Source organism: Leucopleurus acutus, assembly GCF_964270905.1.
Source record: "Leucopleurus acutus genome assembly, chromosome: 20".
In the NCBI taxonomy this organism is placed as follows: Eukaryota; Metazoa; Chordata; class Mammalia; order Artiodactyla; family Delphinidae; genus Leucopleurus; species Leucopleurus acutus.
The window spans coordinates 46,350,248-46,490,751 of NC_139162.1; the positions used below are offsets into that span (position 1 = coordinate 46,350,248).

At 52.2% G+C, this 140,504-nt stretch overlaps 7 protein-coding genes across 7 annotated transcripts; 4 read left to right on the plus strand and 3 right to left on the minus strand.

Annotated features, from left to right (window-relative positions):
* Nucleotides 1–28,535: 28,535 nt before the first annotated feature.
* Nucleotides 28,536–39,989, plus strand: ACP7 (acid phosphatase 7, tartrate resistant (putative); the record flags this gene model as incomplete). The annotated part of the gene is given in 16 exon segments (XM_082862702.1): nt 28,536–28,656; nt 32,114–32,277; nt 32,279–32,321; nt 32,629–32,759; nt 32,763–32,811; nt 33,905–33,997; nt 34,000–34,027; nt 34,247–34,309; nt 34,408–34,472; nt 34,475–34,521; nt 34,605–34,712; nt 34,804–34,861; nt 34,953–35,020; nt 35,138–35,209; nt 38,493–38,630; nt 39,769–39,989. Coding segments are annotated over 16 exon segments (1,419 nt in total). The 3' UTR covers nt 39,940–39,989.
* Nucleotides 39,990–44,965: 4,976 nt separating this feature from the next.
* On the plus strand, nt 44,966–90,958 carry PAK4 (p21 (RAC1) activated kinase 4). Its single transcript, XM_082862000.1, has 10 exons — nt 44,966–45,078; nt 79,809–79,882; nt 81,208–81,465; nt 84,305–84,766; nt 84,959–85,399; nt 86,763–86,896; nt 87,174–87,300; nt 88,418–88,543; nt 89,797–89,931; nt 90,457–90,958. Exons 3-10 carry the CDS (start codon nt 81,262–81,264, stop codon nt 90,610–90,612), a joined length of 1,785 nt encoding a protein of 594 aa, XP_082718126.1. The 5' UTR covers nt 44,966–45,078; nt 79,809–79,882; nt 81,208–81,261; the 3' UTR covers nt 90,613–90,958.
* A 12,638-nt stretch (nt 90,959–103,596) lies between these two features.
* Nucleotides 103,597–106,359, plus strand: NCCRP1 (NCCRP1, F-box associated domain containing; the record flags this gene model as incomplete). The annotated part of the gene is made up of 6 exons (XM_082862411.1): nt 103,597–103,888; nt 104,480–104,542; nt 104,628–104,679; nt 105,300–105,395; nt 105,955–106,093; nt 106,219–106,359. The coding sequence occupies 6 exons, from the start codon at nt 103,597–103,599 to the stop codon at nt 106,357–106,359; spliced, it is 783 nt and encodes a 260-aa protein (XP_082718537.1).
* Nucleotides 106,360–108,674: 2,315 nt separating this feature from the next.
* Nucleotides 108,675–109,097, minus strand: SYCN (syncollin; the record flags this gene model as incomplete). Its single annotated transcript, XM_082861894.1, has 1 exon — nt 108,675–109,097. The coding sequence occupies one exon, from the start codon at nt 109,095–109,097 to the stop codon at nt 108,675–108,677; it is 423 nt and encodes a 140-aa protein (XP_082718020.1).
* Nucleotides 109,098–124,507: 15,410 nt separating this feature from the next.
* Nucleotides 124,508–125,951, minus strand: LOC309976316 (interferon lambda-3-like; the record flags this gene model as incomplete). Its single annotated transcript, XM_082861895.1, has 6 exons — nt 124,508–124,606; nt 124,695–124,778; nt 124,887–125,030; nt 125,300–125,377; nt 125,656–125,837; nt 125,942–125,951. 6 exons carry the CDS (start codon nt 125,949–125,951, stop codon nt 124,508–124,510), a joined length of 597 nt encoding a protein of 198 aa, XP_082718021.1.
* Nucleotides 125,952–129,671: 3,720 nt separating this feature from the next.
* LOC309976431 (interferon lambda-4-like) lies at nt 129,672–131,112 on the minus strand (the record flags this gene model as incomplete). Its single annotated transcript, XM_082862001.1, has 5 exons — nt 129,672–129,770; nt 129,901–129,975; nt 130,210–130,353; nt 130,446–130,517; nt 130,945–131,112. 5 exons carry the CDS (start codon nt 131,110–131,112, stop codon nt 129,672–129,674), a joined length of 558 nt encoding a protein of 185 aa, XP_082718127.1.
* A 7,129-nt stretch (nt 131,113–138,241) lies between these two features.
* Nucleotides 138,242–139,671, plus strand: LOC309976680 (interferon lambda-4-like; the record flags this gene model as incomplete). The annotated part of the gene is made up of 5 exons (XM_082862412.1): nt 138,242–138,409; nt 138,837–138,908; nt 138,990–139,133; nt 139,368–139,442; nt 139,573–139,671. 5 exons carry the CDS (start codon nt 138,242–138,244, stop codon nt 139,669–139,671), a joined length of 558 nt encoding a protein of 185 aa, XP_082718538.1.
* Nucleotides 139,672–140,504: the final 833 nt, after the last annotated feature.

Genomic DNA, 140,504 nt, shown 5'->3' on the forward strand with positions numbered 1-140,504 from the left:
TTCATGGAGCCTCTTACTACCAGTCAGGGTAGCAACCCCCTGAGATAGGTATGGCTATGTCCCCACTTCCCAGGTGAGAAAACTGAGGCCAAGTGACCTGCCCAAATCGAACAGCTAGTAGGTGACAGAGCTGGGATTTGAGCCTAGCCTGGGTAGCTCTAGAATTCTTGCTTTTAACCTCTATACCAACTCTGTCCAAGAAAAATAAAAGGGGAGCTACACATACAATTCCCAATATCAGCAAGTAAAACCATCATCGATTTTTGCCCACGTGGAACTTACTTTCTAAGGGAGAGAGACATGGTGAACAGGAGACAGATTAAGCAAATTAGATACTGTTAGGAAATCATTAAAAATAAAGTCTCCTGCCAACCCCCAATATCCTCTTCAAAAATGCAGAAAAGATGCAAACAGTTTTTCTATGGAGTAAGCATCAAATCAGACTGTAATTCACATGGGCCACGATGAGCAGTGGGCGTGGCATGGAAACGGCGCAGTGTGTTACAAGGTGACCAGTGCTCCGGGAAACAGAGCAGGCAAGGGGTACAGGGCCATAAGCAGTCTGGGTGGGGAGATCCTGAATTCTGAGAGATGGATTGACTATTACATGGGCCAAATTTCTTTTCGATACATACACTGTCAGTACAATTTTTACTGTTGAGGTTTTCCAACATATCCCAAAGTGGAATAGCGTAAGGAGCTCCAGCAGTTAACTGCGGACCAATCTGGTTTCATCTCTACTCCCACCCACTTGCTCCTCCAGGCAATTTGAAGCATATCTTAGAAACCACACCCTGCTGCCCATAGCAATACATTATTTTAATGTAATTTGTAAACTGGGGGAATCCATTTGATAATGAGATTATGAAAATTGATTATGACCCAATCAGGATTTCAAAAAGTGGTTAAAATAAAAAAGTTTGAAAACTTCAAGTAAGATAAAAGAGCAGAGACTGATAAGTCAGTTTCCATTCTTCAATTTCCTCCTCAGACACAATCTCCGTTAATTCCTGGAATTACACCCCATGGTGTACTCCAGTTAAAAAGAAAAATAGGGACTTCCAGGGTGGCGCAATGATTAAGAATCCGCCTGCCAGTGCACGGGACATGGGTTCGAGCCCTGATCCAGGAAGATCCCACATGCCGCAGAGCAACTAAGTCCATGTGCGACAACTACTGACCCTGCGCTCTAGAGCCCCCGAGCCATAACTACTGAGCCCGCGTGCCACAACTACTGAAGCCCGCGCTCCTAGAGCCCATGCTCCGCAACAAGAGAAGCCACTGCAATGAGAAGCCCTCACACCACAACGAAGAGTAGCCCCTGCTCGCCGGAACTAGAGAAAGCCCACACACAGCAACGAAGACCCAACACAGCCCAAAAAAATTAAATAAATAAAATTTTAAAAAATAAAAGAAAAATATAATTCTGTTCCAAGGGCTTACTGCCTAGAAGAAAAAGATTAGAGAATAATGGCTCCCAGGAGACGAGGGTGTACAAGGCACCCCAGGGGCCTTTGGGGGAAGTTGTGGGTGCATTTTGGTGTCACAGTAATGAGAGTGTTATTGGGAAGCCGTGCACAGGACAGTGCCACCCAGGGGAGAACTATCGTGGATTCCTCCTCCTAGCCAATGTCCTGTGTGTTTTATGTAGGAGGAAATCCTGTTAATCTGAGCCTAGAAGCCAAATTAGTTGGCCTGTAAATGTCAAGAGTGTTAATAGACACTGAATGGTCCAAGAACGCAACTTCTGAGTCAATTGGAAGAGTTTCCTCGGCTTTCTTGGCACTTTACTAGTTGTTACGATCCAGTTCAGGAAACTGCAAAATCTCTTCATCTAGGCAGGGCCAGCTGTGGTTTTGTGGAGCTTTAGGGATCCACAGAGAGTGCTGGGGATTTTTCAGATACACTGGGGAAGTTTTAAAATCCAACTCTGAATCAGGTCTGCATTTGTAACAAATTCCCAAGGGATGTTGATGGCTGCCCTCCATGGACCACACACTAGCTGGATCTTATTGGGAGCAAGCCCGAGTATCACTTGTATATTGAAATATGTTTTTTTTGTTGTTTTTTTTTTTTGCGGTACGCGGGCCTCTCACTGCTGTGGCCTCTCCCGTTGCGGAGCACAGGCTCCGGACGCGCAGGCTCAGCGGCCATGGCGCACGGGCGTAGCCACTCCGCAGCATGTGGGATCTTCCTGGACCGGGGCACGAACCCGTGTCCCCTGCATCGGCAGGCGGACTCCCAACCACTGCGCCACCAGGGAAGCCCGAAATATGTATTCTTTTACTTATAAATTTCTCTCCTTTTATTTCACCTTTACACTATACATATATATTTGGGACCTTTTATTAACATTTAAAGATTTCTCTGTGGAGATAGGCTTCATCAAGTATTTCATTTCAAGGTGGTAAAGGCTGAATGAGAAATTCTTCGCCATAAATGGAGGAAGGTTGTGGTTGGCTCTGACCGAGTGAAGCAACAAAGATGGGCAGGGAAGTGCTGAGTGGGGATGCAGGTGCCTCTCTCTGCTGGAGGAGGAGTGGTTGGGAAGTTGGGGGGAAATCTGCGGGCCTGGTTTGCAGAAGTAGAAAATTCCTGAACCTCAGAGCACTGGAGGCAGGTTGCACGAATATCCCAAGGATATCAGAAGTTCCACCAACTTTGCTTCCCTGCCCCTGGTTCTCCTATCCTGTTAACAGGAGTGGAGTAGCAAGCCTAGGGGTATTTTGATTCCAGGAAAAGAACTGGACTGGGGATGGGCCTTTTGTGTGGATGGAGGGTCTGAGGGATCTTAGGAGGAAGGAGGTAAGTAGTTAACAAAATCTCTCTCAGAAGGGTGGGAGGGATTTGAAGAGAGCCCAGCTCCCTAGCTTAGGGTTGAGTGCATCCAGCCCTGGGTGTCGGGTTCAAGTTCCTTCCTCAAGGTGATTCAGCCCCTGAAGGCTCTTCTCTCCTGGATTAGGGAGGATGTGGGTGGGGAGATGGGATTTCAGGTAAAACCTTCTCAGCTCCCCACCCAACCCAGCCTCTAGGGGGTCAAGAGCAGAAAAGAGCCACAAAACCCACAAAATTTCTTTGCCCTAAAGAAGAAAATCCAGGGCTTCCCTGGTGGCGCAGTGGTTAAGAATCCGCCTGCCAATGCAGGGGACACAGCTTCGAGCCCTGGTCCTGGAAGATCCCACATGCCGCGGAGCAACTAAACCCATGCGCCACAACTACTGAAGCCCGTGCACCTAGAGCCCATGCTCCGCAACAAGAGAAGCCACTGCAATGAGAAGCCTGTGCACCGCAACAAAGAGTACCCCCCCCCACCACAAGTGGAGGAAGCCCACGCACAGCAACAAAGACCTAATGCAGCCAAAAAAATAATAATAATTAAAAAAACAAGTTCTGCCTAGGGCCAGTTTTCTAGGCTCTACAACAAACTAAGAGTCTTTAAATATCAAAGCACCAACCTATCTAGAGAGGACACACACCTAGGGAGTTGTGAAAAGAAAGTCCTGGGCAGGGCAAGGAGTGGGACAGGCCAGGGAGGGCGGGAAGGGAGACCCCTGGTGTGGAAGGTCTGCAGAAGGCAGGGGGTGAGGAGGACGGCTCCAGCCTGAGGGGAGATGGGCCAGGAGGGTGTGGAGGGGCCGGCCTCCTTCCAGAGCAATCTACCCTACCCGCCTCTCAGGGGACTGTCTATCCAGAAGGTCCAAAATCTCAGACCATGTGAACATTCCTAGTAAGGGTTCAGCCAGAGCCGCCTGCACCTCTGGTGTACCACAGCCAGTAGCATTACTGCATGCTGGCAACTGTCTATTTAGAAAATGTAATTCATAGGTGATCCCATATATTTAAAAAGACATTAATAATTCCTTATGTATGACACTGGTATTGTGGTTCCATTTACCTGTTGTATTTACTGCTGTGTCTCCATGCCTGGCCCGGGGTCTGGCAAACAGTAGGAGCTCAATAAATGCTTGTGGAATTTATGAGTGAATTGCGGCAGTTTCTCACAGGGTTACAGTTCCACTTTAACTAGATTCTCCTGCATGGGGCTCCTGACTGAGGACAGGCATGGGCCATGTCAGGAAACCGTTGTCCACCTCCAGGAACAAAGGTGATGGCCCACATTCAATTCAGGAAGAAACTGAGCTTCTGACAGAAGACAAGTGACTTGCCCAGCTCAGGAGGGGTGGTGCTGGCCACCTTGTGGAGGGGATGGTGTTAGCAGGGATGCGGTGGTTGCCATGGCCTTGTAGAAGTTGTCTCTGCATGGGATGGGGAGGTCAAGGGCTATGGGGATTCCCCTTGGATGACGGTCACCCTTTCTTGACCCTTTCACCCAGGAAGCATAATGATAATAATAACGTCAGTAATAACTGTGCCCTCTCCCCGTCCCAGGCAATTAGCTGCATGTCTTAGGAGCACTATTTCATCAACTCCTCTCAACTCCCCCTTGATTTAGGCCTCGCCACAAAATGAGAAAAAAAGCTTGGGGAGGGCAGCAGCCTGCCCGAAGTCACACAGGTGAACCCCGGTCCACAGGGAGGAGGCTCCTGAGCCCGCCTCTAACCTGCTGTGCGGGGCATCTGAGCAGGGCAGTGACGGGAGGGAACCAGTCTCAGCCAGGAGCTGGCTCTCGGGGGGCAGGTGGAGGCAGGTGCCCTGAGCCCCAGGTCCTTCTCCACCAGCAGTCCCTGAACTTGGCATGGAGCCTAGGGGAGCCGTTGGCATCAGTTCTGAAGCCGAGACTGCCAGGTCTCAAACCTTAGCTGGGACAAACCAAAGACTCCATATCTGCCCCCTCCCTCCAATGCCACTCTCCACCCCCAGCCACCGTCCTGGGAAGGCACACGCTTTGGGTTACATTCTCCTTTTTCTACATGTGTTTGGCCCACAATTATTATATAGCATTTTTTTATGTGTTCTTAAGTTTTATGGAAATCATATATTGCAGTCGCCAACCCACAGCTTCATGTTTGCCCTGAGGATGTGCTTTTGGATTAGTCCATATTGTTACTTCCTTGGTGGTGCAGTTGTTAAGAATCCCCCTGTCAACGCAGGGGACATGGGTTCGAGCCCTGGTCTGGGAAGATCCCACATGCCGCGGAGCAACTAAGCCCATGTACCACAACTACCGAGGCTGCGCTCTAGAGCCGCAAGCCACAACTACTGAGCCCGTGTGCCACAGCTACTGAGCCTGCATGTTGCAACTACTGAAGCTCATGCCCCTAGAGCCCATGCTCCACAATAAGAGAAGCCACCGCAATGAGAGTACGCGCACCACAACAAAGAGGAGCCCCCGCTCGCCACAAATAGAGAAAGCCCGTGCACAGCAACGAAGACCCAATGTAGCCAAAAATAAATAAATAAATAAAGTAATTTAAAAAAAAAATAGGCAGAAGATCTAAATAGACATTTCTCCTAAGAAAACATACAGATGACCAAAAAGCACAGGAAAAGATACTCAACATCACAAATTACTAGAGAAATGCAAATCAAAACTATAATGAGGTATCACCTCACACCAGTCAGAATGGCCAGCATCAAAAAGTCTGCAAACAATAAATGCTGGAGAGCACGTGGAGAAAAGGGAACCCTCTTACACTGTTGGTAGGAAGGTAAATTGGTACAATCATTATGGAAAACAGTATGGAGGTTCCTTAAAAAAGCACTCCTGGGCATATATCCAGAGAAAACCACAATTCAAAAAGATACATGCACCCCAATGTTCATTGCAGCACTATTTACAACAGCCAAGATATGGAAGCAAGCAAATGTCCATTGGCAGATGAATGGATACAGAAGTTGTGGTACATATATACAATGGAATACTACTCAGCCATAAAAAAGAATGAAATAATGCCATTTGCAACAACGTGGATGGACCGAGAGATCATCATCCTAAGTGAAGTAAGTCAGACAGAGAAAGACAAACATCATATGATATCACTTATATATGGAATCTAAGAAAATGATACAACTGAACTTATTTACAAAATAGAAACAGACTCACAGACTTTGGAAACAAACTTATGGCTACCAAGGGGGAAAGGTGGGGGGAAGGATAAATTAGGAGTTTGGGATTAACATATACACTCTACTATATATAAAATAGATAATCAACAGGGACCTACTGTATAGTACAGGGAACTCTATCAATAATCTGTAATAACCTATGTGGGAAAAGAATCTGAAAAAGAATGAAGGGACTTCCCTGGTGGCACAGTAGTTAAGAATCTGCCTGCCAATGCAGAGGACACAGGTTCGAGCCCTGGTCTGGGAAGATCCCACATGTCACGGAGCAACTAAGCCTGTGAGCCACAACTACTGAGCCTGTGCTCTGGAGCCTGTGAGCCACAACTACTGAGCCCGCGCACCACAACAAAGAGTAGCCTCCGCTCACCGCAACTAGAGAAAGCCTGAGCACAGCAACGAAGACCCAATGCAGCCAAAAATAAATAAATAAAAATAAATAAATTTATTTTAAAAAAGAATGGATTTATGTATATGTACAACCGAATCACTTTGCTGTACACCTGAAACTAACACAACATTGTAAATCAACTATACTCTAAAATAAAATAAAAATTAAATTAAAAAATAAAACTGCATCTTTTCTACATTTGTGAAGAGAATTTTGGGGGGTTGGCAGGAGACTTTATTTTTAATGATTTCCCCAACAGTATCTAATTTGCTTACTATGCCTCCTGTTCACCGTGTCTCTCTCCCTTAGAAGGTTAAGTCCCACGTGGGCAAGAATCCATTTCTGGTTTTATTTGCTGATACTGAAAATTATATGTGTAGCTTCCCTTTTATTTTTCTTGGATAGAGTTGGTATAGAGTTATAAATTTATTTATTTTAATTTATTTTATTTTTGGCTGCGTTGGGTCTTCGTTGCTGCACGCGGGCTTTCTCTAGTTGCGGTGAGCGGGGGCTACCCTTCGTTGCAGTGCGTGGGCTTCTCATTGCAGTGGCTTCTCTTGTTGTGGAGCATGGGCTACAGGCGCGCAGGCTTCAGTATTTGTGGCACGCGGGCTTCAGTAGTTGTGGCACGTGGGCTTCAGTAGTTGTGGCTTGTGGGCTGTAGAGCGCAGGTTCAGTGGCCATGGCTCACAGGCCCAGCCGCTCCGCGGCCTGTGGGATCTTCCCGGACTGGGGCACGAACCCGCGTCCCCTGCATCGGCAGGTGGACTCTCAACCACTGCGCCACCAGGGAAGCCCCGCTTTGTGTCTTTTGAACAGTACATCTGTGACCTGGAGTTCAGGAATGAGCAATATGGATTCTCTCTGTCCCACTCCAGTGTAATTGTTCGGGTTTGTCTGTCCTAGTCAAGGACTGTCCTTGCAAACAACCTGACAGTGCCTTCCAGGAGCTGGGACCATTGGCAGGACCATCTCAGTAATCAAGGGCTTGTAGCTCCCTGGCACCCTGGGATCTCCTGGGTCCAGTCGAAGTCCTACTGGGCCCTGTCTTTAGGTTCTGGAAGCTACTACAAGAAAGTTCCTGCATCAGATTTACCAGCTTCTGCTTCTCCAAGGCAGCCCCTGTTCTACTGAGTGGAGACGCAGGGGTGAACACAGGGAAATCCTGGATGGGGAGAGGGCTCCTCACCCTTCCCCGATGTCAGGCCCGTCTTGTTCAGCCCCAGTGCCCTCTGCCCTTGTCTCCTACTGGATCGGCTGCAGAGGCTTTATTGGTCCCTTCCAGGAAGCCCTCTCTTCACCTATGAACTGGAACCTTATCCCTATGGCTGAGAGAATTCCAGCCCTCTTGGGGTTTTAAGATTGGGACCAAGACTCATAGCAGAAAGTCAACCAGCTCAAAAAAATGTTTGGAGACAGAAGGTTCTGCCCACCCTGTGAACGATGAAGTGGTCCCCTGAGCCCAACGCTGCTTTGAATTGTATGGCGTATAAAATTATTTTGTTATTGTTAAATTCTTTTCAAACACGGAGAGAATGTTGAGCGATACATCTGCCGATCATAGGTAATAAACGTATTATTTTGCCAAAAGTGGCTCTGCTCTTTTTAATGGAAATACAATGTTACAGCCTTGGTGAGTACTTGGTTCAGAGTAAGGAGTTGTCCCGGTTGAGGAGCGAAAACTGTACAGAAGAAAACACCAATAGAAGGTGTTCTCCGGTCGAGAGAATGGAAGTGTTAGCACCCTATTTCCCAAGCCCTAAGGAAATCATGGGCCAAAGATTATCAATTAGGGTTAAAAGCATTAGGTGGTGGATGTGGGTACAGTGTCACAGTGACACCACAACTGTGACATTCTAGTCGTGATGAGGGTGAGAGAGAACCATGCAATGGCAGAATTTGACTGTCCTCACCCCAGTCCAGGGGTTGTGGCTAGACTCACTGCTGCAGGATCCCTAAGGAGTTCCAGGTCTCCTGATGTAATGCAGATGAAGCCTGCTGCTGCCTTTGATGTATCCACCTTGAACTGCCCCACCCACCTAGCAGCGAGACACAGCTAGAGGGGTTAGTGTTTTTCCAGTATCATCAAAAGGCGAGTGTGACAGGTTGAAACAGCCCTAAGAGTCATGACCACATGCAGTGTGTGGTCCTGGAGCAGATACTGGTTTGAACAATTCAACTCTGGAAGATAATTTTGGGTCAACTGGAGGAATTTGGATAGGAGGAATATGAGACAGTCATGTTCAGGAAGGGAAAGGTGGAGACCATTGGCTCAAAAAAAAAACAAAAAACCACATAATTTAATTGGACAACCTAGAAGAAATGGACAAGTTTCTAGAAACATACAGCCCACCAAAACTGAATCAGGATGAAATAGATAATTTGAACAAACCTATCACTCTAGAAATGAAATAGATTGTGTAATTTTTTTTTTTGCGGTACGCGGGCCTATCACTGCTGTGGCCTCTCCCGTTGCGGAGCACAGGCTCCGGACGCGCAGGCTCAGCGGCCATGGCTCACGGGCCCAGCCGCTTCGCGGCATGTGGGATCCTCCCGGACCGGGGCACGAACCCGTGTCCCGGGCATCGGCAGGCGGACTCTCAACCACTGCGCCACCAGGGAAGCCCTAGACTGTGTAATTTTAAAACTTCCTACAAACAAAAGTCCAGGACAGGATGCCTTCACCGGGGAATTCTACCAAACATACAAAGAAGAACTTATATCCATCCTTCTCAAACTCTTCCAAAAGATTGAAGAGGAGGAAACACTCCCAAAGTTGTTCTCACAGTCGTCCTTTGTTTGGTCTACACGATAGTAATAATAACAAATATACTCTTACAAGTGATCAGGTGGAAAACTCATTTAACTTCTTACTGCACCTTAAGCTGTAGGTACTATTGTTCCTTCCATTTACAAAAGAGTAAACTGGGGCTCAAAGAGATGAAGAGTCTGACCTCAGGTCACACAGTCTGGGATCTGAAACCAGGCAGGCTGGCCGAAAAACCCTTGATATATTTTTTTAGAACTTTAAATTTTGTACTAATTTTAGACTTAGCAGAAAATTTGCAGATATATTACAAAGTTCCTCTGTCCCCCTCACCCTGCTTCTCCTAACGTTAACATCTTGACATTTGAGAGTCCTGAGCCGTTGTTTTTTTGTAGGATATACGCCTTTGAGGTTTATCTGATGTTTTCTCATGATTGGAATTAAGTGAATTGGATTCTGGATTTTTCTGGCACGACTGTCCTAGTGGGATGCAGTGTCCTTCTCAGTGCATGGTATCAGAGGGTTTATGACACTGACATGGCTTATTGCTGTCACTGCTGACGTTAACCTTCATTGCTTGGTTAAAGCGGTGTCTGCTGGGTTTCTCCACTGTAAAGCTTTTATTCTTTCCTTTGTAGTTAATAAATATCTCGGGGGGGGGGGTGTGGATCCCTTAAGGCTATGCAAATCAGGTTTCTTCTGAAATTTTCACCCACTAATTTTATCATTCATTGGTGGATCTCGTCTGCAAGAATTATGAGCATGGGGTTTGCCTAATGGTGATTTTGTTATTTTCTAATTCTCTTTCTTGTCTAATTGAAATTTTACTGTAAGGAAGGGCTGTTCCTCCCCACTCCAGTTATTTATTTATTCAATTATTTCTTTATGTCAGTATGGAGTTACTGATATATACTTTGTCCCCCGGGTTAAATCCAATACTGTTGCTATTTATTTTGTGACTCAGATGGTCCCTGATATGGTCTTTTGATTTTCTTCAGATGGGTTTCTGGGTTCTTTCAACTCCCTCCCCAACCCCACTCCAACATCATGGTGTTTTTTTTTTTTTAAAGGGATGACATGTATTCCTTTTCCAAATGTTGCAGTAAAACCAGGTGGAAAAGAATGGTTTTAGCAGTTAGAAAAAAAAATGTACAAATCTGGGGTTTGGCCATTAAAAGTTGTCTACAACAATGGGAGGGGGGAAAAAAAGACAAGAAGTTGTTTCACATTACATACCTCCCCCTAACACCCCAGAGCTTAATACTTGCTTACCAAGTCAAAAAAGAGACACAGCTGATTCACAAGCTGGAGGTTTGAACCTGAGTTAAGACATTTACAAAAACCTAGACAGGGGCAGTGTCCTCCCCAGCCCAGGTGCCACTCGACACAGCACAAGAGACTACAAACTCAACAGGGGAAGGCTGGACGCTCAGGGTGTGGGAGTAGGCGCCACCACATCTGGCTCAGGGATTTGGGGAGTAAACAAAGCCTACTTGGAAAAGAATTGGGGAAGAAAACCAGCAACTGCCTTCTGCACAGGTGGGGACAGGGAAGGAGGCAGGGACAGGGGCAGGAGCATTTCACATCACTAACCTAACTTGGGAAACTGCAAGGGACCATCTTCAACTGGGCTTAAGAGGAAGACCAGATGGATGATGGGAGAATCCACAGGAGGGAGAGGAGGAGAGGGAACGTGGCTAGCGGACAACAGACGCTTCCTTTCTGGGCACAGGAAGGCAGCCAGGGCACCAGGTCCAGGCAGTGACCACAAGGACAGCACAGTTTTTGCAGCTTAGGGATCACGCATCTGCCCCCACCCAGATACTCACTCTGCTCACTCGCTGGTGTAGGGCCACTCTCTGGCCAGAGGGAGTGGATGGCTGTGCGCCTGGGGCCCTGCCTCTTCCGTGTCTCCTCCCTTGGAGGCAGCACCAGCCTCGGCCCCTTTGGCCTGGGGCTCCTGGCCCTCAGGGGTGGCGGCAGCCTTCCCTCCCTGGGCAGTGCCTTCCTCACGGCAGGCACCGACCTCTCCCTGCTCCGGCTCTTCCTCTGTGGGTGACGAGGCAGACGGATCACCCCACCCTCCTTCCGATTTCTCTTGAAGGACAGGCCACTCAATTTGAAAGCCTTTTTAAAAAAAATTTTATTTTATTTATTTATATTTGGCTGCGCTGGATCCTCGCTGCTGCCCGCCGGCTTTCTCTAGTTGCAGTGAGAGGGGATTCCTCTTCATAGGGGTGCGCGGTCTTCCCATTGCGGTGGCATCTCTTGTTGCAGAGCACAGGCTCTAGACACGCGGGCTTCAATAGTTGTGGCTCGCGGGCTCTAGAGCGCAGGCTCAGTAGTTGTGTTGCACGGGCTTAGTTGTTCCACAGCATGTGGGATCTTCCCGGACCAGGGCTCGAACCTGTGTCCCCTGCATTGGCAGGTGGATTCTTAACCACTGCGCCATCAGGGAAGCCCCACAATCCCCTTTTGATGATACTGGCAAAACACTGTCCCCAGTGGGTGTGTCCCATGCTGATACTGCAGGTGGGTGGGGCAGTTCAGGGTGGATACATCAAAGGCAGCGGCAGGTTTCATCTGCATTACATCAGGAGACTGGAACTCCTTAGGGATCCTGCAGCAGTGAGGCTAGCCACGACCCCTGGACTGGGGTGGGGACAGCCGGATCCTGCCATTGCATGGTCCTCTCTCACCCTCATCATGACTAGAATGTCACAAATGTGGTGTCACTGTGACACTGTACCCACATCCACCACCTGCCTAATGCTTTTAACTCTGACTGATAATCTTTGACTCCATGATTTTCTTAGGGCTTGGGAAATGGGGTGCTAACACTTCCACGCTCTCAAATGGAGAACACCTTCTATAGGTGTTTTCTTCTGTACAATTTTCCCTCCTCACCTGGGACAACTCCTTACTCTGAACCAAGTATTCACCAAGGCTGTAACATTGTATTTCTATTAAAAAGACATGAGACACTTTTAACAAAATAATACATTTATTACCTATGATCGGCAGATATATTGCTCATTTATTCTCTCCATGTTTAAAAAGCATTTCAAAATAACAAAATTATTATATACCCCATACAATTCAGGGTAGGGCTGGGCTCAGGGAACCGCTTCATTGTTCACAGGGTGGGCAGAACCCTCTGTCTCCAAACATTTTTTGCACTAGTTTGACTTCCTGCTGTGAGTCCTGGTCCCAGTCTTGCTTGAAACCCCATGAGGTTAAGTTCACCACCCAAGGGGGGCTGGAATTTTCCCAGCCATAGGGATGAGCTTCTAGTTCAGAGGTGAAAGAGGGCCTCCTGGAAGGGACGAATATAGCCTCTGCAGCAGAAACAGGAGGAGACAAGGGCAGAGGGCACTGGGGCTGAACCAGAGGGCCTCTGGGGGATCGTGGAGCTCTCAGGATCCAGCATTTCCCTGTGCTCAACCGTGGGTTTCCATTCAGTAGAACAGGGTCTGCCTTAGAGAGCAGCAGAAACTTTCTTCTAGTAGTTTCCAAAACCTGAAGACAGGGCCCAGCAGGAACTTCGAATGGACCCAGGAGATCCCAGGATGCCAGGGAGCTACAAGCCCTTGATTACTGAGATGGCCCAGCCAATGGGCCCAGCTCCTGGAAGGCACAGTCAGGTAGTTTTGCAAGGACAGCCCACGACTAGGACAGACAGACCCGCACAATCACACTGGAGTTGGTAAAAAGGACTCCATATTGCTCGTTCCCGAACTCCAGGTTCGACACCCATTGTTCAAAAGACACAAAGCGAACGCCCTTCTTGAGGTTGGAGAACACATGGCTGCCCTACAGACAGAAAAAGGTAAGCCTCGTTGTGACATAGCCTTCCCCTCAAAAGCTGAGTTGGGGGCCTTCTGACAGGTGTATTTTCCATAGATGGCTGCAACAACATCTCCAGTTCCACATGTACTTCTAGAATCAATGCCACTCCTCACCCAGGAGTGGATTCTAATTTCCGTCCCCTTGAATCTATCTGGGTGGGTTTCCTTGTAACCCAGAGTGTGGTGGAAGTGGTACTGAGTGACTTTTGCCAAGTGATTTCCGAGGCTGGGTCAGAAAGGCAAGGCAGCTTCTGCTGGTTTCTCCTGAAGGCTCATGGTGGAACCCTGAGCCACCAAGAAGCAGTCTGACTGCCCTGAAACCGCCATGCTATGAGGAAGCCCAAATTAGACCACGCAGAGAGATCCCAAGGCCAAGCTCTGAGATTAAACTAAGAGCTGCCTGGCCAGCCACCAGCTGTATACACACTCACACCCTACCCTGCCCTTCAGCTCCAGCCAGTGTCTGCAATGCAGCCACATGAGAGACCAGGGCCAGAAACTCCCAGCAGAGCCCTACTCGTAGAACCCACGAGAGGTAAGAAAATGACTGCTGTTCATATCAAGCCACTAAATTCAGGGGCAGTTTGTTACGCAGCAGTAGATCAGCGTAGGCCCTACCATCCTTTCCCCACAGAGACTGACCTCAAAAGGGACTCTCCTCCGCCGCCGGATGGGAAAAGGATTCGAAGAGAAGTGATGCAGGACAGCCTGGTTGACGTCTAGAATTTGCACAATTAGCTGATATATACGTATACGGTTAGTGCCTCTTTGTTCCATCCAGCTGTGGGAGAAGGGAAACCTTAAAGGCTGGACCTGCCGCCCATTCTCTTTGGGGGTCTGCCTCTCCCACCTGAATGGCCTTCCCATGTATACAAACCCAAAATGGTGCTGTGGTCCCCAGAACTAGCACCATTAGTGTCACTTGGGAGCTTGGCCCGTCTGCATACCCAATGAATCCATCTGTCCTAAATGTGCTCCCCAGCTGGTCTGCAGGCACATTCAGGAGTAATGACCTAGAGCTGTGCTCTTCAGGGTACCTCCTCCTATATTATTTCTCATTCTATATTTCACAGGTAGCAAAAGATGTCATTTCCAATGTGTACAATGGTGATGTTTTAAGATACAGTTTTCTTATCAGTCGTTTAAAAGGATCCAGGGGAATCTATCTATGGTAACAGAATTCTGGATGGTGGTACCCTTGTGTTGGAAGTGATGGGGAATGGGGCATGAGGCACGCTGAGGGTGGGGATTGCTGGCAACATCCCGTTCTTGGTGTAAGTGAAAGTGTTCAATTGGTCATAATTCTTTGAATTTCACACCCAAGATATGTGCATTTTTGAGATTAGAAATTAAAAATTTAAAAACAAGAGTAATTGGTTATATAAATACACAGAGAAGTAACTTTCTTTACAGAGACTTCACATCACTCCACTTCTTAGACTTAGATGTCCATTCTACTTCTCCCAGATTTTGTCCTTATATAATAATATTATGTTCTTTGGACTTATCTTTCATGCTGTTCTGTGCCAACCACACACACACAAAGAACATAATTAGACGTTTAAAATTTTCTTGTGACCATAAAGCTCTAGATGTCAACATCTTTTCTTTTAGATTATTACCTACTAGTGGTTCCAGTTATAGGTACAGATTGGAATCATCTTCATTCTTGAAAAGATATCTTGTAGAAAAATTTTTTGGCCTGTCCAAAGCTGTGGTCTTTGCCCTCTGCTACTGGGATGTAATCTCTGGACCCTTGGAATGTTATGTCTGACAGGAATAACCTTGTTTGCCTACAGACTTGGGTCATAGTGGACAGCCAGCCAATGTGATTTGGTGGGAGCTGGCCACATCCGTATAGATAGTCTCTAATGGGGGCTAGCCGCTCCAGGAAAACCAACGATATGACTTAGGATGAATCACGCAGTACCGGTTGACCTGGAGGCCGAGATGATACACATGATAAAGCCCCTATAAACTCGGGTGAGCTTCCCTGGTTGGCAATATTCCATGCGTACTGTCACCCATGGAGGCCAGCAGAGTCAGGTGTCCTGACTCCACAGGGAGAGAGAGGGCAATGGAAGTCTGGTGTTGGATACTTCCCCGGATGCTGCCCTGTGATCTTCCCACGGCTAATTTTAGTCTGTATCTTTTCCCTGTGATAAGAGTTTTCATTCAGTTCTATGTCTTTCTAGTCAATTACTGAGTCTGAGGGTGGTTTTGGAATTGTGCCCTCTAACCTTGCAGTTGGCTCTAAATTTCTCAAAGATATTGATGCCTGACTCCCTCTCCCCAGACACTCCAATTTAATGAATATGATGTGTGACCCAGGCATCAAGAGTTTTCAGTGTTCCTGGGTGACGTATGGCAAAATTGGGAATCACGGATTATTACAATGAAAAGCTACACCGTTGCTCTAAGCAACACAAATGTGCTTCAGTAATTTATAAATGATTAAGTGAAAAACAGAAGTCTACTGTAAATATATCTCCTAATGAGGTGGGTTTTCGGGGTGGGGTGGGCGGGGGGAGTTTAAGATGTCTTGATTGAAACTGAATGTGGTAAGGCTGAAATTTCAAAATGGTCACTTTGCCTGTCTCCTCAGAGGTCTTTACATCTGTGGACCATACATCTTAGTGAGGGGCTTTTTTTTTTTTTTCTGTAAAAGTGGAGGGATGAGAGATAGGAATTGGGAAGGCATAACCAATGATGCTCCCACCATAGATGTGATCTGTAGCTGATGAATTTGAAAACAGGGAACATAAAAGTGTAGAGAATTTGTAATTTGCCTCCCTTAAAATTATCTGGGTCACGCATCCCTTGGAAAGTCTTCATGGACCTCAGTTTCAAGACCATCATACAGTGCACAAGAGTCAGACAAGTACGAGCCTCCTGCCAGGTCCTGCCAAGCCCTAGCTGTGCCCCCAGGGGAAGTCACCTCCCTTTCTGAACTTCTCAATTCGAGGTCTTAAAATACACTTTCCCACAGGATCAAGGATCACGAAGGGTGCTGAAACAGCTCAAACTTCAGAGCACTGGCTTCGTGCTTGCCGTCAGTCAGCGCTCAGCGGAAGGGCAGTTTTGATCATCACACTCACCAGGCAGAGACACAGATCTCAATCTTTCCACTGTCCAGGAGTTCTGGCCAGAAACCCTCCTCCTCCAGGTCCAACACTTCCTTCTTTTGAAACCACCTAAGAAAGAGGAAGGTCAAGAGAACAGGCCAAGTACTCACCCCCACAGCCCTGGCCCTTGGGGAATGGGGAGGGACATTTACCTGTAACCAGGTAGGTAGTAGGCAGGTAGGAAGTGGACATCACAAGGAGTGGCAGGCATGCCCTTACATTTTCCCTCCTTTGTCCAGCCGTCCCCACCGCTCAGCATAGGCTGTTTCTGGGAAACATCTATTAAGTAAAAAAATTTTGTGCCCAAGTTCTTCCTCCACCTGTCAGCTCAGGTATAAGTCCCAGGGGTTCCCCCTGTGGTCCATCACCGCCCCACCCTCCAAACCCTAGAGGTCGGTCGCAGGCCTCCGCACCCTCGCACCGGATCACAGGAGGACCCCTTTCCTGGGCTCCCCACCTAGGCCCCTGGGGTTCCGGAGGAGGTTGCGTCCTACGGGTCTGCGCTCGCAGAAGCGGCCCAGGACGCAGGGCCTGGGGTCGTCGGCGGCCGGCAGGCAGGTGCTGACGATGGGCCACAGGGCGGCGTGTTTCCGGGCCAGGATGCTCAGCCACAGGGCCTGGCAGTCGACCAGGTCGCGCCAGCGCCGGCACACCCGGCGGCAGCGCCCGAGCAGCACGTGAGGGGGCACGTGGCTCAGCACCATCTCGAGCAGCTCCGTGGGCAGCTGGCCCAGCCCCAGCGGCTCCTCGGGTTCCTGCTCTAGCAAGGGGATCCCGACAGGCTGGCCCCTGGAGGAGGTCTTCTTGCCAGGCTCCGCTGCGACTGCGGGACAACCAGGGCCAAGATGTCAGAGACCTGCAGCCTCCGTCAGCCCCGCCCCTGCCAGCCACACCCCAAGACTGTCAGCCCCCAAACCCCGTCAGCCGCCTCCCCATCTTCACCACCCCCAGTCTTGTCCTCAAGTCCCCAGATTCCCAACCTATCCTTGCCGGGCTCCCATCCCCTCCCCTCTCCACCATGCGCCCCAAACACAGCCCTGGACAGCCAACCGGCTCTGGGGCCGCGCGGAGCCCTGAGTCCTACCCTGCATCTCAGCCAGCGCTCCTCCTGGGTGGGCCATCACCTTGCTTCAAGTGCCTTTATCTCTTCCTCCCCCCTTTTAATTCACTCGCCCCTCCCTTCTTAATAGCCGGCACCACCCTGCGGCCCCATCCTCCCTCTAACTGCCAGTCTCTGAGAGCCGCTCCCTTCTCACTGACCTGCACCCTCCTCCCTCTGCTTCGCGCCAATTTACAGGCCAGCACCTCCCGTCCCCGCCTCCAGTAATCTCCAGACACCCTCTCGTTTGGGCTGTATTCAAATCCCGAGGAAACTACCAAACAGAATCCGCAGAAGAGGGAGGGAGTAGGAACGCCAGGATGCAGAGTCTCTCGCTCTTCGTCCGCCCCAGTGGCCCCTTGGAGTGTCCCTAACCAGGCTGTAAAGCCCTTGGTGCTGAACAACTGCTGCTATCCAGTCAGGCCTCCGGACGGGAGGCCTCATGCTGTTGCCGAAATATCGGCTTGCCTGTGCACCGAGGCCGAACAGAAATACGGAGACAGGGATTTTGGAGGAAGAGAGGGATAGCTTTATTTTTCGGCCAGGCACAAGGGAAGACACAGCAGGCTAGCGCCTCAAGAACTGTGGGAATCCTTGGGAATCGGAGAAAATTTTATATGTGGGGCTCGAAGTCCGGGGTATATGATAAGGATCAAAGTAGTGAAGGTCTTGCGTTCTTCCTTTCCTTTGCATTATTTCAAAACAGAGCTGGCATCAGGCCGCGCGATAATTGGGGTCCGGCAGCCTGGTAATCGCGTCCGTTTGCCTCCGGTTTATCGGCTGCTGACCTTGTCTCTGAAATGCAAAAACTCTAAGAGGTGATTTGTTACAAGGGGCGTATAGAATATAAGTGCCGCGACATAATAAGGTTAGGGAGTGAGAGGCGTGGGATGTAACTCACACAGCGTTAGGGGTGATAGGTGCCGAATGTAAATTACATAGTGTCAGGGTGTGAGGTTCGCTTTGTAAGGTACAAATCTAGTTACTACAAATTAGTGACAGTTGAAGTAAAACAAGGAGTGATGAACTCTTCCCGGCCAGGTTTTGTTTCTTCTCTAGCCTGTTCGCTGTTCCCTTTGTTTTCCCTGGTCTCGGGAGAAGAAGAAAGAAAACACTCACTTCTATTTACACCGCAACATGACTAACTCTTTCAGGCCAGGTTATGTTTCTTCTCTAGCCTGTTCACTGTTCCTTTTATCTTCCTTGTTCTCAGGGGAGGGAAAACTTCATTTCTATTTTTACTGCAACAATATTCCTTAGTTCCTGTAAAAATTCCTATCACATTTAAGGATCCAGCATCACTAACTCAGAGATCATTGCACAGGAGAAAGCAGGCTCCAGCAGGAGCTAAATGCATTTCTATCTGACTCCCTAAATGAGTGCTGTAGCCAGTAATAACCCCAGCCAAACTTCATGAAGCCTCTTACTACCAGTCAGGGTAGCAACCCCCTGAGGGAGATATTGCTGTGTCCCTACTTCCCAGGTGAGAAAACTGAGGCCAAGTGACCTGCCCAAGCTCACACAGCTAGTAGGTGACAGAGCTGGGATCTGAACCTAACCAGGCTGCATCTAGAATCCTTGCTTTTAATCTGTATACCAACTCTACCCAATAAAAATAAAATGTGTGCTACACATATAATTTTTCAGTATCAGCAAGTAAAACCAGACATGGTTTCTTGCCCCCATGGAACTTACTTTCAAGGGGGAGAGACGTGGTAAACAGGAGACAGAATAAGCAAGTTATATACTGTTGGGGAAATCATTAAAAATAAAATCTGCCAACCCCCAACATCCTATTCACAATTGTAGAAAAGATTCAGAGTTTTATTATGGAATAAACATTAAATCAGACTGTAATTCACATGGGCCATGATGAGCAGTGGACGTGACATGGAAATTGTGTAGTGTGTAGTGTAGGTGATCAGTGCTCTGGGAAACAGAACAGGCAAGGGGGAAAGGGCCATAAGCAATCTGGGTGGGGAGATCCTGAATTCTGAGAGATGGAATGACTATTACATGGGCCAAATTTCTTTTCGTTACATACACTGTCAATAAAATTAGTACTATTGAGGTTTTCCAACATATTCCAAAGTGGAATAGCGTAAGGAGCTCCAGCAGTTAACTGCGGACCAATCTGGTTTCATCTCTACTCCCACCCACTTGCTCCTCCAGGCAATTTGAAGCATATCTTAGAAACCACACCCTGCTGCCCATAGCAGTACTTTTTTTTTTTTGGCCATGCTGCAGAATGTAAATTGGTGCAGCCAATATGGAAAACATTATGAAGTTTCCTCAAAAACTAAAAATAGAGTGGCCATATGATCCTGCAATCCCACTCCTGGGCATATATCCAGAGAAGACTATAGTTCCAAAAGATACATACACCCCAATGTTCATTGCAGCACTATTTACAATAGCCAAGACATGGAACCAACCTAAATGTCCGTCCACAGATGGACAGATAAAGGATAAAGATGTGGTACGTATATACAATGGAATACTACTCAGCCATAAAAAAGAAGGAAATAATGCCATTTACAGCAACATGGATGGACCTAGAGATTATCATACTAAGTGAAGTAAGTCAGAAAGCGAAAGATAAATACCATATGATATCAGTTATATATGGAATCTAAAATATGACACAAATGAACTTATCTATGAAGTAGAAACAGACTCACAGATATAGAGAACAGACTTGTGGTTGCCAAGGGAGAGGGGGTTGGGGGAGGGAAGGATTGGGAGTTTGGGATTAGCAAATGCAAACTATTTTATCTAGAATGGGTAAACAACGAAGTCCTACTGTATAGCCCAGAGAACTGTACTTAGTGTCCTGTGATAAGCCATATGGCTAAACGAACAAACAATAAAACCCCAAGAAGAAACGAGTAACAATCACAATAAATTCGTGTTAGTGAGATCGTGATGTGATGAAATAAACTGTATATTTTGAGGCAGGACAAGAGAAATTAAAAATAAAATTCTCTCCATGTGCTTTTTTGGGCCTCCTCTGTCCCTCCCTAATGCAACGTGTGCCTGCATTATGCAATCACCCAGAGCTCCTCAAAGACGGCAGCGCCTGCTCAATTGTAAAGATCATTTTTCCCCCTTTCTTCTGAAGGTTCACAATGTACCTTCCTGAAGAATAGAATTCTTTCCCAGCTCTGAGGGGGTCATGGTGACTTGCTACTCATTTTGTATATTCTTACCTGGACTAGGTATCCTTGGTGAACTTGATGTAAAATATTATATGTCATTTTGTTGTACAATCCTTTGTCGAGAAAATGTATATGACTGTACCTTCGACTTCTAACAGGCAGAATAGTTCTCAGAGCTTTCTGAGAATCTGCTTCCAGCATTATAACCCTGTTTGACTTGAAGAAAATTCCCTTTTTTTTTTCTTTTTTAACTTGAGAGTTTATTGAATTTTCATCGACATTTTCTTGGCGTAGTCTGCAGGATATCGGAGACACCCACCAAAGGACACCAGGAGCCCCCCACCCTGAAACTTTGAGCCCCACCAGCTTCTTGGTATTCCTCAGGTGCTTCTCCAAGTTCTCCTGATATCCGGACATCATTGCTTAAACGCTGTCCTGAATTTTACTCCTGAAATTTATCTCTTTTTCTTGGGACTTGGAGTCCTGAAGGGGTTCAGGTACATTTCCTAGGCAAGGACCTAGGGGGAAATCTGGAGCGAATTGGGTTGTCTTGTCCTTTTTTAAAATTTGGCTTAAATTGGGAAGATTATGTGTATATGGTCTGAACAAACTGTCTGCTAGTGAAATGAGAGACTGAGCCTGCACAGCTCTGAAGGAAAAGGGACAACTGCTCCTTCTGGCCACGAGGTGGTCTGAGGTGACTGAGAACCTAGGGGAAGTGTCTGAGGATCAATCCTCGTGACCTGTAGCAGTCCCACAGAGGATCCCACTACAATCAGTAAGTAAATTCTGCTTGTCATCGGGGCATAATAAAGGCTGATCATGTAGTGCCCCGAGAACCCCTGGCAGTTTTAGACCACTGGGGGGAGAAACTGAGACACGTAAGAGAATCGAACTAACCCAAGGATAGAACTCCCTTGGTGAACTAGATTCAGAAGCAGCACGCATTCGCTCCATCACAACTGCCTTCAGAAAGTTGTTCAGATCATATCTGAATTAGGCTTCCAAATTAATAATGGGAAACCATGCCTCAAAGGCCAAACAGCTCCTGGATGGGCAGCCACTCGCGGGAACTCTGCCTGGTTTCATGTACAATTGGAACAAAGCCAATGCACTTATCTTAACTCTTAAATGGCCAGGAGGGAGCTCTTTTCACATTTTAGAGAAAGTCAGCTTGAAAAAACACCTTTTCAAAGTTCTGACCCCAAGAGAATGAAAGTATTCCTAGGAGGGACTTCCCTGTTGGTCCAGTGGTTAAGACTCCACGCTCCCACTGCTTGGGGGCATAGGTTCAAAGATCCCGCATGCTGTGAGGTGGAGCCAGTTAAAAAAAAAGTATTCCTAGGAGAAAGCTTGAAGTTATAACGTTTATTACATCCTTGAAATGTAAACACAGCCCACATCATCTGAGAATACAGCCTTAGCTCAGTTAGTAGAACGTAAAACTGAAAGGAAGGAAAAGAAGGGAAAGAGGCTTTTTAAGTTCAAGCAGGAAAATTATGAGGTCTCTGTGTCTGTCTGGATGTATCCGTGTCTGTGTGTATGTTGTAAATATGCTATGTCCCTACCTCCAGACGGTGTTATCAAAATTAATTTGTAAAAGAGCTCTGTTTAACGCACTTAAAAGCAAGTGCTGGGCTTCCCTGGTGGCGCAGTGGTTGGGAGTCTGCCTGCCGATGCAGGGGACGCGGGTTCGTGCCCCGGTCCGGGAAGATCCCACATGCTGCGGAGCGGCTGGGCCCGTGAGCCATGGCCGCTGAGCCTGCGCATCCGGAGCCTGTGCTCCGCAACGGCAGAGGCCACAACAGTGAGAGGCCCGAGTACCGCAAAAAAAAAAAAAAAAAAAAAAACTAACCCAAATTTTTAAAGGATCACGTGATCTAGAATTAATCTTTAATGACCAAAAACAAGTTTAAACTGATGGTTTAACTAATATAGACATGTCTTTAGAGTCATCAACATTAATTAAGTATAATACTTTTATTGTACCTAGGGTTACCGAAAGTCAATAAGCTCGTGTTATTTATGTTATAAAATTTGTCAACAAGATAATTAATGGTATGATGTTATTTTCACAAGTAATAAAATAGAGATAAATGGGATAAAAGCTTTTGGTGATGCTTTAAGAATAATATGTTTTATTGTATGTCTACCTGCAAACAGTTTCTCCAGATTTTTGGCAACTTGAAACTTTAGAGTTCTGCTAACTCAAATCAAATGTTGGAAATTCATTGAATGTCTAGATCATTTTTAATAAGATAAAATACTAAAACATTAATTGCTAAAGAGGCCTCTGTTTACCTACTCTTGACCTCTTATTACAGAGAGACTAAATATGTTTGAAACTATTAATAGATATATTTTGTGCTTTATTGAAAGATTGTACTATGAAATGGCATATATTTCTAGAAATTAATTTTTAAAAGGGAATACTGAGAAGAGAGTTTTATGCATGATCAAGACTAAGTTTAGATTGAATTTAATTAAATAAATGAATTTTAATAGTAAAGGTAAAATGATGTAAAACTAGAATTTGGTTTTTTCTCTGTTGAGAGGACAAAGTTTTCTTGAAATCTGGATCTGCTTTTGATAAGAGATTGTAGAGTTTCTTTACCAGTGACTTCCTGCACTTGCCTTCGAGATCTTTTATCGTCATTTTGGTTATATGTATCAGTATTGCCTCACAGTGACTTCTGATTCTATTTGACCAAATTTAAAACATTTTGATGTCTTTGACAAACTTTCTCAAATCAAATTCTAAATGAAGTTCTTTTGACCTCCAGCTAACTCTGGGATGCTTCAGTGAGGGCCCCTGAACATCCCAAAGAGAGATATTAAACTAGTTAGGTATATTTGGTATATTAAATGACCTGGGAAACAATGCCAAATGAGTAATAATAAATCTTAAGTTACATTGTAAAGGTAAATATTATTAATATAAATGTTCTAGAAATTACATGAAGTTCTTAAAATTTGAAGTGTCCTGGTATGATGTCAGTCATCGTTTTAGCTGTTATCTTAAAAAGTTGTATGTCACAACAAATTTCTTTTTCAGTCTTTTGCATATATAGACAATTATTGTCTTACGCTGATGCTTTTACAAAAATGCTGGTAGATGACTCACTTTTTTTTTTTTTAAGGTTTTTGCTTTATTTATTTATTTATTTGGCCATGCAGTGTGGCTTTCAGGATCTTCCCTGACCAGGGATCAAACCCGGGCCCCCGCAGTGAAAGCGCCAAGTCCTAACCACTGGACTGCCAGGAAATTCCCAAATGACTTGCTTTTATGCTTCAAAACTAAATTAGACTCAGTAGCAAAGGGACTTCCACCTTGTGTGATGGTTATTTCAGAAAAGGCTCTCTTCTGGAGGGCTCCTGTAGAGTAAGCTACAGCCATGTGCAACAACATGGATGGACTTTAGAAGGCTATGGATAAGGGAAATACACCAGACGAAAAGGAGCAAATGCCTTTTCTCAGTCTGTGGCTGGTTATAGACGGAGTCGGGTTACACTCTCTGTGTGTACATTATACTTCAATAAAAAGGTAAAACAAATATATAAACAAAAAATGAGATTGGCCCCAAGCTGGTAACTGTTGAATCTGGGCAATGAGGACATGAGGTTTGATCATGCCATTTTCTCTCCTTGTGTGTGTGTGTGTTAAAGTTCAAAGTTAAAAAAAATTAAATTCCATATGTGATGCAACAATTCCACTTCTGAGTATACACCCAAGAGAACTGAAAGCAAGATCTTGAAGAGATAGTTGTACACTCATGTTCATAGAATTATTCACAACGGCCAAAAGGCAGAAGTAACCCACGTGTCCCTCGACAGATGACTGGATAAACAGAATGTGGTGTTTACACACAGTGGAATATTATTCAGCCTTAAAAAGGAAAGAAATTCCGCTACATGCTGCAACATGGACCTTGGGGACATTACTCTAAGAGAAATAAGCCAGGCACAAGGAGACAAAAACCGTACGATTCCACTTATATAAGGTTCTTAGAGTGGGGAAACGCATAGAGGCCAAGTAGAATGGTGGTTGCTGGGGGTTGCAGTGGGGAGACTGATTAATGGGTCCAGAGTTTCAATTGTACAAGTTGAAAAGAGTTCTGGAGCTGGGTTACACAACAAAGTGAATGTACTTAACATTATTAAACTCAAAGATGGTTAAGATGGTGAAATTTGACTATTCAAGAATATTTTCTATTAAAAAAATTTTTTAATTCGATTTACAAAACCTTAAGGCGGCTCAGAATAAATCCAGCAAAAGATATGCAATATTTTATGAAAAATTTATAAAACTTTATTGAAGGGCATTAAAGAAGAGTTAAGTATTGACACACAAGAGGACAAGATCTCCAGGTAACAATATGGACTAATCCAAAAGCACATCCTCAGGGCAAACATGAAGCTGTGGGTTGGTGACTACAATATATCATTTCCATAAAACTTAAAAACACATTTAAAAAATGCTATATAATAATTGTGGGCCAGGTACTTCCTTGGTGGCACAGTGGTTAGGAATCCACCTCCCAATGCAGGGGACGTGGGTTCGAGCCCTGGTCCAGGAAGATCCCACATGCGGCGGAGCAACTAAGCCCATGTGCCACAACTACTGAGCCTGCGCTCTAGAGCCTGTGCTCTGCAACAAGAGAAGCCACCGCAATGAGAAGCCCGTGCACCGCAACAAAGAGTAACCCCCCTCACCTCAACTAGAGAAAGCCCGCGTGCAGCAACGAAGACCCAACACAGCCAAAAATAAATAATTAATTTTTTAAAAAGATTAAAAAATAATAATAATTGTGGGCCAAACATATGGAGAAAAAGGAGAACGTAACCCAAAGCGTGTGCCTTCCCAGGACGGTGGCTGGGGGTGGAGAGTGGCATTGGAGGGAGGGGGCAGATATGCAGTGTTTGGTTTGTCCCAGCTAAGGTTTGAGACCTGGCAGTCTCGGCTTCAGAACTGATGCCAACGGTTCCCCTAGGCTCCATGCCAAGTTCAGGGACTGCTGGTGGAGAAGGACCTGGGGCTCAGGGCACCTGCCTCCACCTGCCCCCCAAGAGCCAGCTCCTGGCTGAGACTGGTTCCCTCCCGTCACTGCCCTGCTCAGATGCCCTGCACAGCAGGTTAGAGGCGGGCTCAGGAGCCTCCTCCCTGTGGACCGGGGTTCAGCTGTGTGACTTCGGGCAGGCTGCTGCCCTCCCCAAGCTTTTTTTCTCATTTTGTAAACTGGGATGGTAACAAGGCCTACCTTCCTAATTTTGGGAATTCCCTGGTGGTCCAGTGATTAGGACTCAGTGCTTTCACTGCCGAGGGCCCAGGTTCAATCCCTGGTCGGGGAACTACGATTCCACAAGCCGCGCAGCACAGCCAAAAAAAAAGAAAAAAGAAAAAAACACTTCCCAGTTTTATTTTCTTACATGGTAAGTATTAAAAGATATAACCCACACATACCAAAGCTCTTTGGGGTCCTCAAAAATTTTTAAGAGGGTAATGTTCATAAACTGTTGCTGTAATTGAAATTTACCAGGTCCTTCTGCCATGGGGGGCAGGGGCGAGGAAGGGCCAACCACAGGACAGTTAGCAGATTTCTGGCTTTGTCATGAGAAGAAATTAACAGTTGTTTTCCAACCCCACTGTAGTCGTCGCAAGACTCTCAAACATCGTCTATACACTCAACAAAGTTTCTAAATTACTATAATTTTGGACCTGTCCCTAGATCTTGAAGTTTAATGCACTGATAAAGAAGTACATATATTACTGTATTACATATCCCAAAAAAATCGTGTATCTGTAATTCAATAGCATCCGTTTCTTTTGTATCCTGTGTTTTTTTTTTTTTCTTTTTAATACATGTTAAAACATGATTTGGAGAAGGGCTTCACCAGCCCGCCACAGGTGACTTTAACAAAAACAACGTTCGTAACCACAGCTCCTGGAAGACCACCAGAAAAACTAGAACTAAGGGGAAGTTAAAATTGCTGAGGGTGAGCAGGGTCTTGAGGGTATTTGAATATGGCCAAGACAGTTGCTTTTTATTACATTTTAAGCTGTAATGGAGACTCCAGAAGGTGGGGGGAAAAAGTCCAAACAGTGCAAAAGCCCATCTGGAACCACCCCTACACCCTCAGTGTCAGTCTATGGAATCAGTGTTCCCAATCAGCAGACACTGCTATGCCTGACTTGACAAAGCCAAATTGTGGAGTCATTTGATCTGCAGACAGGAAGACGAAACAACTAAAACCTGGACCCTCTGACTTTTCCTGCTGCTCTGGGAAAACACCCAAGGGTATTTTGCAAGCCACTCACAACCTTCAAACAACTCACAAAGGTTTACAGAGAAAATATTCACTTGCTCCCACCTAGACCGCAGGGCAATTTCTGGAACTCATGCATTAATAATAATAAAAATAACAGCTGATTCTTATCCAGCCCTTACTCTGGGCCAGTCCCTGTTCTCAGCGTGAAATTTCATGTGTCAACTGGTTTAATCCTCACAGTAGCCCATAGTGTCCATACTGTTATCACCCTCATTTCACAGGTGAAGAAACCAAGGCCCAGCGGGGTCGAGTAACCGGCCTCGGCGCACGACTCAGAAGCAGCACAGTCGTTCGGTGGACTTTGATTTTCTGTTTTCAGCATGCCCGGGGGCCTGAGGAGGAACCGGCGTGGACTAAGCTTGCAGAGTGAGGAAGGCGGAAGGAACTGCCAAGAATACAAAGCCGGCGCCGCGGGAAGGGATGGGAGAATCTCCCCACACCCACCTCGGTCGCAGGCGCAGGTGCCAGCACACCTGGGTACCTCAGGATCCGGCAGGGCCAGAGCTGGGGACCGGTGTCAGTGCCCTGGGGGCTCCGTAGCTGCGGGATGGGGCTCCTGGGGGACGAGCATAGACCTCCTGTCCGGGTGCTCATCTGGAGGCCGGCTTGGAGGTGGCGACAGCAGCTTATCAAATTTACCTAGGTCCCCCTTCCCCCGCCCAGCCCGGGGAGGCGGGGGCGGGCGGAGGTGGGCGCGTGGGCATGGGCCGCCCAAGACCAGCCGGACCTGTGGAACCCGGGGCGCCAGCTGTCTGGGGAGGCCGTCACCTGGAGAATGCAGGCTCTTCCGGGGCTGGGATAGCTGTGGGCGGCGGGATGTCTCAGCGCCTACAAACTCATAAAATACCGCTGTCCCACTGGTGCCCCGAGACGCGCATGCTGGGAGTTGGAGCCCCAGCGGGTGAGCCAGGGACCTGTGGGGAACCTCCAGCCCCAGCTCCCGGCCCCCAGATTGACGGTCCCGGCCTGGCTCTGCCCCGGCAGGCAGGCAGGCAGGTCCTCGATGGGCTGGAGACCGAACTGGAGCGGGAAGGGAAGGGCTGGGGAGGAGGAGGGTGGGTATACAGGGGTCAGGGGAGACAGGTGGAGATGGGGAGGAATTGGGGTCACTAAAGGCAGAATGGGATGCTGGGTAAGGGGCAAGGAGGACGGGGCTGCTCCAGGTGGGACGGAATTCTTCGGCGGTCTGGGGATGGAGTGGGGGGATTGAGGTTACTATGATGGAAATGGAAGGTTGGAGGATGGAGTAGAGGGTGATGAGGTCTCTGAGGGCAGGGTGGAATGCTGGGGATGGGGTTGCCAAAGGCAACTTCCTACACTGAGACCCCCCAGCCCCACTCCCAAGCCTCTTGCATTGAGAGTGAGCGGTGAATAAGAGCAAGGGCTCTGGAGCCAGGACCCCTGGGTTCCAATCCCCGCCCCATCACACCTGAGCCATGCAACTGAGTCCCTCCGTTGATCAGCTCCATCACCTGTGACATGGGGCTGATGGGCAGTGGCCACCACACAGAGGAATGTCGTCAGGCTCCCATGAGTTAATCTATGTAAAATGCTTAGCAGCCAGCGAGGCTCAGAGGGCATTGGCCTCTCAGTAGTGATGACTGTTTTTGTTTTTTCTCCAGCATCTGGATAACCGTCCCTGTGAAGACCTCCCTGCCGTCCTCCCTCCCTCCGTGGGATTTTGCCTGATCCCCCTTCTTTCCCCATCCTCCCCAGCCGCCCCTGCTGTTCTGAAGGGATCTCATACACGTTAGACCCTTCCCCTTCCCCTTTCTGCTTCCCCCCTTCCCTCTACCATGCGCTCCCCTCGTCCCTGCTGGTCCTGCTGCTGTCTGCTCCTCTGTTTCTCCCTGGGAGTCCAGGGGTCCCCAAAGGCTCCCAGCGCTGCCCCTGAGCAGGTCCACCTGTCCTACCCAGGTGAGTGTCTGCGGCCTCTCCCTGGGCATTTCCCAGTGAGGCTCAGGGATCCCACACTGATTTCTAGGCTGGCGGTTCTTTCTGAGCTTCATGTGTCCACCTCTGTTAAATGGAGATTATAGGCAGCGGCGCATCTGGCTGTGTGGGAAATGACTCTGGAGCCCAGCCTATAGCAAGCGCTCTCCTAAGGGGGCTGCTGTCGTCCTCGCTCATTGCGGTGTTCCCACAAAGCTCCCTCCTGGTCCTTGATCTTCGGGTGGAGGTGCAAGGAGGTAGTAGGACCTTGGACTCTGGACCCTCTGCACCCAGACTTCCTGGGTTTTAACCCCAGCTTTGCTGCTTACCTGCCGTGTGAACTTGGGCAAGTGACTTAACCTCTCTGGCCTCAGTCTCCTCATCTGGACAATGGGGTAATATTAGCGTGACCTCAGAGTGACGAGTAGGTGAAATATCAGCTGTGAAGCAGCAAAAGGGAACTTGGCGTGTGGCGGTGCTTCTCCCACGTTTTTGTCTCAGGACGCTTTGGCACAGCTAAAAAAATTATAAGAACCTTAGAGAGCTTCAGTTTATGTGAGTTACGTCCATAATAGTTGCCATAACAGAAACTGAAACGGAGGCATTTAAAAATATTGATTCAATCATTAAAAATGAGCAATAATAAACCCATTCATTAGTAAGGTAGATGACATTTTTCATGAAAAATAACTACTAAAAGAAAGGGAATATAGTGAGGAGAGGCATTGGTTTATATCTTTTTAAGTCTCCTTAATTACTCCTCCTATCTGTGACAATTCCTCAGTCTTTCCTTATTGTTTTGTGTGTCCTTGACACTTTTAAGGTAGTTTCTTAAGGGTTAGTTGCAATGAGAATCTGAAACCACATGAATGAACTGGCTTCGGCATTTGCTGGCTAAGTGACCTTGGACAAGGCACTTTGCCTGGAGGTCTCTGTAAAATGGAACAAAAATAAAACCCATTTCACTGTGAAAACCCAGTGAGATCACAGCTGGCCTTTGTTGGGCCTACACAATAATGATAATAATAACAAATATACTCTTACAAGCGATTCAGATGGAAGACTCATTTAACCTCTTATTGGACCTTAAGCTGTAAGTACTATTGGTCCTTCCGTTTTACAAAAGAGTAAACTGGGGCTCAAAGACATGAAGAGTCGGACCGCAGGTCACACAGCCTGGAATTTGAACCCAGGCAGGCTGGCTCAAAAGCCTGTCATATTTGTTTTTAAAACTGTAAATTCTGTACTAATTTTAGATTTAACAGAAATTTTGCAAAAAATATTACAGAGTTCTTATATCCCCCTCACCCAGTTTCTCCGAACGTGAACATCTTGACATTTTGGAGTACTGAGCTGTTGTCTTTCGGATTTTGTTTGGTTTTTATAGGACAGTCCTCACTTGGGGGTTATCTGCTATTTTCTCACGATTGGCATACGTATTGAATTACGTATTTTTCTGGCAAGACTGTCCTAGTGGGATGCAGTGCCCTTCTCAGTGCATGGTATCAGAGTGTTCATGACACTGACATGTCTTATTGCTGTCACTGGTAATGTGAACCTTCATTGCTTGGTTAAAATGGTGCCTGCTGGGTTTCTCCACTGTAAAGCTTTTATTCTTTCCTTTGTATAAATATCCTTGTAATAAATACCTAGGGGAAGATTCCTTAAGGCTGGAAATCAGCTTTCTCCTGAAACTATTGTGCACTAATTTTAGCATTCATTGGTAAATCTTGTCTGTCACAATTATTAGCATGGGGTGTGCCTGATTGTGATTTTGTAACTTTCTAATTCCCTCTCTCTGTCGAATTGAAATTTTACTGTAAGGAAGGGCTGTCCCTCCCGCCCCCTCTATTTGTTTCTTTGTTTGTTTGGGTTATTTATTTATTTGGTATGGACTCTCGGATATTTATTTTATCCCATGAGTTAAACTCAGTACTATTGCTATGTATTTTGTGGCTCAAATTGTCTCCGACTTGGTCTTTTAGAACTCCTCCAGCTTGGCTTCTGTGTTCTTTCCACAACCCCACTCCCATCGTGTCCTGAGCACTGCCTCGCCTCCTGGCACCACCAATTATCCCAGACTCATCTTGTATATTTCCTACCCCATCTCTGGAATCAACTACTTCTCCAAGGAGCCCTGGTTCCTTTGATTGGAGAATGGGTACTTAGAAACTAAGATCTGAGCCCTAGGTGTGCTCACTGCTACTGAGGCGTCGCTGCTCCTAGGCCCTCTCACAAACAGAGCTTGACGATACATGTGGATATGTTGATATGCATATGTACACACCTGTATTTCTATATATATATGAATGTATAAATATGAAGCCCGCTCATGCTCTTAACGTCATCCTATACCACATGGTATTTTTAAAACCTTGATTTGCTGACGTTTAAGAATTAGGAGCTATCACTTAAGAATTAGGAGCTATCACTTAAAAGTTTGTATATCTACTCTTACATGCTTTTGGGCTATAAAAACCACCGTATAGGGCTTCCCTGGTGGCGCAGTGGTTGAGAGTCCGCCTGCAGATGCAGGGGACATGGGTTCGTGCCCCAGTCCGGGAAGATCCCACGTGCCGCAGAACGGCTGGGCGCGTGAGCCATGGCCGCTGAGCCTGCGCATCCGGAGCCTGTGCTCCGCAACGGGAGAGGCCACAACAGTGAGAGGCCCGCGTACCGCAAAAAAAACAAAACAAAACAAAAAAAACAACCGTATAAAGATTTGCTCTAGAAGTTGACAGATTGAGTGGTACCAGGCCTGCTTCATTCACAGCAGCCATCCCCAGAGCTGAACGATGGCTCCTCTCTGAGGCAGGGCAGGCTCTACGCTTTGCAACATACTCCACGTCTCCCTGCTGCCTTACTCCTTACAGCTGGCCCTTGTCCCCATGTGTATTACCTAGTTGGCCTCTAGACGTCTGAGTTTACAACCCCTAAACTATGTCATGTGTAAAATACGCGGAACAGGCCTGCACCCGGTAACGATATTAATAATAATATTCATTCACTCATGTAACCCTGACTGTACTAGGCACTGTTTCAAGCACTTTACTTTGATTTTTTTACATCTTTATTGGAGTATAATTGCTTTACAATGGCGTGTTAGTTTCTGCTTTATAACAAAGTGAATCAGCTATACATATTACTTTACTTTTATTGATTCATCTAAGCCTCACAGAACCCCATAGGGAAGATACTATTATTGTTCCATTTTATTGAGAAGGAAACTGAGGCTCAGAGAGGTGAAGTGACTTGCCTAAGGAAAGCACAGCTTGGAAATGGTGGAGCGGGGATTGAACTTGGAAAGCTCCAGAACCTGTGATCTCAACTACTAAATGTTCAAGGTCCCCTCTGTCTCTCGTTATTGCCCCTCACTCTCCGCACATCCCTCCCCACCCCTGCCCAGGCCTCACTGCCCGACCCCCATTTCCTTTCTCTCCAGGTGAGACAGGCTGCATGACTGTAACTTGGACCACATGGGTCCCAAGCCCCTCGGAAGTGCAGTTGTTTGGGCTGCAGCTAGGGGCGCCCCTGCCCCTCCGGGCTCAGGGCACCTTCAGCCCCTTTATGGATGGGGGCATTCTCTGGCGGAAGCTCTACATACACCGACCGAATCACACTGCAGGGGCTGCTGCCCAGGGTCCAGTATGGTGAGAGGGGCCCTGGGCCCAGGTGTTGAGGGGGGAATGGGAAGAGGAGTGGGATGTGGGCTAGAAGCTGCTATCGGCAGGTGGCTCAGGTGGGCTGGTACCCCTTCTGCTTACCTGCAAGCCTATTGTATAAGACCCTGGGATGAAAATGGAAGGCTGGGGACCTGGGGTGAGGTGGACAGAAGGGGCATAGGGCAGACCCATTCAATCCCCGCACCAGTTGAAGACGGATGGGGGTGAAGGAGACATCCTGGGGCGCCCCCCACCCCACTCCCCAGCCGACTGTGACCTTTTCCTTTCCCCTCAGTCTACCGCTGCGGCAGTACTCAGGGCTGGAGCCGTCGGTTCCTCTTCAGGGCCCTGAAGAATGGGCCCCACTGGAGCCCCTGTCTGGCTGTGTTTGGGGACATAGGGACTGACAATCCTAGGGCCCTACCCTGACTGTGCAGTGACACCCAGCAGGGCAGGTACGACGCTGTTCTTCATGTGGGTGAGGCATCGGCCAGGGTGCGCCTGGAGGTTTGGGGTCGGGGAGGGGAAGCTTGGGTGGGAGGCAACGCCAGGACCACGGAGGGGACCTGGGCCGGGACTAGCGTGGCTCTGCAGGCTGGGGGACGAGACTGGCCACAGAGACGGTGCTGTGGTCAACCAGGCTGCCCAGGTTAAAATCAGTCTTGACGCTTCGAGCTATGTGCGTTGGTTTTCTCCTCTGTATTATTGTTATAAGGGCTAAGACTAGGTTAGAATTCACAGGGCTCTTGTGATGACTAAATAAGTCGATATTGCCGGTCCTGTTGTAAGTGCTACACAAGTGTTTGTTGTCATGATCATTTCTGTTGTGATTTGAGAGGACGGGAACCAGATGGGAGATGGAGATTGGGGCCGATATAGTTCAAAGCCATAGTAGACTCTGGAATCAGGCTCCCAGGGTTCGATTCCTGGATCCTCACTAACCAGCTCTGTGACCTTAAACGAGCACTTAACCCCTCCGGGCCTCAGTTTCCCCATCTGAAATGGGGATGATAATAACATCCACCTCAGAGGGTGTTTTGAAGATTCAGGTGATCGAGCATGTAAAGCCTCTGAAAATGTGCCTGGTACAAAACCAGTACCTGACTAGACTACGTCAGTCTTTTTTTTTTTTAATTCACCCTTATATATTTTTTTATTTGTTTATTTTGGCCCCTCCGAGGGGCATGCGGGATCTTAGTTCCCTGACCAGGTATTGAACTTGTGCCCCCTGCAGTGGAAGCACCGAGTCTTAAACCACTGGATCACCAGGGACGTTCCCAGACCATGTCAGTCTTAATGTTGTTATTACTCTGAGAAGGGGTGAGATGGCGGCTGGTGTGCTCAGAGCACAGGAGACTGGCAAGGTCCTGCAGGGGCCCTTGGGGACCAGAGGCTCAGGAAATGGTTCCAAGCGCACATGTGGGTGGGTGTGAGGTAGGGATTGGAGAACCAGGACGCCTCACAGTGGGGGCGACCAGGACTTGCACAGCCTGCACGTGACCAACCAGGTCTCTCAAATCTGGAGAGAGCAGAGCCAGGTCTGGGTCCTCATTCTCTCCTCCACCCCCCAGGAGACTTTTTCTACAACATGAATCAGGACAATGCTCACGTCAGGGACAAGTTCATGAATCTCATTGAACCTGTGGCCGCCAGCCTGCCATACATGCGTGTCCTGGGAATCACGAAGACGGCTAGTGAGGCCTGAGGGCTTCAGGGTGGGCAAGGGCCTGGCCGAAGAAAAGTCCTTCCTAGTGTCTCACCTTAGTCTCTCGTACTGCAGCAGCTCATTTGTGGAAGTGAGAGGAAAGGAGATGAGGGCTGGGCTGGGAGCCAGGCCTGGCCTGACAGTGGGAGGTGGGGGTGGGCGGGGGCACCCAGACCCTCCCCCCACCGTTTTACTTCCTTTTATCCAGCAACTTCTCCAACTACAAAGCTCGCTTCATCATGCCAGGGGACAGTGAAGGCCTGTGGTACAGGTAACCTGGGGGGAGCTGGGGGACTGGCCTCCCTCCCCTGAAGGATGGGAGATGCAGGAGAGACCCCATATTTGACCCCTGTCCTTTGACCCTTCTAGCTGGGATCTGGGCCCGATACACATCATTTCCTTCTCCACCGAGGTATATTTCTTTCTCCATTATGGCGCCACCTGGTAGAGAGACAGTTTCGCTGGCTGGAGAGCGACCTCCAGGTAACCTGTGGATGTCCCCCTTGGACCTGCCTCACCTCCCCCTCCTGCAACCCCTGCCCCTCACACTGCGCCCTTCTCTGCAGAAAGCCAATAAGAACCCAGCAGCCCTGCCGTGGGTCATTACCATGGGTCACCGGCCCATAAACTGTTCCAGTGCTGATTGGGATGACTGCACCTGGCATGAAAGCAAGGTGAGGACCCCCTCCCTGGGGAAAAGGTGCTGAAATCCAGGTTGGGGGGTTGGCCCGAGTCACCCCTCACCTCCTTGCTCATCCGGCCCAGGTTCGCAGAGGCTTCCTAGGCAAGTTCTATGAGTTGGAGGATCTTTTCTATAAATACGGTGAGTGACCCCAGGGGACTCCCCAGCCCCAGACCCCACCCCCCATCTCTCCTGGATTGAGGGACCTGACCCCCCTCTTGCTTTGTATCAGGGGTGGACCTGCAGCTGTGGGCTCATGAACACTCCTATGAATGCCTGTGGCCAATTTACAACTACCATGTGAACCTGGGGTGGGCTGAGAGCCATGTGGCTGGTGTCAGTGGACCGCCCCCTCAAGGTCAGAACCGCGGGGCCCGGCTGCGTATGACAGACCCCTCCCCGTTGTCCCTTCTCCAGGTATTTAATTGCAGCCGAGAGATGCCCAACACCCGCCCTTGTGTCCCAGTCCACATCATCACCGGCTCTGCTGCGAGCAGGGTGGGGGGAGGGGGGGTGCTGCTTTGGCCTCTGATCTATTGAGGGCTGCACTTGTACCAGCCTGGGTGCCTCATCCTTTATACAGCTGCTATCTCTTAGGTGGTTAGATGCATCTAGTATCAATAGCATGCCCATTGCACAGATGTGGAAACAGAGGCTCAGACAGTAAAATACTCCTTCAGAATCACAGGATCAGTAAGTGGCGGGGGTGCTTGTCCAGGTCTACTGGATGGATCCAGGGCAGAGGGCTTATTATTAGCATTGTAACTGGACTCCAGACTTTATTCACATTGCACCAGCTTTCCCACCCATGACCTTTTTCTGTTTCAGGATCCCAAACTGTATTTAGTTATTGTGTCTCCTTAGTCTCCTCCAAACTGTGATGGTTCCTCCCTCTTCCCTTGTCTTTCATTCAGGTCAGTTGTTTTTTTCAGAATGCCCCTGGATCTGGGTTTGTCTGACATTTTCTCCTGCCAAGATTCGGGTTATGCATTTGGGGCCACACAGTCACAAATGATGGTCTGTCCTTCTCAGCGGGCCATACCGGGGGGGTCCCTGTCCTCACTGTGTCTCATTCCTGGAGGGATTTCTCTGAATCACCTGTTTAAGGAAGTGTCTGCTGGGTTCTTGCTCTGTAAAGTTGTTGTATTTCCCTTTTTAGTTGATAAACATCTTGGGGGAGATGCTTTTAGACCCTGCAAATGTCCTGTTTCTCCTCCAACTTTCACCTGCTAATTTTTGAACCCATCAGTGGGTCTTGTCTGTTACAGTGATCACTGGGATGTTCTACTGGGGATCTTCTATTTCCCTCATTCCTCCTCGATTTATTAGTTAGCATCCTCCTATAGTGAAGAGTTGTCCCTTCTGCCCCATTTATTTGGTTAGTTAGTTATGGATTTATACTAGTATGGGCTCATGGGTAATTACCTTCTCCCGTGGGCTCTAATCCAATACTCCTGCCATTTATGCTGCTGCCTAGATCGCTCTAACTTTGGCCACTGGGAACTCTTCAGATCAGGCCGTGTCCTTTCGATGTGTCCCTGTCGTTTTGCGGGCTCTCTCTTACTTTTTGGCACTACAGGGTGCTCCAGGATCATCTTCTGTCCCCCTACCCCCACCCGCCGAGCCTTGGAATCAGTCACTTCCACAAGAAGCAAGGGTTTATTTTTTAAGCTGTTTCTTACAAATTAGTGAGATCAAAGTAAGAACCTCTCATGATAAAAATTCAAACAGAACAGAGGGCAGGAGGTAAAACTCTCCACACCCTTCTTAGTTCCACTCTCAATGGTTACATCTCAGGTGGCATTTGAGAATATTTTCCATGTATGCAAATGAGTCATTGTCTCAATAGAGATGTGTTACGGCATCACCCACTTTTTAAAAACAGCTTGGATCATGCTTCATACCCTAGCAGTTCTCAGCCCTGGTGCACGTTAGAATTACCTGGGGAGGTTTTAAAACTCCAATGCCTGGGCCCAACCCCAGAACAAACACCAGAATCTCCGAGGGCTCGGCCCTGGCATTGCCACCCCTGTGCGGCCACCACCTGCAGCAGGAAATAGAATGTTATCAGTGCAGGTGGCTCCTCATAGGTGTAGGTGATCACTATTCTGACCTTAATCAGTGCAGATTAGCTTTTTTCTTTTATTTAAAATTTTGAAATTATTTTAGACTTACAGAAAAGTAGCAAAAATAATACAAAGATGTTCCATATCCCCTTTACCAAGATTTCCCAAATGTGAACATTTAACCACGCTTGTTTCAATCTCTGTTTTTGTCTGTCTGTCTAAGTGTGTGTGTGTGTGTGTGTGTGTGTATACATTTTACTATTATTTTCAGATCCGATGAAGAGTACGTTGCAGAAATGATGCCCCTTTATCTTTCCATCTGTATGTCCTAAGAAAACGAGGACATTCTCTTACATCAGTATAGTATAATAATCAGATTCAAGTAGTTAACATTGATAATATACCATTATCTAATCTCATTCAAATTTAGCCAATTGTCCTATTCATGTCCTTTAAATTAAAGAATTTTTTTTTTCTGGTCCAGAATCTAGTCTAAGATCATACATTCTACTTCCGTGTCTTATCTCTCTCCCTTCCTTTTTTTTTTTGCGATACGCTGGCCTCTCACCTCTGAGGCCTCTCCCGCTACGGAGCACAGCCTCAGGACGTGCAGGCCCAGCGGCCATGGCTCAGTGGCCCAGCCACTCCGCGGCACGCGGGACCCTCCCGGACCGGGGCACGAACCCGCGCCCCCTGCATCGGCAGGCGGACTCTCAACCACTGCGCCACCAGGGAAGCCCCCTCTCCCTTCCTTTAATCAGAAACATTTCCCCACTCTTTCTTCATTCTTCATGACTTTGAAAAATTGGAAGAGCATAGCAAAGTTGTTTCATAGACTATCCCTCAGTTCGGATTTGTCTGATGTTTGCTGGTGATTAGATTGAAGTTACACATTTTTGGTAAGAATACAAAAGCGATATTGTGTTCTTTTCAGTGCACCCTATGAGGAGGTGCGTGGTACCTCTTTAGCCCCTTTAAGTCTCAGTTTACACATCTTCTCCACCATAGTCACGGTTTTCCCCTTTAAAATTAACAAGGGTCTCCTGGAGGTACTTTGAGACTCCACAAATATCCTGATATTCCTCCAATTTTCGCCGCTACTTTGACCATCCATTGATGGTTCTGGCTTCAATCAGTTACTATGATGATGGCTGCAAAATGGTGATTTTTTTTGTTTGTTTTTGAGGCTGATGCTCCCTCATCCCTTCTGCTCACATTACCTGGGTTTCTACTGCAAGGATAAGCACTTCCTCTCCCCCAGGCAATGACGATTTCAGTAGCTTTCTTGGAAGGTCTACTGTGCGGCGACGGTTGAGAGCCACCAATTTCTTCTATTCTGTGAATTGCATTTTCCCCTTAACCCTACGTCTTGGCCATTTTTCTCTACCGCCCCACTTTGTGATGGCTACCCTATAATTTATTTAACTGACCCCCACTGATGGCCGTTTGGCTGGCTTCCAGCTCAGGGCTTTTCGAGAAAATGCTGCAGTGGACAGTCTTGTACAGCCAGGCACTGTTCTAGAAGTCAGAGAACCAGGAAGCCTGGTTGGGTCAAAGCACTCAGCTGTGAGCAGTTATCAAGGTCAAGTCTTCACTGGCTTTGTCTTCCTTGGGGGTGGCAGGGTCCCGGCCTGGCAGGTCTTTTCTGCTCCCCAGTGGGTACTCCACCTGCGCCAGCCCTGGGGCTAAATGATTCTCTCCGGCAGGGTTGTGAGGAGCGGCTGACCCCCTTAACCCTCTTCCCGCGGCCCTGGAGCACCGTGCGCTTCAAAGAGAACGGGTACACACGGCTACAAAACCTCAATGAGACCCGTGTCCACATCCAGCAGGTGTCTGATGACCAGGTCAGTGAGCAGTGGCCCAACCACCTGCCTGAGTAACCAGGCCTAGCATGCTCTGGAGCCAAGTGGTTTCAGAAGTGGACGTGAGAGCTGGAAATCCTGGGTTCAAATCCCACCTCTGCTATTTACCAGCTGGATGACCTCAAGCAACTTTGAGCCATAATTTTCCCATCTGAAAAATGGGGATATTAATAGTTTCTACCTCACAGGGTTGAATGGGGGTTGAATGACTTATTGTATATAAAGTGCTTAGAACAGTTTCTAACTCACGGTCGATTCTATAGGTATTTATCACATGAAGCAGGGGAAGAAAAAGGTAGGTTGTGGGAGACAGGTAGAGGGAAAGCAATATGATGTGTGTGTGTGGTAGGGATGGCTTAAGGTTAGACGGACCCAAATAATCATGGCTCACCTTTCTTTATTTCTGCCATTGTAGTTTTATAAAGGTGCTAATAACTGATTGATTGAACACCTGTTGTGTTCCAGACTCTGAACTGGATGCCTTATAGTTAGTCCCTTTAATCACCACAACAATACCATGCGACAAATTTTCTTTTCATTTTACAGCTCAGAAAGGGGAGGTAATTTTCCCAGGGTCACACAGCCAGAGGGTGCAGAACTAAGATCTGACCCCAAAGACCATATTCTTTTCATGATAAATAACTACTATTTACTGTGTAGCCCATACACCACAGGCAGGCTCTTGTGTATGTTATCTATTCAGTTCTCCCCATTTTATGGAATATGGAAGTGAGGCTCAGAGTAGGGGCATGTGCTGAAGGCCACATAGGGAGTGGCTTTGCTGGGATATAAAGTGAGTTTTGTCTGACTCCAGGGTTTGTGCGCTAATAATAATAGCCCACACTTACCCAGTCCTTGCCTTGTGCCAGGTTCCCTTTCCAGCCTTTTCCAAATATCTCACTTAATTCTCATGATAGCTATGATGTAGGTACTATTACTATCATCCTCACTTTCCAGTTGAGGAAAACTGACACCGAGAGAGGTCTGATAGCTCACCCAAGGTCACACAGCCTATCAGAGGCAGAGCTGGGATTTGAACTCAGGCCACTTGGCCCCAGAATCTGGGCTTTCAGCCTTCATTACCTCCTTTCTTTTTTTTTTTTTTTTTTGTCCCTTGCATGATGGGAAGATTGTGGACGATGTCTGGGTGGTGAGACCTCTGCTTGGCCGGATGATGTACCTCTGGGGATGGAGACAGCTCTCATCAGGAACCCTGGGCCTTGCTACCTTGGCTGGGGTACCCAGGCCCGGGAGGGTGTCAGGGAGGTCCTCGACTCCTCTACCTTCCTAGGTCCCATGTGGGGTGGATACAGCCCTGAGGGAGCTGGAGCAGCTCTCCCCTCCCCGAGAGGTGGGGGTCCCAACCTGCTGTGTTGGGAGAGCAGCTGCACGGACAAAGTGAAGCAAGGCAGGTCTTGGGTGGCACAACCCTGCCCTCCTGCATAGCACTGACTGGGCAGAGTGTCCACGGGGCCTCAGGAGTAAAGAGGCTTATGGCTGTGTCTCCGTGGACTCTGAACTTTTGCTGGGGATGCCCCACTGGCCCGACTCCTCTCCTGACCACGGAGCAAGGGCCATCACCAGCCCCAAGTCAGCAGGGTGGGCATGGCTGTCATGACACCATTGTCCAGCAGGTGGCGTTGGTGACTTTCTCCTCCAGGTCGGCCCTTAGTGCCAATCAGAGGCCTGTCTCCAACCGCCCAAGGAGCGGTAACCAGTGTCCTTCGTGCCTCAGTTTCCCAGCCTGGCACTGACTTATCCTGGAAGGCGGGAAGTGTTAACACTCCTAACTTCCAACTGGGGCAGCTGACAAGCTTAGGAGCTCACGGAGCTGCCATTTTCCTCCCTTTTTAAATTTTTCCCCCTCCCCCTGTTTCCCTTCTTCCTTTCCTGTATTCAATCGGTATTTATTGAGCACCTGTCATGTGCCAGGACCTGTTCTCTGTGCTGTGAACAACACAGAGATGTCTGCCCTCATGGAGCCGACATTCTATCCAGGGTGTCGGACAGCAAACACAATAAATAAGTAAAACATATAATGGTAAATAGTGATAACTGCACAGAAAAAGCAGGAAGGGGGATAGAGAGTAGTGGGGGGCAGTGGCAGTTTTCACGAGGGTGGTCAGAGAGACCTCACTGAGAGGGTGATGTTTAGATCTGAAGGAATCTGAAGGGGGAGCCATGTGAGGAGAGCTGTTCAGGCAGAGGAACAGCTAATGCACAGGCCCTGAGACAGAAGCACGCCCATCCTGTCAGAGGGCAGAGGGAGTGAGAGGCAGAGTGGGGATGAGGGCAGGGAGGTGACTGGGGCAGATCGCGTGGGGCCTTGTGGGTCACAGGGAGGACTCTGTCCTTTATCCTGAGTGACATGGAACCAGGGGAGGGCTCTGAGCTGGGGATGGACAGGATCTGACTCCAGAAGTCCTAGGCAAAGGCTGGGCTCTGGCCCCAGGGCTGAGGGCTCCCCTGAGAGAAGCCTGTGAGCCCCTAGCTCTGGCTGATGGCACATGTATTCCTCCATTGCGCCATGCAGTTTCAACCTCCTCACATCTTATTCCCCCCCAGGCTCCACTAGGCCTAAGGCTCCTTGCAGTTTCTTTCTTTCTTTTTTCTTTTTAATTAACTTGGTTGTGCCAGGTCTTAGTTGCGGCAGTTGGGTTCCTTAGTTGCAGCAGGCAGTTTCCTTAGTTGTGGCTCACCAGCTTCTTAGTTGTGGCACATGGGCTCCTTAGTTGTGGCTCGAGAGCTCCTTAGTTGCAGTTCACTGGCTCCTTAGTTGTGGCATGTGAACGCTTATCTGCGGCATGTGGGATCTAGTTCCCTGACCAGGGATTGAACCTGGGCCCCCTGCATTGGGAGTTTGGAGTCTTAACCACTGGACCACAAATTTGTGAATGCTCTTTACATATAAAGGACAGGAAGCTTTGCTTGCCATCTATATATTGCCACTGATCTTTTTCCATGATGTATTGAAATTTATCATTTTTTTAAAAATTTATTTATTTTATTTATTTATTTTTGGCTGTGTTGGGTCTTCGTTGCTGCGCGCGGGCTTTTCTCTAGTTGCGGCGAGCAGGGGCTCCTCTTCGTTGCGTTGCGCGGGCTTCGCGCTGCAATGGCTTTTCTTGTTGCAGAGCACAGGCTCTAGGCGCCCGGGCTTTAGGAGTTGTGGCTCATGGGCTCTGGAGCGCAGGCTCAGCAGTTGTGGCACACAGGCTTAGCTGCTCCCCGGACCAGGGCTCGAACCCGTGTCCCCTGCGTTGGCATGCGGACTCCCAACCACTGCGCCACCAGGGAAGCCCGAAATTTATCATTTTTATGAGGCCAAATCGTCCTCACTCTCCTCACCTTTTCCATCTATTGGGGGTCACCTCCTCACCAACCCCTCCAGGAAGCCTGCTATAGGAGGCTCTTTGGGCCTGATTTCCTCTCCCAGGGCCCTGAAGTAGAAGGGCCTGATTGCCCATCCTGAGGAAACCCTTGGAGCAGATCTACCACTGGGCTTGTTCCAGGGCTCTGATCTCTGACTGAGATCCCCAACTAAGTGACAGGAGGGCTTCCCCAAACATGGGTTCTAGAGCCTGATGCCCTGCACTGTGTGCAGGGTATTAAAGAGGCAAAGACTAGATATATGTATATGTGTAAGTGAATCGCTTTGCTGTACACCTGAAACTAACACAACACTGTAAATCAACTATAGTCCAATATAAAATTAAAAAGAGAGAGACAGAGGCTGTACCCGGCCATCCTCCCATCACTGGGACTTGGATAAAGTGCCATCGTCTCAGCTACTAGACTTGCTTGTTTTTTTTTTGGGGGGGGGGGAGGTGGGGTTGCAGAGTCTTAGTTCCCCGCCCAGGGACCAGGGATTGAACCTGTGTCCCCTGAAGTGGAAGGGCAGAGTCCTAACCTCTGGACCACCAGGGAAGTCCCAAGACTTGTTTTTTTTTTAAAAAACGGAGACTCAGTAAGGCAGAAAGACTTCAAAAGAGCACAAGAACAAGAATGTTTAATGCTGGCAAGGGTAGTTTAAAGGGCATATTCTCTCCGAACACTGGCGGGTGTGTGAATTGGATCCCTGCAGCACAACTTGGCAATGTGTGTTCCAGGCCGTGGGGAGGCAGCAGAGGGAAGTTAGCGAGAGCCTTGCTTGGGCATCAAAGCTAGGGATGAGCCCAGTGTGGGGTTTCGAGCAAATGAAGTTACTTCTCTAAGCCTCAGTTTCCTCCTCTGTGAAGCAGGGATAATCACAGCCCCTGCTGATTAAATTATGCAACTTAGCACCATGTATAGTGCACAGAAATGTTTGAAGCATGGGAACTGTTACTATTATTAAATCTTAAAGATGTACGTTTCCTTTGACCCAGCAGTTCCATCTGTGGTAATCTTTTCAAAGGAAATAATTAAAGATGTGCACAAATATTTAACTGCTTGGATTTTGGGGGTGGGATAAATTATTTATAAGAGCAAAATATTTATCACAGTTTAGATGTTCAACAAGAAAGAGTGGTTCAGACAAATTAGCATTCATTGATAGAATGGCATCTTATGCAGCCATTAAAACAAATGTTCTTGAAGAATATTTAATGACCTGGAAAGTTACTGGTGATATTTATACTCTTGTTTTAAAAAGATACAAAATTCTTTATAAATGTGTTTCCAATTCTGTTTTAAAAGGTAGGTAGGGGGCTTCCCTGGTGGCGCAGTGCTTAAGAATCCACCTGCCAATGCAGGGGACACAGGTTCGAGCACTGGCCCAGGAAGATACCACATGCCGCGGAGCAGCTAGGCCCAGGCGCCACAACTGCTGAGCCTGTGCTCTAGAGCCTGCAAGCCACAACTACTGAAGCCCACTCGCCTAGAGTCCGTGCTCTGCAACAACAGAAGCCACGGCAATGAGAAGCCCGCGCACCGCAACGAAGAGTAGCCCCTGCTCGCCGCAACTAGAGAAAGCCTGAGTGCAGCAATGAAGACACAACACAGCCAAAATTAAAAATAAATAAAATAAATTTATTTTAAAAATAAATAAAAGGTAGGTAAATGCACAGAAAAAAGACATTATGCAATCACTCATTCATTGCTTTTGCAGATATTAATTAAATGCCTACTATGTGCTAGACACTGTGCTGGGGCAAGGGAGACGCACTAAATATTTAAAAGTACCTCTGCAGAGGTGGATTTACAACTCATCCAACCATCCATTCAACAAATGTTTATTCAACAAATGGGCAAGTATAGTGAACAAAACAGACAAAAATCAGTGCTCTCATGGTGCTGACAGGACAGCAGCGGAGAGAGCCAAAAACAGTAACTATGATTATCTAATCATCTAGTATGTTAGAAGATGATTTGAGCAACAGAAAATAAGAAAAAGCAGACAAGGTAAGGGGTTTAGTAGCATGTGAGAGGGATGTTTGCTGCATTAGTCAGCGTGAGCAGGAACAGTCCCACTGATAAGATGACATTTGAGTAAAACCCTGAAGGACAGAAGGGAGGTAGCAATGATGATACCTGGGGGAAGAGTCTATTCCAGACAGAAGGAAAAGGCAATGCAATGACCTTGAAGTGGGAGAGCACCTGATTTTTTTTTTTGGAAGAGCAAACTGGCTGGAGCTCAATGAGTGCAATCACAGAAAAAGATGTCCGAGTTTAGATTACGGGGTCTTTTTTTCAAAAAAATTTTTTACAAATAAATACTATAAACAACAAAACAAAAACACACAAAAAAACCTTGTAAAAAGATTAAATCAAACTGTGCCTTGATTCCGGGCCAAGTTCCCGGACTCAGACAGACTGACAGACGTCGTCCAAAACTCACTATTTACTTCCTGTGATCCCGAACCAGCTCGTTCGCCCCTCTAAACCTCAGTTTTATCTGTAAAATGGGTATTAACATACAATACGGCTGTTGTGAGTATTCAGCGAGAAATTTCACTTGGCGGGGTGTCTGACACATAGTAAATGCTTACGAACTGTTTCTGGCCATTATTACCATTACGGCCTTCCACCCGCTAACTCCTTTTGAGGGAAGGTGGGAAGTTCTGTTACCAGAGGATAGCCATTTTCCCCTTTAAGAATGCAAGTGGGCTGGAAGCCAGCCTCTCCGCACCCTTTCCAAATTTTCCAATCCCTGCTTGGCATTTTCCGCCCGAAGGTCTCCGATTGGACTATCAGCACCAATCAGAGGCTGGAGCGGCGCTGCCCGGAGCCCAGCTCCGCCCCTGAGCGGGCCCTGCCCCCGGCCCAGTCAGCCCCGTTGCTATGGGGACTGGTGGACGGCGAGGGGGGAAAGCCCCGGATGTTCGTTGGGGATTCAACATGGCGGCGGCAGTGGCCGTGGTGGCGGCGGCGCAAGAGAGCTGAGGGCGGCGTGAGGGAGCCGATTTCCGGGCCGAGCAGCTAGGCCGCGAGCGACTGCGGTGCCGAGCCGGTAGGATAAGTGGTCTGGCCACGGGATTGGGGTGCGCCGGGCGGTTGTAGAGCGTTTAGGCGAGTAGGGGGCGGGGCCGCTGGGGTCAAAGTTCACTTGTGGAGGGAAGGGTCGCGTCCGGGGGGGTCGTGGGTCTACGCTGAGCGGGAGGGAGGGAGGTGTATAGGAGGTCAGAGGTCAAACTAACGAAGGGGGCGTGGCGAAGGGGGGCGCAAAATTCGAAATTTGAAGTGGGAGTTCGTTGGAGGGGCACGGGGTGAATGTCAAAAAAGGGGGGTCAAATTAATAATTTGATGGGAGGATGTGCCTACGAGGGTCAGAGGTCACAACCGTGGGGGCGGCGGTTGGAGTTAAGGCAGCAGCCAGTGGAGCAAATGTAGGAGACTTAGGTTGGGGGGCATCTTTATGAGATCAAAGGTGGGGCGTGACCAAAGCGAGCAAAAATCAGAATCTGATGGCCCGACAGATGATGTTCCCAAGGGTCGAAAGTTAAAACCCAAGTGGGACATATTGCTGGAGAGGAGGGGTAGGACATTCAAGAAAGAAATCAAAGGTGCTTTCTGGTGGGGGAGAAGGAAGCCCCCCTCCCGCAGATAATGAAAAGAATTCCAAGCACTCACAAAGCACTATGTGTCAGACCCTGTTCTAAACTCTTTACACGTATTTAATCCTGGCCACAACCTTATGGGCTTGGTGCCATTATTAAGAGGCCAAGTGATTTGCCCAGGGCCACCTCATGAGTACGTTTTGCAGCTGAGATTGGAACTCTGGAGTTTTGGGCCCAGAGTTCTATGCTCTGCTGCCTCTCAAATACTCATAATGTTGGTTAATACTTAATGAGGGCTGACACTGTGCTCAGCGCCTGGTCTTATTGTACTACAATCTAGATACACCCACTTTACAGCCGCAAAAAGTGAGGCTCAAAGAGCTTCTGCTAAGTGATGGAGGCAGATTCCAGGCTGGATCTGAATGATTCCAGAGCTCCTGCCCCTGGTCGCCACACTGTAGATTGCCAGAGGTCTGTTCGTGGAAGCAGGGGGCTGGGCAAGGCCGGGCCGCTCCCTGGGCAGGAACAGATTGTCTGTTTGGCCTCCGTGGAAGGGTGTGATCTGGGAGGAGAGGGTCCCCTGGGCCGATGGGATGGGGTGTTTGTGGGTGGCCCGTAGTCCAAGTGAGTCTGGCAGGCTCCTGTCTGGGGAGGGTGTTGTTGGGTGGTACCCTGTACAAAGTTGGGTGTTCTCTGTCCTTAAAACCCCAACCTCTCCTCACGATCTTCAGTCACTGCCACCTCTTTTCCTCCTGCTCTCTCGCGTCCCTCCCCGAGGTCCAACCACACTGGCCTGTTTGCTGTTCTTCAACTCTGTAGGCTTATGCCTGCCTCCAGGTCTTTGACCTTCGTGTTCCCTCTGCTTGGAATCCCTTCCCCACTTTGCACCCTCTCACTCACGAGCCACTCACTCACAGCCTGACCAGGACCACCCTGCCCCCAGGCACTGTTTTGTGGTATTTTGGCCGTGCTGTGTGGCATGTGGGATGGTTCCCGGACCAGGGATCGAACCCAGACCTCTGCAGTGAAAGCACTGAATCCTAACCACTAGGCCACCAGGGAACTCCCAACCGCCCTCCACACACACTCTTTATCTCACTATTGTTCTCTCCCAGCCCTTCACTCGGTCTTTAACTTATTTATCAACACGCAGTTTCTTGTCTGCCTCCCACTAGAATGTGGGCCCCTCACGGGCAGGAATTTCTCCATGTTGTTCTTTCCCTGAATCCCCACTTGAATCACTGCCTGGTCCATGGAGGGTGCTGGGTTGGTGGTGGTTGAATGTCGGGCGTGGTGCTGGGTGCTGGGTGCTGGGTCTGCAGCAGCGGACAAGACACACGAGCCCCTGGTCCCTGAGGGCCCTCAGTGTCCCTTGGTGGGAGCGGACTGGAACCAGACCCCTAGCCAGTGATACATGGCTACATCTCTACCAGCAGTGACGTGGCCTGCAAGGACATGGTCAGAGGACCAGGAGAGTGCCCAGACCCTGGGCCTGGTACTCTGTCCCTTGGAAAGTGCCCTGGGTAATCTCTGAAGGATGAGTAGGAGGAATGGGAAAGGGTGCGCCAGGCAGAAGAAAAGGCGTGAGTGGAGGTCAGGGATGCAGAGTTGGGGGCTTGTCGGCAGCATGTAGCCTGTGTGAGACCCCTAGGGTTCCTGGCCTTGGAGGAGGGTGGGCAGTGGAGCAGGAGCAGATGAGTAGCTGCCCTGTGTGTGTGGAGCTCTGAGGCAGTACTGGGGAGTGGTTCAGAGAAAGGACGCTGGTGCAAGGATGCCTGGCTCACATTCATCACTCACAGGCTGTGTGACCGTGGGCAAGTCGCTTAACTTTTCTGGGCCTCAGTTTCCTCCTCTGCAAAATGGGCATAACGATAATGACTACTTCATAGAACTGCTGTGAGGATGCAGAGCATAAAGCGCTTGGCCCAAGGCCTAGCACACAGTAGGTGCTATGTAAGCACTGGTCTTGAGGCCGCTGCTGCTACCGCTGCCTGAGGAGGGCCTCAGAGGTGGTGGCTGGGCCTCTCTCCACCTGCCTCCTGGCTTACTCTGGGAGCTGCCCCTCCCCCACCTGGCTCTGGCAGGGTCACTGGGTGGGTACAGGGCCAGGCAGCCCTATGAGGCCAGCCAGCCTCGGGCCCTCACGGCGGCAACTTGCTCAGCATCTCAGGGCTTGGCACAGATAATGGGGGAATTACAGGGCTTTGGCACTAGACATTCGGGCTCCTGCCCCATCACTTACCAGCCATGGGACCTTGAGCAAGTGATTTCTTATTTGCCAGTTTTGTTCCTGTGATACATTTTTAGACTAGGGAAAAAAGTAGAGCTCTCAATGTAGCAAAACACCCACGCTTCCAGTGTCCAGCCTGGGACAGAGCACACAGTAGATACAGTTAAAGGCCCCTCTTCTCTGCCCCGCCCTCCCTGCCTGTCCTCCCTCCCAGTGGTAGCCGCTGGGCTGGATTTGGTGTCCAGCCTTCCTCTGCAGGTTTTCCTACTGTTCCTGCCCTCGGATGGATTAACAAACAATAGAGTAGTAGCTCTCAACCCTGGCTACATACTGCAGTCACCTGGAGAGCTTTCAAAAATACTGCTGCCCAGGCCCACCCTAGAAATTCTGGCTTGGAGTCCCTTGGTCTGGCGTGGGACCAGCATCGGCACGTGGTTCTGATGGCCAGCCAGGGTTGCCCAGTGTTTTACAGTTTTACAGATCATATAAAGCGTACCACAGTAAACAGCCTGCTTCTTCTGCTCTGCGTTAGTTTGGCTTTTTCTCCATGTGGACGTGTGTCGGTCTAGAGCAGGTCATTCGTTTTCCCTTTCTGCGTTTCTTTTTGTATTAGTGACAGGAGTTACCCATTCACCTTTCGGTGGCCATTTAGGTGGTTCCCACTGGGACTGTAACAAACAACACTGCAATGAACACTCTAGACATGTTTCCTTGTGTACCACGGCCAGAGTCTCTCTTAGGTATATGTCTCACAGTGGAAATGCTGGACCTTCCAAATTGCTTCCCTAAGTATTTGTACCAATGTGCTTCCCAGCAGTGCTTGAGGGTTCCCTTGCCTCCGTGTCCTGCTTCGGGCAAGTCTGCGGCCCTTGCTGAAACAATTTACTCAGCCATGAGGTGGTAGGTTTCATGCCACCTGCCTGCCCTCCTCACCCCAGGCTGGAAACCGGGGGATGGTTCATGTGACGGGCTTAGCTGGGGCCTGACACCTGCTGAGCCCTCACACCCAGAGGAGAAGGCAGGCTGGGCTTTGACCTTCGCCCTCTAGGGTATCCAGGACAGTGGCTGAAACTTTGACCCAACTCTCCTTGGGGATCATCTCCCAGGGCTGACATTTGGGAAGGGAAACGGTACTGACTTAAACCTCCTCAGGAGGGAGGCAAAGAGGAAGGAGGTGCAGCTCGGAAAGGGATGGGCAAAGCCTTGATACACTCGTGTGTGTCAGATCATTGGTCCCAGTGGTGACCAACACAGTCCAAGCCCTGCCCTCATGGGTTACAGGACAGTGAAGGAGATAGACCTGTCCCCAGACAGTGACAGCCCACAGTGGTTGGGCTGGGATAGGGACGCACAAGCAGAATGGTTAGGGCTGGGATGGGGGACGCACAGAGACTGTAGGAATCCGGAGGAGGCATCTGACCCAGCCTGGGGAGCCAGCACAGGGCTTTCTGGAGAAGGAGACATCTGATTGATGAGAGGGAGCCAGGCCTGGGAAGAGTTGGAAAGAACAGAACAGGTAGTTGGTATGGAAAGTGCAAAGGCCCTGAGGTCCAGAGGAGCTTGGGATGTTCAGTTTCCACCAAGGAAGCCAGTGTGGCAGAGCTGGCAGTGAGGTCAAGGAGGTGGGGAGGTGTGGCAGATACAGCAGGGGGGGACAGGCTGGGGTGAGGAGTGTGGACTTCATTCTGTGTGTAATGGGAGTCATCGGAGGGCTTTAAGCAACATCTGCTTTGCCTTTTATAAAGATTGCTCAGGCTGCCATGTGGGGAACAGATCAGGGAGGGTGGGGGCCGGGAGACCTGAGGGGAGGCTGCCGGGATAGTCCAAGCAGAAGAGAGTGGGTAGCATGAGGGTGGTGGTGTTGGAGGGTCCCGTGTGCTGGCCAAGATTGTGAGTCCTTTAGCCGTATGGACTCATTTGATCTTCACAACAACCTATGAGGTAGGTACTGGTATCAACTCCTTTTTAGAGATGAGAGAATTGAGACCCAGAGAGATACGTGACCTGCCTAGGGTCACACAGCAGGCACGTGGCAGAGGCAGGACTTGAACTCCAGGCCTTCAGGCTCCAGTGCCCTGCAGTGTTTTGGAAGTGGTCTTGGTAAGACAAGGCTACTTCCTGTTCTTCCAGGCTCCTGTTTAGATAGAAACTCTTCGGGGGCCTGTTCAGCCTGGGTGGTTTCTGGGCGCTGGGTCCCTACTTCCCTCACGACCTCCCACAGCCCCCTTCCCTTTCGTGTCTACTGCCTCACCCCTCCTTGTCCTGCTGGCTCACAGTGAGCCAGACTTCCTGGCCAGACGCCGGTCGGGGTGTCCCCAGCAGCTGTTTCTCCCATCACCCAAGCCGGGCGGCCACAGATGCTGCCAGCAGGAAGCACTCTCCTTCCAAGTCACAGCCAGGGAAATGGGACCCTTCCCGGCCCAGCCACCCATCCGGGGCTGGGGCTTATTGTCTGCCAGCTGCCTTGGCCCACAGGAACGGTGGTGGAGGTGGGCAGGGAGGGTCAGAAGGGGAGCTTTCCCAGGTCCCAGGGGAGCCAGCTACAGCAGATGTGTCAGAAGCCACCACTCACTGCAGCCCGTCTCACGGGGCCCTCTGGTCCTGCCCAATGGCACCTTCCCTGCCAGGGCCACGCATTCCGCTCACACGTCCCTCAGCCCGACCCTCTACTGGAAGAGCCAGAGCACCCCCAGGCCTCACCTTCCTCACCTGTTAAATGGGCTGTCGGGGGGATTGGAGGAGACCGTGCTGTCGAGTGCTTGGCACATTACCTGGTACATAGTAAGCTCATGGTACGTGTGCCCCTCTGGGCTGCAGCCTCCTCTTCGCCTGCTCCCAGCCCCTCGTGACACCGTGCTAGCTGCCAGGTCCCCGAGTGCCAGGCGCCAGATGTATGCTTTTTGAGCATCCCGCCGTGGCGCGGCCCGGAGCCCTGAGGAGGAGGTGTTATTAACCTCATTTCTCTTTTCCTGCATTTTAATTTTAAGAGGCCCATTTTTGCCCTGTCTGCATGTATTGCCTATTTGCAGTTGAGAAACCACGCACAGCGCAGAAGGGTATATACAGCGATAAGGTCTCTTTCCCACCCCTTCTCTGTCTTCGGGCCCCTTCCCAGAGACAGCATTGTTCCTGGTTTCTTTTCTTGCTTGGGTGTTTGTTCCTGCACGTGTTCTCCCCCGCTTTTGTTTTTGCTCACGTGGAGCCGACTTCCCATGTTTGTATTCTGTCCTGCCCCTTGCATTTTTCACTCTTAAGTTCTGTGTCAGGATGTAGAGGGCTTCCTCGTGCTTTCTGTGGCTGTGTGAGGTTCCATGGCATGGTGTCCCCCCACACGCGTGTGAGCTGTGGGCACACCTCTGGAGGTGCTCGGGGGTCTGAGGTGCGTGCCCCGGGAGCTCTGCTGGCAGTGTCCCAGTCTGCCTGAGAGCGTGCTCCTGTTTGCACCCCACTCCCAGTGTCCGGTGGCGCCGTGGTCTCCTCACGTTCTCGCCGTGTGGATGGGTGTTATCTGATACTTTGACCTCTGCCAGTCAGGCAGGTGCTACAGTAAGTGGTCCTTATTGTGGTTCTGATTTTTAAAAATTATTCTTGTTATTTATTTTATTTTAATTTTGGCCGTACCATGTGGGATCTCAGTTCCCCGACCATGCCCCCTGCCGGGGAAGCACAGAGTCTTAATCACTGGACCACCAGGGAAGTCCCCTGATTTTAATATGAGTAAAAGGGAGCATCTTTGTGTTTGTTGAAAGCCCTCTGGACTTCCTTTCCTGTCTATTTGTGATATTTTTGCTTTCCCTAAAAAGAGGAAACTGAGGCATAGGCTGGAAACCCCACAGTGAGTGAGTGGCAGGTTTGGGACTCAAATCCAGGCCTGCCTCGCTCCAGCCTGGAGCTCTTAACCTGTCGGATGCAGTGGAGATTGAGGGCATAGACTCTGGAGCCAACTTTGCCACTCTTAGCTGTGTGATCCCGGACAAGTCAGTTCACCCCTCTGTGCCTCTGCGTCCTCATCTATAAAATGGGGGTGATAATGATACCTCCTTTACAGGGTTGTTTTGAGGATATAAATGCATACTCATCAGACAGAATGCATAGTAAGTGTTCAAAGACGGATAGCTGCCAGTATTAGTACTCACAGTATTACTCTATATTATTAGTATTAGCAGGCACTGTTTTGTGTGCTTTGAGTGAACGAACTTGTCACATCCTCCTAGCAACCCCAAGATGTAGACGTTCTTGTTTTTTTGGTGGTGGTTGTTTTTTGTTAGCGTCATGTGGGATCTTAGTTCCCGGGCCCCCTGCAGTAGAAGCCCAGAGTCTTACCCACTGGACCACCAGCGAAGTCCTAGATGTAGATGTTCTTATTATCCCACTTTTAAGGGGAGGAAATGGAGAACCTGGGAGACCAGCCTGGTGTCAGAGCCAGCAGGGCTGGGGTTTGGCCCCGGGCTCCCCCTGCCACCCGCTAACCGAGCGGAGGGATTAGAAGACTCCTCCCTTCCCAGCCGGCTGCAGGGGAGCTCTGGAGGGCACACCTTGGCAGGTGGGGACGCCGGGCAGGGGCCCCACATAGAGAGCCTCCCTCCTGGGCCCTCTGCTCCCACCCCAGCGCCCCAGCCCGGCCCTGGAAACTCTGATAAAGCGGCATTGTGTGGCAGTTTCGGGCTTGCTTCCCCTGGCGGCTTTCAACCACTCCCACACATGGGGAAGCCGCCTGGGCCTCCTCCCCCTCCCCCGCCCCTCCTGCCAGCCCTCCACGCGAGTGCTGGGAATGGGGAGGAAGTAGGGCATTGCGGGGGGGCTGGGCTCCTACTGTCCCCCAGGTGAGGACAACCCCCCAAGTCCTGTGCGCAGGCACAGCTCTCTTTCTCTCACTTTCTTTCTCCCTAGGGACCCCTCCTCTGCTGCCTGCAGCCACTTCCCCAGCTCCCTTCCTCCAAATCTGGCCCCAGATTATTTGTGTATTTATGTACCTTGATGATTCCACCTCTTCCACAGTGGTGAAGGGTAACATGCCTATAGAAAAGTACATCAGTGCCCATGTCAGTTTAACAGGTAATGATAAGGTGAGCAGCATTTTCACCACACCTAGGCGAAGACTGCGAACACAGCACCCCAGGAGCCTCCCATGCCCTCTTGACCACAACCCCAGTAGAGGCCACCTCCCTGACCTTGGGGGTCACCAGGGCCCCGCTTTTCCAGAGGTTTTACTAGGTGTGCATCCTGAGTTATAGCCTGCCACCTCGCCTGCCTGGGGACTTCACATAAAGGGACTCCTGCAGCACATCCTCGTCTGGGTCTGCCCTCCCTCATCCTTGGTCTGTGAGGCACAGCCATGTGGTTGTGGGTGTGAGTGGTTCATTCGCCCTCGTTGCTGGGCAGCCTGCTAATCATAACTTACTTCTCCGCCCCTGCTGCGCGGGGGTGACTGTGCTCTTTGAACACATCTGCTGGGACCTGTGTGCATGCACTTCTCCAGGGATCACGTCTGGGCTGCGGTGCTCAGCTCAGAGGGTCGAGTCTCACCCCGTTAGCAGAGCCCGCCACGCAGCTGTCCAGAGTGGCCGTAACTGTGCGCCCGCCCAGCAGTGCTGCTCGTCCTCCCTGCACTGGGTCTCTCAGACTTTGTAACTGACCTTGGAACACTTTATATTCTCTTCTCCTACAGAAGTAACATGTGTGCTTCTTATTGCTGAGATGAGTCCTCTTGTCCTTTTCTCCTCCCCGGGCTCCTATCCATGCCAGCTCTTACCCATCCCACCTATGGGAGTCCCATGCTTACTCCTTGATAAGCCCTGTGCTGGGGCCCCGGGTGCCAGGACCCGGAGGTGAACACAGCAGGCTCCCTCGCTGGGCTCAGTCTGGCAGGCGACCCAGACCTTGACCAAAGAGTGATGCGGAGACAGGTAAAATAGACTAGACTCCCAAGCCCCATCTCCTCCCAGCAACCCTGCCTCGTTCACGGGCACCCCATCTGTCCTCTCCATGGGACCGGGAATCTGGCGTCATCCTGGCTCCTCTTGTCCTCATCCTCCACATCCACGATGTCAAGAAAGCCGGCTGGGGCTTCCCTGGTGGTGCAGTGGTTGAGAGTCCGCCTGCTGATGCAGGGGACACGGGTTTGTGCCCCGGTCCGGGAAGATCCCACATGCCGCGGAGCGGCTGGCCCCGTGAGCCATGGCCGCTGAGCCTGCGCGTCCGGAACCTGTGCTCCGCAACAGGAGAGGCCACAGCAGTGAGAGGCCCGCGTACTGGAGGAAAAAAAAAAAAAAAAAAAAAAAGCCGGCTGTTCTGCCTCAGATTAGACCCCAGCGCCTCCCACTCCTTGTTGTCTCCACCTGGTTCCAGCTGCCCTCCACTCCTGCCTGGGCCATGTGGCCGCCTCCTCACTACCCCGCTGCCCCCACAGTTTGTCCCCGTGCCCAGCCAGGGGTTCCCTGCCCTGCTGGGCACCCTCCCGTGGCTTCATCTCTTTTGGGAACGCCTCCAAGGCCCCACAAGATCCTGGACCAGGTTCCCTGCTCGCCTTCACTCCTCTCCTGCTGCCCTATTCCTGGAACATTCCAGGCTGGTCCTGCCTCAGGCCCTCTGTTCATGCTGCTCCCTTGTGTTTGTAGCACCTCGCATCCCTGCATCCAGGCAGATCTCCCTGACTCCTGTCTACAGTAGTGCCGTCACTCTCTCTCCCCACCTTCCCCTGCTTGGTTCTCCTGGTCCATTCACCTTCACTACTGATCCTTAGTTATGACTGTGGGCGTGTTGGTTAGTGTCCTCTCGGCCCCGCCCCGAATGACTTAGCTTCAAGGTGGGGGGGGATTCTTGCGTCCCTTGTTGTATCTCAGGGCTTGACTTGTAGTAGTCGCTCAGTAAACACTGGTGGGCCGAATGAACGAACAAGCCATAATAAGCGGAGAGTGTCATTGCCAGCGTGTATGATGTGGGGGGGTGTCCTTCCCCCACCCGCCCGCCCCGCCCCCAACGTGAGAATTACAGGGCAGGCTTTCCTAAGGAGGAATTGCTGCTTGAAGGATGAACTCAGGGAGGAGGAGGGTGACTGTCGAGGCTGAGGGAGCTGCCTGTGCAGAGGTTCCAGGTGGGAGAGCGCAAGGAGTCTTCCAGGAGCTGAAGGAAGACGGGCGTTCTCCCATGGCTCTGGATTCGAGTCTCGGCAGCCACTCAGGCCTCTTCATGTCTCAGCTTCTTCCTCTAGAACTGAGGTTCCTCTGCGTGTCCTGGGGCTTGTGTAAAGTTCTGCTCCTAACATACTATCCTAGTGCCTGGCTAGCAATGTGAATGTGATTGGTTTATTACCCTTTTTTCCAGCAAATACTCTGGAGCGCCTGGCCCTTTGTGGCCTCCGGGGACACTGCGGTAGATAAACAGACCCAGTTGCTACCCAGATGGAGCCTGTCTCTTGGACTCTAAGCCTTCTAGCCACACCCCCGACCTCCCAGGTCAGAGGCAGGAGAAGGCCTGAAAAGACCTTGGGCCTGGGGTGTCCTCATTCCTGAGGCTGATTAACAGGGAGAACTAATCTCGGGATTGCACGTGCCGGGCCCAGTGCCCGCACACAACTCCCACGCTGTTTCTACTCAGTCCTTCCTGGAAGGATTCAACCCATTTCAGAGATGAGGGCGGTGAGGGTGGCACCAGTAGTGAGTAACCTGATGTGGTGGTATCTCCTCGGGGTGTTGGAGCAGCTTTTCACGTGCTCCTCAGACATCTGGAGCGCCCCTCCTATGAATGGCCCATTTGGGTCACTTGCCTCTTTTTCCTCTGGCTGTCTGTACTTTTTTTTAACCACTAGACCGCCAGGGAATTCCCTGTCTGCATTTTTATTTTGAATTTCTGTGAGTTAAATTCTAGATTCTGGTCAAGAACATGTGTTTCCTAGATGGTACTCCTGCCTTCTCTCAGTCCATGGCCTGTCTTTTCACTTTTTTTAAAAAAAAATATTTATTTATTTATTCATCTGGCTGCATCAGATCTTACTTGCAACACACGGGCTCTTCATTGCAGCACTCAGGCTTCTCTCTAGTTGTGGCGCATGGGCTCTCTAGTTGAGGCCACGGGCTCAGTAGTTGTGGCTTAGTTGTCCTGCGGTGTGTGGGATCTTAGTTCCCTGACCAGGGATCGAACCCACGTCCCCTGCATTGGAAGGCAGATTCTTAACCACTGGACCACCAGGGAAGTCCATTCACTTTTTTTATTGTGTCTTTTGATGAACAGAAGCCTTTAATTTTAATGCAGTCAGTTATCACCCATTTCCTTTATAGTTTTATAGTTCTGCTTTTCACGTTTAGTTTTCCTTTGTGCTAGAATTGGAGTGTGTATGTGTGGTGTGAGATAGGCACCCAGTTTCACATTGTCCATCTGGATCCTCAGTCATCCGTGTGCCATTTATTACAAACCAGCGTTTCTCCCCTGCCACCTGTGTCATAAATTATCTCTCTGTATAAGTGGGCCTGTTTCGGGGTACTTCCTTCCTTTCTTATGCTTGGTTTGCCTACTCCTGTGTCAGTACCCCACTGTCCTAATTTCTGTAGTTGATAGCAAGTCTCGCTGGTGTGGAGAGCAAGCCCTTCCACATGTCCTTCTTCCCGAGTGTCTCGGCTATTTGACTTTTCATGATTCCATTTAGAGATGAGACAAGCATCTTGCCGCACACACAGACGTGACATGGAGTCTCCCAGTCCATGAACGTGGTCTGTCTCTCCATTTACGTATGTCTTCTCTGATGTCTTTCAGCAAAGTATCGCACTTCTCCAGCCTGGGCCTTGCCCGCCGCTTGCTGGATTTATTCCAAGGCGCTTTGTGCTGTGGCAGGGGGAGCCTGTGGCCTCCTCTCCCACGAGGCGCCTTGTTCACTGGGCTTGGCTTTGCTGGGTGAGGCTCTCACAGCAGAGGCAGGAGCCCACCTCCCCCATTCCCTGCTTTCTCCCTGGCACCGCCCCTGGGCCCTGGCAGAGGGCAGGCAGGGTGCCAGAGAGGAGGTTGTAATTTTCCTGAATGATTTCAAGGGCTAATTAAAGGTTTTCCTTGACTAATCAGCTTACAGTTTAATTATCGGGAAACAGGCTCAGGGATGCAGGAAGCAGCAGTGCTGGGGTCTCCTTACAGTGTGGCGGGAAGGAGCCAGGGTCCAGCCCTTACCCCGTAGCCATGGCAGGATCTGGGGTACCCCGGCACCCCCAGGAGGCCAGCTGCGGTTCTCCGTCCCTGGGAGAGAACGGGGTGGAGTGCAGCAGATGCCGGTGAGGTCAGAGTGGGTCCCTGCCCTGCTTAAAATCCTTCTATGGTTCCCACTGCTGGGGCGGTGGGGGACCTAGTCCCGCCTCTGGTCAGCAAGGCCCTGCCCCCCTTCCTTGCCAGCTGCACTGCAGCCTCGCTGGCCTTTTTTTAGTGCTCTCACCTCATTTATTCTTTGGGTCCTGGCCTAAAGGTCACCACCTCTGGGAAGCCTTCTCAGGCCACTCCTGCCTCCAGAGCAGGTGATAAACTCTGCCAGCCACAGGCTGGCTGTCAGTGTCACTCCCTCCACCACTGATAAGCGCTTCACCCCTGGGCTGTGCCCTGTGGTCCAGCATTGGGGTTGCGGAGGACCCAAGAGGAGAAGGGGTTCAGGATGGGCGCTCTGAGGAGAGGGCTGGGCGCGGGCTTCAGGCCCGGAGGACTGAGTGATTGCTGAGGCCTTCCCGGGGGCGGTGGTTGGCAATCTGGCCAGTGACCTGACCAGGGAAGGGCTCTTGGGAGTTTGTGAAAGGGGCGGGGACCTGGAGATGGCCGTGCCAGGCCTGGCTTCATTCCTTGCATTCTTCAGCAGGCCCCAGACTCCCGGTGGCTACGGTGGGGGAGGGTGGGCAGGCAGAGAGGGGGGCCTCCTGGGCACTCACCCTGCCCCGCCCTTTCCCTTTCAGCCCCTAAGGCCTACACCCCCATCAGTCTGTCTCACTTTACACCACCCCTCAAGGATGCAGGCCTGGGACTGTGTGTCCAGGCCCCCCACCCCTAATCCCGTGCTCACCTCTGGCCACACATTAGGGTTACCTGGTGCAGGCATCCATGCGGGGGTCCAAGGTCAGACCATTTGAATCCGAATCTCTGGCTGTGAGGCCTGAACATTGGGTTTTGTGCGGTTTTTTCAAGCTCCCTTGGTGACTCTAGTGCAATTCTGAACCGAGATGAGAGCCACTGGCTTACAGAATGATAGGAAACATATATTAGCTTTTGCGATTTCCTGGGTTTGGGCACTTTCCTGGGTTTCTGGCATGGCGTGATTAAGTCATGTCACCTCCATAAGCACACTGTAGGAAGATATGATTATTATTCCCATGTTACTGTCAAGGGAGCTGAGGCCCAAAGAAGGCGTCCGTGCCTGGTGGTGCAGCCTCTGTTGCTGTCCTGTCTTCCCATCCCTGGGCCCTCCAGACCTCTGTCTGAGCAGCTATCTCTCTGTCCCCGCCCCGCTCCTGTCTTTCTCTACCTGTGTCTCTGCCTCCTATCTCTCTCCCTCTTTCCCTCAATTTCTGCTTCCCTCCTCCCCTGAAGAGGCTTCCTTAGCTTCCCTGTTTAGAGCCAGGATCCTGCTGAAGCCACAGAGGGGAGATGGTTTCTACAGGCCCAGGACAAGAACAGGAAGGAGGGCTTCCCTCCTTCCACAGGCTCCCCCTGCCACACACACTCCAGCCTCCTTGCTCCTCCTGGCACCTGGCGTGGGAGAGGGTGGGAGGCAGGGCACCCATCCCACTGATGGTCAGGGGCCGGGGGTACTAGGGCTGGCTCTGCAACCTTGCAAGGAGGACCATCCAGAGGGGTGGAGCCTAACAAGTCCCGTGGGCCCCAGATCTGGTGTTGTCATCTGTTTGTTGCTGGTTGCCATTTCAGGCTCCCGTGGGGTGGCTCCTGGTTTAATTTCAGGAAAGGTTTGTGCTAATATGTGAATATTGCATTGCAGGAGCCGTTATTGTTTGATGGGAACAAGGGGGACCAAGAGTCCAGTGCCCCTGTGTGTCCCCACTCACCAAGGGCTCCCTGGCCTCCTCTCCCTGACCCCTTCCCAGCAAGGGCTGGGCATGCAGCTCCCCCGCCAGCCTCACCCACCCCCAACAGAGCTTCCTCTGTGACCTGTGGCCAGGCCCTGAGCCCTGGCTATCTCTGCACTGGTTCCCATTTGGAGCCAGAGGAGAAGGATTCTTGTTGCTTCCCAGGGTAGCTGGGAGAATTGAGTCAGCGTGTGTGTAACACTCAGCACAGGGCTGTCATCATTATGTCATTCTGGTTACTGTTGCTGTGATTACTGTTACAGTTATTAGAGGCAGGATATGTGTTTGGATTTAGTAATTAAGGTTCACGGGGTGAGCGATCCTTAATTCTTCACCTTTATGACTAGGTCACATTTCCTTTTGCAAAACATTTAAAACCTTTGTATAATGGAAGTGTCCACACATGCTCTGAAGAGTGGTCTGATGCCCTCCCCACGTCCCCGTCCCCAGCTTCAGCGGTTATCAGTCACCACCAGGCTTTTTCATCTGTGCCCCATCCCCACCTCCCTGATTCTTTTGAAGCACTTCTCAAACATCATAGACTTCAGCCATAAGTATCTCAGATTTTTTTTGCCTATGAGAGATAAGGAATCCTTAAAACACACAGGCACACACATACACACACACACAATACCATTGTCACAGGAGAAAAAGAACCAGTACTTCCTTAATATCCTCACATTTCCCCAGCTGTCTTATCATCCTTTTTCATGTGTTTGTTTGACTTGGCATCCAGACAGGGTCTGCTTTGCGTTCGGTTGATAGGCCCCTGAAGGCTTCTGTAGTCCATAGGGTTTCCCCTGGCGGCTCTTTCCTGTGCTTGCTTATTGGGTCGTCAAAAACCCTGGTCCTCTCTCCTCTGGAAGTTTCCACACTCTGGATCTCACTGATGCATCTTTGTGGTGTCATTTCACATGTTCCTCTGTCCCCTGTACTTCCTGTATATTGGGCCTTAGGCCTAGAGGCGCTACTGGATTCAGGTTCCCTTATTTCATAGGCGGTGCTCTGTGGGACCATCAGGCCAACATTTGTGTCTGAGTGACTATTTTAAAATAAATTTAATTAAGTTTTTTTTTTAAGTGAGTGGATTGAAAAAAAAGTTCTTAAGTCACTCCTAGTAAGGCTGGTACCCAGCTACAGCAGAGTGGAGCGGGAGGAAGCCAAAGGCCTGACTTGCAGAATGGCCGGGGCCTGGGAGCAAAGGGCTGTGTGTGAGTTCCTGGCTTCCAGTGAACTATTGTCATAAGTGCACAGCTTTGGGCTCCTGCTTTGCTGGGGACCAGAGGCGCCCAGCTGAGAGCCGTCCCTGACCCCCAGCCCCACCCCCATCCTTCAGCCTGGCCTGGCGGTTAAGCTTTAGGGACTCCTGCCCCAGTTCTGCGCTTGGCCAGCAGGGCCACCCTGGGAAGCTTTCCCATCCCCCACGGGCTTCCTCCTCCGTAACATGATGCTGGTAGGGGGACCACACCTCCCTTGGAGGGCTGTGGTCAAGAGGCCTGGGCGCCGGGAGCTGCTGTTCTTCTGCATTTAGTGTAGACTCTCTTTGACCTCAGCCAGGCCACTCTCCCCTTCCACCCTTCCTCCCTTCCTGCCACGCCAGCCCCCTTGGCCAGCCTCCTCCGGCATTCTGGAATGTGCCAGGCAGGCTTCAGTCCTCGGGCCTTTGCAGTTGTGGTTCCTTCCACCCTGAAAACTCTTCCCTGGATCCACACGTGGCTCCCTCACTCCCCTGCTCTTGCCCAAATGCCGCCCCCTCAGAGACACCCCTCCCCCCACTGTCCCCTCTCCCACTTGTTACGGACTTTTTTGTTTACTTGTGTGTTGTCTTAACTTCGTCTCACTCACTAGGATGTCATCTCTGGGAAGGAGGGACTATCTTACTCACTGCTGTATCCCCAGTGCTTAAAACAATGCCTGGCACATACTGAGTGCATAATAAAGAATTGTTGAGTGCGGACCGAATAAGAGCCTTGAACGGGACGAATAAGAGCCTGAACGTGGTTAAGTGAGTGGACTCTGGCCTGGGTCACACCTGCCATGGAATCCTGGCTCTAATACATGCTGTGTGACCTTGGGCCAGCACCTCCCCTCTCTGAGCCCCACTTTCCTCCTCTGCAACATGGAGGCATTCACAGCACCCTGCTCACCGCCTTGTCTTGCACTAGTGTGGTGCGCGCACGTAAGGCTCTGTAGCTGGCCTCGTTGGTGTCCTCTGTCTCCAGCGCAGGGCACAGGTGAGCCACCTAGGGCTGTCCCCACCATGGGGACCCTACCAAATCTTAACTAACTCCTTCCACTCTGGGTGACCGGCTGTGGCACCCCAGGGTAGGGACGCCGTGGATAGATACTTCCCCGTGGCCAGAAAGGCTCCACAGGGAGTGTGATCCACGCAGGACACCAGAGTGCTGGGCATGTGCAGAGACCTGGGTGTTGGGGCTGAGGCTGAGTCTGGCTGCTTCCAGGCCTTTGTCTCCTTTGCAGGAAACAGCCCAAGAGCTGCAAGGGGCCAAGGGGGGCTACTGCTCTGATCGCGGCAGCAGTTACAGCCTTGGGAGTGTGTGAGTGTGAGAGAGAGAGAGAGATGGACAGAGAGCAAAAGAGACTGTCTGCGGACACCTGCAGGTATGGAGGAAGCTTCCAGCTGTCAGAATTGCTACCCCTGGTGTTTCCTGCACCAGAGTGTAAAATATGACACGTGTACAGAAGACTGCGTGAGACCTCCCTGTTCAGTCTAGTGAATAATCATAAAGCACACGCCCTTCTAACGACCACCAGATCAAGAAGACAAGCGTTGCCAGCACCCTAGAAGCCCCCTCCTTCGTGTGCTCTTTCCAGGTTTATCAAATAAATTCAGCCCTCTTTTCTTCCTTTTTTTTTTTTTTTTTTTTTTTTGCTGTACGCGGGCCTCTCACTGTTGTGGCCTCTCCCGTTGTGGAGCACAGGCTCCGGACGCGCAGGCTCAGCGGCCATGGCTCACGGGCCCAGCCGCTCCGCGGCACGTGGGATCTTCCCGGACCGGGGCACGAACCCGCGTCCCCTGCATCGGCAGGCGGACTCTCAACCACGGCGCCACCAGGGAAGCCCTCTTTTCTTCCTTTTAATTGTTGCCTGTTCGTTTGTGAATCATGAAAGATTACAGTTGCCCTCAAGAGATCAGAGAATCACCTGATGGATTCCCTTGGGCCTGTTGCTCAGATAAGAGAGAAAAAACGCTTGCCGTGGTTAAAGTCCCCTGGGTCCCCTCCCGCAGGTACTCACTGTGCTTCCTTGTTGCTTCCATAAATAGTATCCCATATCGTTCTGCAGGTTTTAACACTGTATGTAAATGGCTCCAGACCGCCAGCACTCAGCTGCAGCTTGCTCTCAATAGGGTGGCTAAGTGAAGTCGCATGCTCCCCAGCATGGGTCAGATGGAAGCCTCTCCCCATAGCCAGAGGAAAGCATCCCTGCCCCGGTGGAGCCGCAGGAGGGCGCTCTGGGGCTCCTCTCGGCTTGCCACCCCCTGCTCCAGCCGGGTGTGACACCTCTGCCTCAAATGAAGGTGGGTAGTCCCTGTCCGGAGAGGGCACTGCCAGCTTCCCAGGTTGACAATTGAGATTCAGCTGTAGGCCCATGACCTGTAAGGGGCCTTCCCTGACACTTGTAAGGTGTGAAGGGGGTTCTGGTACCATCCCAGATCTGTCACTTCCACGGAGGGGCCTTCCCTGGAGAAGGGTGAGACCCCCCCACACACATGGGAATGGATTGGGGGCTGGGTGCAGGGAGGGTCTCTTCTCTTCCCCTGCCTCCTCTGCCCCTCTGCTTCCCCTGTTAGCCAGTCTCATCCAGCCTTTCATGGAGAAGCCCTGTGGGGTGGAGATGACTATCAAAGGCTCTGGATCTGGAGGCCTGGGTTTGCTACCCAGCTCCGCCACCTACTAGCTGGGTGACCTTGGGCTTGTGGCTCCCCTCCAGCCCCCCTCGGCCTCAATTTCCCCATTTGTAAAATGAGATTGTTATAAAGGTTATTTTATCCATGTAAAGCACTCAAAAGAGAGCTAGCACATAGAAACCTCTTAACAAGTGTTAGCTGAGAGTATTATTGTCATTATTGTCCCTCACTCTTTCACTGTGTGCCTCCTCTGAGTCCAGCCCTGTGCTGGCTGATGCCTGGGACAGGATGGTGACCTGTCTGCCCGAGGCCCTGCCCTCATGTCCAGTGATGGGAGACAGACACAGCACTAAGCAGTGACAGCCCAGAGTGACCCTGAGGAAAGCACAGGCCCGAGGGTCATGGCTTTGGTGGAGGAGGCCCCCCCCGAGAACTTGAAGCAAGCCCTGGCTCCATCCTAGGAAATCAGGGAAGGCTTCCTGGAGGAGGAGACATCTACGCTGAGGGCTGTAAAAGGAGTAGGAGTTAGTGTGTGGAAAGCTGTGCATTCCAAGGAGAATGAATAGCATCTTCTAAGGTGGGAAAGGGTCTGGCATTTTCAGTAAATTATTAATATATTTTTTAAATTATTAATATTTTTAATTAAGCTTTTTATTGTGAGATCATTGTAGATTAACTTGGACGTGTAAGAAATAACACAGAGAGAGCCCCTGTACCCTTTACCCAGTTCCCCCAATAATAACATCTTGCAAAATTATGGTTAGTACAAGACCACAACCAGGATATTGACACAGATACAGTCAAGATATAGAACATTCCATCACAAGGATCCCCCCTGATGCCTTTTTATAGCCACATCCCCTCCCTGGCCTGTCCCTAACTCCTGGCAACCTCTCATCTATCTGTTTGCCATTTTTATTATTCTGTCATCTCAGCGTTATGTAAATGGGATCATACTGTACGTCCCCTTTTGGTGTTGGCTTTTTATCACTCAGCATAGTTCTCTGGAGATTCATCCAGGTTGTTGCCTGTGTCAATAGTTCATTCCTTTTTCTTGCTCAGCAGTGGACGTGCCATAGTTTATTGAACCATTCACCCATTGAGGGGCATCTGGGTTGTTTCCAGTTTGGGGCTATTAGAAATAAAGCTGCTATAAACAGTCTCATACAGGTTTTTGTGTGAATGTAAATTTTCGGTTTTCTGGGACAGATACCCATAAGTGCAATTGCTGGAAAGTAAGGTAGATGCATGTTTAAAGAAACTGCCAGACTGTTTTCCAGAATGACTGTTCCATTCTGCATTCCCACCAGCAGTGTATGAGCGATCAGTTTTTCTGTGTCCTCACCAGCATTTGGTGTCATCACTATTTTTTATTTTGGCTGTTCTAATAGGCATGTAATGATAACTCATTGTGGCTTTCATTTGCATTTCTCTAATGGCTAATGATGTTGAACATCCTTTCATGAGCTTATCTGCCATCTGTGTATCCCCTTTGGTGAAATGTCTCATGTCTCCTGCCCATTTTCTAATTGGATTGTTTGGGGGGTTTTTTTACTGTTGAGTATTGAGAGTTCTTTATCACTTCTAGATATTAATCACTTGTCAGATATGTGCTTGCAAATATTTTCTCCCAATCTGTAGCTTTTTAGCCTCTTCACGTGGACTTTTGCAGAGCAGAAGTTTTTAATTTTGAGGAGGTCTGCTTTATTAATTTTTCCTTTTACGGGTCATGCTTTTGGTATCAAGTCTCAGAACTCTGTGCTTAGCCCTAGATCCTGACGATTTGTTTGTTTTCTAAAAGTTTTATAGTTTCACATTTTATATTTAAGCCTGTGATCCATTATGAATGAAGGTTTGTGCAAGTGTGAGGTTTAGATGAAGGTTCATTTTTTAGCATAGGGATGTCTGATTGTTCCTGTACCATTTGTTGAAAATGCTGTCTTTCCTCCGTTGAATTGCTTATGCTTCTTTGTCAAAAATAAGTTACCACAGTGAGATACCACTTCACACCTACCAGGATGGCTATTATCAAAAGAAGAAAGGAAAATAACATGTATTGGTGAGGATGCAGAGAAATTGGAGCCCTTATGGATTGCTGGTGGGGATGTAAAATGGTGCGGCTGCTGTGGGAAACAGTTTGGTGGTTTCTCAAAAGGTTAAATATAGAGCTACCATATGACCCAGCAATTCGACTGCTAGGTGCACATCCAAAAGAATTGAAAGCAGAGACTTGAACAGACATTTGTATACTTTAATGTTCATAGATGCATTATTAACAATACCTCAAAAGTGGAAACGATCCAAGTGTCTATCAACAGATGAATGAATAAACAAAATTTGGTGCATACACACAAGGGAATATTATCCAGCCATAAAAAGGAATGAAGTTTTAATTTATGCTACAAGATGGGTGGACCTTGGAAACATGCTTAGTGAAATAAGCCAGACATAGGAGAAATATTGTGAGATTCCACTTATGTATTCCACCTAGCGTAGGCAGATTCATAGAGAAGGAAAGTAGAGTAGAGGTTACCTGAGGCTGGGGCGAAGGAGGGAGTGGGGAGCTATTGTTTAATGGGTACAGGATCTTTTTTGGGGATAATGAAAAAGTTTGAGGCATAGGCCTTGAAGGTGGTTCCACAACATTGTGAATGTATTTAATGCCGCTGAAGTGTACACTTTACAAATGGTTAAAAGATAAATATTATGTATATTTTACCACAGTGAAAAAAATCAATGTTTTAAAAACCAGTTGGGGGCTTCCCTGGTGGCACAGTGGTTGAGGGTCCGCCTGCCGATGCAGGGGACACGGGTTCGTGCCCCGGTCCGGGAAGATCCCACATGCCACGGAGCGGCTGGGCCTGTGGGCCATGGCCGCTGGGCCTGCGCGTCCGGAGAGGCCACAGCAGTGAGAGGCCCGCGTACCGCAAAAAAAAAAAAAACCAGTTGGGTATATTTGTAAGGGTCTGTCTCTGGGTTCTCTATTCCGTCCACCGGGCTCTGTGTTTATCCCCACTGTCTTGATTACTGTGTTTATCCCCACTGTCTTGATTGCTGTGTCTGTACAGCTGGTCTTAAACTATCGGGGAAACTACTGGGGAAAGTGGTCTTCCCGTTTTGTTCACCTTTTTCACAACTGAGTTCTTCTAGGGCCTGGGCCTGGCATTTTTGGAGCCCCTCTCGCACTCCCTTTTGTAGAAGATGGCACCAGGACTTACCTACTTTCAAAGTCACCCTTGTCACCTGCCTTGCCCTCAGCCCCCCGTATCTGACTCATCAACAAGCGTTGCTTTTTTGGGGGCAGACATGGCTCTGGTCTGTGCCCCTCTCTCCGTGTCCAGCCATACTGGCTGCTTTCATCAGTCTCCTGGAACACTGCTTCCGTCTCATCACTTGTCTGCACACCCTCTCAGGCCCCCTTGATCCCATCCTCCACAGACAAGGCAGCCAGAGTTACATCTCCCAAATACCAGCCCGTCCTCAGCGCCTGCCTCTGCTCCCCTGCCTCCCTGGTGGCCTGGCTCCTGCCCTGCTCCAGCCTGGCTCCCCCACACTCTCAGCCCTCCAGCCACCCGTCTCCGCTGGAATTTCACACTTCATCAGGCGATGCTGGACTGCAGGCCCCAGCGGGCGGGGGCCATGCTGCCCCGTCACACCAGCTGGGACTGGACTTGGTGCATGCACATTGGATTTCTATTGACAAACTCCATGAATGTGGGAAGGAGCCCATGGTTGGGGGTGGTGGTGGGGAGATGAGGCTGGAGACGTGGGGATAGCTGGGGTGGGTTTACAGAGGTCTCCCTGACCCTTGCAGAAAAACAGGCAAAGGCTTTTTTTTTTTTTTCCGGCCATACCACATGGCATGTGCGATCTCCCCAACCAGGGATCAGACCCGCGCCCCCTGCACTGGAAGCACGGACCCAGAAAGTTCCAAAATAAAACTTTTTTTTTTTTGGCCACGCCGCGCAGCATGCAGGAGGCAAAGGCTTTGAAGAGACACTTAGCAGAAAAGGCATTGTGGTGCTTTTATAAATATGAAAGGATGCACAATTACTAAGTACAAAAACGCAAATGAAAACTAGGCCGAGAGGGGCCAGACTTCACCTGTCTGGCTGAGGAAGATGGGAGAGTTTGACAACACCCTGGGCATGAGGCCGAGGGAGGGGCTGAGAACGGGCGACTTGGCAGTGCTGAGCTTTGCCCGGCAATCCCACTTGTAGGCATTTGGCCCACAGACATGCTGGCACACCTGTGAAATGACATCTGCACACGGTTATCGTTGCTGCACGGTTTGTAAGAGCAAATGCCTGGAAACCACTGACCTGGCCCCATGGGGACTGGCTCAAGACATCGTGGCCCTTCCACACAGCTGCTAAAGCAACAAGGCTGTGCTTTGCAGAGATGGAAGCATGGAAAGATCACTAGACATATATATTTTTTTTATTTAAAATCCTAATTTTAAATTATTAGCCTACCTAAGGCATAAATGTATAGTATGACCAGTTACTTTAAAGGGAAAACCCACATAACCCCCGCCTCCATTTGAAGACACAGATGGTTCCAACCCCCCAGAAGCCTGTCCCAAGCCCTCTTGCCCCCCGGAGCAGCTCCTCCCCTGATTTGAGGCAGTCGCTGCCTTGCTTTTCTCTTTGGTTTTGCTACTTCTGTATGCTTCCCTAAAGAGCATATTGCATTTTGTCTGGTTTTAAACTATTTCTGAACAAAGTCCTAGGATGTATCGGTTTTTGTTTTGCTTCTTCTGTTTAATATTGTTTTTGATGTCCATCCAATGTAGCTGTGAGTCATTCATTCTCACTGTTGTGTACTATTCCACGGAGCTAGTAGATCACAGTTCATCATCCATCTCCTGTAGACGAGCGTTTGTGTTGTTTCCAGTCCCTCGCCGATTCAGACTGTGCTGTGTGAACCTTCTCATGTGTGTCCCTGGGTGTAGACGTGGGAGAGCACTTGCCAGGTCCCCAGTGTGTCTTCACCTCGACTGGATACTACCAAATTCCTCCTGGTGCCAGCGGCGCAGAGGGGCCGAGGAATGCTGTTGGCAAAAGCATCGTACGTGTGGTGCACTGCCATTTCTGGCTGTTTTAAAAGTGCGTAAGCATCTCTGTGTGCGCGCGTGTGCACACACACGTGCATAAGCTCTCTCAGAAAGAAAACAAAGAAACTCCAGTAGAGGTGGCTCCAGGGCTGAGCTGGGGTGGGGCAGGGCAGGAGGGCATCGTCCTGACCCTGTTTTCCCTTTGGTGCCATTGGCTTTTGAACTATGTTCCATATTATAAAGGGACAGAGACAGACGGAGAGAAGGAAAGGAAAGGGAGGGGATAGATGAAACCTAAATGTGGCAGAATGTTAATAGTTGAGAATCCCAACGATGGATTTTATGGGGGTTCATTGGTTTAGTCTCTAGCTTGGGGTGTGTTTATAAAGTTTGGTAATGAAGATCTGTTCCGGTGTGAGAGGCTCTTGAACCGACCTCTCCTTGACCCTGAGGCCTGTCCCAGGAGGATCCCTTGTTTCCAGTGAGAGGTCCTCCTGGAGGAGGGGTGCTCCCTCCTTCCTCCCCCTTCCCCGGTCCCTTCCCTTGGGGCCTAGTTTCCCTGGCTGGTCAGAACTGCCCAGTCCTGACCGCCTCCTTCACCAGAGCCCAAACCAGCCGGTCCGGTTTGGGGAGCCCGCCCCATTTGGCTCTCCTCTGGGTGGCTGCCTGACAGGTGCTCCACCCTGATGGGGGAGGGGGTGGCCTGGGATCTGGGGCGTGGGGGGGGGGAGCGGGAGGGGCCAGACCTGCCCTGCCGTGGCCCCAGGCCTGGCTGGGAGCCCCTGGCTTAGTGAGCAGGTGGTAGACAGAAGGGGGTAGATGGGATTTCCAGGCCCTTGGAGCCAGTCAGTCCTCCTGGTCCCCGTGGTAAAGTCCTGGAGGAGTCGGTCTGGGGCAGAAGCTGTGGTAGGGTGCCGGAGCAGGGGAGTGGGAAGGACCCAGGCACGTCTGTCCACCTGCCGCCCGGGCCGCCTGCTCACTCACTGTTCTCCCTGGGCTGCCCGTCAGCCGAGTACCCGCCCAGGGCCCAGGACCCTGCTTGAATCTGATCATTGCTGCCGCTCACACGACCCCCCCCACCCCCCACCCAAGTCAGGGAGCAGTCCTACTCTTCTGTCCGCCCCCAGGGCAGGCAGTTTGGTCGGGTTTGTTCACTGCTCAATTGCCAGGGCCTCCGAAGGCTTGCCTGGTATGTGCCAGGAGTGGGGCAAATGTGTGAACCAGTGGGGGAGACAGGTCAGGGACGGTGACAGCCTGAGGGTCAGCGCGGGGATGGAGCCCGGGGTGTCAGGGAAGGCTTCCTGCAGGAGGGGCTGCAGTAAAGGGATGAACTGGGCAGCCCCGGCCCCTGCCCCCCACAGGGGAGACAGAAAGAAACAGATTTCGTGCCAGGAGCTGTGCCCCGGGCCAAGGAAGGCTTCTCAGAGAAAGTGAGATCTGAAGCGGGGAGAAGGTGTGAGGCAGAGGTGGGGTGGGCCTGCACGACCCCTTCTAGAGTCCCTTTCTCCGAGCGTCCTTTTCTCCTGTTCTGCGATAGGGGTTCTGGGCCCCCTAGCCTCCTGCTCAGAGTGGCTGGTCTAGGACACAGGCACTGGGACAGACGGCCCACTTGGGCAAGTCACTCGGCCTCTCCCGGCTTCAGTTTCCTCTGTTGTAAAATGGGCCTGATAAAGCACCTGCCCATTTAGGGCAGTGGTGGGCTAAAATGACTTAATGTGTGCCGACGCTGAGAGGAGGACCTGGCCCAGAGGAGGTTCTCTGGGAAGTTGGGCCACTTATTTTCAGAAAGGTTAGTTACATCCTGGCAAGACAGCCAGCATAGCGACACAGGAGTCCCAGCCGTCCCCACCTTTCCCTCTCCACATTCCCGCCATCCAGCCCCACTCTCACGCCTAGGTACTTCCGTGGCATGGGGGTGGCGGCTGTTTACCGTGATCTCCCCTGGTGAGGCCGCAAGTCTCGGGTTCATCCTGATGGGTGAGTGGGGCAGAGCAGCAGGGGCCCCCTTCGTTGCACCCTCTGGGGCTCTTGCTGGCATCGCAGCCTGGGTGTGCAGGGAGAGGGGGACACAGCAAGCCCCGGATCTCCAGCCACCCTCCCCGTCAAAGAGGCCACTCATCCCCCATCTCTGTGTCCTGCACCACAGCCCCAGCCAGTGTTTCACACCTGGCTGCCCCGCCAGCCACTCTCGGGCACTCAGCCCCATGCTGAGCCACTGTTTCTGGCCCCTGGCACCTGGCCTGGCATAGGGAGTGAGATGGGGGTGTGCGTGTGAGGTGGGAGACTGACCCTGCCGAAGCAGGGGCTGTGGTTGGGTCCCCTGCTCCTGTGTCCCTGCCCAGCCCTCCCTCCGCTGGGACAGTTGTGGGCCCCATGGCTCAGGCTTTCCAGGCTCAGCCCCGCCTCCCTCTGGCCCTCCCTTCACCCTCCACCCTTCCCCTCCCCCTCCCATGGGCTGGAGCCACAGCCAAGCTCAACTCCTGCCAGGGCAGGGCCGCGTCACCAGCCGCTGCCAGGGAGGCCAGGGCGCAGAGCCCAGCCAGCTCACCTCCGTGGGCAGGGGAACCCCTTGATCCCAGCTCCCTGATCTTTCAGCTGGAAGCCTCTGTCTGCCGGCCTGCCCCACTGCGGGTGGCCCAGGACAGAGGGAAGAGGATGGTGGAGGTGAGCTGGCCCAGGCCTTGGGGAGGAGCGGAGGAGGGGGAGGGCTGCCTGGGTGTGCGGGAGGGCAGTCCGGACACACGGCCACCTGCGCCAGCGTAAGCACGTGCGCCAGGGGCAGGGTGGCTGTGTGTGTGCCCGTGTGGGCGGTGGCAGGTGTCTATCGGCTGGGGCTTAGCCCACACCTCGGCGCGGGTCCCCCTGAGCATCTCTGTGGGAGCGCATTCCTGGGGTCTGGTGTGCATGGAGGTGTTTCCAAGGGGTTGTGCCTCCCTGGGCCACTGGTGACCCTGGGGCTGGCTGTGGGCATGCCTGGGTCTGTGTGCGGGTCTCATGGTTAACTGTCTCAGGAGCGCTCCTGGGTGTGTGGAGGGTCTTGGGGTCTGCCTTCCTAGTGAGTCCAGCCGTAACGGAGCATTTGTGGGGTTATGTGTGTGTGAGCATGTGGCTGTGTTTCTAGGTGGTGCCTAAAGTCCGTATCATTATGTTATTTGGCTCCCCCAGGATCCTTGTATGTGTCTCTGGGTCTCTCTGGAGTCCCTCCATCTCAGGGGTGAACGGGTCTTTACGTTGTTTGTGGAGGGGCTCCCGGGTCCTTGACTTCTTGGGGTCCCAGCCGTGGGTCCCCAGTGTTGCGGCCCTTTCGTTCTGAGAACTTCCTCTGAGCCAGGCCCCTCTTAAGACTGCTTTCCCACCTTCTCCCATGACACCTCCCAGTTGCCTCCGGCCCACTTGCTGAGGCTCGCGGTGGGATGCTCCCTCCTGCGCCCAGGCCCCTGTGCAGCCGCCAGCAGGGTGCCCGGGTAGTGTGGGGCAAGCGGCTGCTCCGTCTCGGGCTGCTTGGGGACTTTTCCGTGCAACCAGTGTGTGTGTTCTCGTGTTTCTGTGGTTGTGTGGCTGGACGTCTGTGTCGCATGTCTGTGTCAGTCTCTGAGGACAGCTGTGCACTGTGGAGCGACTTCATTTGCTTCTGTGTCTTGGGTGTGCGTGTGTGTGTGTGTGTGCGTGTGTGTGTGTGTGCGTGTGTGTGTGCGTGTGTGTGTGTGTGGCGGGGAAGGGCTTAGGTTGGGGGGGCCTGGGAGGCCACTGGAGCCTCTTTTCTACCTGTTGCCCCCTCCCTCCTTCCTGCCCCACCTCAGGGGAGGAACGAATGAAGTCGAATCTGATTTCCCCCGTCCCTGGGGGCTCGCCCACACTCTCAGGTTTGTTGTGGCATCCATCCCCACGCTGGGCACCTCTGGGGGGTGAGGGACACCAGCAGTGCCCTTTGTGTCTGTGCTCTATTGAGCCTGGCCAGGCGGGGAGGGGGCACCTGCGCCTGGGGCTGCCACAGGAGCCGCCTGGCCTCCCTGGGGGCTTAGAGCACCTCGGGGTAAAGGAAGCGCCATCTGTGCATTCAGCCACTCTCTGAGCTGTGCCTCGCCCTGTGCTGGGCAGGGCCGGGGACACAGGGTGGCTGAGAGGGCCCCAGGCCCTGTCCTGTGGGAGGGCAGGGGTCATCAGAGCATGATGGGGGCCCATTGTGCTCCCCCATCCCAGCCCTGGAGAAGGACGGTCTTAAACAGAGGTAGTCAGACTGGCACATTTGCCCTGGGAGACCGTGCTCAGCATCCTCTGTCCTTTATTTGTTCCTTCCTTTATTCGTTCAGCAGCAGCAGCAGCAGCAGTGCCAGTAGTGATAACAGCAGCTAGGCTGTAGCAGTGAGGGCCCACTCGGCGGCAGGCGCTGTTCTGAGCACTTGGCATGGGTCATCTGGTTCGCTCGTCCAAACACTCCCAGGAGATAGGGACCATCGTTACCCCCAGTTTGCAGGTGAGGACACGGAGGCCCAGAGTCCCTTGCTCACGGGCACACAGCTTGGCAGTGGTGGAGCGGGCACGAGCCTGTGCCGTCCGCTCTTACTCGTCGGCTGCCTTCCGAGTCCTTGTCCGGCACTCAGGGCAGAGGCCTGCTGAGGGGAGGATGGCGCTTACGTGGCCAGAACACGGAGAGCAGGCTGCTCGTCACTTCCCACATGCGACTCCAGGCCCTGCTCCCCAAGGCTCGGGTGGCCCTCGATCTGTGTCTTTTTATGGGCTTTCACCCATCGTGGGGAGCGCGGATCTCTGGCGACACACCCCCTGTATGATGTTCTTCTTGCTTCTGGCCAAAATGTACCACCACTTCCTCCAGTTCCCAGCCTGGGCCGTGTGGTGGGGAGGGCCTGGGGAAGTGGGCTCACAGCCGGGCGCTCCTTGTGTTTGGAACACACACCAGGTTATTCACTGAATAGCTGGATTCAGCCTCTAAACAGGCTCAGTTCCGTCACAGGCATCAAGGTCAGATTTCCAGGCAGTGTGGACAGGCCCCGGGGACTCCTGGCCGCCCTCTGCCCACCACCCTTCCCTGAACCTCCTCAGGGTCCAGCCTCATCGCTTTGGCGATGACATCACTCATTCGTTGCACAGATATTTACCAGGTACCTGCTGTGTGCCAGGCCCTGCTCTAGCTGCCAGGGGTACGACAAGAATGAGACAGACAAAGGCCCCTGTTCCTGGGGAGCCCATACTCTGCTGGGGGGTGGGGAAGGAGGGGGGACCAACAGTCAACAGGTATATAATGCCAGATGATAATAAATGCCACGGAGAAGTATAAAGCAGGGGTGCAAATTTTGTCGGGGTCAGGGAAGGCCTCCCAGAGGAGGTTTTCTTTGCACTGAGACCTGAAGATCAAGAAAGGGGAGCCATGCAGCTCTGGGCAGAGGGAACAATGGGTGCAAAGGCCCTGAGGCTGGAACAAGCTTGATGTGTCCAAGACTGAAAAGGAGGAGGCCAGCGTGGCTGGGGTGAAGTGCAGGGAGGAGTTGGGGTCCCTTGGCGGCAGGGCCCAGCTGGGCAGGGCCTTGCTAAGTCACAGTGGGGAGTTTCAGGTGGGAAGCCCTGCAGAGTTTTGTTTAACATTTCTTCAGATTCCCTGCTGACCACAACAGCCTTTCTGATCTTGGTTTTGGTCATCGGAAGTAGAGTTGTCTCTGTTCATGTTCCTGTCCCATAAACCTCTGAGGTCCTTTGTCTGGAGTAGAAGCTTTGGCTGGAGCCAGGGCTGCTGGGAAGCGGGAAGCTTAAGGGGGCAGTGACAGGCCTTCTCCGTGGGTCAGTCGACGCTTTTGTGCCCTGGCGCTGGGCAGCCCTGGGCAGTGACTTCTCCTCTCTGGGCCTCAGTTTCCTAGTTTGGGAAACAGGAGGGAAGAGGACTCTCCACCCACACACCTCAAGAACCACTGGGAGGGTTCACTGTGGCCTGGTCTGCATGCCTGGTGCAGGCATAGGCCAGAGTCAGCGCTGAAACACGTGTGTCCCCTCCATCCACCCAGCAGCCACTGAGGGGAGACCTGGGATCCAGCCTGTAACCAACCAGAGCATTGCTTCTGCCTGCGCCGAGCCACCGACTTAGCAGGGAGACAGCAGACACAATCATAACCATATAACATGTTAGGTGATGCTAAGGGCTGGGAGAGAATGGACTGGATGTCAGGATGCCAGGCTCTGGGGGATGCGGCGACGGGCAAGACCAGACCAAGCCCCTGCCCCCGTGGAGCTCACGCTCCAGCTGTTGCAAGAGGTGGTGTCAGTCCTCAGCAATCCTGCCGTCTCAGCCTCTACGGGGTGCCCAGAACCTGCCTATTCCTTCCGCCTCCACAGGCTCCACGTGGTCCCGTCCACCCTCTTCTCCTGCTGGACTGTCGCCGCCTCCTCCTCCCAGGTGTCCCTGCTCCTGCCCTGCCCCCACACGCAGCCACCGGGAGCCTGTGAACACCTGAGTCTGGCCACATCCCTCCCCTGCTCAGAACCTTCCTGTTGCTCCGTCTCACTCAGGTAAAAGCCAGAGTCCTGGGGATTTCCATGGTGATCCAATGGTTAAGACTTTGCCTTCCAGTGCAGAGGGTGCAGGTTTGATCCCTGGTCGATCCCTGGTCGGGGAGCTAAGATCTCACATGGCTCACAGCCAAAAAACCCAAACGCAAAACAGAAGGAATATTGTAACAAATTCAATAAAGACTTTAAAAATGGTCCACATAGGGCTTCCCTGGTGGTGCAGTGGTTGAGAGTCCGCCTGCCAATGCAGGGGACACGGGTTTGTGCCCCGGTCCAGGAAGGTCCCACATGCTGCGGAGCGGCTGGGCCCATGAGCCATGGCCGCTGAGCCTGCGTGTCCGGAGCCTGTGCTCCGTGACGGGAGAGGCCCCAATAGTGAGAGGCCCGTGTACCGCAAAAAAAAAAAAAAAAAAATGGTCCACATAAAAAATTTTTTAAAAAGCCAGAGTCCTACCCACGGCCCACAAGTGCCTACACAATCTGCCCTTCTCTCTCACCTCACTCACCCGGCCCCAGCCACTCGGCCTCCTCTCTGCTCTTCGGCCACATCAAGCACATTCCTGCCTCAGGACATTTGCACTGGCTGTTCCCACTGCCTGGGTGCTCCTCCTCCAGCTACCCACAGGGCTCCCTCTCCTCTCTCCACTCGGGTTCCTGCTCAAGCGTCACCTCCTCAGCAAGGCCCTCCCTGACCACTTCACTGAAAATTCCCACCTCCCCTCACCCTCCACACCCTCCTGATCCCTGCTGTATTTTTCTCCTCAGCACTTACCACCTGACTTACTAGCTATTTTTCTGATTTGTCTCATTTATTGACTGTCTCCTTTCCCCTAGGATGTGAGCTCTGCAAGGGCAGGGATATTCCTGACGCTCCTGGCGCCCCTGCCCCGGGCCTGGCAGAGATCAATCCTCGGTAGACATTGATGATTGGATGGAGGGGTGGGGGGCTGAGTGTGATGGATCATTTGTGGGTAGAGTAGGTGTTTGCCAAGGAGGGGCTTGAGCACGTGTCAGTCCCAAAGCGTGAGACAGGGTCTGGGGACAAGGTGCCAGAGGGTTCCTTGGTGGAACTAGGCTCAGGGCAGGAGGAGAATGGGGGGTGGGGGTGGGGGACACGCAGGTGGGCAGGAAGAGCTGAGCAAAGGTGTGAAGGAGGAACGGTGTGGGGTTTCGGGGGCCAGCGAGAGCCTGCCATGGGCTGCCACGTTAAGACTCCCCCTCCATCATCAGAGCACCGCCCAGGGAGGTAGGCGGTAAACTGAGGCAGGGAGGGGGCTTCTGGAGCTGGTGGGTGGAGATCACGGCAGAAGGGTGGGCGGGAACCAGCGGTGGAAGCGCTGAGCGCAGGCTGGGACCAGTGAGCCCTTCCTCATCGCCCCCTTCCTGCTTTAGTTTCATTTTGGTGACTAGGAAGGGGTGGCCGTGGCCCCTGCCGCATCCTCTGCTCTGCCCCTGCGCCCTGGGGCCCTGGCTGAGTCAGCTCCCTCCACTGCCGGGGTGATGGGGGGGCAGCTTTATTCAGGGCTGCTGGAGCAGGTGGAGGGCAGGAGGGAAGGAGCCCTCTACGCAGGCACGCACACACACTCCCTTGACCGTGTTGTCACACTAGCAGATCTGGCTCTTCCACGTGCGCTGATTTCCTTGGTGGGGAGGGCGGTGCCATTTTCATGTCATGAAAGGTCTGATGGTGGAACACGTGAGCGTGGGGGTGACTGGGAAATGGGAAGCTTTTGCTAGGACAGGTCAGAAACTGCCCGTCCCGCATGTGAAATAATTCAAAAGACTTTTTTTTTTAATTGAAATAAACATTTTAGAGTAGGATGGAAATGTGCCTGCATTTGAGGGATCAAGCACTGGGCTTCGGAGGCACCTATGCCCCGGCTGGGGGCTGCAGGCTGCACCCTGTCCTCCTTTGTGCCGTGTCGCTGGGGTCACTGCTTCACCCTCTGCCTCTGAGTTCCAGGGGTTTCTCTGCCAGAGTTTCACAGGTACTGCCTGGGCAGAGTCTGAGGTGTCTGAGCAGGGGTGTAGCATAGCGGGTACAGGCGAATGTGTTCGTTCACCAAGTGTTCCTTGAGTGCCTGCCACGCAGTGTTGTAGGCATTGGGGTACAGTGGGGAGCAAGACAGAGGACAGGCCCTGCCCTGGTGGAGCTGACATTCTGGTGGAAGAAGCAGACACTGAAGAAGCTCACGCACGCAAACACATCCACACACAGTATATGGTGAACGCAGTGAGGAAACATAAAGCAAGGAAAGGGGCATAGAGGGTGGTAGGACAGGAGCAGGGACATTTGTGTGCAGACGTGGGTGGAAGGAAGGAGGGAGGGAGCCATATGGAGGTCACTGAGAAGAGAGTTCCAGCATGGGGTGGGGGTGGGGGTTGTAAGCTGCCAGTGCAAAGGCCCTGAGGTGGGGGCATGTCTGACGTTTGAAGAACAGTGAAGAGGCCAGAGTGGCTGGGGCAGAGTGAGCGAGGGGCCGTGTGGGAGGAGAGCTGATGGGCAGATCTCTCAGGACCTCGTGGGCCATGGGGAGGAGTTTAAGGATGTTGACTCTGTAGTGGATCAGACGGTCTTCCAGGCCCACCTCTGCTTGGTGACCTTAGCGAGAGATTTCACCTTTGTGAGCCTCAGTTTCCACATCTGCAAAATGGGAGTGAAATAGCCACTCCACCTAAGTGCCAGGGAGTCGGTGAGCTCAGCATTGGCATCTGCGCAGGGTCATGGGCCCCCCATGGTGGTGGTGATGGTGGTGGTGGTAGGGGTGTGAGTACTGGGGCTAGCCTCAGTAAACCACATTTGGTGGTGGGGACTGGTTCTTGGACAGCTTTTCTGCTGCAGACCGACAGGCCAAAGGCCCGTGGAAAGGGCGAGTAATTCCTTATTCCTGGGTGGGGGGTGGCGGTGGTTGGAGCCCCACTTTGTGCTGCCTCCCACACTACCGCTGGGGGCCTGGGCAGGTTGGAGGAGCTGGGGACCCTCACCCCCAGGTGGGGTCAGGACAGGAGAGGAAGAGCAAGGTCTGGGTGTGGATAGAGAGGGTGGAGAAGGAGGGAGGAAGGGTTGGAGGCCAGGACCATGATGGTAATGACAAAAACAGAAGCACCACCGCAGGACAGGTGGGTAAGAGCCTGGACTTCGGTCCCCGACTGCCTGGGTTCAAATTCTAGGTGCCCTGAATAAAGGATTTCCCCTCTCTGAGCCTCAGTCTCCCCACCCGTGAACTGGGGATGATGAGCGTGTCTGTCTCACAGGTTAGCGGTGAGGATGGAATGCGATTAGACACAGAACACCAAGCAGACGCGGGCACACACGAGTCTCCAAGGATGCACCTGCCGTAATTCTGAGAACTGGTGGGGCCCGGGCTCTGTGTTAGACAGGGCTGGAGTCTTGTGTCCACTCTGCTTCCCAAGCTGTGTGACCTGGGCAAGTGGGGTGCCCTCTCTGTGCCTTGTCTTCCTTGTCTGTAACACAAAGCCCAAAACGGCCCCTTTGTCTGGGGTCGGGCGTGCAGATTAAATGAGGGACTCCGGGTCAAGTGCTTAGGAGAGGGGCCGGCACGGTAGGTGCTCCCTAAGTGTTGGCTGCTGCTGTGATAGTGACCGACATTTACCGTGCGCTTCCTTGCTGTGTGCGCTTGGCCTTGGGGCCAGGCCATCAGTGCCTGGGTTCTCTGTGACTCCTTTTAAGAACTCCAGGAAGCAGGTACTGTCATGGTCCTCTTTTAACAGAAGAGGAGACTGAGGCACAGAGCAGCTGAGCTGCTAGCCCAGGGCCATGCAGTGAGCTCCCACGGTGGGTCAGCTCACCCACATTTCACAGGCAGAGAGCTGGGCTCTTGGCCCTGGGCTGTCTGACCCCTAAATTCTGGGCTTGCCTGGGAACCCCAGCGCCTACTCTTTGCCCGCCTCCTCTGCTGCTGGCACAGGCCCCTTTATATGTAGCAGCTCCTCTCCCTTCCGTGGCCCCCATAAAGTCAGGAGCTTGGGGACTTGGTGGGAAGGGGGGTTTCTGGTCGGGGGAGCCGGCAGTGCTTGGAGCTGCCCCAGGGTGGGGCTCCCGCCTGATTATTATAAACACGGTTGGTTCCTCTGTTTGTCCTGCCCTCCATGCAGCGCCCAGAGGGAAGGGCTGGCCCCGGGCAAATATCCGGAGGTGTGCCCCTCTGTCCCCTTCCCCTTCGGGTCACACAGGCAGCTGGGGGCGGGGCTGGGGGCGGTGTGCGGAGGTGGCTTGGGGGTTTACGGCAGGGCTTCTGGGTTGGCTGCCCTGTCTTCCAGGCTGCCTCCTGCCCACCCCGTCTGGATCCTGAGCCCCTCCCTCTCCTGGGTTTAGTGAGGGGTCCTGTGGCTAACCCTAGTCGTGCAGAGGGCTTGGAGCTGACTTGGGGCCCGCAGGTCCTGGGCTGGGGGGCGGAGGATGGGCAGGCAGAGTGAGAGAGGCCAAGGTGAGGAGTGAGGCTGGGCCCAGGGCCAAATGGGGGCAAATCTGGGAAGGCAGTGAGGAGGTGGTGGGACATGGTATACACATCTGGAGGGATGGAGTGGCGTGGGGAAGATGGGGGAAGGTCAGCGTGTAGGGATGAGGCTAGGAGCTGGAACTGGGAGAGTCGAGGGCAGAGAAGCCTGGAGAGAGGACAGGGTAGGTCAGGGCCTCTGGCAGGTGGGCCAGGAATGGAGGCCTGGGCGGGCGGGATAGGCAGCGTTCCGGGGGCTGGAATGCGGGACCGCTGCTGAAGGGGCTCCTGGCTTGCAGGGTAGAGAACGGGCTGGGGCAGAGGGCCCCTCACCCTGGCCAGGCCTGTTCCACCCCAGAGCAGGCAGGGAAACTGGACCCCTGGGGGAGCCCTGGCTCTGGTCACCTGCTGGCCGGGAGGCCCAGGCCAGTTGAGGCAGGTTGGCTGCTGGGTCCCCACCCGCCTCCCACTGGGCGGCTCCTGCTGCCAAACCGGTTCCCCTGGATCACTGCCCACTGATGGCCCTACCTCTGGCCTGGGGATGGCAGCCTCTTCGTCCTTACCTCACAGAGCTGCTCCGCGAAAGGAGCCGGGAGTGGAACCAGGGGCTGCAGGGGCCGCATCCCAGACACACGCAAGCATCCTTGCTAGGTCACGAGACTCACTGAGCTTGGGGCCGACCCTGTGCTGGGCACTGTGCCAGGCTCTGGGGAGCCAGCCATGAACCAGACAGAAATCCCCACCCAGTGCATTTCCCCTAGTTCTTTGGGTCTTCGTTCACACGGGCCCTCTTCTGGGAAACCTCCCTTATCCCCCGCCTGCCATCCCTCCAGGCTGGGTCTGGCACTCTGTGACCCCAGCGCCGACCACTCTGGGCTGTCAGAGGCTGTCTCAGTCACCGCAGTATCCTTAGCACCAACCAGCGCAAGGCTGGACACAAAGGAGTGAGTTGTTGCTGAATGAATGAACGAACGAATAATGGACAAATGATGTTTTCTTCCCACTTTACAGATGAGTAACCCGAAGCCCCAAGAGGAGACGTCTCGTGCCCAAGGGCACTTCTAGCACAGCCAGCATCAAACCAGGTCTGTGGGACTCAGGGCCCATGTGTGGGCTGGGGGGCAACACCTGGGCCCCCTTCCCCAGACATGGCTAGGAGTCATCCTAATCATCAGAAGAGCAAATGCCGATGGAGCCCTCCCTCCGTGTCCCAGCCCTGCACCCAGCTCTGCTCGTATTAACTCATTAATCCTCCCGGCAGCCCTGTGGGGGCTGATCCAGCGCACAGACAGGTTAGGTCACTTGCCCAAGGTCACACGTAGTAGGCGACAGAGAGAGATTTGCACTCTGGCCATCTGGCTCCCCTACCCATCATTTCTCTGGTCCCCCTATGGGACACCACCATCACACATGTCCTCTTCGGCCCCTTTGGTTTTTAAATCAGCTCTCATTGAGCATTTACTCTGTGCCGGTGCTGTTCTGAGTACAGGACTGGAGACCACAGGCCCTAAAGACTGTTTGGTCTGTTAGTATCTGTTATGAAGTGGCTCTTTCCCCGCTCTGTGATCTTGGTGAGGAACTTCCCTCCTCTGAGCCTCAGTCTCCTCATCTGTAAAGTGGGCATATAGCAGTAAGGCTGCCTAGGGGTCACGCATAGGACAGGGGCTCGGTAACCATTTGTTGAACAAGTAACCAAAGGTATGTGGTGCTACCAGCCCAGAGTGCAGGCTGGAAAAGCAGGGATAGTGTCAGCTGGCCTTTAGGAACCAGTCACTGAGCACATACTGTGTGCCGGACGTGGCCGAGACAAGGGAGTGGGATGCCAGGAAACTGGGCAGGTGAGACCTGGCCTGGGCACTGAAAGTCTAGCGATGGGGGTTTTAAACACTGAACTAGTAAACACAAGACTGAGCAGCAGAATTTCCAGAAGTTAAACATGCTATGAAATGTGATGGAAGGACAGTGGGGAATGGGGACTCCTTTTCTTGGGGTGTTCAGGAAAGGAGTCACCAATGACTGTGAAGGAAGGGAGGGAGGGGACCATGTGTGTGGATACTGGGGAAGAGTATTCCCCACAGAGGGAACAGCCAGTGCAAGTCCCTGAGGTTTGGAAGCCAGTGTGAGTGAGAGGGAGAGATGAGAGCAGAGAAGTGATGGGGCAGGTCGTGTGGGGCGGGCCACGGGAAGACTGAGCTTCTCCCCTGAGTGAGGTGGAGCCACAGGAGGGCTCTGAGCAAGGGGCCTGACTCGGGTGTTCACGGGGTCCCTTGGGCTGCATGTGGGGGACAGACTGGGAAGGGGGCGGGGGGGGAGTGGGGAGACCAGGGAGGAGAGGAGGATGGATGGGACCAGGGCGGGGCCAGAGGATCGAGGAGAATAGCACGTTCTGGCGAGCCGTCCCCTCCCACAGGCCTGCCGGCAGGAGCCCAAATCTGCACCCTCACCACGCTGAGAGCCTGGCGCCATGTTTGGGAAGAAGAAGAAGCGGGTTGAGATCTCGGCACCGTCTAACTTCGAGCACCGCGTGCACACGGGCTTTGACCAGCACGAGCAGAAGTTCACGGGGCTGCCCCGCCAGTGGCAGAGCCTGATCGAGGAGTCAGCTCGCCGGCCCAAGCCCCTCATCGACCCCGCCTGCATCACCTCCATCCAGCCTGGGGCCCCCAAGGTATGCTGGTGCCCACCACCGCCTCTCCTGACCCACGCCAACCCCCTTGGGGTGACCCCAGCCCTCAACCCCACACTTGACTCTGCGGCCAACACCTCCCCCTCCCTTGCTGACCTCCACACAGACACGCCCCAGTCCTCACCTTTCACTCACCCCTCCACCCACTGATCCCTCACTTGGCCTCAACGCTGATGCCCCCCTTACCTTGCTGAGAACCCTACACTGACCTTGACCCTCCGACAGTCCCCCACACCAGCCCCAAGTCGTGCCCCTGTCCTTGGAGCCTCACGCCCTGAGCTCTGTGCTCCAGTCCCCAGCACCACAGACTTGTCCTGGGCCTTCACCGGGCTCTCATCTCAGGACGAGGGACAGACTCGTTCCCTCATGGCGACTGCCCCAAGTGCTCAGGGCTGGGCTGGGGGAGCCCAGAGGGGGCTCCTGACCAGCCCCAGGGTCCAGGCCAGCTTCTTGGAGTCGGTGACACCGGAGCTGAGCCCTGAGGGCCGAGGACGAGGAGGAGTCATTGGGGCAAATGGTGGAGAGGCAGGGCTTTTAGTGGAGGAAACGGCCCACATGAAGCATTGGGGGTTTTTGGTTTGGGTTTTTTCCCTGCCATCTGAGCAAAAGGGCAGAGTTGGGATTTGAATCAAGGTCCGTTTCCAAGGCCCATGTTCTTAACTCCTTTCCTGTCTCCGTGATCCCAGTGCCGGGCGTGGCCTATGGTGAGGCTGGTCTGGGGGCAGGGGGTGCGGCACCCCGCAGCCTGCGAAGCCGGCCTTGGAGCACGGACTTTATCCGAAGGGCAGTGGGAACCAGGAAGGGCCATGGGCCAGGGAACGCAACCCGGGTTGTTCGGAGGGGTGGAGATGGGCCGGCTGGTCAGCAGGCTCAGCGCCAGGGGGCAGGCCCAGGGCTGACTCATCCTGCCCCGCCCCAAGACAGCGGGGCGCGGAAGCTCTCCCCCAGGGTCTCCAGCTGGCATCCCACTGAGGCGTTCATGTGCCCCAGGCAGGGGGCTTTTGGATACTTTGAATTCTCTGCCACTGCCCAAAAAAGCAAGAGGCTTCACATCCAAATCTCTATTTCTGGCTTCTCCTGACAGATCGGCTGGGGCCACTGGAGGGGCAGCTGCCACCGCAGGCGGGGTGCCAGCTCTTCTGGGCCCGCAGGCCCCACCCAGCCCACCTCAGTTCCATCCCCTACCCGGCCCTGTGGCTGCTTGTCTGCTGGTTATGCCCGCACTAGGGCGCTTCCTAAAATCTAGCCCCTGCTTGGCCTGCCAGCCACGAGCCCTGCCTGGGACTGTGTCTGCCAGGAGGAAGGGGCACCTTAAGTCACACAAAGGTGCCACACGGGCTGGCACTCTCCTGGGGCCCCTGTGGGCGCTTGTGTTTGCTGCCCTCGGCTGAGAAACTCCCTAGTCCTCCCAGACCCTCCCCCAACCCCCAGGGACTTCTCGACCTCTTATTCCAGCACCAAAGCCTGACCAGGTGTCTCCCTTGCTTCGCTGGGCCCCTGGGCAAGGCCAGGCCTCCAGGCTGGCAGCCAAGCCCAGGAGAGGCCGGGGGCAGGGGCTGGCCCCGCAGGGGTACGGCAGCCTGTAGGAGGGTTTTGTGGGATCTGTGTTTTCTGCACATTTGAAGTGGTTCTGGCTTTAGGATGTCTGGCAGCCTACGTCCCTGCCTGCCAGTGATTGACGGCACAGGGCTGAGGGGCATGGGCTCTGCTCCCCTCAGCCTCCTCCCAGCCTGCCTGCCTTACTCACTCACTCACGGGTTCAGCAAATACTTATTGAGCACCTTCTGCATACCAGCCAGAACAGAAACAGACAGGAGGAAACCGTGGCCTCCCTCACGATCATTGCACTGGGGGAGCAGGCCATGGACAGCTGTACGCATGCTTTATGTCAGCTGGTTTTAAGTACTCTAGAGGACAGGAAAGCAGGGGAGGGGGATAGGGAGTGTTAGGGGCTGGCGTTTCAGACCACGGGCGGTCAGCGAAAGCCTCCAGCAAAGACCTGAAAGGGGGGTGTGTTGGGGAGGGGAGCTCAGGGCAAACTTGGGGGAAGACGTTCCAGGCAGTGTGAACAGCCAGTGCCTGAGGTTGGAGTGTGTCCGGTGTGTTTTAGGAGCAGTGAGGGGGCCCATGTGCCTGGAGCTGAGGCGGGGGCAGGGGAACCCTGGAGGCTGTGACCGGGATCAGGATGGTGGCCACGGCGGGTGGGGGCGGGTTCAGGACAGGCTTTGCCCAGGCATTCGCATTTGCCAGCCTTGCTCCTGGGGCACTCCTGCACCTCTGCTTCGGGCCCAAACCTTTCTGACTCTCCCGTTAACCCGCCCTCAGCCTCCAGACTAACAGAGAGCGTGGTTTGGAGTTAAGAGCCCTGGCGGGCTGCCGGGGAGGAACTGCCAGGCTGGGCCCCGGCCCCAGCATCCTGCAATTTGCAGCTCTCCAGGGCTGATTATGGGGTGGCATAGTCTCTGCCCTTCTTCCCCTGCACCCCACAGGGCAGGGACCGCCCCCCAGTCCGGAGAGCAAGAAAAAGACGGGTGCAGCCCACGGGGCGGGTGGGCGACAGCCTGTAGGATGGGCAGGCTTTCCTCCCGCTCCCGTCCTGCCACCCAAGGCTAGGTGCTGGGGGAGGGGCAGCAGGGGCCTCCCTGCTCCTGCCCGCCCCCCCTGCCGCCCCGCCCTGTCATCACCCATGGCATTTCTTCATTCCGTCTCTGTCTTGTCTCTGTGTGTGTGTTGTGTTGTCCTGTCCTCGTGTGTCGGATACACGTCCTGTGTCCCCCTCCTCCTTGCCCGGCCCCCACCCCGCCATTGCCCCGGACCCCAGACCATCGTGCGGGGCAGCAAAGGCGCCAAGGATGGGGCCCTCACGCTGCTGCTCGACGAGTTTGAGAACATGTCGGTGACGCGCTCCAACTCCCTGCGGAGAGACAGCCCGCCGCCACCCGCCCGTGCCCGCCAGGAAAACGGGATGCCCGTGGAGCAGGCCACCACGGCCAGAGGGGGCCCAGAGAAGGCGGGCGGTCAAGGCCGGGTCGCCGGTCGCAGCGAGGCGGGTGGCAGCAGTGGAGACAGGCGGCGGGTGGGGCCGGACAAGAGGCCCAAGTCTTCCAGGGAGGGCTCAGGGGGGCCCCAGGAGTCCTCCCGGGACAAGCGGCCCCTCTCTGGGCCTGACGTCGGCACCCCGCACCAGCCTGCCGGTCTGGCCAGCGGGGCGAAAGTGGCAGCTGGCCGGCCCTTTAACACGTACCCGCGGGCCGACACGGACCACCCATCCCGGGGCGCCCAGGTAACTGCTCCCCCTGCCCCAGGACCGCCCCACTGTCCCCTTGCCCGGAGCTTCCCCGTTGCCACCCACCGACTCCAACCTGTGCCCTGCCCACCGTCCATCTGCATCCTGACCACCATGTGTCTGTCCCACAGCCGGGGTCCCCGTCCCTCTGGCCCCTCCACTGACAGCCGCCTCTCTTTTCTGTTGCAGGGGGAGCCTCACAACGTGGCCCCCAATGGGCCATCGGTGGGGGGCCTGGCCGTCCCCCAGTCCTCCTCTGCCTCCCGGCCCCCCGCTCGAGCCCACGGCCCCCCCAGCCCTGGAGTGCTGGGCCCCCACGCCTCCGAGCCCCAGCTGGCCCCTCCAGCCCGCACCCTCGCCGCCCCCCCTGCACCCCCTGCCCCCGGACCCCCCGGACCCCGCTCGCCACAGCGGGAACCCCAGCGAGTGTCCCACGAGCAGTTCCGGGCTGCCCTGCAACTGGTGGTGGACCCCGGCGACCCTCGCTCCTACCTGGACAACTTCATCAAGATCGGCGAGGGCTCCACGGGCATCGTGTGCATCGCCACCGTGCGCAGCTCGGGCCGGCTGGTGGCCGTCAAGAAGATGGACCTGCGCAAGCAGCAGAGGCGCGAGCTGCTCTTCAATGAGGTGGGCCGCTGCCCCGCCCCCGCCCTTCACCTCGCCTCCTGGGGCTCCTCCGCCCCGTGGTTTGAGGGCACATAGGGGTGAGGAGGGGAAAGGGCCTTCGGGGATGGGGTTCCCCAGGGCTGGGTTCTGGGCCCGGCTCCTGTCCTCACTCGTCACACCTCCCCAGGCTGTCTCCTCTGTCCCCACGATACCCATGGCCACGGCTGTCCTGTTCCTGGCCAGGCCCCGAGCCCCAGCTCCAGGATCCCTTAATCCCCCTGAGCCCCACCCTCTGCGTGCCTTCCAGGCCCCTCATCCCACCAAGTCCCATTCTGGCCCCGAAGCGTGTACTCCAAACCTGCCTCTCCTGGTTCCCTGTCTCAGAGAGGCCCCGCCACTCCTGTCCGCAGGCCGGAGCTCTGGACCTCCCTGGCCCCCACCCCGGCTTGTCAGCCCTGAGCCTGTCACTCCTTCCCCCATCCCCGTTCCTGTCCCCATGTAGCCCATTTGCTGCTCGGCCCTGCCCCCTGGGCATTCCGCACACCACAGCCAAAGGGCTGCCACACACCCCTTTACTGCCCCTTGCAGCGCCCCCTGGTGCCCTCAGGACAAAGGCCTGGCCTCTTGGCCGTGCGTCTGAGATCCGCCGCCATCTAGGCCTCGCTTCTGTCTGACCTCAGGCTTTGGCCCCTGAGGGGCTCACTACCAGTGAGCATGTTGCAAAGGCAGACCCCTGGCTCCTTCCCGAGAGGAATCTGTGTTGGGGGCAGCCCCCGGCCTCGGATGCAGGAATCCCAGGAGGACGTCAGGGCCGGGGTCGTCCGACTCTAGCTCTTGCCTCCTGACCTCTCCACACTCCTCAGCTTTGCCCAGTGTAATGTGGCCCCTGTGAGCATCATGTTCCCCCAGCTCCGTGAGGCTTTGCCTTGCTAGGCCTTCCTGCCCCTGAAATCTCTTCCCCCACCCCCCACCCCCCACTGCCTTTTATCTGACCTGCCTAGTACCTGCTTGGCCTTCTGGTCTCAGCCCTGTGCTTAGACGCCCTCATTCCAGCTCCCTCTCCCGACACCAGCCTGGCCATCAGAGCCACTCGCGGCCCAGCTCAGGGCTGGTCAGAGACCAGCGTCAGAAGTGTGGGGTGTGTGCGGGGCGGGAGCACCCCTGGAATAGAGTGCAGACGTCAGGCCCACGCTGCCTTTGAGGTCTCTTGACTTTGGCCGTGGGAGGACAGCCCAGGGGGACCCCAATGAGCAGGAGTGACGGGTGGAAGCAGACCCGCAGTGTGGCAGGGTCCACACCCAGGCTGAGAGGGAGGCGGGAGGGCTCCGGTGGCAGGGGCTGGCCGTCCTCCCTCCGCTGCGCCAACCCGGCCTCCCATGCCCAGGTGGTGATCATGAGGGACTACCAGCATGAGAACGTGGTGGAGATGTACAACAGCTACCTGGTCGGGGACGAGCTCTGGGTGGTGATGGAGTTCCTGGAGGGAGGCGCCCTCACCGACATCGTCACCCACACCAGGTACTGCTGGACAGCTGGACCCTGTGACAGCCAGCCTGCTGTCTCCCCCGGCTCCCCAGGGTGGACCTGGGTCCCCCTCAGACCTCTCCCACGATAGGACTGGCCCCCTCCAGACCCCTTGGGGTGGGGCCATGTCTCAGAGCCAACAGGCTCTGGCCCCATCCGGCCCCCAGGGTGGGGCCATGTCCCCCTCAAAGCCCAGGGTAGTGTTGTGTCCCCCTTAAACCCCAAGGCAGGGCCCTGTCTGTCCCCGTCATTCACCCACCCACCCCCGCAGGATGAACGAGGAGCAGATCGCCGCCGTGTGCCTGGCCGTGCTGCAGGCCTTGTCCGTGCTCCACGCCCAGGGGGTCATCCACCGGGACATCAAGAGCGACTCCATCTTGCTGACCCACGATGGCAGGGTGAGGAACGGGGTGGCTTGGCCTTCCCCCGCCTCTGCCCAGCTCTCCCTCTGCTGGTAGGGTGTGCTCTGACCCCCGAGTTCAGTCACGTGAGGAGCAGTAAGTTCCTTCGTTCCTTGGGCAGCAGTCCAGAGTCAGGGGTCCACGTGAGTGGGGCCTCTGCCCCTGCGGTCAGGGGCTCAGGCTGGCGGGGGCTCTGCCGCCAGCACGGGCCGTTGGGAACTGTAGTCTAGCCCTGGGCCCAGAGAGGGGAGCCTCCATTTGGGTGGCCAGCCTCTCGGCCACGTGAGAACCTGCTCCTAGCCTGGCATCCAGGCGTGGGCTGTGGACTCCAGTCCTGTCTCCCATCTTCTGGGCTGAAGTTCTGAGTCTGAGGTCCATGGGTGAGCCTCACAGTGACCAGAACCTGCATTTATATTCCGAGAGTGAACAGGATTTTCAGTGGGAGGGGGCCCTTGACTTTCACCAAATTCTTGTTGGTGATTTGCCCGCCCTCCCCCAGGAACGTTACGCCAGTCAGCAGAGGCGGGGGGTGGGGGGAAGGCTCAGTGTCACCGGGAGTCTCAGCTGGGGTCCACGAACACCTAAAGGTGTCTGCAGATGTGTTTGGGGGACATGTGTCAGCATGCTCTCTGGGGGTGGGAGGGTCCACAGACATCCTCGAGAGTCCAGATAGGGCCACGGTTCCAGCAAAAGTATAAATCCTTGGTCTGGGGACGTAGCTGTTGCAGAGGCGGGCTGTGTCCCCTTGTACCCCCCTTGGATACCTGCCAGCTGAAGGTGTGCTTCCTGCCGGGAAGCAGGGGCCCAGGGCACAGCATTGGGAGCCAGCCCCAGTCTGAGTCCCCGCCCAGCCTTTGGTACCCCTGGGACTCGGGCCACTTCCCGCGAGAGCCCCAGCGCAGACCCTGTCACGGAGGCAGATGGTGCGATCTTGGGCAGGTGACACGGCTGAGGTCCCCAGCCAGGAGACGGCAGAGCTCCCCAGAGGCTCTAACCTCTGGGCAGCATCGTGGAGACCCAGCGCGTCCGAGGCCAAGGAATCAATTAGGTAGATGCCTCTGCTCACCCTGCCCCCACCAGCACCTCTGACCCTACTGCCTACGTCCTACTGCAGGTGAAGCTGTCGGACTTTGGGTTCTGTGCCCAGGTGAGCAAGGAGGTGCCCCGGAGGAAGTCCCTGGTCGGCACGCCCTACTGGATGGCCCCGGAGCTCATCTCCCGCCTCCCCTACGGGCCAGAGGTGAGCCAGAGGTGGCCGGCCGTGCCGTTCGGCACTGGTTTCACTGTGACAGTCCGGAACAGCCAGAGTGCTGGGGGTGAGGGGGCTCAGTCCCTGGGAACAGTCTGGGGGAGAAGTAGGCATGCCTGCGTGCACTCATTGCTGACTGGGCTCTAGTTTGGAGCCAGGCCAGTGCTTAGCTGGGAACAGAATGCTGAGCAGAAGTGGCCCTGGCCCTGGCCCTGCCTGTCAGCCTGGGGCAGAGGCCACAAACTGGCTGACGTGCTCTGAAGGTGCTCTTGCGAGCATTTTAAAAAGAGCTCTCACGTGAAAGTCTGCATTTTATCCTCTGTCAGAAAACCAAGAGCTCTGGCCACGTGGAGGCCAAATTCCCGCACAGCAACAGTCAGCAGGCGCTGAGGGGCTGCTCCACGTTAGCAAGTGCAGGGGCGCCTTCGTCTTGGCCGTAGTCCCCACCCAGCTCTATTGCCTGCACTGACCTGCTTCACTCCCTGCCGTTACCTGCCTGGTCTTTGAGCTGTGGCCTGTGGCCCTGAGGATTCCTCCACAGTCAACAAGGCTTGACCCAGGGCCTGGCCAAGGTGCCCTTGGAAGCATATCTTGGGGGAACCTCAGGCAGGAGTGGGATCACACTGGGAGGGGAGGCTGGGAGGAGATTCTGAGGGACCATCTCAATCAGGACTGCCTGTGAGTGACAAAGCTATCTCAAACGGATTTAGCAAAATGGAAAGCTGTGGGTCCCTAGAATTTCCCCCCTGTAGTCTTCACTCAGGCAGGTGCTCCCCTGGTCAGCACAGACATGACCCTGGCAACTCCAGAACACATCACATGAGCCCTACTGTTTTCCTGAATATTTTGGTTGAAGTCTCAGGGTTGACTGTGACTGGCTCAGCTTGGGTCCTGTGCCCGTTCCTGAACCAATTACTGTGTCCGGACTCTTGCCGATTAGGCTACCTGGTCATGCTCCATGGACTGAAGTAGGGGAGAGGGAGTTCTCCAGAGGAACCCAGGGGAAGGAGGGGGGTTAGCAAAAAAGAAGGGGATAGATGCTGGGTGGGCAGAACCCTTCAGAGGGCTCCCTGGGTGAGGAGTGCATAGGGTCCGGCAGGCTAGGTATCAGCGAGGGTGTTCAGGGCCCAAGGATTCTAGGAGCGAAGAGGCAAAGACAGAACCAGGGCCATCCCTCTGTGGGTGTCCCTCGAGCACTGGCCATGCCTGCACAGCTCAGCCCTGCTGCCCCGTCCCCACCGCAGGTGGACATCTGGTCTCTGGGGGTGATGGTGATCGAGATGGTGGATGGGGAGCCCCCCTACTTCAATGAGCCACCCCTCAAAGCCATGAAGATGATTCGGGACAACCTGCCACCCCGACTGAAGAACCTGCACAAGGTGGGCCCCTCCCGCAGGCGGCAGGCAGGTGGGGGGTGGGGGGGACAGGGCTCCACCCAGCCCCGAACCCAAGCAGAGCGCTGGGTGCGGGCAGCACTGGGGTATGGATGGCTCCCTCCCGAGGTGGCGCTTACTGTGCGCTGGGTCACCCCCGTGTCCCCCAGGCCTCGAGTGTCTGTGTAAACTCTGTGCCCTCACCACCCCACATCCCAGAAGTTGTGCTTAGGCCGGCCTGGCTAGACGCACACAGCATAGCCAGGTCCAGGAGAGGGGCCTTCGTGGTGAAGGAATTGCCTTCACCTGGAGGGGTGCCTCCAGGGCCCAGCTGCTGCCAGGGTCCTGCCGAACCTTGGAAATGGGGAGGGAATGAGCCCCTGGGGCCAAGCTCCTGGGACCTCTTTGCCCCCTCCCTAGGCCGTAGGTGTTGTCAGCCCATTTGACAGAGGACGAGACTGAGGCCCCACAGCGAGTGAGCAGTGGAGCTGGCTCTCAGACCCCCTGACCCTCTCGCCCGCCTCCTGACAGGTGTCGCCATCCCTGAAGGGCTTCCTGGACCGCCTGCTGGTGCGTGACCCGGCACAGCGGGCCACGGCGGCTGAGCTGCTCAAGCACCCATTCCTGGCCAAAGCGGGCCCGCCCGCCAGCATCGTGCCCCTCATGCGCCAGAACCGCACCAGATGAGGCCCAGCGCCCTGACCCTGAACCAAAGAGCCCCTTGGGTCACCCCTGCCCTGCCAGAGGCCAGTGGAGGGCCGGCCCCTGCCCCTCCCAGCCCAGGAGACACTCTGTATGGCTCTGCCCTCCTTGCTGGGGGGTGTGCGGGACCCTACTACTGAACTGCCGTTTTGATTTTGGGACTTTTAAAAAAGCGCAGGGACTTGTGGGAGCACACGAGGCTCCCAGGACCCGCCAACCCTCTGGGACAGGCCCGCCCCAGTGTTGTCCTGTCTCCAGGAAGGACGGGCGGCCTTCCCATCACTGGAAACCTGCAGTGGGGGCCGCCAGGGGTGGAGACAACACTACGAAAGAGGTGTGTGTGCGCACGCGTGTGTGTGTGTGTGTGTGTGTGTGTGTACACGCATGTGTGCATGTAGAAGTTCCAGCTCCTCTGTCCTCCAGCCTGCGAGTGCGTGTCTCTGAGACGTCGCCTGATCCACAGCCCCTCCCCCCTGAGCCATTGCGGGGGTCGATCATGAATGTCTGAAGAGTGGCCTTTTCCCTTCGCCCCACACCCCTCTCTGTGGCTGGATGCGGAGACAGGGGTCAGGGCTTCCCACCCACCCCCAGCCTCTGCAGAACATGACTACTGCACCTGGAACAGCCTCCTGTTTTCTAGAAGTCTATTTATATTGTCATTTTATAACACTCTAGCCGCCATCTGGGGACGGATGGTCCCTGTCCCGCGGGGTGGCACCGGGGACAGGACCACTGCTTGAAGAATCGGGTTCCTGCCCCCTCAGCGCAGCCCCGCCCGCCCCTCCCTCAACTTAGTTTTACAATTAAACCAGTTTCTTGTTTTGTGTGTGTGCAGTGTGCATAGAGACCCCCCCACCCCCGTCCAGGCCGTCTTGGGGGGAGAATTGATGGGGAGGGGCTCTAGGGTTGGGAGGGAGGCCTGGCTGACCCCAGGATTCCAGCCCAGTTCAGGGCCAGGGCCGTGTCTGTGGGTGGGCGGGAGTTCCAGGTCCAAGCAGCCGGTTACAGGGCTGGATTGATGCCCCCCAGGCCTGGAAGCAGCCAGTTTACCAGTCCATGTGCCATGATGACCAGTTTGCCAAATCTGCAGTTTGCTGGAAACCTATTTTAAAGGTTGTCCGGAGTGCGTTCAGTGGGTAGGAACTGATCCTTGGTGAGCTGATGTTAGGAAACCGGTCAACAGGCAGATGGGCTGCTGGTGCGTCGGCTAAGATGGATGGACCTGGAGCTGCCAGCCTCAGAAATATTCCATTGGCCGTGTCCTGCGCTCCAGGCTGAGGCCGGGTCTCAGGGAGAGGAGAGAATCCGGCCGACAGGAGATGGCGCTGCTTCTGCGTTTTGGGCAGTGACTGCCCCAGGCCAGTGTGGGCTCGGTGTATGTCCTTCCCAGCACCCTGGGAGGTGTCGGGGCAGCAGCGGCCTCCTGGGGACACTGAGAGACCAAGGAGGGGACCCCCTTCCCAGAGCCCTCCAGGCGTCACCGGCACCAGGGACCTCAGTCTGGTTTGTGGGCTGGAAGTGTGTGGAGAGGAGCCAGAGAATCCGACCTAGTCCTGCCTCGCCCCCACTGTCAGCCCCTACCCCACAGCACCACTCTCCACAGGCCCTGAGTCCCCCAGGGATCCGGGCACTGTTTCTGTGTCAGCCTGGCCAAGTACACACATGATCTAGATGGATAAACACAGAGATTTAAAGCATAGTACGGGACGTCCCTAGGGGCGCAGTGGTTAAGAATCTGCCTGCCGATGCAAGGGACACGGGTTCGAGCCCTGGTCCGGGAAGATCCCACATGCCGCGGAGCAACTAAGCCGGTGCACCACGACTACTGAGCCTGCGCTCTAGAGCCCTTGCTCTGCAGCAGGAGAAGCCATCGCAGTGTGAAGCCTCATTCTGATGCCCCCTCAAGTTTGAGAACCACTGAGATCTACGGTTGCTCTCAATAAGAGGCCAAGGAGTGGGGGACTCAGTCCTGCCCAGTCAGCAAGGTCCCAGCTTCCTTCCATCTTGCTGCTGCTCCATCCTAGGATTGTTACCTCTCCCTGTGAATAGGAGGGCACACCCCTTCCTTTTAAAGGGCGGTGACCCCAAAGCTTTCACCATTGCCTCTTTGGCCTGAGCTTAGTCATGTGGCCACACCCAGCAGCAAAGGAGGTTGGGAAATGTAGTCTTTATTCTGGATGACTGTGTGTCTCATTAAAACTTCTATTACTGGGACTTCCCTGGCGGTCCAGTGGTTAAGACTCCATGCTCCCAATGCAGGGGACACGAGTTCGATCCCTGGTTGGGGAACTAAGATCCCACATGCTGCATGGAAAAGCCAAAAAACCCAAAAAACGCTTCTGTAGAATCGTGATCCTCCATCCCTGCTATTCACTACATTCGCCAGGCTTCACCCCAGAGAACCCAGAGGCAGGCCCAAGTGTACGCAGGAGCAAATTGAAGGGGGGAAATAGATTGTTTAATAATAGTATTGAAGAAATTGGTTCATTTTATTAAGAAAAAGAAAACTGAATCCCTACCGAATACAATGAAAGGGAACCCGAGATCAGTGCTGTGCAGGGCAGTAGCCACTAGCCACATGTGCCTATTTACTTTTAAATTAAATGAAATAAAATTAAGCATTCGGTCCCTCAGATGCACTAGCCACATTTCACACATTCAATTGCTACTTCTGGCCAGTGGCTGAGGATTAAACAGTAGAAATACGAAAACCTTCTATTATCTCAGTTCTGTTTTGACAGTGTTTTTCCCTAGCTGGATTAAATATCACCGTGGGGACTTCCCTGGTAGTCCAGTGGTCAAGAATCCGCCTTCCAATGCAGGGGACGTGGGTTTGTTCCGTGGTCGGGGAACTAAGATCCCACATGCCACAGGGCAACTAAGCCTGCACGCCGCAACTTAAGATCCCGTATGCTGCAATGAAGATCCCGCGTGCCGCAACTAAGACCCGATGCAGCAAAATAAATAAATAAACAAATAAATATTAAAAAAAAAAAAAAACACCGTGAAAGGTAAACTATAAAGTTGATAGAGGAAAATAATTGATGAGCTAGGGGCAGAGAAGGACTTCTGAAAACTCCCCCAAAGAAACAAATTATGAAGAAAAAAATCAAGTTGATGATACCAAATTAAAAGGCCAACAGGGATGTGCGCGGGTGCTCAAACCAATTAGTAATCAGAGAAAAGCAAATTCAGCGATGAGCTGTCATATTAACAGTACGAATCTGGTAAAAATGAAAGTCTGGCTTAGTCAGATGAAGTGCTGCACGTACGTATCTCGCAGTAATTCCGCTCCTGGGTGACTTCCCAAAGAAATTCTCCCTCGGGACCATGCAGTATTCAGGCAGGATCTGAGGGCACAAGGCAAGGGCTCCTGTGAAGCCATCAGGAGCCAGGGACCAAGTGTGCCCATGGGAATGGGGAGCCAAGCCAACCAAGTCTGTAAATCAAAAAATTGTGGACATAAAAGAATTGTCCTCATTTGGCAAGACCAAAAAAAGAGACTCATTTACGGAACAGAATGGCTCACAGGGAGGAGAATGGAAGGAGGAGTGGGCTAAAGGGAAAGAATGAATGAATGAGAGAGTGGTCTTGGGAGGAATAAAGGCCTTGAAGGCCATGCTGAAGGTCTGTTCTGTGAGCAAAGGGCAACCCCCTTTGGTGCGGATTGGAGTCTGGTCACAGGTATATAAAATGAGAATTATCCAGGGAATTATAACATGCAGCCAGGATTGAGAAGGGCAGTTTATCTGCCACAGTAAGTCACTGGTGACCTCAAACTCATGCCTGCCTCCTGCCAACGCCCCACAACAAGAAGGGCCCAGGAATCATCTCACACCTTCCCCCATTTCACAGATGTGGAGACTGAGGTCCATGGAGGGGAAGGGCCTGCCCAGGGTCACACATCCTACGAGGGCCAGGCCTGAAGTCCTGGGTCCCTCACTGGCTTTCTGAGCCAGGCCTCAGGCTGGGCGGTGGGGCTGCAACAGTGAGCAGGACAGATCTGGTCCAGGAGGCTCCAACTCTGATGCCCCAGGGCCAGGCAGGTGACACTGGGGGCTGGGGAAGTGGCCACACACACGCCCCTTCAAAGGTCAGTCACTTCTCAGGGCTCCTTGGCCTTGCGGGGGTTTGGTCCAATGATGCAAAATGTTCTGATTTTCCTCAAGAGATCCTCATTTTCATGTGAAAGCTTTTGAACTCAAAGGTAGGCAACTTATGAAAAACATTTAACAATATCATGTGGGCCAAACAAAATCAAGGGAATAGTTAACATTCATCAAAGCCTTACTGTGTCCAGCGCTTTGCTGAGCTCCTAGCTTTACCTCATTTAATCCTGTAGTGGGTTAGTGTCCCCTCCCCACCCCCCCCCCAAAAAAAAAAACAGACGTGTCCCCGTGGAACCTGTAACTGTGACCTTATTTGGAAAAAAGGTCTTTGCAGATGTGATTAAGGACCTGAGGTGAGGTCAGCCTGGCTTATCTGGGTGGGCCCTAAATCCAGTGACAAATATCCTTATAAAAGAAAAGCAGAGGTAGACTAGAGACACCCAGAGAAGAACTTGTGAAGACAGGCAGAGATTGGAGTCCTGGGGCCACGAGCAAAACCGCACTGGGAGCCCCTAGAAGCAGGAAGAGGCAAAGAAGTCTTCTCCCTCTAAAGCTCTAGACAGAGCAAGTCCTTGCTGACACCTTGATTTCAGACTTCGGCTTCTAGAACTGTGAGAGAATACATTTCTGCTGTTTTAAGCAACCCAGCGTGTGACAATTCATTATGGCAGCCCCAGGAAACTAACACAACCCTCCTAGCAGCCCTCCGAGGAAGTACCTTCCTTGTCCCATTTTATAGCTGGGAGACTGAGGAACAGAGACTCGAAGTCACCAGCCTGAGGTCACACAGCAAGAAAGTGGTAGAGGCAGGGTTCAAAGCCATCACCATGCCACAGCCTCCTGAAGACTGAGCAGGACCTCCCTTTCCAACCGCACCTGAGGGACCACAGGTCTCAACAGGAAAGGGTCAACTTCTGTCTTCCAGGACCGCCAGTCAACTCAACTAGGCCAGACCCCAAAAAAGGAGACTCCGGAAGAAAGATGGCCACTCCAGGAGAAGACTGAGAGGTATTAGGCCTGGGGGGACAAAATGGGGCAGCAAGTAGGGTCCTGGCCTGTCATTTGGGGAGGTCAGGACCCCTCACAGCCTTTCCCCGGATGACCAAAGGCATCTACAGAAGTTTGGGGACCACTGGATTAAAGAGTTAAACTCTCTCTCCCTTTCTTCCTCCATCCCTCTCTTCCCCACAGCTTTATCCCCGACTTTCTGTCTCCCTCTTTCTTATTCTATCATTTAATCTTATTTAGTGTTTGAACAGGTAACTGAAGCCCATGGTACAAAATATAGAAGATTCCAAAGGGAATAAATTGCAAAGTCAACCTCCCTTCCTCTGCATCCCCAGCTTCTCGGTCCCCGTCCCCAGGACCAGCCACTGATGCAAGTTTCTTGTATCTGCTTTCAAAAATGTATGCATACACCAGGAAATACCTACATGCATATACTGATGTATGTTCCACTTTGCGCAAATGTTAGCATACTGTACACATCCTTCTACACCTTGTTTTTTTGTGACCTAACAATGTATTCTAGTGGTTGATCCCAGTCGGTACATAAAAAGCAGCCTCGCTCCTGTTAATGGCTGGGTAGTATTCCGTGACGCCTATGAACCTTGATTCACTGAAACAGCCTCTGTTGATGGACATTCAGGACGTTCAGCCTGCGGCTGTTTGCTGTTCTAAACAACACCACAGGAGAGACCTTGCACAGACTTTCTATTTGGCAAATTTATCTGGTGTGCGTACGCCTCGCCTCCCCTGCCTGCCCCTGGACTCCCACCTGCCCTCTGTCCCAGGTAATGCCTGGTGGGTATCTCTGACTCTCTGGATCCTTCCCTGGATCTGATCAACTCCATCCCAGTCCCTATAAGCATCTCTCCTTTTGTCTGTCTGCTTCAGCCTCTCTAGATCTCTCTACTTCTCTTTCCTTTTGTCTTCATCTTCATCACTCTGTCTGGATGTCTCTTTGTTTTCCTCCTTACCAGCGTCCCTCCTCCGTCTCCCCTCCTCCCACCCCTTCTCATTTCCTTTCTTCTACCCCAACTCATCCCCACCTCTCTGTCGCCCCCTACAGGGTGAAGCTGGCTCAACACATATCCCCACCTCAGAGCCCAGGGGTTTCTATTTGGGGGACGTGGCACCCAACCTAGCACACCTTTCTCCCACCCTCACCCCACGCCTGACCTGGCTGGGCTCTCCCATCCCCTGCAGACCTGGTGGAGAAGCCACCATCTGCTCCTCCAAGCCCTGATGCCCGCCCTCAAGGACATTCTTTCTCTGCACCAGCAGGATTGGGCCCTGGGACGCGCCGATGCACCTGGGGGTGATACTCGTTTTGCAGCAGGAGCCGTGGGAGCTAGACTTGCGCAGGTTGGATGTGGTTCTTGGGCTGGACAGAGCCTCTTCCTCCTGTTTGGGACCGGCCTTCTTGCCCTCCCTGCTCAGCAAATAGAGCAACCAGTCAGTGTCAACCCTGAGCTGAGGACAAATAATAAACAAACCCACCCAAGGCCCTGCCCTGGTGAGGTTGACATTCTTACCGGGTGACACAGTTCATGACCAAGTGAACATACCCCTGTACTCACAGGTATTTACAAACAACACTCAGTTCAAGAAAGAAAGAACAGGGTGTGGCAGGGGGTGGGAAATTGACCTGGTCAGGGAGGGCCCAAGATGCTTTATAGGAACAAATAGGGAACAATCACCGATATGTATTGTTAGGTAGAATAAAGCAGGAAGGGTGTGTGCCTTGTGAAGAGATGTCATTTGAATGGAGATGAAGGCATCCACTGGAGGCGTGGAGTGGAAGGCCTTGTAGGCAGAAGGGGCAGCATGTGCAAAGGTCCTGAGGTGGGAAGGAAGTTGGAGGGTCAAGGCCCAGCAAAAATGTGGGACTCACAGTGGGTGAAGAGGAAAGCATGGGTCACCTCAAATAGCACTGTGGGGAGGAGAAGATAGCCCCATTTTATAGACTAAGCTTTGGAAAGAAGGAAAGTCCTTTGCCCAAGGACACACGGAGTAAGGGTGAGGACTGTTGAGCTCAGGCAGCCTTCTGCTTCTCACCACCAAGATCCCAGATCTGCAGCAGCATCACCACTCAGGTGGGCACAGGGGTGTGGAGCCCAGAAGCCTGCATTTAACAAGCCCTCCAGAGGATTCCAACACACGATCTTTTTTTTTTTTTTTTCCTGTTCTAACACACAAACTTGAGAACCACTGAACCAGGCTCTCCTGCCTCCCCCAATTTTGCTCTTGCCCTATGAGGAATCCCCGTCCATTGTGGGTTGACTGATGGTCCCCCCAAAAGATATGTTCACATCCTAATCCCCGGAACCTGTGAGTGCCACCTTTTTTTGGAAAGAGGGTCTTTGTAGCTATAATTAGTTTGGGGACCTTGAGATGAGATCATCCTGGATTATCCGGAAGAGCCCTAAATTCAGTAAGTGTCCTTATAAGAGTGAGAAAGAGGGAAATTTGAGAGCAAAGGAGGCAATGTGACCATGGAGGCAGAGACTGGAGTGGTTCGACCACAAACCAAGAAATGCCGGCTGCCACCAGGAGCTGGGAGAGGCGAGGAAGTCTTCTCTCCTAGAGCCTCTGGAGTGCTGCCTGCCAAGTTGATTTCAGACTTTTGGCTTCTAGAACTATGAGAGAATACATTTCTGTTGTTTAAGCCACCGAGCATGTGCTAATTTGTCACAGCAGCCCTAGGAGATGAATCCACTGTCTGATGGGGCAGACCGGGCAGCAGACTCCAGCCTGACTTCCCACCTCGGGCAGAAGACTGAGCCCACCCAGGCTTCCCTGTCACCGTGCCCGGCACTGGCTTCATCCTGTCATTTTCCCGAGAGCTTTGAGTCGTCTTAGGAGTGGAATTCAGAGCTGCTGGGATGTAAAGAGAGGGGCAGGGGTGGGGTTGAGGTGCACTGGGACCAACTGGATGACTTAGAAATGGGGCTGCAAACTAGAATCTGATCTGGGGGGGGGTCTGAGGAGCCGGGAGGGGTTTCAGGGAGAGCAGAGCCATGGTCAGATGGCTGGTGAAAAGGCTCATGATGCTGGGAGTTGGACACTAGCATGAGGAGCTTGGACCCTAACCTGGGCCACCCTCCCCTCCCTGGGGATGCAGACTCTAGGGCCAGACAGCGGGGGTTCAAATCCCAACCCTGCCACTTTCTGGCTGTGTGACCTTGGGCAGGACACATCACCTCTCTGTGCCTCAGTTTCTTCATCTGTGAAATAGGTTTAATGATAATACCTACTTTAGAGAGTGCATTTGGTTAACAGACATAGAGCACATAGTGCCAGGCACACAGTAAGTGCTCCATTATTGCTACTGTTTGTTTGTTTTGTTTTGTTGCGGCTTGTGGGATCTTTGTTTCCCAACCAGGGATTGAACCCCGGCCCTCGGCAGTGAGAGCTCGGAGTCCTAACCACTGGACCGCCAGGGAATTCCCATCACCCCTTTAGATGTCCAGTACTGACACCTGAGATAAAATACTTGATTTCGTGCCCACTCTTCGCCCTCGATCTGTTCTGACCTCGTTTTCCCCTCTCTGCAAATGGTGCCACCTTCTTCTGCCCATTGCTCAACCCTCAAGTCCAATCAAGCTTTCCTCTTTGTCAGATCAGCAAAGATATTAAACCTGTCCTCGACCAGTCACTCTATGGCCCCACCCTGGTCCTGCCCACCCCCATCTCCTTCCTCATTGTTTCCTTGCCCCCTCCCTGCCCTCACTCAGCCAGAGATCAATTCATCACTTGCCAGCCAAAAACTTCCCCATAGTTTCACTTTGCATTTATTACACTTAGATAAATCCTACAGAGCTGCCCACCCCATCCTCTCTCTGATCTCATCTCCCCTGCGTTCCCTCCATTCCAACCACACTGGCCTCCCTCCTGTTCCCCAAATGCACCATGCCTGGTCCCACCTCAGGGCCTTTGCACTTGCTGCTCCCTCTTCTTCAGGTCTCTGCTCAAATGTCACCTCCTCCGAGAAGCCCTCCCTGACCACCTCAGCTAAAACAGGCTTCCCACCCGCTGCTCTTCCCTGTCATCACAACCTTTTTTCACCATCAAAGCATTTCATGCTGCTTGTCAATTAGTTACTTGTTGAACAGTTGAAACCTGTCCCTCCTCCCATGAGGAAGCCCCATGGGGACAGGAATCTGTCTGTTCTTTCACCATTATATCCGCAATGCAGAGGCCTTGGCCACTGTGGATGTTTAATAAGTATTTGTTAAAAGAACAAAAGGTAGAAAGGGCAATGGGAAGTTATGGATCCTTGTTTTCTTCATATATATTTTTTGTTCACACAAATAGTAGCCTATGAGGCCCACTATTCTAGATCTGGCCTTTTTCACTCAGTAGACTTGTTGCTATTTCCTTGTTTGTACGTGGAGAGAGTTACCATATCCCTTCTGCTTTGTTTCTTATTGAGGTATAATTTACACACAAGAAAATACACCCATTTTAAAGGTACAGTTTGATGAGTTTTGGCAAATGTATACACCCGTATAACTACCACTACAATTAAGATAGAACTTTTGGGAACTTGCCTGGTGGTCCAGTGGTTACGACTCCGCGCCTCCACTGCAGGGGGCATGGGTTCGATCCCTGGTTGGGGAACCAAGATCCCTCATGACCTGAGGTGACACCAAAAAAAATTAAAAATAAAAATAAAAAATACACACAAAAGAAAGACAGAGCTTTTTTTCTCACTCCAGAAAGTCCACGCCCCTGCCCTGCAGCCCAGGAAACCACCAACCTATTTCTCTGATTCTAGATTCCTGTTGCCTTGTCCAGAATTTTCTAGAAACGGAATCACACAGTACGTGCTCATTTCTGCAGGGCTTTTGTCAGTCTGTGTGAGGATCTTTAGGTTCATCCGTGTGGCTGCACGTTTGGCTAGTCATTCCGTTTTCTTACTGAGAGCATCCCACAGTGTGGACATGGCACGGCTGGTTTATCCACTCGCCTGTCGACGGGCACTTGGGTGGGCTTGCCCTGGGGTCATCATGGGAAAGCTGCATTGGGTGTGGGTCTTTTGGTGGCCACGGCTAAATCCCCAGGAGTGGGATGGCTGGGTTGTAGCGTGGGAGCATATCTGGTTTTATGAGAGATTGCCAATTTGTTTTCCAAAGTGCTCACACCATCGCTCGTACTTTTTAATGTTTTGTGACACATGAGAGGTGGCTGTGGGGAGGCGTGCTGTGTTGGTCATCCAGGCCTTGGCCCTTTTGAAAAACAGCCTTTCAGAGCTTGAGTCCCCACACTGGGACCTTTACCGCTCAGAAGGTGGAGAAAGGAGACGTTTGAGATCTGATGTTGAAGACACTTGGCTTTGTATGGCCCTGGTTGTGTCCCTGGATCCCTCAGATTTAAGTAAAAATGTTTCTCATAGTATGGAATGATGGGGTGGGTGCTTCTGAACTTTTAGATTCTGGGGCCCAGAGGGACTGAATTAGACTCCTGGGAGCGGGGCTTGAAAACACACATATAAAATAAGCTCCCTGGGTGAAACTAATGAGCCCTAAAGCTTGGGAACCACTGAGTATGGGGATATGGGTGAGAGGGAAGGGCATTCTGGGTGGAAAGAACTTTCTGAGCGAAGTCCCTAAGACGGGAGAGAACAGGGAGCAGAAATCCAGGGTCTCTAATGCTGGCAAAGAGCTGGGATTTTTCTCCGGCACTGGGGAGCCATGGCAGGTTTAAGTGGGGGAGCGACTGCTTGGGTTTAAGCTTTCATAAGACCCCTCTGGCTGTGGCGTGTGTGTGTGTGTGTGTGTGTGTGTGTGTGTGTAAGAGAAGGGGGTGAGGACCCCAGGAGGGAGATAATGTGGACACCATGGCAGGAGGGGGGCAGACAGAGGAGGGGTGTTGATCCCCATTCTATAGACTTGCTGCACTTTTTTTTAGGTTTCTGGCTCCGAGCCACTCCCTGCCCTGGATTCTCACCAGGGGACAGCTCTGAGTCCACTAGACAGACACTCCTCCTTCTCGCTCTGTCCTTTCCTCCTCCCCCTCCCCCTCGTTTCCCCCTCCCCTCCCCTCCCCCTCCCCCTCTTTTCCCCTCTCCCTCCCCCTCCTCCTCCTCCCCCTTTTTCCCTCCCCCTCCCCTCCTCCAATGAAGACAGGTGGGCAGCCAGCCAGACAAGGCTGTGGGTTTGTGCGCTTGTAGTTGGCCAAGGGAGTATTTCCAGGTGTGCGTGTGTTGCGGGCTCTGCGAGTGTTTGTCTGGGAAGCTCCTGGAGACTTCCAGGTGCAGCGGGGCTATTGCACATTAGTTGGTTTGCCCGCTTCCATAGGTCCTCCCTCCTCCCAGGGCCCTGGCTAATTCCCAAGTTTCCCTCTTCACCTCTCTTGCTTCAGTTCCCCAATCTGTCAATAGAGGTACTATTACCAGTTCCCACCTCCCAGGGTTGTAAGATTTAATGAGTTAAAGACAGACAATAAGTGTAACCATTTTCTCCTGTCTGTTTCTGTGTTGAGCCAGTGTTTCTCTCTAGGGGCAGTTTGAATCTGAATCCCTGTGTATCTCACTGAGATTCTGTGTCCAGCTCGCCACACACCAGCTGTGCAACCTTGGGTGAGTTACTAGACCTCTCTGAGTCTCAGTTTCCTCAAGCATCATCAGTCTGGTGTGAGCTCAATTCTGTATGTCTGCAGTATGTGTCTCTCAGGGTCTTGTGGGAATCTGAGGCACGAGGCACCTATGGAAGCATATGGGGTTATCTGGGGCAGTATGGGACCAGGCCTGTGAGGTGGAACTCTGTTTCCTCATCCGTGAAATGGGGATAACAACAGTTCCCCACTCAGGGTTGGTGTGCAGGCGGATGCTGGAGCGCTTGGGCCGACATGCAGCTCCACACGCGTTCTCTATTCTTTCTTTTACCTATAAAATGCCCACAATAGTAGCACCTACGTCGTTAGAGGATGAAATGAACTTGTAAGCGCTTAGGATAGCACCTAGCAAGCAGAAATCTCTCACTGTGGCACTTGTTACTGACTCTGAGCCTGTGCTTACCGGGGCCGGGTGTGGGATGTGGCACGGGCAGAAAGTGGCTGTGGGTGTCTGGCCCTACAGGTTCCTCTGCCACCGCACTTCCTCTGCACCCTGACCTCCTACCCCTACCATCACTCCAGCCCTCACTCCAAACTCCCTATGACCTCCGAGGGAGGAAGCTTTGGCAGCTGCACCACCTCCCCCAGCCCCAGGAAGGGATGCAAGGCACCCTGATACCCAGAAGGCGTTGCTGCTTCCCTCTCTGGTGCTATCTCAGTGTCTCCCTGATGTTCCCCATCTCTGTGACTCCCCATCTCAGGCTCCAGGTCTCTCTCTGACCTCCACTGCACCCCCACTATGTTTCCAGAACAGGAAATGTCAGGTCCCAAGGTTGTGTCCCATGTCAGGGCAGAGGAGGAACTGGCAGAGGACCTACCCTCCCAGCCCCCACCACTTACTGCCTAGCTGACGGGGGTGGGAAGAGGGGGGCTTCATTAATTAACCTCTAATCCTGCCATGTGGGATCTTAAAGAGGTGGATGTGCCCCGGAGCCCTGGCATTAGCGCCTTGGTCCCACCCCTCTCCCAGGGCTGGTGTCTGGGTCCTCAACTGGCCCTGGGGAAACTGGGGCAGGAGGCTTGGGAAACGGAGCAGGGCCAGGACCCGGACTTCTACAGTCTGGGAAAAGGAGGCGCTGTGACCTGGACTGCTGGATCTGAGGGAGTCGGGCCTGGGGCCCCAGAGCCTTCCCCCAACACACCCTTCGCTTAAATGCCAGCCGAGGCGCTCCGCCCTCTCCCGCCGTGGGTTAACCCCGAGCCCTGCAGAGGAACCGGGACAGTCGCCCAGACCCGACGGATGGAGGAGGTGCGGGAAGGACCAGCGCTCGGTGGCGGGATGGAGGAACCCTCGAGCACCCAGGAGCTGCTGTCGCCGCCCCCGCCCCCGTCGCCGCCGTCGCCCGCGGCCCCCGAGACCCCCGGACTCCCGGTGCCTGAGCAGCCGACCGAGGGCTATGCACAGCAGCTGCTGCTACAGGAATGGGCGCCGCCGGGAGGGAGCCTGGAGCTGCCCCCGCGCCTCACCTGGAAACTTCTCTTCCTGCAGCGGCCGCTCTACCGCAACCTGCTCCGCTCTCCCAACCCCGAAGGTGCGGGACAGAAGTCCGCGCGGAGCTGGAGACGTCTCCGCCTTCTTTCCCCAGGCTCACTCACTCAGACCGTCTGTCTCTTCTTTCTGTCTGTTTGCTTGTCTCTCTACTCTGTTTCTCCGTCGTTGTCTATTAGTGTGCCTCTGTCTTTTTATTCCTCTACATCCCTCTCTGTCCCTTTTTGTCATTGTGCCTCTCTCTGTCTCCTTGTGTCTCTTTGTCCCACCTGCGTCTCTGTTTCTTTCTACGTCATGTGTCTCCGTCTATCTCTCCCTGTGTCTCTTTGTCTCACCCCGTATCTCTCCCTCCCTCCCTCCGCCCATCTTTTTCTTGGTGCCTCTCTCTCTGTCCCTCTGTCTCTGTCTCACCACAACGCCCTCCCTCTCCAAGCATTGTCCCTCTGCCCCCAGGACATTCTCAGGGCTCTCCCAGGGCCATGACTCACCACTCACCCCTGCCTGGCTGGTCTGGTCTGGAAGGCAGGGCACTGATTCCTGCTCTTCCAACCTGCCCTGGGGTTAGAAAGTGGGGAGCATTCGGAAGCGGGGCAGCTTCAGCGCGCCTGAGGCTCTGCTTCCCTGCGCATTTCAGGCATCAACATTTATGAGCCAGCGCCCCCTACTGGTCCCACACAGCAACCCCTGGAGACTCTGGGTAAGCGCTTTGTGGCTAGCCCGGTGCAGAGGGGCTGGCCCTGGAGAATGGGCACATTCTAATCCTTTGCTCGTCCACCCGCCAGGCAATTTCCGAGGCTGGCACATTAAGACAGAGAAGCTCCAGCAGGGCCTCAGGTGAGTGGCCGGGACCCACGGTGGCCTGCCTGTGATTCCTTGTTCCGGCCTTCCTCGCTGTGGGACCTGGAGAAACAGTCTGCCTCTCTGGGCCCTAGTCTTCTGCTCTGTAAACAGGGTTAGTCATAAGAGCATGCCCATAAAACACACGCCTGGCTCGCTGGGTAGCCTGCACATAGTAGGTGTTAAATAAACAGCAGTTAATATTGTTCCTATGCTCAGCCTCTTTCTGTAGGAGGGGGAGGGTCACCCAGGCCACCAGCTATCTGCCATTAAACCAGGCCCTGCTTCTGAACGGTGGGTGGGATGGTGCAACTCAGAAGCTCAGAGTCACAGGCACCTGGGTTGGGATCCCAGCTCTGCCACTTCTTTGCTGCTCGATCTTGACACGTCACTTCCCTTTGTGAGCCTCGGTTTCCCCATCTGCATTACCTTCAGAGGAGTTCATGGGAACTGAGGCCGTGAGGTAGGCTGAGTGAGCTCTCAGTGCCCTTATGCCGGTGCCCTGGACATCACTTCCAGGGTGCAATGATCAGGGTGCCCTGCTTGCTGGGGCCAGGCTGGCCTGGGAGAATCCCGGCAGATGGCAGACCCCGCCTCCCCCGTGCTGTCTCTCACAGCTGGACCGTGAAGCAGCAGAGTGTGGACCTTCTGGCGGAGGGCTTGTGGGAGGAGCTGCTCGACGTCGAGCAGCCGAACATCACGGTCATGGACTGGTATGTGCCTCTGCACCACCGGCCTGCCCAGCCAGGTCGCACACAGGCGCCCCCCGAAGCGCCAGCCTCACGCCATCCTCCCAGAGACCCTCCTGCCCTGCCCACCTCTGTGGCCCCTTCTCTCGGAGTCCGTTCTTGCAGTGTGCCAGCCCAGAGGCTGTTCCTTCTTCCTTGGATGTGGCCACCCTCTTTTCTTGAGGCGAAGTCCCCTGTCTCCTTCAGGAGTCAGTACATGCGGCTCCACCAGGAAGCCTTCCCCTGGCCGCCCCCAGGTTGTGTCAGATGCGTTATCCTCCGGGGCCCCGGATTTCCCCCATCTCGGCCCTGACCATTCCTGTTTGTCACTGCCTGGTGACACGTCCGCCTCCCCCACCGGACCATGAATCCCATGAGGGTGGGGTGTGGGGTTGTCTTGGTCACTGCTGTGGTGCTAGCACCACCCAGCCCCGGTGCACAAAGTGGGTGCCAGGGAGTGTGTGTTGACAGGCGGCTGAGCCAGGGTTTGGGGCTGGGAGGTAGGGGCAGTGGAGGCAGCTGAAGGCCTGGCCCCCACCCCCAGGTATGAGGACAGCCGATTGGACGTGTGTGTGTATGAGCTGCACGTCTGGCTGCTGGCAGCTGACCGCCGCACAGTCATCGCCCAGCACCACGTGGCCCCCCGGACCTCTGGGAGAGGCCCCCCTGGCCACTGGGTCCAGGTGAGACTCCCTACCCCGTCTGCCACCCGCACACGTGCTTTCGCATCCCAAGACCTCACAGAGGGAGGAGAGCAGGGTTTATGGGTCCCTCATAAGAACTTCTTCCTGACCCTGGTGCTGCCCAGGTGTCCCACGTATTCCGCCAGTACGGCCCTGGCGTCCGCTTTGTCCACTTCCTGCACAAGACCAAGAACCGGATGGAGCACGGTGGGCTGCTGCGGACGAGGGTGACCGACTCCTCTGTGTCTGTGCAGTTCAGGGAGTGATTGGCTGGCTCCGGGCCCATTCTGACCCCTTGTCATATCCATCCACCCCTTGACACCTCCCTGAGCCCTTAGCATCTTCTCGCTCCTTTATCACTTCTGACATCTTAGCGTCTCTCTGACCCCGTAGCAGCTCCCTGACCCTTAGAAGTCCCTAACCCTTGGCACCTCCTTGACCCTTAAGCTTACCGTGTTCCCTGAGCACCTCCCTGCTCCCTCTAGACCTTCACGACCCCTCAGCTGCTCTTGGATCACGTACCACCTCCTATGCCCCCGTAATCCTGCCTGACCCTTGGTTTCTCATTTGACATCTTCACACATCTTTGAATGTCTGACTCTCTGGCATTTTCCATGAGGGCAGTGGCCACTTCTTCCTGAGTCAGTGCTTGACAGATAGTAGGAGCTCAATAAATCTTTGCTGACTGAATGAATAAATACATGTGCCCAAGGATGCTGATTATTTCCGCGGTGTTTGATCCTTAGAACTTCACCAAGGGACTTCCCTGGCGGTCCAGTGTTTAAGACTCTGCGCTTCCACTGCAGGGGGCGCAGGTTCGAGCCCTGGTAGGGGAACTAAGATACCACATACCCGTGCGTGGTGGCCAGAAAAAGAAAAAAACTTCACTGTGTTCATTTCCCACTTTCCAACTTGCACATCCTCTAATCCTTGATCCTCCAGTACCTCCGTTGACCTCTGATCTCTTCACATATCCCCAATTTATGGCCTCGTAGCCTCTCCACTTACCTCTTCTCCCATGTCTCTTAACTCAGAATCCCCCCAGATTCCCTTCCTCCTCCAATCCCAAGTTATCATCCCCCAGAGCTGTCCCCCTACTTTTTCTCCCCCCAAGACCCCTCATTTCTCTTCCTTCACTCCTCCAGAGAGCCCAAACCCAGGTACCCATCAAGGGCCCTGCTCCTTGGGAGTAGTAAATTGCAAATTCGAATTTTCAAAACTATACAAATTAGAACTAAAGTGTTCTCCATGTGTTGGGTGGAGGGGCACTGAAAGCACTTCACAACCCATAAGTCCTGGGCTGTGACCAGATTGCAAAACGGACCCTGGCCCTAGCCTGGAGCAGGGTCCTTGAAGGCCTCCTACTGTCCTATTCATAAACCCTGAGGGAGTCTGGAGGTCCCGGCAGGCCTGAACAGCTGGGGGGCATTCAGAGAAGGGCTAGCCATCAAAAAGTGTGGGAGGCATTTCAATGTTTAACAATCAACCGGCAGTACCATGGCATGTCACCCAGATGTCCTGTGTGGGGGGGCTGTGTCCACACCTAAACCCATGTCGGAATCTATGGGTGTGTCCCCATCCACGGCACTGTCCCAAGTATGGGCTGACCCAGGCCTGACCACCCTGCTCTCTCCTCCATCCTGACCCGCATCTGCATGGGCTTGGGTCCCAGACACCAAGAGATGGCAGACAGGGACAAGTTCATAACAGTTGTATTACAGGGAAGGAAGGGTGGTGGAGGCAGGCGGTGAGCTCTCTTCTGGGTCTTGCGGACTTCAGCAGACCCCACGGACAAGGCCAGGTGAGGGGCTCAGCGCTTTGTGGGGGATGGAGATGAGGGATTGCTAAGGTATCAGTAGCACCTGCCACAGAATCAAAAATTATTACCAGGGGGCGCCAGGTGGGAGGGATTCTAGAAGCCTGAAATGGGGTGGGGGTCCCGGGCTGGACTCCAAGTTCAGGAGCTAGGCATCCTGGCCTGGAAGTTTGGGGCTGGAGGCTCTTGGAGTTCTTGGGGGCAGAGGGACAGGTGGGGTGGTTTTAGAGGGTGCCCTGGCTACATTTAGGGCCCCCGGGTCTGTGAGCTTGGATATGTGAGTCCAGGGTGGGCTCAGGGGCCTCCAAGTTGGGTCTGGGGGCTTCAGAACCTTAACAGGGGCTCTGGAACTGGTTTCTGGGGCCAAGGCTGATCTAGAGGGTCTAGGGGGGTGGAGCATGAGGGCTAGATAGGGTAAATCCTAGAATGAGGTCTGGGGTCTTGAGGTCTGGGTCAGGTTTAGAATCTGGGAGTCCCAGAGTTGGGTCTGAGAGCTCTGGGATCTGAGGTTGGAGAGGGTGTTCCCAGAACGGAGGCTGCATTACTGGGTCAGCTTCTGAGCCTGGGAATCCCAGAGTTGGGTCTGGGAGATCCAAGGGGCATGGGCTTGGGGGAGGGGGCGTGGGTGAGAAGGGGGACCTCCGGGACTGGTTCTAAGGACGCCCAATTTGGGTCAGAGGCTCAGCGGTCTGGATGATGGGGCTGGAGCCCGGGTGCTCTGTTGGGAGCTAGGCAGGTGGATGTGCGGACTGGAGGGCCGAGTCCCTAGGCGCGCGGGTCAGCGGGCGGGCACCTGCAGTAGAGCGAGGAGATGGAGTTGGACCAGTCCCCGAAGATGCCGAGGCGGTACTCTTCCAGGCGCGGGTAGGTGCCGGAGGAGAATTTGCGCGTCTTGCCGCCCTTGCCGCGAGAGGACCACACGACGAGCTCGCAGCGCGGGGCCACCACGGCGGACGAGATGGCGTTGTTCCAGCCAGAGGGCAGGTAGGGCAGGTCGGTGCCCGGCTCCACCGACAGCTCGGCGCCGCCGCAGCAGTTATCGTAGTAGGGGTCGCTCTTTTCGTAGAGCTTGGCGCACGTGCGCGTCCCGTCGGGTTTCTTGAGGCTGGCGGGCTCCGGGCAGTTGCCTCGGACGCCGGGGACGGCCGCCAGGGCCACGGCCAGCAGCAGTGAGCACAGAGGGGACATGTTGACACTGCAGGGCAGCGCCCTCCCGCGCTTTTATGCTCCTGACCCGTGGGAAGGGAAAAGCTGCGAGATAAGGACTTAGGGAGGGAAGAGGAGGGCGCTTAGGAGCGGGGAGTCTTCCCAACCTAGGTCGGAAACCCACAACAGATGAATACAAGACGGACTTATTTGTATAAAACTCAGCAGCTTAAGATTTAATGTGGCAAATGACAGGACCAGTGGCTTGTAATACAGAAGGTAGCATAGAGTTAATAGTTATAGGGAGGGGCTTCCCTGGTGGCTCAGTGGTTGAGGGTCCGCCTGCCGATGCAGGGGACACGGGTTCGTGCCCCAGTCCGGAAAGATCCCACATGCCGCGGAGCGGCTGGGCCCGTGAGCCATGGCCGCTGAGCCTGCACGCCCGGAGGCCGTGCTCCGCAACGGGAGAGGCCACTGCAGTGAGAGGTCCGCGTACCGCAAAAAAAAAAAAAAAAAAAAAGTTATAAGGAGGAGAAGCTCTTAAAAATTGACAAGGAATGGACAACCCCCTTCCAAATACCAAGAGACCCAAAGAGGGGGAGGGGAGCTGGGCCTCCACGCTGGGCAGGTCCCCTTCCCGGGAGGCAGGCCCTTGGGAATAGAACAGCTGGAGATAAGGAGAGAGAGACCCTGGAGGGGAAGGAAGAGGGGGGAGAGGGGAGATGGGGAGGGGGACCCCCCCACCTCCCCAGGAGCAGGAGATCTTCCTAACCAATCTTAAGATATTAGACATATTTGCATAACAAAAACCATTGCAAGGCAATGTACAAAAGGCTTGGGGAAAATTCTGCAACACTTGGGACAGCGTAGAATTAGTAGCTATAATATATAAAGAGGGCTTATAAATTGACAAGAAGATATCAAACAACCCCGCCCCCAGTCCCCACTCCAAGAAGGACAAGCCAAGGAGGGGGAGAGAGAAGGAAGAAGAGGCTGCCTCCCCCCCACTCCACTGCCCGGCATTCCCACTCCCAAGGAGCTAGGAGATTCTCTTAACCAAGATTGGAAATCTTGCATCTATAATATAAACAAAGGACCTTTTGAACAGTACAAAACTTAAACCTTTTGTAGAGCAACAAACAAACAAATAAAAACCTAATCTGGGGGAAAATAGACAATTTTTGTTAACATGACTGCTTACTAATCGGCAAGCTGAAATGGCACAAGCCAAAGGCAAAATTAAGGAGCTGCACAAGAAGGTTAGGGAGGCTGGGACCTCAGGGAGAGACAGGGCCCCTGGCATCTGGGAGTCTGGCCAAGGCCCTTCAGAGGCTCTTTGGAGTTCCTGGCCTCCCACCAGACAGGAACAGGGTCAGGTGTGTGGATGAGCTGATCAGACAGACAGTGGTTCAAGTCTGTGGCTCTGTGGGTGAGTCCAAGTCTGGGCCTCAGTTTCCTCATCTGTAAAATGGGTGATATTTCTTCTTACACTATAGGATTGTTGTGAAGATTCCAAGGGATAATAGAAAGTATGGGGGCTAAAGGAACAGCTTATGGAGCCAGGCTGCCTGGAGCCAGTTCCCAGCTCCTCCACGAGCTTTCACACATGATTCCACCTCAGGGCCTCATGGAGACAAGGACGGTATCCACCTCAGGACGCTGGTATAAGGAGTAAATGAATTAATCCACATAACAGTACTTAGAGTAGGGCCCTTGCTAAATGCCATATGAGCACTTGCCATATTCTTATTGTGAAAGCCTTTAGCACGGTGCCTGGCACACATTAAAGGCTCAATAAACACACACCAGCACAACGCGACACCGACAACAATCTGCTATTATGCACGGCCACCCAGCTAACACTGCTCCCTCCTGGTCCCCCAGATGCTGTCTTCCGCCTTGACCAGGGTAATGCAATGGTTACGAGCCAAAGGCCGGAAACACTTGGAACTAGGTTCAAATTTTGCCTCTGTCACCTTGCTGAATGACCTCGGGCAAGTGAACTCACCTCTCTGAACTTTTCTTCCTACCTTCAATGGGATAATAGAAAATGATAATTAAAAATTACTATGGGGCTTCCCTGGTGGCACAGTGGTTGAGAGTCCGCCTGCCGATGCAGGGGACATGGGTTCGTGCCCCGGTCCGGGAAGATCCCACATGCCGCGGAGCGGCTGGGCCCGTGAGCCATGACCGCTGAGCCTGCGCGTCCGGAGCCTGTGCTCCGCAGCGGGAGAGGCCACAACGGTGAGAGGCCCGCGTACCGAAAAAAAAAAAAAAAATTACTATGTAATTTATAAATAATAGAATATTATTCAAAAACATTAGGAACAATTCATATAATTATTTATAAATACTTAATTGTGATATTGAATAAATACAACAGTATAAATATAGTTATATTTGTAAATGACAGTATAAATATAAAAACATTATAACTATAAAACATGAAGTACAGTGCCTGGCACATGGTATATGCACAATTAACAGGAGCTATTGGAACTATACATTTTTTTTTTTTTTGGCCGCACCGCATGGCATGCGGGATCTTAGTTCCTTGAACCAGGGATCGAACCCACACCCCCTGCAGTGGAAGCTCAGAGTATTAACCACTGGACTGACTGCCAGGGAAGTCCCTAGAACTATTCTTATAATGATTCTGAGACCCTGGACTCTGGCCTGGCCCTGCCTCAGACCAAATCTGGATCCTTCTCCCTCCTTTCCGCTCATGACTGTGAAATCTTATCTCCAGCTGCTAACTTCCCAGCGGGCCTCCTTAACCTCAGGGACACAGAGTCCCCACCCTCCCAGCTCTGCAAGGGCCACCGGACTTGGGGATGGACACAATCCCCCAGAGCCCCAGCCACCCAGGAGGGCCATGAGCTTCAGACACAGAGAGCAACATGGAATAGTGACCCTGACACGGAGGCAGACCAGGGACAGGAACGCAGGACCCACGGAGTCACAGCACACAGCCAGCGTCAGAGAGAACCCACAGAGATCTGGTGCATGGGCACAGCATCCCCAGTCCAGAGACACACACATGGGTTCGGGGGGGTAGGGGTACCCCTTCACACAGTCAGCCACGGATGGTCACTGATTCTCACTGGTGGATCCTAGAGGATTACAGGCATCAAGTGTAGGCACATGCTTGATACCACAGTGCCAGAGAAACACGGTCCCAGACAATATCCCTCCAACAGAATCACACGCCCACCATCATCAACAGAATCCCAGTTCTCAACTGCTCCCACCTTACGCCCCATGAAATCTCAAAATCACAAAACTCCATGCACACATCAAACATGCCCATGTGAGCACCCATCAGGCATCTTCCCCCAGAAACAGTTTCCTCGCTGTGGATAACACAGAGTGGACAAATAGTAGAAAAATAAACATCTCCTTATTGCACATTTTTTTTTCTTCAAATGGAAGAATGTCCTGCCCTTGAGAAACCCATGAGCCCTTCAGAAAGTTAGATGGTAAATCAATAATTCGAACACAATGTGAAAAGAGCTATTACAGGTGCGTTGCAAAGGACTCTGGGAATACAGTGGGAAGAACAGCAGGTTTTTAAAAAACCATCCACTGATGTATTTTGATGCGTACCATGTGGGGAAAAAAATCCCCTTTTTAGATCTCACATCTTGATTTGACATTTCTCATCAGACCATGAAAAAAGGAGGTGGGTATACACTTGAAAGTGCCACTAGAAGAAAAAAGAAAGTTTTTGTCTCAATCAGGGTAGAACCTGAACATAAATCACATTATAGGTGACACATAATTTAAATGAAAATGCTAAATCTGTGCGTAAATACAGGAAAATATTCAGATCAGTACTTAAATTTACACTGGATCATTGGAATGAATTACTCTTCTGTAATGACAGGTCACTGACTGGGATCACTTCTATATAATTCTCAAGGGCTAATACAACCCTTCAAAGCAGCCCTGACTCTGTAGTTTGGAAACAGTGGTTCTCAAAGCATGGTCTCTGGACTAACATCATCAGTATCCCCTGGGAACTTGTGAGAAATGCAGATTCTCAGCCCCACCCCAGTTCTATGAATCAGAAACTAGGGGTGGGGCCCAAGAGTCTGAGTTTAAACGCCCTCCTGGTGACTTGATGCTAGAGTTTGAGAACCACTGGGTTAGGGCTTTGGTCTTCTAAGACTTCATATGTCACGGACTGTTTATCACATCTAGAATTTTCTGTGTTGATACCTCAATTTGCTCAGCTCCTATAAAGTTTATTTCGTATAATTTTCCAAACAAATTAAAATCCCATTAGCAATAGAAAAAGGAACATCTCTTAGGGTCCACGACGGAGCCTCGTAAGACAGTGCCTGGAACCCAGGTGCCTGGAATGCACTTGAATCTTCTCCAGCTCAGACACAAAATCATCTAACTTCAGGACGTGGCTGAAGACCATTTTCTCAGCTATACCTGCTCCAGGTGAGGGGCCTACCTGGAAGGCTCCCTGGGTCCCACGGTGCCCTTGTGGTCTAGGCCAGAGCTACTCAGCCTTCACTGTGCCGCAGATTACTTGGGGGTCGAGGTGGGGTGGGGGGGTCAAGATACTGATCCCGATTCAGCAGGTCTGGGGTAGGATTTCGTTTCTGCATTTCCTACCAGCTCCCAGGTGATGTCAGGCTGCTGGGGGCCCTTGAGCAAGGCGGACACTCCCAGCTGAGACAGATATAGCAATAATTGAGCTCCAAATAGGCAACCTGCCACCAGGAGGGCATGGCAGGAATTCAGAGGTGATCAAGGCTGCAGGGTGGGGGCCACTGCAGGGGAGCGATTGAAACTGAAAGAGAAAATCAAATGAAATTTCAGGAGGAAGCCTGTGGAGTAAGCGGAGTCTGAACCTCCTAAGGGCTGCAACAACTTTGACCCGAGATTCCCGGCAGGTGGGCGGTAGAAACCCTAAACTCAATCCGGGAAGGGGGCGGAGTTTCGCGGGCTGCCGGCCGGGAAGGGGAGGCTGGGCACTCTCGCGAGGTGGCGCCAAAGCCAGAGATTCGTGTAGCGGGCAGGTGAGTGCTGGAGCCTCAGGTTCAAATCCCGACGCTGCCACTTACCTGCTGCGTGAACTCGGGAAGATACTCAACCTCTGTGAACTTCAGTTTCCTCGTGTATGAAGTGGAGACAATACACACAAAAGCTAGTTACCTCTTCTAGTTTTGAGACTTGTAAGGAACGTTTCCTTTCCTTTTATTTTACTTTTCATACAATTTTTAGAAGTTACACTCCTTTTACAGTTACTATAAAATATTGGCAATATTCCCCGTGTTGTACACTACATCCTTATAGCCTACTTTACACCTCCCACTCTCCCACCTCTATATTGCCCCTCCCCACTGGTAACCACTAGTTTGTTCTCTGTATCTATGTCTACTTTATTTTTATTTTTTATTTTTTGGCTCCCAGGCTTGTGCGATCTTAGCTTCCCGACCAGGGATTGAACTCGATCTCGGGCCACGGCAGGGAAAGCACTGAATCCTAACCACTGGACCGCCAGGGAATTCCCTGCTTCTTACTTATTATACGCACTAGTTTGTTGTACTTTTTAGATTCCACAAGTAAGTGATACCATACAGTATATGCCTTTCTCTGTCTGATTTATTTCACTGAGCATAATGCCCTCTAGGTCCACCCATGTTGCTGCAAATGGCAAAATTTCGGAAGGTTTCCCTTTCTGTTGCTTATATTGGTCATTGATATATTCTCTATCTCTCTTTTTTCTTTTTCCTTCTCTTTTCCAGTTTTATTGAGATATAATTGACATATAGTATTGTATATGTTTAATGTGTACAACATAATGATATATGCGTATATTGCAAAATGATGACCACAGTAAGTTTAGTTAACATCCATCCCCTCGAATAATTGCATTTTTTTCCCTGTGGTGAGAACCTTTAAGATGTCCTCTCTTAGCAACTTTCAAATATACAATACAGTATTGTTAACTATAGTCACCATGCTGTGCATTACATCCCCAGGACTTATCTATCTTATAACTGGAAATGTGTACGTTTTGACCACCTTCATCCATCCACCAATCTGTTCTCTGTTTCTGTGAGTTCAGTTTTTCATTTGCTTTTGGTTTTGTTTTTTTAGATTCCACATATAAGCGAGATGACACAGTATTTGTTTCTCTGTCTGACTTATTTCACTTAGCATAATGCCATCCATGCTGTCGCAAATTGCAAGATTTCCTTCTTTTTTTTAGTGACTGAATCTTTTTTCTCATCTATTTTGAGATATAATTGCAAGGGTTTTATTAGTCTTTTCAAATGACTAGTGATAACCAACATTTAGCTTTGTAGATCCTCTCTATCGCATATTTGGGTTTTTTCTTTCATTTGATCTTATTTCATTAATAATAATAAACAGCATTAGTTTCTATTGTGCATTTGGTTTTCATTCGTTCTTTGAGTTTATTGTGTTGTTCTTATCCTAACATTTGAGATTGATGTTTAGCTTGCTAATTTTCAGCCTTATTTTTCTTTTCCCACATTTGTATTTAAGGCTTTCTACTTCCTTTGTAGGATTGTTGTGAGGCTTACGTGAGATAATAAGTGTCACGTGCTGAGATTGTGTCAGGCCCAGGAAAATGCTCAGTATGTTAACTATTAATGTTGGTGTTGGTTTTGATTATTATTTCTTTAAATTTATTTTTATTTATTTGGCTGCGTCAGGTCTTAGTTGCGACACTCAGGATCTTCACTGCAGCATGCAGGATCGTTCATTAAGGCGTGCGGGCTCTTCGTTGTGGCACATGGGCTTCTCTCTAGTTGTGGCACACGGGCTCAGTAGTTGCGACGTGCAGGCATAGTTGCCCCGTGGCATTTGGGATCTTAGTTCCCCGACCAGGGATCGAGCTGGCGCCCCCTGCACTGGAAGGTGGATTCTTAACCACTGGACCACCAGGGAAGTCCCTTGATTATTATTATTAGTGATGGGCCTTAAAGAGAGAAAGATTCAGGGGAAGAAGCCTGGATCAATTATATATTAGTTTTCTATTGCTGCCATAACAAATGATTACAAACTTGGTAGTTTAAAACAACACAGACATTATCTGACAGGTCTGGAGGTCAGAAGTCTAAAATGGGTCTCACTGGGCTAAAATCAAGGTGTTGGCAGGGCTGCATTCCTTCTGGAGGCTCTAGGGGACAATCCATTTCCTTGCATTTTCTAGTTTTTAGAGGCTGCGTACACTCCTTAGCTTGTGGCCCCCTCCTTCTTCAAAGCCAGCAACACAACATCTTCACATCTCTCTCTGACTCTGACCTCCTCTTCTGCCCCTCTTCCATATTAAGGGATCTTTGTGATCACATTGGACTCACCCGGATAATGCAGGATAATTTCCTTATTTTGAGGTCAGCTGATTAACAGCTTTTATTCCATCTGCCACCTTATCTCCTCCTTGTCATAACTGGGGATTAGGACAGGGGCATCTTTGGGGGGGGCCATTATTCTGCCTATCACTAATTTGTATTTGATTTTACTGCAAATGAGGAGTATTCTTCTCTCCTTCATGAAGAGAGGTGCCACCCAAGCTGTCTGGGGTTCCAGTGTCAGACTGTCTGGGGTTCCACAGTGCGAGAACCCAAGCTCCTTCTATATCGTTGCTCCATCGTCAATATGTGGCTTCCTCTTCGTGGTCCAAGGTGATTGCTTGAACTCCATCCTTTGCATCCGTATCCCAGACAACAGGTGGAGAATAGGAGGGAGGGAAGAAGAAGAGAATGCCCCACCCTTTAAGAGCTCTTTCTGTCATAACTTAGCTACAGGTGAGCATATGATGCCATAAGAAGCTGAGTCATGACTCAGGTTAGCCATATGCCTGGTAAAAAATCAAGTTTCCTATTAATAAAGGAAGAATAGATATTAAGGTATTATCACAAAGCTTGGGTAAGAGGCAGGTTGAGGGATGATCAGAGAGTCAGATAGGACACAGATCTCCAGGGGAAAATAAAGGGAATTCAGTCTTTCCACAACCTGGGTACAGTAGAGGGAAGGCTGACTGTGGTAGGCTGATTGATAATGGCCTCCTAAGATATCCAGGTCCTAATCCTGGAACCTATGAATGTGACCTTTTTTTTGGCAGAAGAAACTTTGCAGATGTAATTGAATTAAGGATCTTGAGATGGGGAGATTGTGCCAGGTTATCTGGATGAACCGTAAATGGAGACACAAATGTCCTTATGAGAGGGAGATGTGACTACAGATGAGAAGGAGATGTGATGATGGGAGCAGAGACTGGGGTGATGTTCTATGAAGCTAGAGGAAGGGGCCACAAGCCCAGGAATCCAGGTGGCCACTAGAAGTTGAAAAAGGCAAGGAATCGTATTCTTCCCAGGATCCTCCCTAAGGAATCAGCCCTGCTGACACCTTGATTTTAGCCCTCTAAGACTCATTTTGATGCAAATGACCAATAAGCATATGAAAATATGTTCACTGATCATTAAGGAAATGCAAATCCATTCCATTTCTTTCTTAGATGGACTGGTCAATTTTTCTTTGACATATATATCATTATTTTGTTTATTCATTCATTGGTCAATGGACACTTACTGTGAGTGAAATGGAGCCAGGAGAGCACTCTGGGCAGGGGAGGGGCCTGACCTGACTCAGGTGTTCACAGAGTCCCTCTGGCTGCATGTGGGGAACAGACGGTGGGCTCAGAGCAGGACTGGGGAGCACAGGCAAGAGGCTGCTGCCATGGTCCAGCTGGGAGAGGGTGGGGCCAGAGAGGGAGTGAGCGATGGTCCAATGCAGCATATTCTTTCAAGTAGCATCGACTGGACTTACTAACTGGATGTGGGAGATGACAAAAAGAGAGGGGCCGAGGATGATTCCAAAGTCTTTGGCCTGTGGGTCTTGAAAGATGGAGCTGCCATTTACTAGAATGAGAAAAATAATAGAAGGAGAGGTTTAGGGTGGAGAAGGGAAGAAGTTACATTTCTGGCATGATAAGTTTGAGAAGCCCATTAGACATCCCAATGAAGTTGTTCAGTAGTCAGTTTGATGTATAAGCCTGGAGTTCAGGAGTGAGGTCTGAAGAGCTAAATTTGGGAGGTGTATCAGTGTGTGCTGTGACTGATAAACAGCCACAAAAATTTCAAAACCACAATAACCACCTACTTAGCACAGCCATCCACAGATGAGCTGGGGATGGCTCTGCTGATCTCTGGGGCTGGGTGATGCAGGTCGGGTTCAGCTGGGTGGCTCTGATTCAAGCTGAGGGTCTGGCTGGCTCAGGTCTGAGGCCAGGCTGAAGGAAAGCAGCAAGCCAGGGGAGCTCTTCTCATTGTCATGACAAAATCCCAGGAGGACACAGGAAACCCATGAGGCCTCTTGAGGACTAGACTGAGAACAGGCACATTATTGTATATCATTGCACATACATACCATTGGCTAAAAAAATGTCACATGGCGGGCTTCCCTGGTGGCGCAGTGGTTGAGAGTCTGCCTGCCGATGCAGGGGACACGGGTTCATGCCCTGTTCTGGGAAGATCCCACATGCCGTGGAGCGGCTGGGCCCGTGAGCCATGACCGCTGAGCCTGCGCGTCCGGAGTCTGTGCTCCGCAACGGGAGAGGCCACAACAGTGAGACGCCCGTGTACTGCAAAAAAAAAAAAAAAAAAAGTCACATGGCTAGGTCCAAAATCAAGGGGCAGGGAATTAAACTCTGCCTTCAATGAGGCCATGGGAAGGGTATAGATGCAGGGAGGGGGAAAATTTGCACCAAGAATTCAATCTGCCACAAGAGCCATGACTGTAGAGGTGGGGTTGGGTTCTAAGCCATGAGAATAGATACATGCATCACAGACAGATGAGAGATAAGGGCCAGGATGAGCCCCTGGTACATTCGGGGAGAAGCAGAATCAGAAAAGAGAATGAGAAGGAACCACCAGAGAGGAAGGAGGAAAACCAGGAAAGTGGGAGCCAGCGAAGAATGTGTTTCATGGAGCAGAGGATGAACACCCATGTCAGCTACTGCTGACAGATCAGGAAAAATTGTACTGAGACTTAACCGCTGGGTTTGGCAACATGGAGGTCATTGGTGGTCTGAACAAGAGCTGAATGTGGAGTGGTTGGGGCAAAAGCCTTACTCAAAGGAGACACAGGGGAAGAGGAGACAATGACATAGACAACTCTTTTGACAAACGTTGCTGAAAAGGGAGTGTGATGGTCAACTTTATGTGTCAACTTGAATGGGCCATTGGGTGCCCAGACATTTTGTCAAACGTTGTTCAGGGTGTGTCTGCGAGGGTGTTTCTGGATTAGATTACATTTGAACTGGTAGACTGAGTACATATACTGCCTTCCCTACTGTGGGTGGACCTCATCTAATCAACGACAGACCTGAACAGAAGGAAGAGGCTGAGTAAGAGAGAACGCCACCTGCCTGACTGCTTTGAGTTGAGATGGTGTTCTTTTCTGGCTTTCAGATTCGAGCTGAGACATTGGCCCTTCCTGGGTCTCAAGCATCCTGGATTTTGGACCGGAACTTACACCATAGGCTCTCCTGGTTCTCAGGGCTTTGGAATTACACTGGAACTACACATCGCCTCTCCTGGGTCTCCAGATTGCCAACGGAAGATCTTGGGACTTGGCCTCCATAATGCATGGCCAACTCCTCGTAATAAATATATATGTGTATATATATATATAAATATATATATATATAGTATATATATATATATATCTGTATTCTGTTGGTTCTGTTTCTCTGGAGAAGCCTGACTAGTACAAGGAGGCAGAGAAATGGGGTGGTAACTGGCGGGGGTGTGGGATTGAGATAGAATTTCTTTGTGTTTTTATTTTTATGTATTTTTTTGGCCACATCGCGGCATGTGGGATCTTAGTTCCCTGACCAGGGATCAAACCTGTGCCCCTGGCAGTGGAAGTGTGGAGTCCTAACCACTGGACCACCAGGGAGTTCCCGAGATAGAATAAATAATAGAAATGATAGGAGTAGACAGGGGAAAACTGATGATGCAGGATAAGCGGTGAGGGGAGAATTATGAGTAAGAAACAGGTAGGATCCAGGGTCCAAATGGAGAAGCTGGGTTTAGAAAGGAGGATAGCAGAGCATCCAGGCCCCGATGCTGGTAGGTATGTGGATGTGGTAGTGGGAGCATATGGGATGTCTCTTCTATTGCTTCCGTATTTTCAGTGGAAGAAGCAAAGCCATCTGTGAGAGTGAGGATGGGGGAGAGGAGTTGGAGTTTTAAGGAGAGGGGAGAAAATACGAAGTAATTATTGGAGGCTTGTAATAGATTATGGAGGCCTGAAATAACCCCCATTTTGATCAGAAATCTACCATCTTTGCTGTGACCTGAGCTTTCAGGAGAAGTGGGCCCCAACCCCACTCTACAAAGCAGACCATCTTTGGTCTGAGCCAGTTATAGTTGTCTCATGTCCCTTTCCAGCAAATCATTCGGGCTTGAGGCATGTGACACAACGTGACAGTCATCCATTCTTTCAATAAGTATTGACTGAGCACCCACTCTGTGCCTGTTTTGGGTGCTGGGGACAGAGGTGAACAAAACAGACCATAACCTCTGAGCTGGTGGAGCTTATATTCTAGTAGAGCGACAGGTCATAAACAACAACATAATAAGTAACCACATTTCTTTTTCTTTTTCTTTTTTTTTTTTTGGTGGAGCCGCTTGCGGGATCTTAGTTCCCAGGCAAAGGATCGAACCCGCACCCCCTGCAGTGCAAGCGCGAAGTCTTAACCACTGGACCGCCAGGGAAGTCCCAATAAGTAAGTACATTCTTGGGACTTCCCTGCTGGTCCAGTGCTTAAGACTCCACACTCCCAATACAGGGGACCTGGGGTCGATCCCTGGTCAGGGAAGTAACTAAATCCCGCATGCAGCAACAAAGGCCCCGTGTGCCGCGACTAAGACCTGGCTCAGCCAAATAAATACATTTTTTTTTAAAGTAAGCACATATATGGTGTGTTAGAAGGAGATATGTGCTATGGCGGGGGGGAAGTAGAGCACTAGGATATCAGGAGCACTAGGGGGTTTGCAATTTTTTTTTTTTTTTTTTTTTTTTTTGCAGTACGCGGGCCTCTCACTGTTGTGGCCTCTCCCGTTGCGGAGCACAGGCTCCGGACGCGCAGGCTCAGTGGCCATGGCTCACGGGCCCAGCCGCTCCGCGGCATGTGGGATCCTCCCGGACTGGGGCGCGAACCTGCGTCCCCTGCATCGGCAGGCGGACTCTCAACCACTGCACCACCAGGGAAGCCCGGGTTTGCAATTTTTAATGGGATGTTAATGTGGGATTGAAGGAAAGTCTGCTAGGGGCTCCTAGGAAAAGTTTTCCTCAGTGATAAGAAAGATACATGGAAATGCTGTCCCTTTTCTTCCTCTGGACATTGCTCAAAGGATTTAATATCCATAACTGTGGTAGCCACCGTGTGACCTGAGATGATCAAACTTGAGGATGAGGCTGAAATGCTGAGGACAGCAAGGCTGAAAGATGGAAAGGATCTGAATGATCAATAACATTAGTGTGATTTCCTGAATTAGCCAACTCCTTATCTTTCTTCCCCTCAGGTTTCTTGGTATAGGAGATTACAAATTCCTGATTGTTTAAGCAAGTTGAGTTGAAGTTTTCTGTTATTTAAGAAAAAAATCCCATAACCATTATGTGATGTGACAATATTTCATTTTAAAAATCTGTAAGTGCTGAAGAAGTTAACAGGCATCCACCAAGGTCCCAGGGATGAAAGAAACCACCCTCCTGTAGCCAAGAGTGGTGTTCAGGACCATGGAGAGTGGACAGTGGTCCTGCCTTCTCAGCACTGTGGACTAGCTCTTCTTAATGGGGGTTTCCACCAGCAAATCCCTTTCTACGGATCATTAGTCGGAAAATGGCATGGGAACTTTTAGGATGAGAGTCTTCATTGCTACTGGCTTATCAGCTGGTCCAGTTTGGATCTGAACTTGAGCTGGTTTCTACACACAATAATAAAGCTAATTTGTCTTTGTCTTTAAAGTCAGAGTTGGAGGGACTTCCCTGGTGGTCCAGTGGTTGAGAATCTGTCCTGCAATGCAGGGGATGCCAGTTCGATCCCTAGTCGGGGAACTAAGATCCCACATGCCGAGGGGCAACTAAGCCCGCGTGCTGTGACTACTGAGCCCACGTGCTCTAGAGCCCGTGCACCACAACTAGAGAGAAGCCCACGTGCTGCAACTAGAGAGAAGCCCGCATGCCGCAATGAAAGATCTCACGTGCCACAACTGAGACCCTATGCAGCCAAAAAATAAATAAACAACAAAGTCAGAGTTGGAGATAAGAACTCAGGATGTGTTATACTGCCTTATCATTCCAATACCTTCTTCCTTTCCAAAGTGAGGAATCCATTTCTTGGGGAAAATTATTAATCTCTGCCTTATTGACCTCAGGCTTGGCTATGTCACTTGTTTGGGCCAATGAAATGGGGATGGAAGTGGTGTGTATCATTTCTGAGCAGAAGTTCTAAGAGCCAGTGCATGGTACACCATGTACTCTTACAGAGGTACGAAATAGTAATGTCATAGAGACAGGAGTAGGCAGAAGAGCACGTTTCCCCAGATTGCAGCCCAGATTATTCATCTTCTTGTCCCCCTTCCATGGATATGAATACAAGGACTCTTTGCAGCTTTTTATCAATGACAGTCTTTGAAAACCAATCAATACAATCCACCAAGACAGGCTAAAGAAAAGAAAATCGCATGATCATATCAATCAATGAAGAAAAAACATTTGCCGGATTTCAACATCCATTCATGATCTTTTTTTTTTTAATTGGGCTGTGTCAGGTCTTAGTTGTGGCATGCAGGATCTTTCATTGCAGCACACGGGCTCTTCGTTGCAGTGCGCAGGCTTCTCTCTAGTTGTGGCACGCGGACTCCAGAGCACACAGGCTTCTCTAGTTGCGGCACACGGGCTCCAGAGTGCACAATCTCAGTGGTTGCAGCACACAGGCTCTCTAGTTGTGGTGCACAGACTCAGTAGTTGCGGCACACGGGCTCTCTAGTTGTGGCACACAGGCTCTAGAGCACATGGGCTCAGTAGTTGTGGCACACGGGCTTAGTTGCCCCGTGGCATGTGGGATCTTAGTTCCCTGACCAGGGATCGAACCCATGTCCCCTGCATTGGAAGGCAGATTTTTAACCACTGGACCACCAGGGAAGTCCCCAATCATGATTTTTTTAAACTCTTAGAAAAATAGGAATGGAAAGGAACTTCCTCAACTTGAAAAAGAGCATCTACAAAAAACCTACAGCTGACCTTTACACTTAATGGTGAAACTGAATGTTTTCCCCCTAAGATGAGGAAGAAGGCAAAGATGCCCTCTTTCACCCTTCTTATTCAACATAGTACTACAGTTCTATCCAGTGCAATAAGGCAAGAAAAGGAAATAAAAGACATACAGATCAGACAAGAAAATTATTTGCAGTCAACACCACTGTCTACATAGAACAATGCCCACAGTGGAACTTAATGACTTTTTGGTGACAACTCTCTCTGTGATATTTCTCCCAGCACATCGCCACCCTGACAATAGTCATCCCAGGTTTAGAACCACAGGAGGTTGGGGTGAATGTAACGCAAACACAATTATAACACATATCCTTAGAAATACTAACAGTTATAGACCATAGGTCCATGATAAAGCCATGGTCCCACTGATCTGACCCAGACACAGTCTCCTCTAGACATCTTATTACTTAATGTAATGATAGCTTGTGATGCAATGAAATCTTCCATTGTTGTGGTTGAAAATATCCTCAGTGATTTTTTCACTCCTCATTCATTTATTCTTTCATAGTCTCTTCATCTCTCACTTCTCCTTCCAAATGCAATACACGCACACTTAGAGGGCCACAGTCACATACTCAGTTCTGCAGTCACTTATACAGTCACATATAAACAAGGTCAATGTCATAGACAAATTGTTTATTTTCACACATTTTACAAAAAGTACAAGAATAAATATCTTTTAGGGGCTTCAAAAACAAATAGGGATCTGGAAGCAATAATCCAGTGGAGGTAGTTTGTGCATAAATAATATCTAAGATGCTGAGACAGGGCTCCCCTGGTGGCACAGTGCTTAAGAATCCACCTGCCAATGCAGGGGACACGGGTTACGGTGCTGGTCTGGGAAGATCCCACATGCCGCGGAACAACTAAGCCCGTGCGCCACAACTACTGAGCCCACGTGCCACAACTACTGAAGCCCACATGCCTAGAGCCAGCGATCTGCAACAAGAGAAGCCACCGCAATGAGAAGCCCATGCACCGCAATGAAGAGTACCCCGTGCTTGCCGCAACTGGAGAAAGCCCGTGCAGAGCAACAAAGACCCAATGCAGCTAGAAATAAATTAATTATTTAAATTAAAAAAAATAAATAAGATGCTGAGACAGGTGGGTCTCTGGGGTCAGACACACTGGTCTCCACTGGCAACACATTTCAGGTCCTGGGTGAGGAGGCGGAAGAGGTTGAACACGACAGAGGCTTCGAGGCAGTCCCGGGACTCCTGGGGGCAGAGGGGGATGGCTCAGTAGCTCCCACGTCTGGGCTCCCAGCTGAGCCCAGCCATCGGTTTCCCCTCCCCGGTCACTCACCTTCTTCGGGGCCTCCTGGAGCCGGTGCAGCCAGTGGTGGAGGCGGCCCCGGGGCCTGGGGCCTGCTGTGGGCCGAGCTGGGACCTGTGGGCAGAGGAGGGTGGTGTTGAGGGTGTGAGGCAGGGCCTGGGACAGAGGGGCACGTACACGTGGCCAGAGCCCAGACGCGCCCCGGGTGCCCCGAGCGCTCACACAGGCCTGGAGCTTGGAGTGGATGTGGTGCAGCGTGTGAAGGGGCTGGTCCAGGATGTGATCCAGGGATGAGTTAGCCGTGGCCTCCAGGACATTCAGTGTCAGGGCCAGCTCCGCCTCCAAGGCCACGGGGCGCTCCCACACCTGAGGAGGAGACAGAAGACAGGTGAGAGTTGCACGTGAGCGAGAACAGGCGAGGAGGCACAGGTGAGGGGGACAGAGGAAGGGACAGTGGAAGGTGAAAGTCGGGGTCAGGTGAGAGCCGATGTGGTTGGCTGAGGGGAAGGGGTCAGGGGACGGGTGGGGAGGGCAGTGAGAGGAGGATGTGAGGGAAGGAGGAGGTGAGGGGCCACCTGCAGAGCGGGAGCAGGGCGAGCAGGTGAGGGCAGGCGGGCCTGACTCTCCCAACTCACCTGCAGCTGCCTCAGGTCCCGGGTCCTGGGGAAGAGGCGGGAGCTGCAGTTCCAGTCCTTCTGCAAGAGCGACTCTTCCTGGAGAGCAAGGGCAAGGTCAGCCCACGGGGGGAGGGACAGAGGGAAGACCCCAGGGAGACTGCAGGATGGCCAACAACAGGAGGACGGGAGGTTGACTTCCAGAAGGACCGCAGAGGCAGGTCCATCCCAGGAGGACAGGAGATCGCCCACCGCGGGGAGGGTGGAGGTCAGCCCAGTGCGGGGAGGGCAGGCCCACCTTCAGCCCAGGTAGCCTGGGAGCACAAGAGGGAGGGGTGGCGGGTCGCCCACTGCAGGAGGGGTCGGGAGAGACTCACAAAGGCATCCTTGGCCCTCTTGAAGGCCTGCAGCTCTTGTGGGGACAGAGACTTGAACTGGGCCATGTGGCAGCCCCTTGCACCTGGGAGGGCCCCGAGGGGTGAGGGCACAGGAACCGCTCCTGTCCTGCTCAGCGCCACGGTCATCAGCACCAGCAGCAGCCTGCAGCCGGGGGCCACGTCTGTGTTAAGGAAGGACAGAAGGTGAGGGGAGGGAGGGCGTCGCGGGGGGGAGGGGGGAGGCTCTGGGGAGGCGAGGGTCCCAGACAATGATGTAGGGGCTGACCCAGCTTCATTCCTGCTCTCTGGTCTCTGCAGCAGATGGGGATCAAGTGTGGGCTCTGAGGCTGCCGCCTGGGGTCTCTCAGTCTCGTCCGGCGTCTCTGACTTCAGCCTCCTCCTCTGGATCTCAGCTCGCTGCTCTGTCCTCGTCTCTGAACTTCCAGCTCCGTCTCAGGTGGAATTCCTGCCTGAGTTCCATGGCGCAGCTTTTAGCCTGTGCAGCTGGGCAATCCCAGCTGATGTAGGAAAAGTGAAAACACAGCTAGAGGCTGACCCTGACAACAGGGGAGGCGAGCGCTGGGAAAGCCCAGAGCGGGGCGGGGCCTGTGAGCCCTGTGAGCTGCTCAGGGAAAGAGAAACTGACATGGATTCATGTCCCATTTCACCTCCAAGAAAGTGGGTAAGGAAGTCAAAATCAGGGCTGGGGCAGCTTCAGCTCCACACAGCGGGTCTCCTGCGCCCGTGCCCAGGCTGATCTAGGACTGCGGTGGGGAGGGGACAGAGGGACTTCCTTTTTGGCAGAGTCCCCAGTACAGGGAGTAGAGGGAAAAGGCACCTGTAGGAGGTGTTGCCATGAAGAGCCTGGAACTTCCAAGAGGGAGGCTGTCTAGGAGACGGCAGAAGGTCCAGGGGTGCTGCTGCGGGTGGGAGGGAGAGTGAGAAAGGCAAAACACTCGCGAATTCAGAGAGGACACCAGCTGCTCCCCACCCTTCCCCACCTGGTACCTATAGAGACAGCGTGGGGGAGGTCGGGAGCCTGCACCGACCTGCTCTCTGACTGTCAGGCGCACAAGGACCCAGGAATAGGAGGATGTGCTATGAAATTGAGCTGTGACCAGTACTTCAGGGAAATCAGGTGGGGTTGAGAAAAATGCCTTCATTCATTCACCAAGTACCTATTTGCCCTCCCACCCCCGCTTTGGGTCAGACCCTGCTCAAGGTGCCAGGAAGAAAGCATTGAAAAAAGAAAAGACGTGAAACAATCCTTCATGGGGCTTTTTACTGGAGAGAGGAACAAGGTAGTACCTGTCTGGGACACGGGGATTAGGCATGTGCTATGTATTACGTTAGGTAAAGTCAGATAACGGAAAATGAAAGAAGTGAAGCAGGGACGAGAACAGAGTGTGAGAGGAAATCTGTATTAAATAAGGTCATGAAATGACATTTGAGGGAAGACCTAAAGGAAGTGAGGGAGGGAGGTCTGTGGAGATCTGAGGGGGAGCCTTCCAGGAAAAGGGAACAGTCAGTGAAAAAGAGAAACAGAGACACGCCCCTCCCTCTGGGAGCCTGTGCATGTCTCACCCTGTTCACAGAGGCTCTGCCTCATATGGTTTGTTTTCTTTGTTGTTGTTGTTGTTGTTTTTGGCCGCGCTGCCTGCAGGATCTCAGTTCCCCGAGCAGGGATTGAACCGGGCCCTCGGCAGTGAAAGCTCGGCGTCCTGACCACTCGAATGGCAGGGAATTCCCTCACAACGTGCTACTGAATACTCATGGTAGCACCAAGGACATCCTGTGCTTTGCCTACATTGCAAATACAGAGGAAACTGCAGGGACTCAGAGGAGTTAAGAGACTTCTCCAAGGTCACACAGCAAATAAGTGGTGAGGGCAGGATATTAACTGAGTTCTGTCTGACACCAGAGAGTAACCACTACACTCAACGGCCCCAGTGTAGCGACATCTCCTGACTGGAGGTAATGGACGTCTCGAACAGAAGGTGTGGAGTCCTTTTGACTATTCCCACCCCCTCTTTCCCTCATTCATAATTCCGGGGAGAGGGTGGACCAAAGTCCTCATTTGGGAATGTCCTTGAGCTCTGATACGTAACGTTTTTTAGAAATTTTTTTATTGGAGTATAATTGCTTTACGATATTGTATTAGTTTCTGCCGTACAATGAAGTGAATCAGCCATATGTATGCCTATATGCCCTCCGTCCTGGACCTCATTCCCACGCCCCCATCCCACCCCTCTAGGTCGTCACAGAGCACTGAGCTAAGCTTCCTGTGCTTTAGAGCAGGTTCCCACTAGCTAGCTATTTTACGCATGGTAGTGTATATATGTCAGTCCTACCCTCCCACTTCGTCCCACCCTCCCCTGCCCCCACTCTGTCCACATGTCCATTCTCTAGGTCCATGTCTCTATTCCTGCCCTGCAGATAGGTTCACCTGTAACAGCAGGTGGACTTCCCTGGGGGTCCAGTGGGTAAGACTCTGTGCAGGGGGCCCGGGCTCCATCCGTGGGAGAGGAACTAGGTCCTGCATGCATGCTGCAACTCAGACCCAGAGCAGCCAAAATAAATAAACTTTTTTTTTTTTTTTTCTGTACGCGGGCCTCGCACTGCTGTGGCCTCTCCCGTTGCGGAGCACAGGCTCCGGATGCGCAGGCCCAGCGGCCATGGCTCACGGGCCCAGCTGCTCCGCAGCATGTGGGAACTTCCCGGACCGGGGCACGAACCCGTGTCCCCTGCATCGGCAGGCGGACTCTCAACCACTGCGCCACCAGGGAAGCGCAATAAACATGTTTTTTTTCTTAATAAAAGCAACAGCAGGGATGTGCCCAAGTCACCTACCAGTGTTCTTTCTGGGCAGTTTCTATTAATTGCATCGGCCTTACATCAGGGGAGGACACATTGCAACAACTGTGAATCCTGAAAATTGACAAATTATCTCAAAATCCCTCAACATCATACTGTTTCTCTTAGAAAGGAAGTTCAGGGGAGTGGTTAGGAGCATGGGAGCTGGAGCTAGACTCTGGGGCTCAAACCTGGCTCTGACCCTCTCTAGCTGTGTGACCTTGGCAAACAGGCTTTGCAGTTGGCCACGAAGATTGCACATCCACAGATGCAGACAGATTTTAAAAGTGCAATTGTTCTGCATTTACGTGTGTGATTATTTAATGGAGACCAATTATTAAGGCCATTCTGTGGCTTCAGCTGGAAGCTTCAGAAACATTATTTCAATGTATAGAACTCACTGCAAGGGAAGTGTAACAATGCCATGGCATAAATGAGTAAACTGAGGCTCAGAGAGAAGTAATTTGCCCAGACACGCAACACTTAAGGGGCAGGGGCAGAACTGAAACTCAGGTCACCTGATTTCCCTGTCTCAGCATTTTGTGCTGAACAGCCCCCCTCAAAATGATCACGGAATAAACAACCCAAAGTAATGTAAAAATAGTTAATAATTCGCAATAAATTAACAACAGGAGACAGAACGGCAAATACACACAGGAACTTCATAAACACAAAACACGCTTAAGTAACGGAACTCAAAAAACTACTTATCCAGAGGACTTTTGGCCCTTTCACTACCCAGTCCCTCAGGGAAAGAGACTTCCCCAGCGGGGACGTCCAAGAGTCACATATTCATGGAATCGCAAAGCGGGCACTGAAGGTTCAAAGCAGGGCTGGGACCTGTCATGAGACAGGGCTGTTCCTGTAACCACAGAAGTAGAAACCGGTCCATGGTACGTGGTGGTCAGCGACCAAGGCGGACACGGACTCCAGTCTTTTCCTGCCAGCCCGGGCCCTGGAAGATCTTAGGGCAACGCATCCCGCGGAAATATCGCTGCTTCCGGGGGAACTCGTTGTGGTCTTTGGGAAAAGGGCGCCTCTGGCGCCAGCGCCGGTGGGTCCAGGCTGAGAGATCCGCCTTGTCCGATGGGGCCACGGAGGAGGGCGGCGTCCGCAGCCAGGCGCCCCCAGACTTTCGGGTCCCAGGCGGAGCCGCGGCGGGATCACAGACAAGGACCCGAGTGCGCCACCAGCCGCAGGTCCCACGCGAGCAGGCGCAGGAGGTTGAAGATGACGGTGGCTTCGTGGCACCGAGGCGAGCCCTGCAGCCCGGGAAGGAGGCGGAGCGGGGCTGAGTCAGGGATCTCCTTCCCCGAGAGACCCCTCTCCAGACCCTCACGGCTCCAAGCCGGGCTCCCGTCTAGCCGCTTTCCCGCCTCCCGCTCCACTCACAGCTGTGCGAGTTTGGGGACGCCTCCTGGGCCTCCGCAGGGACTTGCTCCGGGAGCCTGGGCGGACCAGCTCGAGCTGGAGGGAGAACAGGAGGTTAATGAAGGCGGCGGGGAACCAAGCCCCCCGCCCCACTCTTCCTCTCCCAGCCGCAGACCAAAGCCCGGATTTGGGGACACCGAGAGGACGTGAATCGTGTCTGCGCCCGTTTCTGGCCTCAGGGGACAGATTCGCAGTCGGGGGGCCTGGCCTCGAGACCAGGGGCGCAGAGCGAGCCGGGAAGTGTGCGGGGCCAGGGCGCGGCGCACTCACGCAGGCCGCCACGTCCCGCCCCGCGGCCGCCAGCAGCTCCAGGGTCGGGCCGACGCCGGGGAACAGCTCGGGGCTCGGCAGGCTGCTCAGCACGTCTTGGGCGTCGGCGAGGCCGCGGGCCACCTGGCGGAGCAGCGCACGGGACTGCGGGCACCCGGCGGGAGTTAGACGGGGCCGCGCGCCAGCCCGCGCTCCCCCACCCCACCCCCACCCCGCCCGCCGCCCTCGGGCCTCACGGAAGGCCGCGGAGGGTCCCTCCTCCGGCGGAACGAGCAGTTGCGCGGCCTCCAGCTCAGCGTCTCTTCTTCCTGCGGGGCAAGGGCTGGGGTGACGCGCAGTCTCCTGGCAAGGGCCCATGAAGCGCTGGGCCGTCGGAGATTCCTGGACGTGGCTGGGGACTGGCCGGGACGGTTGTGCTTATCGTGTCCCGAACCAGGCAGCGCGCCGATGGCTGAGCGGGGCTGAAAGGTACCCGCGCTCCCCGTGCGGAGCCTGTGCCCCGATGTGGAGCCGAGTCCGCCTGGAGGGGGCGCCCCTCTGTGACCCGCACCAAGGCCGGGCATGAGCTGACCACCGGGGCCTCCGGGAAGAGGTCGTGGTCACAATTCTGGACCCTGAAATCTGAGATGTGCCTGCTGGACGCTAGGACGCGAGGGCCCCTCGGGACAAAGTCTGGTGTCTCCGAGCCCGGTGGGCCCGCGGTCCAGGGGGCGGGGGCGTCTGAGCATCACTCACATAGCGGTCCCTCAGTGCCTTGATGGCCAGCAGCGCCCGGGGGTCCAGGGAGCGGTAGTGGGAGAGGAAGCGGTGCGGAGGCTCCACCACTTCGGGGTCCGCTGCCACGCCCACCGTCACCAAGACCCACAGCCCCACGGCCACCGCGGCTGCGCCACTCGGCCCCATCTCAGCTCCTGCAGGACGCGACGGACGTCAGCGAGCTCAAGGAGAAGGCCCCGAGTCCAAGCCCCTGCCTGTGGTTAGACTTGCAGAGGGACTGACGCTCAGGGCGTGGGCTGTGGACACACGCAGGGGAAGAGACAGGATGAGCCCCTCCTACCCTCAGCCTCTCTCCTCTCCCTCCTCAGCTACAATGTGTGTCTGGAGCCTGGTGCTGCAGCAGGGCCTGCCTTCCACCGTCCTCTGGGTGGTGTCCAGAGTGGTGTCCGCCTGGGACAGCGGTGCCTGCACCCTCCGTGGTGGCTTTTAAGTGCCCAGCTGAGAATGGTGAGCAAGCGGGCTTCCCCGTGCAGGGTAAGCTTTCCCAACGTCATTGCTGGCCATTGACCAGCCCAGAGGGTTGCAGGCAGGGGTTTGAGGACTTTACCCACCTGTGGGCCAGTGCCAGCGATGACTCTGCCCCAGCTCTCTGCCACCAGTTCTGATCTCTGTCCCTTTCTGTATCCTCTCACTTTCTTTTCATCACCCTGGGTGTCCTTATCTCTGTTCTATAATAACAACCAGCCCTTATACAGTGCTTGGTGTTACTGGGCCCTGTTCTAAGTAACTGATATGTACATGTCTCATTTAATGCTCAAAAAATGACACTGCAAGAATTGTTCCACCTCTGATGTATAGATGGGATGACCGAGGCACAGTAAAGTGAAGGAACTTTTCCAAGACACACAGTCAGTGATTGGCAGAGGCAGAATTTGAACCTACACTCAATCCAGCTCCAAAGCCTGATCTCCAAGCCACAACTACCCCTAAATATCTGATTCAGTGCCTCCTTCTCTCTCTCCATTTCTGTCCCCATTTCATTCTGTTTCTCTTTCTTCCCTCTCTGTTTGCCTCCTCTTTTGTCTCTGTCTCTCTGGTCCTGTTTTTGTCTCTGTCGATAACTCCATCTGTCTATCATTCCTTTTTCTAGCAAACATTCAGGCCAGTGTCTCTCTGTCTCCGTGTGTCTCAATCAGTCTCTTTGTTTTGCTTTAAAAATAAAATCTACTACTTTTCCTGACAAAAGTAGCAAGGCAAGGTCATTGGATAAAGCTAAAAAGCCACCTATAATTTCACCACCCACCTGTCTTCCATCACCCCAGATCTGGAACAATTTTTCCAATGAGTAGAAATGTTACATATATGTATTTGTACATATGTTTTCTGATTATCGAAGTAACACATTTGTTATAAAGATTCAGTCAGTAAAAAAATACCATTGGGACTTCCCTGGTGGCGCAGTGGCTAAGACTCTATGCTCCCAATGCAGGGGCCTGGGTTCGATCCCTGGTCAGGGAACTAGATCCCACATGCATGCCACAACTAAGGAGCAACTAAGGAGCCTGCCTGCTGCAACTAAGACCCGGTGCAACAAAATAAATAAATAAATATTAAAAAAAAATACAACTTGGAGAGTTAAAGAAAGTCTTTAATCCCACTTCCTGGATGTAATCTTTTTAGCAGTTAGTTGCTAGTTCTCCTCTTTTTTCTTTTTTCTCTTTCTTTGAGCAACTTCTAAATTGGAACGAGTCTGTATAGAGTTTGGTAGCCTGCTCTGTGTGTCTTACCATTACCTCTCATTTGCATTCGCCCACATCTTTAATTGTACTGTATCAGTGAGGTCCCCTGCAGGAAACAGATGGCCTAATCAATGTAGGATAATCTGTGGTGGTTTAATATCAAGGGTGTTTACAAAGGGATTGGATGGTGAAGAGAACAGAGGAGGAGGAATGCAAGGCCTTGGGGCCCACCTGGATGAGGGTCTGTCATCCCTAGGCCTGAAGGAATGGGAGAAGGGAGGGAGTGGTTACCTTACCTGGGAAGGAGGGAGTCATGTACACAGGGGGAGGGACAGAGAAGTCATGATGCCCCTGCAGGGAGGAAGCCTGGGGAATAAATACTCTGACTTTACTCTCCTTCCCCACTCTCTGGCCCTACTGCTAGGCTCCCCATTGGCTGCACCCAACAGAAACCAAAGGCCAGCTTCCTGGGGCCCAGAGGAGGGTGGAGAAGTGGGAAGAGTGAACTTGGAGGGGCAAATGGGAGACATCCTGCATATACCACTGGTAAGGCTTCCATTGTAACAGGATTATTGAATAACCAATCCCCTATTGGTGGGCATTGATATTCTTTCCAGTCTTTTGTTAAAATCATGGATCTCAAGACTGCGGGGGAGAAAGGGAGTCATTCTTTCATTCTTTTTTTCAGTCTTTCATTCTTTTTTTTTTTTTTTTTTTGCGCGGGCCTCTCACTGTTGTGGCCTCTCCCGCCGCGGACGCGCAGGCCCAGCGGCCATGGCCCACAGGCCCAGCCGCTCCGCGGCACGTGGGATCCTCCCGGACCGGGGCACGAACCTGCGTCCCCTGCATCAGCAGGTGGACTCCCAACGACTGCGCCACCAGGGAAGCCCTTTTTCACTCTTTTAATAGTGTCTTTCATAGGCTGAGTATAAAATGTTTCCAATTCATCAATTTTTTTTTCTTCCACGGATCGTGCTTTCAGTGTATATAGAAAATCATCACCATGGTTCCCTAGACTTTCTCCTATACTATATTCTAGGAGTTTTATAATTCTGCACTTTACATTTAGGTCTATGATACATTTTAAGTTAATTTTTGTGAAATGTTCAAGGTCTGCGTCTAGCTTGGTTTGTTTATTTTTTTATTTATTCGCATGCGAATGTCCAGTTGTTTCAATACCATTTGTTGGAAGTCTATCCTTTCTTAATTGAATTGCATTTGCTCTTTTCTCAAAGATCAGTTGACTATATTTGTGTGGGTCTATTCCTGGGCTCTCTATTCTGTTCCATTGATTTGTCTATCCTTCTACTAATATCACACTGTCTTGATGCCTGTAGCTTTATAGTAAGTCTTGATGTGAGAGAGTGTCAGTCCTCCAACTTTGTTCTTCTCTTTTAATACTGTGAAAGTTATTCTGGGTCTTTTGAATCTCTATATAAACTTTCACTTTGTCAATATCCACAAATTAACTTGCTGGGATTTTGATTGGATTGCATTGAATCTATAGATTAAGTTGGGAAGAACCAACATCTTGACAATATTGAGTCTTCCTATCCATATTCATAGAATATTTCCATTTTTAGATGTACTTTTATTTCTTTCATCAAAGTTTTATAGTTTTCCTCACACAGATTTTATTTATATTTTGTTGTATTTGTACTTAAGTATTTCGTTTTTGGGGGTGCTGATGTAAATGGAATTTTAAATTTCAACTACAAACTGTTCACTGCTGTTATACAAGAAAGCAGTATAGTTTTTCATATTAATCTTGTATCCTGCAACCTTGCTATAATCACTTATTTGTTCAGAAATGTGTTTTTAAATACACAGGACTATTAAGAAAACCGATTATTTTGAAACACAGTTACCACAACATTAAAGTAACTTTGTGATAAGTAATACATATGTCTCTTTATTAATGAACTAAATACAAGACATAGCAGTAGGTTTAATAACTACTATACTGTTGAGGGAGTAATGGGAGTAAATGATTTTTCAAGATATGTGCCACAGGACTTCCTTGGTGGCGCAGTAGTTAAGAATCCACCTGCCAGTGCAGGGGACACGGGTTCGAGCCCTGGTCTGGGAAGATCCCCCATGCCGTGGAGCTACTAAGCCCGCGAGTCACAACTACTGAGGCCAAGTGCCACAACTACTGAAGCCCACGTGCCTAAAGCCCGTGCTCTGCAACAAGAGAAGCCACCCAGTGAGAAGCCCGCGAACCGCAAAGAAGAGTAGACCCCACTCGCCGCAACTAGAGAAAGCCCGCGCGCAGCAACAAAGACCTAAAGCAGCCAAAAATTTAAAAAAATAATAAAAAAAAAGATATGTGCCACATCTGTAATGTGTTAGGAAATATCTGTGGCTTCTTTTAGTGACAAAGTCACAGGTTCTGCTAATATTATTGTGGTTTGTTGCTTACATTCATAATGGAAAGAAATGCTCAATTTCAGTTTGAGGTCAGTGAAGATGGAGATGCAGCTTTTTCCCATGCAAGTTCACCCTCCCCTGAATCCTATTGTCCAGGAACTCCAGGTTAAGCTAGACCTGCAGTAGTTAAATAGAATGAAGCAGATCTATAGGCACCGACATGGAAAAATCTTCAAGACATATCACACAGTGAAAAAAGTAAATCTCTGAATAATATACATGGTGTGACACTCCTTGCATGTAGAAATACTCATACATACTAAAGCAATTCAGTGGAGAAAACTAGCCTTTTCAAAAAATAGTGCTGGAGTAATTGGACCTCCATAGGCCAAAAAAATGAACCTTGACCTAAACTTCACACTAAAATAGAAATTAACTCAATATGGATCATGGACTTAAATGTAAAATATAAAGCTATAAAACGTTTTGGAAAAGTTATGAAGAACATCTTGAGGATCTAGAGCAAGGCAAAGGGTTCTTAGACTTGACACCAAGGGCTTAATCCATAAAGGGAAAATTGATCAACTGAATTTGATCCAAAACTTTTGCTACGTAAAAGACCATGTTAAGAAGATAGAAGAACGGGCTGAAAACTGGGGGAGAATACTTGCGAACCACCTATCTGATGAAGGACTAGTATCTAGAATAGATAAAGAACTCTCAAAAATCAACAGTAGAAAATTTAAACAGTCCGTTTGGGAAGGGGCAAAAGACATGAAGAGACACTTCACTGAAGAGTGAAAGATGGGAAATAAGTACATGAAAAGATGTTCAACACTGTTAGCCAACAAAGAGATGCACATTAAAACCACCATGAGATATCATTATACAGCCATCCGAATGCCTGAAAACAAATAAATAAAGTCAAATGCTAACGAGGATATGGAGAAATTGATCGCTTATTGCTGGTGTAAATGCAAAATGGTACAGCCCCTCTGGAAAATAGGGTTGGTAGTTTTTTACAAAAGCTAAACATGCGACTACTATATGACCTAGCAATTGCATTCCTGGGCATTTTCCCAGAGAAATGAAGACTTACATTCATACAAAATCTTGCACATGATTGTTTATAGCAGCTTTATTTATAACAGCCAAAAAACAACCCAGATGTTCTTTAACAGGTAACTGTTTAAAAAAAACCCAAACTGTAGTACATTCATACCACGGGATACCATTTAGCAATAAAAAGGAACAAACTTGATACACACAACTATCTGGGGATGAGATGTCCAGCACTAAGATTCATTCTGATTAGATTGGCTTAGGTCATATGCCCACCCCCAAATGCAGTCACTGTGGCCAAGGAGGCTAACTGAGGTCAATGGCTGCAGCCAAGTCACATATGCCAACCCAGAGACGGGGGGGGTCAAGTCACCTTCCCCAAACCATTTGGATCTCCAGCTGAAATGGGGGGCTGCTGGGATGAGTTGGGGAGAGGTAATGGAAGCCTGGAAAGTTTGCGCATGGACACATTGGCTGATCTCGTCTAGTGTCTCAGTAGAATTTCTCTCATGTTTTTTTCAGAGTACTTCTGCTTCAACCACTTTGATGTTTTTTAAAACCTCTGTGCCTTTCAATAAGGAAAGTATACACTGAAAGACAAAATAATTTTTTCATATTAATGCTGAGGAAGGCATACATGGGAAAAACAGCCATTACTTGCCTGTAATTATCAATATTTATTAATAAACTTTATAATTAATTAAAGGTGGTCTCATGTGGGAAACTTTGCTTTACTTGCCCAAAACATACCTTAACTATTCTGCACATGAATAGATCTGTCTATATAGGTGAGAAGTGGCAGAGCATCACCAGTAATAACCCAGACAGCCTGGGATCACATCTACAAGCTGTGTGAGCTTGGACAGACGCACGGCCTCGGTACCTCAGTTTCCTCATCTTATAAAACGTCAGCCAGTGAGAGGACCTACCTCACAGACTTGCTGGGGAGAATAAAGCAGTAAATACATGAGAAGAGCTTAAAGTGGAAGCCAAGCATACAGGAAGTGCTCAGTATGTACCAACTATAATTATTATTAACAGTGGTTGAGAAAAACATGTTTGCAATTCCAATTTTCAACAGCAAACGAAGAATGGTTTTATAATTGGTAAAGGAATACATGTCATTTAATAACAGACGAAGGAAGCCAGAGAGAGTTTGTCTAAGTCCCAGATGAGGAAAGAAGCTGAGAAAACAGAAGGGAAGGATATTTGTGCAGAGAAAGAGGGAAAAAAAGACAGGGAGAGGAAGGATATAATGACAAGAGAGAGATTGAAGAGCAAGCATTAGAACCCTAGTATAGGGACTTCCCTGGCAGTCCAGTGGTTAGGACTTCACCTTCCAATGCAGAGGGCGTGGGTTCAGTCCCTGGTTGGGGAGCGAAGATCTGACATGCCTCCTGGCCCTAAAAACCAAAACTTAAAACAGAAGCACTTGTAACAAATTCAACAAAGACTTTTTAGAAAATGGTCCATATGAAAAAAAAAATCTTTAAAAAGAAAGAAAGAAACCCGAGTATGAACTCCTGACAGCAGGCGCTTGTATGGGTACCTCTGCCAAGCTTGCAGCTTCCAGCCAAAGGAAAAGGTGTGTTTTGAGTTCATTCCTAGAGTGCGAAAGAAAGACCGACACACAGAAAACACAAAAGGTGCAGAAAACAAATGTAGCAATTGGCTCAGGAGAGAGGGTTGAGCAGAGTCATCGCTGGCACTGGCCCACAGGTGGGTAAAGTCCTCAAACCCCTGCCTGCAACCCTCTGGGCTGGTCAATGGCCAGCAATGACGTTGGGAAAGCTTACCCTGCACGGGGAAGCCCGCTTGCTCACCATTCTCAGCTGGGCACTTAAAAGCCACCACGGAGGGTGCAGGCACCGCTGTCCCAGGCGGACACCACTCTGGACACCACCCAGAGGACGGTGGAAGGCAGGCCCTGCTGCAGCACCAGGCTCCAGACACACATTGTAGCTGAGGAGGGAGAGGAGAGAGGCTGAGGGTAGGAGGGGCTCATCCTGTCTCTTCCCCTGCGTGTGTCCACAGCCCACGCCCTGAGCGTCAGTCCCTCTGCAAGTCTAACCACAGGCAGGGGCTTGGACTCGGGGCCTTCTCCTTGAGCTCGCTGACGTCCGTCGCGTCCTGCAGGAGCTGAGATGGGGCCGAGTGGCGCAGCCGCGGTGGCCGTGGGGCTGTGGGTCTTGGTGACGGTGGGCGTGGCAGCGGACCCCGAAGTGGTGGAGCCTCCGCACCGCTTCCTCTCCCACTACCGCTCCCTGGACCCCCGGGCGCTGCTGGCCATCAAGGCACTGAGGGACCGCTATGTGAGTGATGCTCAGACGCCCCCGCCCCCTGGACCGCGGGCCCACCGGGCTCGGAGACACCAGACTTTGTCCCGAGGGGCCCTCGCGTCCTAGCGTCCAGCAGGCACATCTCAGATTTCAGGGTCCAGAATTGTGACCACGACCTCTTCCCGGAGGCCCCGGTGGTCAGCTCATGCCCGGCCTTGGTGCGGGTCACAGAGGGGCGCCCCCTCCAGGCGGACTCGGCTCCACATCGGGGCACAGGCTCCGCACGGGGAGCGCGGGTGCCTTTCAGCCCCGCTCAGCCATCGGCGCGCTGCCTGGTTCGGGACACGATAAGCACAACCGTCCCGGCCAGTCCCCAGCCACGTCCAGGAATCTCCGACGGCCCAGCGCTTCATGGGCCCTTGCCAGGAGACTGCGCGTCACCCCAGCCCTTGCCCCGCAGGAAGAAGAGACGCTGAGCTGGAGGCCGCGCAACTGCTCGTTCCGCCGGAGGAGGGACCCTCCGCGGCCTTCCGTGAGGCCCGAGGGCGGCGGGCGGGGTGGGGGAGCGCGGGCTCGCGCGCGGCCCCGTCTAACTCCCGCCGGGTGCCCGCAGTCCCGTGCGCTGCTCCGCCAGGTGGCCCGCGGCCTCGCCGACGCCCAAGACGTGCTGAGCAGCCTGCCGAGCCCCGAGCTGTTCCCCGGCGTCGGCCCGACCCTGGAGCTGCTGGCGGCCGCGGGGCGGGACGTGGCGGCCTGCGTGAGTGCGCCGCGCCCTGGCCCCGCACACTTCCCGGCTCGCTCTGCGCCCCTGGTCTCGAGGCCAGGCCCCCCGACTGCGAATCTGTCCCCTGAGGCCAGAAACGGGCGCAGACACGATTCACGTCCTCTCGGTGTCCCCAAATCCGGGCTTTGGTCTGCGGCTGGGAGAGGAAGAGTGGGGCGGGGGGCTTGGTTCCCCGCCGCCTTCATTAATCTCCTGTTCTCCCTCCAGCTCGAGCTGGTCCGCCCAGGCTCCCGGAGCAAGTCCCTGCGGAGGCCCAGGAGGCGTCCCCAAACTCGCACAGCTGTGAGTGGAGCGGGAGGCGGGAAAGCGGCTAGACGGGAGCCCGGCTTGGAGCCGTGAGGGTCTGGAGAGGGGTCTCTCGGGGAAGGAGATCCCTGACTCAGCCCCGCTCCGCCTCCTTCCCGGGCTGCAGGGCTCGCCTCGGTGCCACGAAGCCACCGTCATCTTCAACCTCCTGCGCCTGCTCGCGTGGGACCTGCGGCTGGTGGCGCACTCGGGTCCTTGTCTGTGATCCCGCCGCGGCTCCGCCTGGGACCCGAAAGTCTGGGGGCGCCTGGCTGCGGACGCCGCCCTCCTCCGTGGCCCCATCGGACAAGGCGGATCTCTCAGCCTGGACCCACCGGCGCTGGCGCCAGAGGCGCCCTTTTCCCAAAGACCACAACGAGTTCCCCCGGAAGCAGCGATATTTCCGCGGGATGCGTTGCCCTAAGATCTTCCAGGGCCCGGGCTGGCAGGAAAAGACTGGAGTCCGTGTCCGCCTTGGTCGCTGACCACCACGTACCATGGACCGGTTTCTACTTCTGTGGTTACAGGAACAGCCCTGTCTCATGACAGGTCCCAGCCCTGCTTTGAACCTTCAGTGCCCGCTTTGCGATTCCATGAATATGTGACTCTTGGACGTCCCCGCTGGGGAAGTCTCTTTCCCTGAGGGACTGGGTAGTGAAAGGGCCAAAAGTCCTCTGGATAAGTAGTTTTTTGAGTTCCGTTACTTAAGCGTGTTTTGTGTTTATGAAGTTCCTGTGTGTATTTGCCGTTCTGTCTCCTGTTGTTAATTTATTGCGAATTATTAACTATTTTTACATTACTTTGGGTTGTTTATTCCGTGATCATTTTGAGGGGGGCTGTTCAGCACAAAATGCTGAGACAGGGAAATCAGGTGACCTGAGTTTCAGTTCTGCCCCTGCCCCTTAAGTGTTGCGTGTCTGGGCAAATTACTTCTCTCTGAGCCTCAGTTTACTCATTTATGCCATGGCATTGTTACACTTCCCTTGCAGTGAGTACTATACATTGAAATAATGTTTCTGAAGCTTCCAGCTGAAGCCACAGAATGGCCTTAATAATGGG

Excerpts from the sequence above, each read along its gene's own strand:
- PAK4 (XM_082862000.1), top strand. The coding sequence starts at position 81,262 with ATGTTTGGGAAGAAGAAGAAGCGGGTTGAGATCTCGGCACCGTCTAAC. Across the intron at positions 86,897-87,173 it reads GACATCGTCACCCACACCAG|GATGAACGAGGAGCAGATCG; the intron begins GTACTGCTGGAC and ends CCACCCCCGCAG. Across the intron at positions 88,544-89,796 it reads GCCTCCCCTACGGGCCAGAG|GTGGACATCTGGTCTCTGGG; the intron begins GTGAGCCAGAGG and ends TCCCCACCGCAG.